Source organism: Cheilinus undulatus, linkage group 22 (genome assembly GCF_018320785.1).
Source record: "Cheilinus undulatus linkage group 22, ASM1832078v1, whole genome shotgun sequence".
In the NCBI taxonomy this organism is placed as follows: domain Eukaryota; kingdom Metazoa; phylum Chordata; class Actinopteri; order Labriformes; family Labridae; genus Cheilinus; species Cheilinus undulatus.
In genome coordinates this window covers 35021966-35149862 of record NC_054886.1, presented here as the reverse complement: position 1 = coordinate 35149862, position 127897 = coordinate 35021966, and the positions used below count along the sequence as shown (strand labels likewise).

At 40.1% G+C, this 127897-nt stretch overlaps 9 protein-coding genes across 13 annotated transcripts; 1 reads left to right on the top strand and 8 right to left on the bottom strand.

Annotated features, from left to right (window-relative positions):
* Nucleotides 1-18383: 18383 nt before the first annotated feature.
* On the bottom strand, nucleotides 18384-23919 carry zgc:113274 (uncharacterized protein LOC552925 homolog). Its single transcript, XM_041778815.1, has 4 exons — nucleotides 23697-23919; nucleotides 22860-22964; nucleotides 22645-22774; nucleotides 18384-20277 (listed from the first exon to the last, which is right to left on the bottom strand). The coding sequence occupies exons 1-4, from the start codon at nucleotides 23914-23916 to the stop codon at nucleotides 18780-18782; spliced, it is 1953 nt and encodes a 650-aa protein (XP_041634749.1). The 5' UTR covers nucleotides 23917-23919; the 3' UTR covers nucleotides 18384-18779.
* Nucleotides 23920-25208: 1289 nt separating this feature from the next.
* On the bottom strand, nucleotides 25209-36609 carry LOC121504472. Its single transcript, XM_041779271.1, has 9 exons — nucleotides 36543-36609; nucleotides 35923-36026; nucleotides 34666-35162; nucleotides 34342-34398; nucleotides 33183-33366; nucleotides 33016-33068; nucleotides 30814-30981; nucleotides 29625-30679; nucleotides 25209-25965 (listed from the first exon to the last, which is right to left on the bottom strand). Exons 3-9 carry the CDS (start codon nucleotides 34952-34954, stop codon nucleotides 25552-25554), a joined length of 2220 nt encoding a protein of 739 aa, XP_041635205.1. The 5' UTR covers nucleotides 34955-35162; nucleotides 35923-36026; nucleotides 36543-36609; the 3' UTR covers nucleotides 25209-25551.
* Nucleotides 36176-45351, bottom strand: LOC121504470 (zinc finger protein 260-like). 4 transcript variants are annotated; one of them, XM_041779267.1, is made up of 7 exons: nucleotides 42593-43095; nucleotides 41889-42033; nucleotides 41685-41779; nucleotides 40639-40871; nucleotides 38245-38348; nucleotides 36702-38141; nucleotides 36176-36617 (listed from the first exon to the last, which is right to left on the bottom strand). In XM_041779267.1, the coding sequence occupies exons 1-6, from the start codon at nucleotides 42870-42872 to the stop codon at nucleotides 36764-36766; spliced, it is 2235 nt and encodes a 744-aa protein (XP_041635201.1). In that variant the 5' UTR covers nucleotides 42873-43095; the 3' UTR covers nucleotides 36176-36617; nucleotides 36702-36763. The 4 variants fall into 4 exon arrangements, with proteins under 4 accessions (XP_041635201.1, XP_041635203.1, XP_041635202.1 ...); XM_041779269.1 differs by lacking the exons at nucleotides 36176-36617; nucleotides 42593-43095 and adding an exon at nucleotides 45132-45351 and having other exon boundaries at nucleotides 36760-38141; XM_041779268.1 differs by lacking the exon at nucleotides 36176-36617 and having other exon boundaries at nucleotides 36760-38141; nucleotides 41889-42030; nucleotides 42593-43098.
* Nucleotides 45349-50495, bottom strand: LOC121504473 (zinc finger protein 813-like). The gene is made up of 6 exons (XM_041779272.1): nucleotides 50261-50495; nucleotides 49558-49702; nucleotides 49359-49453; nucleotides 48312-48544; nucleotides 46827-46930; nucleotides 45349-46724 (listed from the first exon to the last, which is right to left on the bottom strand). Exons 1-6 carry the CDS (start codon nucleotides 50493-50495, stop codon nucleotides 45353-45355), a joined length of 2184 nt encoding a protein of 727 aa, XP_041635206.1. The 3' UTR covers nucleotides 45349-45352.
* Nucleotides 50496-53238: 2743 nt separating this feature from the next.
* Nucleotides 53239-68202, bottom strand: LOC121505080 (zinc finger protein 436-like). Of its 2 annotated transcripts, none has more exons than XM_041780219.1 (8): nucleotides 67984-68202; nucleotides 63919-64098; nucleotides 62542-62610; nucleotides 62292-62406; nucleotides 62083-62180; nucleotides 58781-59013; nucleotides 58469-58527; nucleotides 53239-57230 (listed from the first exon to the last, which is right to left on the bottom strand). In XM_041780219.1, exons 1-8 carry the CDS (start codon nucleotides 68183-68185, stop codon nucleotides 55955-55957), a joined length of 2232 nt encoding a protein of 743 aa, XP_041636153.1. In that variant the 5' UTR covers nucleotides 68186-68202; the 3' UTR covers nucleotides 53239-55954. The 2 variants fall into 2 exon arrangements, with proteins under 2 accessions (XP_041636153.1, XP_041636154.1); XM_041780220.1 differs by having other exon boundaries at nucleotides 62575-62610.
* A 6583-nt stretch (nucleotides 68203-74785) lies between these two features.
* LOC121504202 (zinc finger protein 436-like) lies at nucleotides 74786-83292 on the bottom strand. Its single transcript, XM_041778873.1, has 7 exons — nucleotides 83037-83292; nucleotides 81249-81311; nucleotides 81038-81149; nucleotides 80855-80952; nucleotides 80504-80736; nucleotides 77539-77639; nucleotides 74786-77435 (listed from the first exon to the last, which is right to left on the bottom strand). Exons 1-7 carry the CDS (start codon nucleotides 83281-83283, stop codon nucleotides 76106-76108), a joined length of 2184 nt encoding a protein of 727 aa, XP_041634807.1. The 5' UTR covers nucleotides 83284-83292; the 3' UTR covers nucleotides 74786-76105.
* Nucleotides 83293-93240: 9948 nt separating this feature from the next.
* Nucleotides 93241-110570, bottom strand: LOC121504116 (phosphatidylcholine:ceramide cholinephosphotransferase 2-like). The gene is made up of 7 exons (XM_041778742.1): nucleotides 110472-110570; nucleotides 97922-98699; nucleotides 97235-97352; nucleotides 97084-97141; nucleotides 96554-96649; nucleotides 96274-96440; nucleotides 93241-94992 (listed from the first exon to the last, which is right to left on the bottom strand). The coding sequence occupies exons 2-7, from the start codon at nucleotides 98458-98460 to the stop codon at nucleotides 94819-94821; spliced, it is 1152 nt and encodes a 383-aa protein (XP_041634676.1). The 5' UTR covers nucleotides 98461-98699; nucleotides 110472-110570; the 3' UTR covers nucleotides 93241-94818.
* A 2375-nt stretch (nucleotides 110571-112945) lies between these two features.
* LOC121504771 (aminoacyl tRNA synthase complex-interacting multifunctional protein 1-like) lies at nucleotides 112946-120187 on the top strand. Its single transcript, XM_041779831.1, has 7 exons — nucleotides 112946-113079; nucleotides 116912-117006; nucleotides 117807-117920; nucleotides 118671-118841; nucleotides 118909-119108; nucleotides 119596-119767; nucleotides 119874-120187. The coding sequence occupies exons 1-7, from the start codon at nucleotides 113048-113050 to the stop codon at nucleotides 120038-120040; spliced, it is 951 nt and encodes a 316-aa protein (XP_041635765.1). The 5' UTR covers nucleotides 112946-113047; the 3' UTR covers nucleotides 120041-120187.
* LOC121504772 (GTPase IMAP family member GIMD1-like) lies at nucleotides 120158-123011 on the bottom strand. Its single transcript, XM_041779832.1, has 4 exons — nucleotides 122960-123011; nucleotides 121208-121381; nucleotides 120654-120916; nucleotides 120158-120564 (listed from the first exon to the last, which is right to left on the bottom strand). Exons 2-4 carry the CDS (start codon nucleotides 121368-121370, stop codon nucleotides 120289-120291), a joined length of 702 nt encoding a protein of 233 aa, XP_041635766.1. The 5' UTR covers nucleotides 121371-121381; nucleotides 122960-123011; the 3' UTR covers nucleotides 120158-120288.
* Between the last annotated feature and the right edge of the window lie 4886 nt (nucleotides 123012-127897).

Sequence of the window (127897 nt, the reverse complement as noted above, 5' to 3'; positions counted from 1 at the left end):
TAATCAGTTTAGGTTTTATAAAGCCTGAAATTTTGTCTTTATAAATGGTACGGATAAGGGGTGAGGTCAAGCCGACTGGCCTGAGCTCCACGTATTTGCCTGTCGGTCAAGTTAAGATGGCTTAAAGCCAAATTTAGGCCAAATGAATTTGGAGGCCCATTTTTGGCTCAGAATTTGGGGCAGTTAGAGGGCCAACTTTGACCCTTATATTGGATCCAATTTTAGATCACATAGGACCTGGCTCAAATTTGGGAAGTAGTAGGCTAAATTTTCAGATCTGATTCAGGGCAAAATTTGGCCCAATTTCAAGGCCCTTCTTAAGCCCACTGTTAAGACTGAATTCAGCACCAATTTCAAGCCTGATTTTGAGCCTGATTGTTGGCCCAACTTAAAGGTCTGTTTTGACTTCTATTTGGTACCAATTTTAAGGCTGATTTTTGCCTACTATTGCCCTGATTTGATCAGGTATTGGATCGAATTTCAGATAAGATTTTCAAACTGTTTTTGGTTCCAAATTTGGACTTGATTTTAGGCCAGATTTGGGACCTGTTTTTGGCCTATTTAAGCCCAATATTAGGCCAACCTTTAAGACTGGTTTAAGTCCCATTTTCAGCTCTAATGTTGGGCTTGATTTTGAGCCAGATTAAGGCACAATTTGATGGTCCATTTTAGCGCAAGATTTTGGTCCCAATTTTAGGCCTTATCTGGGCAACTGTAGGCCCAATTTTTACCTGACATTAGACCCAAATTTAGGTCCAATTTAAGACCTTATTACCGCTCAAATTTGTGCAGTTGTAGACTGATGTTCAGACATAATTTGGGAGGAAATTTTGGCCCAATTTTAAGGCCCTTCTTTAGCCCAATGTTAAGACTGATTTAAGTCTTCATTTCTATCTCGATTTTATCCCAACTTTAAGGGCTGTTTTGGTTCCAATTTAGGCCTGTTTTTGCCTACAATCGTATTTGGACTTGCTTTTAGATACAATATCAGGAGAGATTGTTTGGGTGAAATTTGGGGCCAATTCATGGCCCTTATTTTAGCCTAGTGTTGGGTCAGTCAAACATCTTATTTTATGTCCATTTTCAGGTCGGATTTCGAAGGTTCATTGTCCTGATTTTGGTCCCATTTTGGGCCTGTTCTTGTGAAATTGTAGAGCAAATTTGGCCAAGTAACCAGCTCCCGGAAGAGTCCTAGTTGTGCCAAACGACTAAATTAAGATCCCATTTCAGTTTTAGTTTTGATTTTGAGCCAGGTGAAGGCCTGACTTGAAGGCCAATTTTTGGGCCAGTTTCTGGTCACAATTCTAAGGCTGATTTAGGGCAATTGTTTGTCCAATTTTGGACCTGATCCAATTTCAGCCCCCAGTTTAGAACCTGATTTTGGGCCAAATTTCAGCCTAGATTTAAGGATAAATTTTAGACCCAATTCCATGGACCTATCTTAGCCCAGTGCCAAATCAAATGTGTGATTTTAGGCTGTTCTTTGGTCTGAATTTGAGGCAGGTTTTAGGCCCAACTGTAATATCCATTTTGGGCCTGATCTTTGTAAATTTAAGGCCAAATTCTGGACTCTATACTGGATCCAATTTGGGGCGGATTTTAGACCCGAGTTTGCATCAAATTTTAGCCCAATTTCAGGGCAGATTTTTGATTCGATTTTAGGCCTACTTAAAGGTCTTAAATGATCAGAGTCATGGCAAGGTTCGATGCCTCAAAAATAACGCTCGTTAAGTCAGTGGGACTATTTTACAGCTCCTGAGTGAGTAGGATCCTTCCACAAGCACAATGGATGACATGTTTGAGAAATAACAACAAACCTTGAGTCGGATGTAGAAGGGTAACTGCCCTGTGATTTGATAAATCCCCTCTGGTGTCACCGGCTGTATGCCGAGCGGCTGTAGTTTCCTCTTCCCCCTCTGGACTAAGATCTCAAACTGTGTCGGAGGAGCCAGCTGAGGAATCAAGGACCTCAACCCTTTCATGAAGACTGCCTCCTGCACACCTCGTGGACAAATCAGCTCTAGTACTGGGCACTGACTCAACACTGTAACAGAAAGAGTAAAGTCCAATCAGAATCGGCATCCTGGGGGGTGGGGGTGGAGCTCTGTGGAAGATCTTGCCATGTGCTTACTTGTCATTGAGATAGTGTTGTGGAAATTAGGCATGACTTTGAAAGTGAAAACAAAACCAAAAAGGAAGAAGTAGCACACTTATGACCAATTTTATTAGTGACTGGCATACAAACATTCAAACAGCCAGTAGATGGTGCTATTTAGGGTACAAATACTAACCTAACAAATGTATAAAATCATTACAAAAAGACTGATAAAGCAGTGAAAGAACGTAAAGAACGATTGCAAGTGTTTCAACAGGACACACAAGTCTTTCAATACAGATTCTGTACAGAAATCCAAAACAAAATATTCTACAGTATGAAGTGTTTTCAGAAAGTCTTCGGAGCCCCTTCACCTTTCTCAGTCTTGTTATGTTACAGCCTGATGCTACAGTTGTTCATTTTTATCTTATTAATCTACACTCAGTATCCAATAACAAGGTGAAATCAGAAGTTTAGAAATTTTGACAAATTACTATAAAGAAAAAAAAATTAAATATCACATTGACATAAGTATCTAGACTGGTGTTACTCAACCCTGCTCAACCAATGAGCCAAATTTTTGAAAAATACATTTGCAAGAGCCACAATCTAAGAGGTGAAAAGTGGCAATTAAAAAAGTTAAAGATGGCAAAAGTGGTAAAAAAAAAAGCGGAAAACACTGGGAGAAAAGTGACAAAAAAGGGCAGAATATGGTGAAAATGGGTGGGAAGTGATTAAAGAAATAAGTTAAAGGTGGCGAAAAATTGTCAAAAAGTGGCAAAAATCTGAAAAAAGGTAGGATAATTGGCAAAAAGTGGCATTTAATTGCAAAAGGCAGCTTTAATGGGTGAGAAGTGGCAAAAATAGGCAAAAAGGGGCAAACACTGAGGGAAAAGTAGCAAAAATCAGGGAAAAAAGTGGCAAAAAGGGCAAAAGGGGCAAACATGGGCAAGAAGTGGCAAAAACATGGCAAAAAATGAGATAAAAGTGACTGAAATGGGCAAAAATCAGAAACAAGGTGGAAAAATGGTAATTAAGTGGAATTTAACTGCAAAAGGTAGCTTAAATGTGTTAGAAGTGGCAGAAATAGGCAATAAAGGGACAAAAATTGCATAAAGCAGGATAGGTGTCAAAAAGAAGTTGCAAAAATGGGGTAAAAGTGGCAAAACTGTGGCAAAAATGAGTGAAAAGTGACTAAAATGTGCAAAAATCAGCAAAAAGGTGGAAAAATTGGCAAAACACATTAAAGAGTAGCAAAATGGGATAAAGGGGGCATTTAATTTCAAAAGGCAGCTTAAATGGGCAAAAAGTGGCAAAAAAGTGGCAAAAAAGGGGCAAAAATTGCAAAACGCAGGATAAAAGTGACAAGAAGAAGTTGCAAAAATGGGAATGTATCAATTAAGATACAAAAGAGCCACATGTGGCTCCAGAGCCACAGGTTGAGTATCACTGATCTATACCCTTTGCAGCAACACTGGATATGAGGCTCAGGATCCTCAGATTTTTCTGGGTCTTTGCTGAGATGTTTCTACACTTTGATTGGAGTTCACCAATTGGGGGAGAGGGCCTTAGTAAGAGAGGAGACCAAGAACCTGATGGACACTGACTGAGCTCCAGAGATCCCGTGTGGAGATGGGACAAAGTTCCAGAAGGACAGCCATCTCTGCAGCCCTCCACTGACCTGGGCTTTGTGGCAGAGTAGACAGATGGAAGACTCTTTTCAGTAACAAACACATGAAAGAGTTTGCAAAAAAAACACCTGAAGGACTCTCAGACCATGAGAAGCAAGATTCTCAGGTTTGATGAAACCAAGATCAAACTATGGCTGCCAGCAGCACTGAAGGGGACTGTGTCATAACGGCGGGAGTGTGGGAATAAATGGATGTAAGCGACCCGTGCTGTGTGCTGCAGCAGAGCACAGAAAGCATATCGATCCTCCTAGGACTGTTATTTATCATGTAAAATGAGAAAAAAACAAGGCATTAACTGTTAGAGATGCTTCTGCTTTCTTACAGTAGGTGGTGCATTACCAAAACATGTAATACACATTTAATAAAACATTTAAATATGTAGAGGGGTAAACCATAATCATGTCAGATTGGGTGCAAATCAGAAGTTTCATACAAGAGTTACAGTGACTTCCTGTGAAACGGAGAGAGATAAGAAATTGCTCGCCAATAAAGAACTAAACCAACTGTGTCACTTCCTGTTGCCAGTAGGGGCGCTACATCAAAAAGATGAAATTCACCTTTGAATATGTAGAGAGGCAGACCTTGATCCTACGTGTGAAATTTGAAGGCAATCTGATGTTTGGTATGAGAGTTGCACATACTTCCTGACAAATTGGCGAGATATTAAAATACTCGCCAGTGAGACATCCTTCAATGAAACATGTCTGTGTTGTGGCCAACTATTAAGGCTTTTCTTTGAATATCAGAGCTCAGTAGGTTAAGCAGAGGAGATGAAGATGAAGAAGAGGAGAGAAGACATGAAAGATTAAGCTGGTGGACTTCCTGCTGGGATTTGAGCATGGCTCCAAGAGGCTTTTTTGTAGGTCTGATGATGACTCATACACAGACAAAAAAAAAATCAAAAGCCTGGGCCAGAGGTCATTAAGTACATTTGCACAGGGGCCAAACTTTCCAATAACCAAAACTCAAGTATTTTGGCACAACTGACATATTATTGTATTGGTATTTGTATTGTCCTTCAAATCCCCCCATGGTTACTTAGCACCAATATCAACTCATCTTCTCATCTTTGACACTTTTTAACCCCTTGGGAACCTAAAGCGGCTAACGAGCCAGTTGTCATCATGCGCCAGTAAATCCTCGCTGTCTCTAAACACACGCTCTCTTCGTATTGCATCATTTACAATGTCTTCTAATACTGCTAAAGCCATTGTTGGTAACGGTATTTATTTTCACCACTTGGCGCATGCTTTGATACCCACTCGAGTAATTGCAGACACATGTGTTAATTGTTCATGTGTCTCCGATGTGCACATCACATTTATTTATCGTAACAGTTTCCCAGCATCACCTCTAAGTGTCGCCAAAGGATCCACAGCCATAGAAACGTGCGTACGCCAGCCATGAAGTTGGCGTGAGGCACCGCACATTTCCACGGTCATTTCACTCTTGATACATCTGAACTTTACCGTGAAAAAAAACATGCGCCACGTTTTTGTGCGTACGCACCCTTTGTACATGAGGCCCCTGGTCCCTTATCTCACGTCTGGCTGCTTGATGAACTGGCAATTCCACCAAAATACCAAAATTTCCACTTGGAAAATTTTCTGTGACATTAGGCGAGTTTTTTTTCCTAAAGCCCCCAAATTAGCGATTCTTCTGACAGAAAAAAAGATGGCTACAGATGCGATAGGGCTCCCACTGACAAAGGTCATAACTCAGGCTCTAACTATTTGGCCTCAAATCTAAACCTTACATCTGGAGGAAACCAGGCACCACTCATCACCTGCCAAATACCATCTCAACAGTGACTCATGGTGATGGCAGCATCATGCTGTGGGGTTGTTTCTCAGAAGTAGGGACTGGGTTGAGAGAACGCTGAGTACAGAGATATCCCCGATGAAAACCTGTTCAGCAGCACTCAGGACCTCAGACTGGTCTGGAGGTTCACCTTCCACCATGACAGTGACCCTAAGCACGGCCCAGACAACACAGGAGTGGCTTAGGGACGACTCTGTGGAGAGTGGCCCAGCCAAACTATGACCGGAACCCTACCAAAAATCTCAGAAAAGATCTGAAAATGTCCCCACCCAACCTGGCTGAGCTTGAGAGGATTTGAAATGTGTAGCAGAAAATTCCCCATTCCAGTGTGCAGAGCTTGTTGAGTCATATTAGGAACGACTCGAGGCTGTATAATTAAGTCAGTGTTTAAATCATCGAACATTTAACCCTCGTCCCCTTGCCCTCCTCGGGCATTTTTGTCAATTTTTGTCAATTTTTTTTTTTTTTTAAATTTGTAATCATTTTGTCAGTTTTACAGCTTGTGTCATGAATTTTTACAGGAACTTTTCTTTCTAGTTAAATTTTTGAAATCCAACATGTTTTACTCTTAAATGTCATTCATACTCTCTCAATGAATTTTCTACCCTCTGGACACTTTCGAGGCAAAAAAATGCACATGTACAGAAAAACTGCCATTAAATCAGCATACATCAATATTTTTTTCTACTTTTTTTCCAAAAATCTTTCAAACAATTTTAGACCCGCTCAAAACTACCAAACATTCAATCATTTTCAAGATTTTAACTCTTTAAATGTCAGTTTGATTATTTGAAATATTTTTTATTTTTCACTAGAAAAAAAAAACAAAAAAAGTGAATTATTTTCCATAAAATTAATAGTGGAAAGATGGGGCTTTGGTGCTGATGAGAGTCTTGGATGGGTCAAAGATTAGCAACAAAATTGATTTCATTGCCCTTGCATTTTTTAAATTATATTTCATAATATAACAGGCAAAAATACAAGAATCTGGTGCATGGTCCTACAATGAGTAAATGGTTGAATCTGGTGGAATACGGTAAAAATGTCAAATTTCACTAGACTTCTTCACATTGAAATGCTGACATTAAAGAATGCATGATTTTATACTGCAATGACAGTGAGATTAAAAAACCTGGTTTTCATGGAAGTCAATGGGGGCATTTTTGCCTGGAGGGTGTCCAGAGGGTATTTCTGACATTACGTAAAAAATATGAATGCAGTCAAATCAATTTTGTGGCTAATCTTTGACCCATCCAAGACTCTTATCAGCACCAAAGCCCCATCTTTCTACTATTTATTATATGGAAAATAATCCACTTTTGTGTTTTTTTGTAGTGAAAAATAAAATATTTCTAATAATCAAACTTGCATTTAAAGGGTTAAAATCTTGAAAATTATTTAATGTTTGTTAGTTTTGAGCAGGTCTGAAGTTGTTAAAGAGATTTATGAAAAAAAAAGTAGAAAAAAATATTGATGTATGCTGATTAAATGGCAGTTTTTTGTACGTGTACATTTTTGCCTCGAAAGTGTCCAGAAGGTGCCATAATGTTAAAGCTGGCACTAAAAAAAAAGAAAAAGGAAAAAAAAAATACAAATGCAATCAAATCAATTTTGTTGCTGATCTTTGACCCATCCAAGACTCTCATCAGCACCAAAGCCCCATCTTTCTATTATATTAAAAATAATTCCCTTTTTGTGTTTTTTAGTAAAAAACAAAATATTTCTAATTATCAAACTGGCATTTAAAGGGTTAAAATCTTGAAAACTATTCAATGTTTGTTAGATTTGAGCAGGTCTGAAGTTGGTAAAGAGATTTATGAACAATTTTTTTTGGCATATGGTGATTTAACGGCAATTTTTCTGTACATGTCCATTTTTGCCTCGAAGGTGTAAAGAGGGTAGTAAATTTGAGGAGAGCACAAAGGTTAAGATCATCCAAAACAGAAAACGAAGTAGCTGAACAGCTCAAAGATGTTCAGACCAAAAGGCAATTTGGATATAAATAAGGCGTCTAGTTTTGAGGGAGAGAAGTCAAGATTTGATTCTTTAAGAGCAGAATGTTTAAAATTAAATGGGACCAGAAAAAGTCCGTTAAGTTCCTCGTTCCACCAAAACATGGACATGCCAACCTTCTCCTGGTAAAATGATACAGTTTCGATGATTGCTCCAGGGCTTTCGTCCCATATTTTTTCTAAAAATGTGTAAAATATCCCACTTCTCCTCCATCAGTCCTCCAACGGTGGCTGTCCTGCTGAGAGACAGGACATGCAGCCTCTCAGCGTGTGCTTCTTACACAGATATCTGCCACACCTGACACAGACATTGCGAACCTTGCACCGCTTCGGGCTCTTTGGGCACAGTTCACAGGGTCGCCGCGGCAACCGCCTCCCCCCTCTTGGGGTCAGAGCCTCTGCAGAGCCGCCGAAGTCCTCTTCGTCCTCGCTGCGCGGCTGCTCTAACGGCGCGGCTTCGTGGGCCGCTTGGACAAACGCGGCGGCGCTCAGTCCGCGGGGAATCTTCTCACGCTTGAGGACGCAGGGCGTCACCAGCTGCATCCCCAGCTGCTCTAGGAAGAGGCGTCGGCGGTATTTCTTAGTGATTTCCCACTTTGGGTGCATGTAGGTCCACAGGACGAAGGCGTTGAAAGCAGTGACATCCAGAAGGTGATAAAACAACGCCAGCGACCATCTAGACGCCCTTCGACGGCAGCTGAAGGTGGCCACTTCCTGGGAGGACAGAGACAAGATAAATGATATATCAGAATGTCTCATTTTTCACGTAAAAAATACCATACATGGGTTGTTTGCAGACGGCATCACGTTTAAGAGTTCCAGAGGAGGCAGGAAGTGATTTCTGCACAAAGAAATCATACCAGAAGTTTTGTGCTGTTTACAACTGGAAGCTACTTTTAAGTCCTGAAAGAAGCGACAAATTCAGACAGAAGTTTAAAAAGTTAACAGAGAAACCAAAGCAGAGGTGGATTAAAAGACTGACTGTATGGAGGGCAGACTCACACCAGGGGATCTGTGCTCCTACCACACTAGAGCCCTTCTCCTGCTGATGAAACTCAGACTTTTAAACTCGTGTGAATCCTTCACTTCTTCTGCTCGTCTTTAACTAAATCCCACTGACATCCCTGCATGCATCATGAACTGGGCCATCTCTCCGCAGAACTTTGGTGTTTTTTAGCACTGCTCCTGCAAACCTCTCATGACAGCCTCACTCTCACATGTGTCCTTTTAACCCTTAAGAGACCCCAGGGACATTTTGTGCCATTCAGTTTTTAATTTAAAACCATTTTGGCTGTGATGAATGAATATTGCTCAAGCTTGCCAGAGGATATTCTTTTTAAATAATTATTGAATTGTTGTCTCGGTTCCTTGACCCTTAGATGCATAAGTGGGGTCAAAAATGACCCCAGCAGTTGTTTTTTTGCGATATCTTTGTAATTTTAATTTTTATCGTTTAATCTTCCATGCATTCCTCAAATAGGTTTTCTTTGACATAAGCCGTTTGCATTTGTATCTAATTGTAATATTTTTTAAGTCATTGCATTTTTTGTATCAGTACCACACTTTTCCATACATGGGGTCAAAAATGACCCCAAGCATTTTCTATGGAATTTCAAAGGTTAACCCTAGGAACCTTTGATTTTTATCAACTGTGACTGTCAGGTATATATTTACTGTCAATCCACACATCTAATTCCATAAAACTATGATTTTCAAAGGTAAAAAAAATTCAAAATCAAGGTTAATAATGGTCAAAATATTAGATTAAATTTGAAACCATGAGTTTAAAAATGTAAGATAAAATTTTAAATCATGAGTCTAATAGGTAAAATATAGGATTAAAAGTGAAAGTAAGGTTTTAAAAGTCAAAATATGACTTAATATTTAAAATTGAGACTCTATAAGCTCAAAATATGACATAAAAACTTAAAATTATGAGTTAAAAAAGTCCAAATTTTGGGATAAAATTCAAGATCATGAATTGAAAAGGTCAAAATATGACTTAATATTTAAAGTTGTGAAATTAAAAGGTTAATATATAAAATAAAAAGCCAAAATCACGAATTTACGCACTGAACATAATTAACTTTTTTTTTCCACATTCCTGACTTTTTATCTCATTATTTTTACTTTTTTTTACATTTTGTGACAAGGATATTTTAAATAATCAAGGCTGAGTTTAGGTTTTTATACTGGAGGAAATCTGCAGACCTTACTGGGCCAGGTAGAACTGGACCAGGTCTTGAGTTTGACAGCTCCGTTTTAGTGTCAGCCTCTAGTTAATGACATTTATGGACCTTGTTCTGACCAGTGAAAAAGATTTAGTTATCAGTAACATCATTGCTGGTTAAACAGCTGGTTAAACAGTTTGAAATCTCATCATTTCCTGTAGTTTATGAAAATGATTAAACAATGTAGTATCAAACCAAATCTTTGTAAAAGGCACATTTATTATTATTACTAATTATTCTCCTGTTGGGATCATTTTTGGATGTTTAACTTTTTTTTAAATAAAATGTTAATAAAGTGATAAATGAACATGTCAAACATAAAATAATTATTTTGTTGAACAAAATATAATAAAAATAGTCATCTCTAACCAAAATGAAGAACATTTCTTAAGTTTACAGCATAAAACGCATTCATTCTAATTGGGGTCATTTTTGACCCCACTCATGTCAGAGTGGAGGTGTTGGTAGGTCATGCATCTAAGGGTTAAATTGGCCTAAAATGGCTAAGCTACAAAAAACCAACACATTTGTTCCTAAGGACCAAAAATGTCTCATTGAAACCACTGAAAATGACATGTTTGTTTCCACATTTATCTTAACATGAACTAATGCATTCATTTATGTCAATATTTCATTTTGGACTATTATCTTTAAGGTTTTAATTTTTATATTTGTCTTCTAGATGGCGCTACTTTTCCCATTTAAAGCATGCCACAAAATTTCCCTTTTTACTCTTTTTGTAAGGGTGCGTTGCTACTGAAGTGAAAAGTGTCGCTATTGATGTTGGGTAATGGTGTGTGTATTTTGAGTTTTTGTGATTTTTCTCTGTTAAAAACAATGGAGTTATGTAAACATACTGGCCCTTAAAGGGTTAAAATCCCAAAATTAAAAAACTGCAAAATGTGCAACTTTGGGTCGACACAGATGAAAGATGACCAATTGTGGCGATATCTTTGGTCGTGGCTCTAAAACGGTGGTCCTACACTGTGAGACAGGCTGACAGACAGCTGTTGTGATGGTCTTGAAACCAAAGATATCCTGGGATAAAATTCTGACAGGGTCCTCTGTTTTTTGTTGTGTTTTTAACCCTTTACCTACTGAGCCGGCAGCGGCGCTGTGTTTCATACGTCCAGAGTATTATTACCGTAACTCTGTCAAAGTTTGTCCGATCAAAAAAATTCCAACGGCGCTGGAAAGCTGAGAATTGTGGGCGTGCGCACATATGTGGTTCATTACGGTACTCGCAGCCATATGATGTGGGCATTCATAGCAAAACACCAGAAGTATCGCGAGGCCGCTACACGGATTCTCATCACTGTAACTCCTTGAAAGTTTGCTCGATCTAAAAAATTCCAATGCTGACAGAGAGCTGAGAATCTGTGCTTTCTGGTAATATATGATGTGTGGTATATATATTTCAGTAATGTCGAACAGCACCGCGAAAACGGCAGCTTTGGCAGAAGACGAGTGAGAAAGGAGAGTGAAGGAAGAGAGTAAAAGGAGAGCGAGCGAAAGTGGTGTTTTGTTTTCAAGAAATAGTGTTAGATAGTGGCATTTGTGCATGTCTGTCATGTGCAATAACAATATGTCACTTGAGAATGTTGAGAATGCATTTTTCCACCTTTATTTGCACTAATTGTCACCTATGTATATAGTCATCTTTTGCAAACCCAGAGTCCTAGACTCCAAAAATGACTGCTGATTGTTCTAAACATGTATAGGTTCACATTTCAAATGTCAAATCAAAACTTCATGAGCAATAACAAAATTTCTTCTCATAAAAGCCATGAAAAACAAATCCATTTTTGTGTTTTTCTTTTTTTAAACTGCTGACAATTTCATATAACTTGCAATAATCCTTAACCAGATGTTGAAAAGTCAAGTTCAAATACTCCTGGGAAAAGGGACCAAAGCTCTCAGACTTAGGGCATTTCTTGACTATTTTACAGCCATAATAATAAAATATGTCCAAATCACCATTTTTAGACTCAGTAGGTAAAGGGTTAATGCTCGATTTTGAGATTATTTTGATGGTTTTTGCACTTAATGTCAAGAGGCATTGGGGAAAAGTACTAGCTAATCCTGATGGCCAGTTTAATAGGATATAATCCATCTAACATCAGTCTAGACCTGTAGTAGGGGGTCTGCGGGACTGAGTCATTGGTGATCTGGATCACCTACTCTCCAGGTAAATCTGTTCACCTTTTCAAAAATCACTTTTTGTAAAGTGTAGGGATCAAAGCCAGTTAATGTAGAAATGTTCTGATAACTACAGTGTTCAGCGCCACCTAGAGCTTTACAGACCAACTTTACTACATCCATAATGATTCCTATCCGCTGTTCTTCACTTCCTGCCCCCCCGCTGGCATCTCTGGGATCACATAACTGCAAACAGCCTATAAGAAGCACTAAATATGCACGAAAACAGATCCATCAGTAATAAAAACATGGACATTAATGCGTGATTGTGCACACACCTTCTCCAAGTTTTCCATGCTGCTCTTGCCCCGGCTGAAGTCCAGCATGATCATGGGTTTCTGGTGGGCTTCCGGGCTGACGGTGGCATCTCTGTGCTTCGTAGACAGCAGCACCACGCTTCTGCCTTTCTTAGGCATGTATGACACTGCGGTGTGGGTGTCCGTGTGGGCGAAGATGCTGGAGAGCTCCTCTCTGGCCGGCACATTGACGAGTTGTGGCGGGAGTTCAGGTTTGGATTTGCGCATCATGCCGACCATGGTGTTCTTCCTTCGTAGGAGCTCCTCGCCGAGGTCGTAGCTGGTGAAAACCTTGTCAGTCGTGACTGTGCGTCCTTTAAGCCCCTCAGTCATCGTCAGCACCACACTCTCCCCATGGTCGGTCTCTCTCAGTGGCTTCTCGTCACGGCTGTAGATGTCCATGTTCCAGACGTAGGACGTCGACACGTCCACCAGGGTCCAGACTTTGATGCCGTACCGGTCCGTTTTTTGGGGCATGTACTGTTTGAAGCTGCAGCGCCCATTATAGCTGACCTGCTGCTCGTCTACGCAAACATCCTGCCCCGGGTTGAAGATGAAAGCGAAACGCTTAACCCACGGCTCCCATATCGGCCAAATGGCGGCCAGCTTGTTGTCAGGGTGCTGCTGATCCCGGGTCAGTTTATCATCAAACTGGATCTTCATGGCAAGTAGGTCAAATCTGTTGCGGGACATCGTGGCACGAAACACCGGGCGGCCCACCGACTCCTCCCACAGACTGCGGGTGCTTTCTCCTTTAGACCGGTACACCCCTCCCAGCAGCAGCAGCCCCAGGAAACCTCTCAGCTCCATCTCTGTGACCTCTCTCCAGTTTCTCTCTGCCCGCTGGCCTTCCTGATTTGTCATTTTCAGGATATGTTTGATAATGTCCTCAGTTAGAAACAAATCCAGAGAGGAAGTCAGCTGGTCCGTCACGTGTTTCTTGGCGTACCTCGTTGGTCCCGGGACAGGCGACATAGCAGGCGGCACGTACTGAAGCGTCAGCTCAGAAGAAGACAACCACTCGATTTTCTTATCCTTGGAGCGCCATCTTTCCTCCTCCCTCTCCACAGGGTTACCATCCTCGTCCTCCTCGTTATCTCCGGGAACGCCGCAGTACTCGTCCTCAGAGCCTTCCTGTGTCGGTACCCAGTCTTCATCAGAGGAGCAGACCGAATCAGAGTCCGGGGCACAGGAGGCTGCAGAGCCGCTGGCCGGAGATGCGGAGCGGGCCCGTTTCAGTTTGGGCATGGGAATGGCAGCGGCGGAGGAAGCAGGGCCAGGAGCTGCTGAGCCGGGCGGGCGAGCTGTCAACCAGACCGGGGAATGCAAGAGTAAAACTCTGTTGCCTGTATGACTGTTGGCACAGGTAAAAATGAACATTCCTGTCGTATACTAGGCATATCTTTGAGTTTAAACGGGTTCAAACTCCTGCTCTAGGACGAGACATTTAGAGTTTTCAACCGTGCAAAATGTAAGCACAGGGTACATAAACCTGACAGCAAATGTCATACTGTTAAACACCTTCTTCAGGACACTCTCAGTATATTTTAAGACTCTATTGCAGGGCATTCATTAGCCATATGTCTAAGTTCAGAGGAGGCCGTGTTACATGGCTGGTTAGGCTGGTCTTATATTTCTGTCAATATCAGCAGCAAATTTGCATGGTGGAATCACGCTGCTGGTTGGGAACTTGACCTGCTACATGCTGGTGCAAATTATTTGCATGTTTGGTGTGCAAGGGCTTTCACACCACACATCACTCGATCACCTGTACATTACTTTAGGATAGTGGTTTTCAAACTTTTTTCGCCCAAGGCACACCTAAGGTGAAGCCAAAATCTCAAGGTACACCATATTTATATCAATACAAAATAGACTTTTAAAATAATGTAACAGTCAAGTCTGCTCATGTGGGTGGATAAAGGGGAGAGGTTTCTGGGACCCAGACAACTCGGGGGCAAAAGTGGACAAAAGGTGGCAAAAATTGGTGAAATGTGATGTAAAAAACATGGCAAAATTGGGTAAAAAGTACCAAGAAAAAGTCAAAAATGGGTAACAATTGGCATAAGGTGCCAAAAAATGGGTTAAAAGTGGCAAAAACATGTAGAAAGTGCCAAAAAGGTGGCAAAATGGGTTAGAAGTGGCCAAATTGGGTTAAATGTCATAGGAAGATGGTAAAATGGATTAAAGGTGACTAAACAATTGGCAGAATTGGCCAAAAAGTCGCCAAACAAGAACAAAGTGAGTGAAAATAGGCAAGAAGGTGGCAAAATAGATTACAAGTGGCGGAAAAGTGGCAAAAAGGGTTAAAGTTGCTAAAAGGTGGTGAAAAATGGTTAAAAGTAATGGAAAAATTTGCCAAAAATTTCCAAAAAATTGCAAACTAGGCAAAACCGGGTAACAAGGTAGCAAAAATTGTAAGCAAAAATGTAGCTAAAAGTTCCAAAAATGGGTAAAAAGTATTAATTGCAAAAAAGCAGCAAAAAATGGTTGAAGTTTTCCAATAAGTGGCAAAACGGGTAGAAAAATTGGTTAAATTGGTTAAAAGCAGCATGAATTAATAATTTCAACACCAGTTTCAACTTAATAATAGCTTGCCAAATGAAGTAACTGTTAGCCAGGATGCTAGCACCAATGCTACTTATCCAACACACATGCAGTGATATCATCAATAAATCATGGCTGGGGAGGGCCTGGGTTTTTCAGGGGCCCAGCCAGATCCCCAAGGCACACCTAGACTTGTCTCAAGGCTCACTAGTGCACCTTGCCACACCATTTGAGAACCACTGCTTTAGGAAATGGATTTAATTTTTCTTTTAAATAATGTTTCAAATTCCAGGCTGTTACTGTCTAGTGAAGCTCTCTGGTTAACTTTGGGTATCCAGATGGTGATTTTTGTTGCTGTTCATGTGTTTTACCTTTAGCTAGTATCGTATCTAACTTCTAAACCCTGGCGGCGTGACAATCTAGTTGGTATCAGTGTTTTCTTTTTGCTGCTTCAGCTGAACAAGTTAAATGTTGTGAACCTCAGTGCACCTGCCAATGATTAAAGTCTGGACCAATCAAAACGAAGAATGGGCTGAACCTTTGATATCAGCTTGTTTGGCATTAATAGCAGTGGAGCTCTAATACGTCTGTCTCCGGGTCTAAAACTTCCGCTAATGTCAGGACATGATTCCTCCTCATCAGGTTCAGGTTTTCTAATTTCTTGAAGACAGAAAAACATGAAGCATGCGTGGCTGTCAAAACCAGGGATGTAGAATTCGACATCAGTAGCAAAAAAAACAGGTACTGTTAATGGACAGAGACCCTTAACAAGAGTAGGACTTTGTCCTAAATTAGAAACTATAATCAAACTAGGAAAAGAACATCCACAGAGCTGCTGCTAATTACTTCTCACTGCAGAGCATACTAAAACACTGATCTGTATGCACATGAAAGATTTTCATTCATTTGGTTACACTTACACATGGGGTTAGACACATCCACTTTAGGGTCCTCCAGAATCTTCATCCAGAGCTTTATGTGGTCCTGTGACTCGTAGCTCTGTAAGCTGGCGGCATTCCCCGACCCAGGTTGACCTGAAGGGGTCGACGGTCTGTAGAGGAAAGACGAGACAGTGTTAAATCAGGAGTAGTAGAATAGTTAGAATAGTTGGAACCAACAGTTTTGATTCATATTTTTTTATTCCTAACAGGCACATTTGTTTAGATTATATAACAGACTTTAGAGAGAAACCGACCTTCCTTCAGTTATGAAACAACTACAACTCTTAAAGGTCACATATCATACCCCTCTAAGACAAGTTTATATCGGTCTTAGAGGTCCCAAAAACATGTCTGAGAAGTTTGTTGATGAAAAAACACTCCAGTGTTGGATTTTTGCATGTCTAAAAACCCCTCCGTTTCAGCCCTGTTCCTGTGTCTGTGGCTTTAAATGTTTCTGAGCTGTCTGACTCTGCCCCTGACCACACCCCTCTCAGGTAATGGGTGTGGCTCTCCTTATCCTCCTCTCAGCTGGCAGCTGAGGGCCAACCAAACCTGGGGGCGGAGCTAACTCCCCACATGACGTTATGGGTTGAAAATCTCATGGGGGATTGTGGACAGACCAGGGGCAAATATTTTAGCCAGAAAAGCCAGAAAAAGTGTGTTTTGCATAATATGTGACCTTTAACCCTCTGGTATCTCTCTGGACCTTTTTGTCCAGAAGGCTGAATTTTTCACCTTTATTTTGAGATAATTTTGTCTGAGTCCCTGTAAATGCCATGACCTTTTCTAGGCTAGTTGTTTTCTAGATAGATTTTGAAATTTCAAATTTATTTTTTAAAGCACCTAAAGTTTACACTACAAACTCATAACCCTGATCAGCCATTCCTGGACAAAAATGTCTGCAGTGAAAAACATTTATCAAAGAGTATATAAAAATATATTTTCCCAAAATGCTTTAATTCCTTCACCAACTTCAGTCCTGACCAAACTAGGAAATATTTGAATAATTGGGGGATTTTAACCCTTTAAAAGCCAGTTCAGCTACACAAAGTCATGTTTGTTTATCATTTTAAAAATGCCTAAGGAAATGAGTTATTTTCTAAAAAATAAATGTCTGGTGGCTGTTTTTTTTTTTCAAGCATAGTCTAGGATGTCAAAGATTAGCTAGGATTATTTTGATGCATTATCGGTTTCTCTGTAGTGTCTGATTTAAAATTTGACCCTCTAATAAGCCATTCATAGACAAAAATGTCCACTTATGAAAGATACCATAAAAATATGTCAGAAGAATATTTGTCTACTTTTAGCCTTAATTCTTTCATTCAACTTCAGTCCTGATCAAATCTATGAAATACTTAATTATTTTCAGGATTTTAACTCTTTAAATGCTGGTTTGAATAAACAGAGTCACTGCTTTATATGAAAATCACACAAAAAATGAGTTATTTCCTTTATAATACATGAAACAGAGGACTGGGGCGGATTTTCAAATTAAACTCTTCAATGTGGCAAAGATTAGCAACAAAATCAATTATCACACATGATTAGTTTATTTGTATAGACCGATTTATAACTTTACCCCCTAAAAGGCCATTCAGGGACAAAATGTCCCATTAAATTCAATTATGATGATATTTTAATATTTTCTCTCTGCCATGGCGGAATAAAACCATCCATTCTGTAATGCCAGTGTTTCATTTTGAAGAAAAACAGTAAAATTTATCATATTTAGTGAAGTCTATGCATTAAATGCCATTTCTTGGTGATAAAGCAGCTATAATTTAAACTATAGTCAAGCTATTTTTTGATCGTAAAGAAGTTGTCATTGAGCTTCAGATTTATGGAATCATCACCTTTATTTAACATTTTGCAACAATTTTTGGATTGAAATCAACATTCAAAGTCAATGACTAACATTGGGAAATATCCAACTACTTACACAGGTCTTCATTTGTTTAATTATATTATTAACAGGATCACTACAGCCTGAAGACTGTACTTTACAGAAAATAACCCACTTCTGAGGGATTTAAAGGGTTAAAACCCTGAAAATAATTGATTTAGTACTTTTGATCAGGACTAACATTGACTGAAAGATTTAAGGCAAAAAAGTGGAAAATATTAATCAATAATCTTAAAAAAAAAAAAAAAGGTTTTGCAGGTTGAAATTTTTATCCATAACTGGCTCATGATGAAATAAGTTTAAAATCTGATACAACCATAAAACTAGGGTAGATCGGGGTTGGTTGTCACACTTTTTTTACTCTAGTCTGACTTTCTCATCATAAAAAGATCTTCAGTATTCATTCCTACAATCCACTGAAGCTTAAGTTAAGTTGTTCCCTCTCATTTTTCCAACATAGTTTGACAACAAACTATTAAAGACCAACCCCAACACAGGGATGGTTGTCATGCACTATGGGGTTGGTTGTCACAATTTTGTTTTAATAGGGAAAATCTTAAAAAGAAGACAAGAAGGCAGAAGTACATTTGAAACTTTAATTGCTTGGACAAGTTGACAAATACTTTCTGTATCTTTACACAAACTGAGCAAGGAACATGAACATCTTTGAGCCAGCCTATAGGCCTATGTGTGCCCACTGGTTGCACATCCAACACGTCTCTCATATCGCCCTGAATGAGTGTTTCCATCCAAAAAAACAAACAAACAAACAAACAAAAAAAAACCCTCTCCATCTCAAGACGACGTTTCCTGTCTCTTCTATTTCATCTTCTTTCTGGAGTGGGAATATCATGTTTGACCATAATATTATATCATAAGTTGAGTATTAGGCCTCCCAAATCGGCCCTCACAGGACCTCCATCTCCTTTTCCTGGAAAAGTTGAGTTTGGCTGCAATCAACTCATTTGACTCCTGACTCATCTTTTAATACATCAACTCTTGCCGTGACACTGGCTGCCTCCTCCAGCTCAGGTAGAGATGCTTTAGTCCTGACAGCTGGTCTCGGGTGTACTAGGCCGTGTTGATGTTGCCATTTTTGTCTTGTGCACGCTGGTTGCATTTTCCTGCTCTATTCTGCCTTTCTCTGGTCTGTCAGTGAGGACAAAACTGGACATTCTTTTTCGTTTTCGGGCTCCTTTCCTGGCTGCAGCCTTTGGATGAGGCCTCAGCTCTTCTAGAGTCCCTGGTCTCTGTCCATAGCTAGTGGATGGCTTTGGGGGAGGACTGGTGGGGTCGGCTTGGGGTGCAGGTGAAAACGCTGTCTCCAGGAATAGCTCACGGTTGAAAGGATATATTCCACTAGCCTGGAATCCTGCTTGAATGTTGCCCGGGTTAACTGCAAGAGGGAAGGCTGTAGCTACCACTTTAGGGATGTCCCATATCGTCATGGTTTTGCCGGGGTTGTTCAGCGTCCAGGCAGTGGAGACGGCGTTGACTTCCCTCGTTAACGGGCCATAGACAGACACATCCAGGGGCTGCAGGCGGTGTGAGCAATGGGGAGGGAAGGACAACAGCACAACTCCATTCTCCTTAGCAAACTTCAACCCCGCCACCGACAGGTGGGAGCTGTGGTTGTCGAGGAGCAGGAGGCTTGGTTTTTCCCTGCTGCATCTTGTATGAGACACAAAATGCTTAAGAAATTGCACAAAATGCTCCTCCTTCATCCACCCACTCGGATTTGCCGCTCCTGCACTTCCAGTGGGGGCAGAAACTAAAAAATGGTTGTCGAAGTTCCCCCAAGGGAAGATGAAGAATGGAGGGATACTATTCCCGGTGGCAGAGATGGCACAGGTGAATGTTACCAAGGTTCCCGTCTCTGTAGAGGTCAAAGACCGGACCTGTTTGTAGCCTCTCCTGGCTACCATCTTGTTCGGCTTGTGGACAGTGGTGATACCTGTTTCATCCATATTCCACACTGACTGGGGCTCAAACTTATACCTGGCCATCAACTCCTCCAAGCTGGTGAAGAAACGGCCCACGTTGTGCTCATTGAAAGCACTAGCACGTGCTAGGCTAGTGGACTCCGGGGTCCTGATGGGCAGTGATGGATGTCTCTTCAGAAACCCGGAGAACCACTCAGACCCTGCCATCTCCTTCTCTGCCCAGTTTGTGTGGATAGCAACATTACTGCACACTGCAAAGCTGTATGCTAGTTTGCAGACCTCGGTGGGAGAGAGGCCAAAATAAATATCTGAGGCAGCTATTATATATTCCTCCAGCTGACGCTCCTGCTCCTCACCGAAAACTAGGCGGTTTTTCACATAGCCTACTGGCAGCGATGGGTAGATGTCTTCTCCAGCAACCTCTTGCTCATTTATTTTCGCACAATATCTTGCCAGTGTTCTGTAATTTATACCAAAGTCTTTGGCAGTGCTCCGGATGGACTTGTTATTTAATTTCACCTCCCTGACTGCCTTCATCATGACATCTGGTGGAGTCAGGCCCCTCTTCGTCTTCTGAGTAAAGTTTCTGCCCATGTTTCTTGTTAAAAAAAAAGAGAAAAGAAAAGTGGTATCACCATGCATGATTTTGTCAACATAGTGACAACTAACCCCAGAGAAAATGTGACGACCAACCCCAGAGAAATTATGACTACCAACCCCTAAGAGAACACAACCGACCCCTAAGAGAATGTGACGACCAAACCTACTAGAAGATGTAACGACCAACCCCAGAAAAAGTGTGAAGACCAACCCCAGAGAAAGTGTGACGACCAACCCCCGAGAAAATGTGACGACCAATCGCAGAAAGTGTGACGACCAATCGCAGAAAAAGTGTGAAGACCAACCCCAGAGAAAGTGTGATGACCAACCCCCGAGAAAATGTGACGACCAATCGCAGAAAGTGTGATGACCAACCCCAGAGAAAGTGTGACGACCAATCGCAGAAAAAGTGTGATGACCAAGCCCAGAAAAAGTGTGACGACCAACCTCAGAGAAAATGTGACGACCAAATGCAGAAAAAGTGTGATGACCAACCCCAGAGAAAGTGTGAGGACCAAACCCTAAGAGAATGTGGCAACCAACCCCAGAGAAAGTGTGACGACCAACCCCAGAGAAAATGTGACTATCAATCCCAGAGAAAGTGTGATAACAATCCCTAAGAGAATGTGACGACCAACCCCAGAGAAAATGTGACAACCAACCCCAACGAAAATGTGATGAAAAACTCCTAATCGAATGTGACAGCCAACCCAGAAGGGGATGTGACAACCAACGCTTAATCGAATGTGATGACCTACCCCGGACAAAATATGACTACCAACTCCTAATAGAATGTGACAGCCAACCCCAAAAGAATGTGACAACTAGCCCCTGAGAATGTGACGACCAACTCTAACTGGAATTTCTTGCTAGCAGCAAAGCCAACAGCCATCTAACAACTAGTTAGCCTGCTAATGTCAACCTAAACTATAGCTTTCCCTTCACACCCTTTAAAGCTAACAACTGTGGGTTTTTTTTGTAAATATGTTGTGGTAAAGCCTAGAAGAAAAATAGTGAGGAACTGAACATTTACAGTTTTACAAGAAAAACACAAAAAGACCTCTCACCACAAAATCAGCTGTCCTACTCCAGAGAAGACTGTGTAGGTGAATGTTAATCCAAAATCCAGAACCAGAAAACAAGATTTTGGTGTGGCACCACTTCAAAACCCCTCACCAGTCCAAATGAAAGGCAACAAATGCCTTGGACTGAGCATAAATCATGTATGCCTTAACTCACTTCAGTTAGCAGGGCAGGAATGTCTTTAATTTATTTCTTTGTTTTGAGAAGTGAAAACTGTTTATTTTTCTAATACTGTGCCCATCAACATCTGTTAAAGATAGCTGTCTGAATTATTTAAGCCTACAGTTCTGAGGTGGCTTTTATTCATGTACCTTCTTCGTTTTTTTAAATTGACTGACATGAGCGCTACAGCTGCCACTCTTACAGCGCAGAAATCCTTTTTATGGTGCCAGTCATTTCAATTCCGTCAATTTCAGTATAAAATAGAACAAAGTACCATTAACTAATAAGTAGAAAACATTCTCTGGGGACATTTTCTAGTTCTAGTAGGACTAAAATTTAAAAGTCTTTAAAGGGGGTTTATTAATTGATTGAATTAATTTGTCCAAAGTGGATATCATAATTGCAAATACCTTTGCAATTAAAAAGTGAACTGAGTGAACTCTGACCTCAATTCTGTATATTTCCAAACCAAATTTTGGGAGACAGCGCCCTCTGTTGGCGAGATATGAGCGTGACAACCAACCCAAGAGACAACCAACCCTGTTCTCCCCTAATAATGCACCAAAATCAACCTGTTTAGAACCTTTGACACATCCAGGACTATGCTTGAAAAAAAAACAGCTACCTGACTTTTATTTCAGAAAGTATCTAATTTTCTGTGATTTTTTAAAATAAATAACAGCAATTTTTCATAGTCAAACTGGAATGTAAAGGGTTAAAATCCCTAAAATGTTCAAGTACCCGATGGTTCTGTACCAGATTTGAGCTGATTAAGAGTTTATTACAAAAAAATGGGAAAAATATGTCAAATTTTTAATTCACGTTTTTCACAGTTGTTATATTTGTCCATGAATGGCTTGTTAGGGTTGTGTTCCTGAATGACACGGGAGGCTTAATGCTGTTTATAGGAGACAACGCGTGCACATGTAAGCAGTAAAGCCTGGTTTATGATTCTGTGTTGAATCTATGTCATACCTACGCTATAAAGGCCTTCATCGTCTGTGTGCACTGGTGTACCTTCATCATCATGGAAGAATCAAACCCCTGCAGTACTTAAACATGCCTCTTTGTTTTCCATTTAGACCCCAACTTCATCATTTGTACGAGCGTGTAGTCTAACCTCTGAGTCTCATCTTCCTCTGCCTCTGTGACAAGGTCCATCTCTGCGTCCTCCACCTCAAACTCCTCATCCTCCACCGGAGCCCTAGAGTAGCTGATGAGCTCCTCGCTGTGCTGCACACCTGGACAAGCTGCAGGTGAAACATCAACATTAACAACTGTACCCACTGCTATTTTTTACTAATAATCTCTGGTTTTAAGTGTTTTCAGACATACCTGGAGCTTCATTTTGCTGCTTCAGCTCTGAATACGGTTCAGACGTGTCTCCTCCACCTCCTCCTTCTCCTTCAGCTGCTTGCTGGCTAATAGGGAACTGGTAATCTGGAAAAGAAGCAGATGGTCCTAATTTTTACATCACTAAAAAAAAATACACAATTCTGCCAATAGCTACAATGGTAGCACGCATTTAATGGTTAGTTTGGCTCTTATTTAGTAAAAGTGGTCTAATCTGAGCAGAGCTGGAGTTAAACAGCTGAAAAAGATCCATCTGTTTTATTTATGTTGGCTCTGTGACTGCCGACCGTTCCTGTGGGTACTCTCTCTCCAAGAGGGCACTCTCCATGGATGGGTTTCCATTAATTTAGTCAATATTAAATCTTTGTTAGGAATTCTGTGGTGGCCAATCTTATCTCAGGGATGTCCTGGTTGGCCTTGGTCCTGGTTCAGCCCCTGATCAGAATAAGAGGAGAGACACTGACAGCTAATCCCAACATCCAGACACCAAATAAAATCTAACTGCATGAGGAAACCCAACTTTATAAGAGTGTTGGTGGTTCATGATGATTACAGCAATAAGAAAAGGATGAGGACTTAATAATTCGTAGACATTTGTTTTTAAAAAATCACATTTTAGTCATTGTTAATGAGCAGAGAGAGTTTGACTAGCATCATCAACAACCATTGTTCTGTCCGGACTTGTTGGTATGTTTGACCGTAAAGAAATCTCCTGTTTGCTAACGTTATAAACAGGTCTCATCGATGTGTGAATGTTTAACATAGCGATATTAATCACGTGTTTAGATCCTTCATCTTTACAATCTTAACTGAACGAACCTGGGGGCTCCTGTTTGAGCTGCAGCAGAGTCCCCAGCTGGACCTTCTGCCGGTCTAGCTCCTGCCTCAGCCCCGCGACCTCCTGCTCAAACCCGGACACGGTCCCCACCAGGGCCTCCACTATCTCCTGCGTGGCCTTGCCGAGTTTCTCGATGACGAATCTCCTTAAAATATCAGCTTGAGAGATAGTAGGGTAGCTATCCATCGTCTCGGTCGCCATGTTTCTGAGCTTCCTGCACCTACGCGGAAGTGACGTAGCTGAGGCGAGTAGGCGGGAATGTCGCGTGCTGTCGTTGTTCTCTCCGACGGGAAACATAAACCAGAGAGGGCCTCAAATATCTAAAATCTACGTGGCCACCGTAAAAATCGACTAAATATGTAGTGAACGGTTTGTTTTTAGCCACTACAGTATTTTTTCCCATATTAAACTCTTGCTCGATGTAGTCCTATAATTTTTATGCAGTCTTAAACGTTTCCTGCTCCCATTTGTACAGATTCACTAAGAAAGGTTGGGACCTCTTTATTAAACCAAAGTTCATGTTCCATCTCCTCAATAATTTAATTTTTAGAGTATATTTTAATAGCTACAGCTGTCATTTTCCCTGGTTTAACTTCATGTGGACCTCTTTCAACCCATCATTTCTCTTTTTAATCCTAGTTTACCACCGTTCTGCCCATTTTTGCCACTTTTCATCAGTGTTGTACACTTTTACCAATTTTTTACACATTTTAACCCCTTTAAATCCATTTCCCCAGCCCATTTTAGCCACTTGAAACACATCTGACACTTAAAAAACCCTTTCCCCTACCTCTCTCACCTGTTTTTGACACTTTTACCCATTTTGCCCATTGTTGCCTTTTTTACCTAGTTTCGTTATCAATAATCCATTTTCATGCCAGTTCTTGCCACTTCCTGCTGATTTTTTTTTGCCGCTGATAACCAATTTTAGCTATTTTCAACCCATTTTTGCTACATCAAATCAATGTTTGGTTTATTTTAAACAATCTTGCAACTTTAATCCTAGTTCACCACCTTTCTACCCATTTTAGCCACTTTTTAAACCCTTTCAACCACCTTTCTGCCTGTTTTTGCCACTATTAACCACTTTATCCACTTTTAATTGACATTTTGCCCATTTTAACCACGTTACTGTCTGTTGTTCCCATTTTTGCTGTGAAAAATTATTTTTTTGCCACTTGTAACCCATTATCACAATTTTTTTGCCTGTTTTTGCCTCTTTTTACCCATTTAAAAAAAAACAAAAAAAACTTTCCACTTATTTTTACCCCTTTATCTGTTTTAAGAAAAGGAGTTTACAGTTTGAAGAAGGCTCTATACTGTGGCATAAATAAATGTTACTTTTATTAGATCATCATTCAGGTATCACAGCTTAACTTTAAAATGGACCATGGTTTTCTTGGCCCCCATGTGCCCCGGAAAGCTCTCCCCCTATTCCCCCCTTATGGGCGGCCTTGCTCAGAGGCCCCTGGTTATGACGAAGGACCATAATGCAGTGAAAAAGCATACTTTTATATTGAAGTTATTGTCATTTTGAAATCTTGCCACTGATTTACAAAGCTTTGTGAGGTTTCCCATCAATTCAGATTCTGCCCCTCCATTCAACAAGAATCAGAACCCTAACCATAAATATTAACACACAAAACCAAATGGCAGGATGAAGTGGTGGGGGCAAGGGGGAATCAGGAGCCTTTGTCCATTCAGAAATAGCCCGGCAATGATGGGCCAGTGGAGCTCACAAAGGATCAGTGGAAAAACTGAATAACATCCAAAGAACAGGGCTCATGTTAGAAATACATTCATGAAGAAACAACTGGGAAGGCAGCATGAGTAACCTTAAGAGCACCCTGACATCTGATGAACACACAAGTTGCAAAATGTCTCGACCCTTAATGTGCACCTCCCACACACGGGTCGGTTGCAGCCCCTGCAGGACACCAGAGTCTTATTTTGTTTGCAGTGGGTTCTGACCCGGCACTGCTTTCTTTTCCCTGAGTCTTGTGGCGACTGTAGCTCCAGCGGTATCGATGTAAAGATAGCCTTGTAACAGTGTTCGTCACGCAGTTCCTTGGCTAACTGTAGTATGAAGGCTCTCCTAGGGATGTAGGTAGAGGTGCACGCCTTGTATAAGATATGGGCGTTTATGGCAGCCATGTCCAGGAGATTGTAGAACACAGCGAGAGGCCATCTTCGAGCCGGTCCTTTTACCGTGTACAGACGAGCCATCTGGTCCAGCACATCGACTCCAACCTGTAATGTTGAGAATTAGTGGAAAATTAATACATCTGCAATAAAATTGGGACTATGTAGCTTATTTCATAACCAAAGATTTAAAAATTAAGAGTGTTTTTATTTTTGTACTTTAACCCTTGAGCCCTCCTCGGGCATTTTTGGCCATTTTTCTCAACTTTTTTTTTAAATTTGTGATCATTTTGTCAGTTTTACAGCTTGTGGCATGAATTTTCACAGGAACTTTTCTTTCTAGTTACATTTTTGAAATCCAACATGTTTTACTCTTAGATGTCATTCATACTCTTTCAATGAATTTTGTACCCTCTGGACACCTTCAAGGCCAAAAATGTACTTGTACAGAAAAACTGCTATTAAATCACCAAACATCAATATTTTGTCTACTTTTTTTCATAAATCTCTTAAACAATTTCAGACCTGCTCAAAACTACCAAACATTCAATCATTTTCAAGATTTTAACCCTTTGAATGTCAGTTTGATTATTTGAAATATTTTATTTTTTACTGCAATAAACACAAAAAGTGAATTATTTTCCATAAAAGTAATAGTAGAAAGAAGGGGCTTTGGTGCTGATGAGAGTCTTGGATGGGTCAAAGATCAGCAACAAAATTGATTTGATTGCACTTGTATTTTTTTTATGTAGTGCCAGCTTTAACATTAGGGCACCCTCTGGACACCTTCGAGGCAAAAATGTACATGTTAAAAAAAGCTGCCATTTAATCAGCATACATCAATATTTTTTTCTACTTTTTTTCATAATCATCTTCAACAACTACAGACTTGCTCAAAACTACCAAACATTCAATACTTCTCAGAATTTTAAACCTTTCAAACTTACACAAAACTCTCCATAATATAACAGGCAAAAATACAAGAATCTGGTGCATGGTCCTACAATGGGTAAATGGTTGAATCTGGTGGAATACGGTAAAAATGTCAAATTTCACTAGACTTCTTCACATTGAAATGCTGACATTAAAGAATGCATGATTTTATACTGCAATGACAGTGAGATTAAAAAAACATGGTTTTAATGGAGGTCAATGGGGGCATTTTTGCCTTGAAGATGTCAGGAAGGTGTTTCTGACATTACGCAAAAAATATCAATGCAATAAAATCAGTTTTGTTGCTAATCTTTGACCCATCCAAGACTCTTATCACCCCCAAAGCCCTATCTTTCTACTATTTATTATATGGAAAATAATCATCTTTTTGTGTTTTTTGCAGCAAAAAATAAAATATTTCAAATGAACAAAACTGGCATTAAAAGGGTTAAAATTCTGAGAATTATTGAAATTTTTGGTAGTTTTGAGCAGGTCTGAAGTTGTTAAAAAGATTTATGGAAAAAAAGTGGAAAAAATATTGATGTATGGTGATTTAATGGCAGTTTTTTGTACATTTACATTTTTGCCTCGAAGTTGTCCAGAGGGTGCCCTAATGTTAAAGCTGGCACTACATAAAAAATATTAATGCAATCAAATACATTTTGTTGCTAATCTTTGATCCATCCAAGACTCATATCAGAACCAAAGCCCAATCTTTCTACTGTTTATTATATGAAAAATAATTCACCTTTTCTGTTTTTTAGTAAGAAATAAAATATTTCAAATAATCAAACTGGCATTTAAAGGGTTAAAATCTTGAAAATTATTGAATGTTTGGTAGTTTGAAGCAGGTCTGAAGTTGTTAAAAAGAATTATGAAATAAAAAGTAGAAGAAAATTTCAACATATGGTGATTTAATGGCAGTTTTTCTGTACGTGTACATTGTTGCCTAAAGGTGTCCCGAGGGTAGTAAATTTGAGGAGGGCACAAGGGTAAAATACTAGGCATAGTCATAAACAGCTCAAACATGGCCTTTTTGGTAGAGTTTCTTTTCAGAAATCACTACTTGCCCCCCACTGGGAGTTCTCTGCTGCAAAAAAAAACTTTAGCTTTCATAACTCTCTGTTAAGTACCCAGTACTGTCCAGACCAAGACACATTTCACATCCACTATTTACTGTGCCCAAGTCCATATGTATTGTGTTTAAGACTAACCCTTTAAGTGGATGGTATGCTTGCATTCACACTGACCAAAAGGAAACAACTTTCGGGTCAAGTGTATTTATATACAGGTCCGGGTTCCTTATGCAAAAGCACCCTTGAGTTGTTTAATTCTTTACATCTTGCATCTATGGCTTACATGCCTGAAAACGGTGGATTGCTCCCTCTGGGTAGGGAGTGAGTCTCTGACTCAGGTGAAGGACTTCAAGTATCTCATTGTCTTCACAAGTGATGGTAAAACAGAGTGCAAGATTAAAAGGCTGATTGGTACGGCAACAGCAGTACTGTGGGCATTGTGCTGGACCGTTATGGTGAAGAGGGAGCTGAGCAGAAAAGCAAAGTTCTCAATTTACCAGCGATCTACCTCCCAAACCTCACCTATGGTCATGAATTCTGGGTAAAGGCCAAAAGAATCAGATCACTGATACAAGCAACTTTTATTAGTTTTCTCTGAAAGATGTCTGGGCTCAGCCTTTGGGACAGGAGGAGGACTTCAGACATCTAGTTGGAACTGTAAGTAGAGCCGCTACTCCTTTGCATAAAAAGGAGCCAGTTGAAGTGCCTCCTGGGTGCCTCCCTGTGGAGGTCTTCCAGGCACTTGCTGCTGGGGTGACACCTCAGGGGATGCACTGGAGGGATTATATATATTATAAATCCCATCTTGTCTGGGAACACCTGGGGCTTCCCCAGAAGGAGTTGGAAAGTTTCACGAGGGAGCAGGATGCCTGGGTTGACTTCTTTTGCCTGCTGCCACCACGACCCCACCCTGGATAGAGGCCCAAACATACTCGAGCGGAACGTACGAACGGACTCCACGGAGGTTTATGTGGACTCAAGGCAGACATCCGCAAGGCCCGTGCGCGCAAAGCTCGAATTTTACAACCTCGCGGACTCCGCTCCACGTACTGATGTCACACAAAACACTGCTCAGCATGTATTTTTCACATCGACCCGCATTAAATGTGACACCGACCTGTATTTTGTTCCTCTGTGCAGCGTTGACGGGTGAGCGGTGACTCCCAGAGTGGAGAAGGAGTGGGGCTAGGCGCCCAACTAGATCATCAAAGTCATGTGTCATTCACCAACATGGCATACTCCCCTTCCTTGTCTCTTGTGGCATTTAATGGCCATACACACCACTGTCTCTTAATTTTGTTGCTTTGCAAAGCCAGCAGGCTTCGTCAGTATAGGATACCATGACAGAAAAATGTAAACAATGCGCAAGGATTGTGGGAAAGGTAGGATTTCACAGGAAACTACTACGTGGCAGTGTGCTCGGCTGTGGAAGCTCTGATGACCGCAGACATTCCGCGAGGAGTCCGCTCCACTCACAGTACGCTCGAGTATGTTTGGGCCTTAAGAGGAAGAAGATGGATGGATCTCCGGCTTATAGGCAAAGTCAAATGGAGGAGCCTGTGCTTTGTGCTGTAGTTTGAAACTTGCAGAATAATGTGCACTCTTCTGTCTAACTTCTTACTGGGTCGCTCTGCACTGTTCTCACAGAGTTCGCGCTGGGAACTCTGACAGAGCACGTGGAGATTTTGGCTCAGAAATGAGACAAAAGAGAAAGAGATTTCATGAATAATCATTCACATTGTAGAACTACCAGTGTACCTTAGTGACATTGCAGTAGATGACCGTTTCTGGATTTTTCTTCTTTTTACTCCCGACAAACACCGTTGGGTGCATGGTGCTGAGGACGGTGACGGCCTTTCTTGGCTTCGCCTGGTAAATAGTGAGCGTGGCTCCTTCATGCTTGAGCACCTTGGTAGAGAAGAGTTCCCCTCTGTGCTGTTGGACTGAAGGTGGAAGCTCTGGTCTTGTTTTTTTCATGATGCCAACCAGGCTGGTGTTTTTCTGCAGCAGGTTCTTGGCCAGAGAAAGTGTGGTTAAAGAACTGCTTGTTGTCACATTTCTTCCCTTTCCTATGTATGGCTCCACCAGCTTCATCACCACATTCTCTTCCAGACTTCCTTGTGCTTGCTGGTCTTTGCCCAAGTATGGGAAGCCGTTCAAAAGATATCTAGTCTCTGTGTCTGCAGAGAGCCAGAATTTAATACCAATTTTACCTGGCTTCCCGGCCTTGAACTGGGTAAAACGGCAGCATGTCTTAGTGGGAAACAGCTGCTCATCTACAGTGATGCACGCCCCCGGGTTGTAACAGGCGATACAGTTGTTAATAAATCCGCCCCAAACATCGGACATCAGTGCAAATTTGTCATTGCAAAGCCGCGCCTGCCTCTCATGCTTCTTGTCAAAACGCAAATATCGCATTATCTTTCTGAAGTGGTTCCTTGGCATTGTGGTCCTGCAGAAAGCCAGCCCCCATTCCTCAGACCACAAGCTCTCAAAGTCTATGTTTTTATTGTAGGCTCCTCTCACGTAGAGAAGGGCAATGAAGGCCTTCAGCTCAGCAATGGACAGATCCCAGGACATGTTTCCTTCAACGCGGTGTGCCTCTTCCACCGTACAGTCCCGAATATGCTGCAGTATGTTCAGGTCCAGCAAACATAAGAAAGCGCTCATAGGATCTAAAATACTCCTCTTAGCGTGATCAGTGGGTCCTGCTGATTCAGTGTGGACATTTTGGGCCTGCCGTCCCCTCGAGTGTCCCATAGGCTCTGTGGCTTTCCACATAGTCCCATCTTTACTGTACTCAAGGCTTGGATCTGCAAAACATAAATAGAAACAGGATTTCCATAAAGAAACACTACATTCAGTTGAGTGCCGAAACACAATTCATTAATGCTTTATCCCACACAAAATGCACAATAAAAAGAATAAAGAGAAGGAACTAGGTTACCTTGACTGGAATCGCCAACAGGTGGCACGAGCCTTTTGTTTTTGGTCCCTGGGGATTCAGGCTCAGAGTCGGAACTCTCCTCTTCACTCCAGTCGACATCGCTGATGTCCGAAATTTCACCCCCATCCGACTCGCCCTCGCTCACGTCTTGAATCTTTGCCAGAGCCTCTTCCAGAGAAAAGATTTTTGGTAATCATCTCATCATTGTTTTAGTAATTTCTCTTTCTGTCTGTACCCCCTCTCTATCAGACCAGGGATGTCCAAACTATGACCGGGGGGGCCACCTGTGGCCCATGGTCTCTTTTCAGTTGGTCCACATTAAAACATGAAGCTGATGCTTCACTGTTCTGTATTTCTAACTTTCAGAGCTAGACAATGGTGCCATGTTAATTCTGTAAACAAACATTTTGACATGATGAAATTAAAACACCCAAAACATTGTGATTCATGGTGCCTTGGTTACGAAATTCCACCTTTACATCATAATCCTATTGGTATTTGTTTAAGTGGATTTTTTACTGTGTAAAATGTAAATCAAATGAAGTCAATGATTGTCAAATCTCATAAACCCATATTTTACCCACAATAGAACATCAACAACATATTAGATGTTAAACTGAGGCCCTGTCCACATGGAGACGAAAACGATGTATTGCGATTTCGTTTTGAAAAAGTTTTCTGTGAAGACGGGATCGTTTCAGGAAATATCCGTGTAACCACGGAACCGCTGGAAATGACTGAAAATGCTGTAGTGCATATGCCAAGCCTGTAATGCTGCCACGGAAATGCATTAAAGGAGAGAAGAACACAGAAAACTGCCCCAAACTTTCCTCTAGCTGCCTCCCTGGTTGTTCTCCGCATTGGATTTAAAAACATATGGTGTGTGCGTTTCGCGGTGGTGGTAAAGGAGCATCAGATTTTGCTGTAAAAGCCATAATAAGCTCAGTAGCTTCTGCAGCACGAACACATCCCTGTAGTCCGCCATGTTTGTTTTGGCCGGACCCACTTAGGTGCCTTAAGGGAGCTACGCTGTGTGTGACGTCATCGTTTCAAGAAAGATGCGGATAGCTGTCCACACGGAGACGAAACGGTAGCCTGATCTATACACTCTGGGACCCGTTTTCATAAAGTATCGTTTACAGTCACTCAAAACGCTGTTTCCTTGTGGACGAAATGTCGATATGACAAAAATTTTGCGTATACTCCTGAATTCGTCTCTGTGTGGACAGGGCCTGAGACATTCACCATTTTATGAAAATATTAGCTCGTTTTGGGAAGTAAGGAGACCAGTTGCTGGAGTTTTCAGAGAGAAATGTTGTCTCATTCTTGTCTGATGTAGGACTCTAGCTGCTCAACAGTCCTGGGTTTGTTTGCTGATGCTCCAAATGGTTTCTATTGGTGAAAGGCAGACCAGTCCAGGACCTGGACACTTTTCCTGTGAAGCCATGCTGTTGTGATGGATGTGGTATGTGGTTTAGCATCGTCTTGCTGAAATAGTCGAGGCCTTCCCTGAAACTGGGCTCTTTTTTTTTCCACTGTGACTTTTGGCTGCACCGATCCAAACCAAGCTGTGCTGATTTACTTTTCCATCACCAGTTTGGACCAGAATGGTCCGATTTTGGAGCAGGGCCCAAGGAGTGTTAATGTTGACAGCTATTAATAATTCTAGTATCAGTCTGTGTCTTTAGATTAAATGCCTTTTAGTTTTAGTCATTCCTACCCTTTATAGTTTTAGTCAACAATAAACATTTTAGTCTCAACTTTCAGTCTGAATCTGGTACCAAACCATGGTAGTGTGTTCTACAGCTAAGAGGCAGAAGAGATACGGATGCATTGTATTTTGACAGATTTGCCTACAGTGGAGAAATATCATGGATTTTGAATGTCTGAAGAAAACTTAAATTACATTTTAGTCTAGTTTTAGTCCTCTTGATGAAAACTAAACTTATTTTTTGTCACTTTTAATCATCAAAGATGTTTTTTTGCTAGTCTTTGTCTAATCTTTTATTTATGGAAAATTGGTTTTAATAAAGGTACAATGTCTCAGTTTCAACATCTGATATCTTGTTTATGTTCTATTGTGAATAAAATGTGGGTTTTTGAGATCAGCCCATCATTGCAAAGTCTTAATTAGTGAGCCGGGTGTCGTCACACCCCTACTCCTAACATCCTGACTGAACACTTCTTTGTTTTGACTCTTACCGCTTTTTGTGAGCCTGCTGGTCTCACTGAGCTTCCTCTTCAAAGTTTGAGTTCTACGAAGAAACAATAAAACCAAGAAAATCCCCATCAGAGTTCTGTTACTCTCTGCTCTTTCACTCCTGATAGAAATAAATGGAACAGCTGTGTTACCACTTCATTATGTGAACCTTGTTTCTGATAGCTCGATATCTGGGTCTCTCAGATCCTCCTCCTCATTTAGACTGGTGCTATTCACTGCCTCCTCCAAAGACTCCTTCTTTTCAAACACCTCTGGTCTCTCCTGTGGCTCTTCATGATCCTCCTCTTCATCAGCCAGGCCAAAGCCATACCAGCTCTCCGAGTCCTCCACATCTGGAGAGAAAGAAAAAGTCTACGCTCTTATTCCAGTTTGTAAAAGTTAGCTGGAAAACAAACAAACAAACAAAAAAAAAGACGAGTTTACTTACAGGACTCCACGTACACATTAAGACATTTATGGAGCTTTTAAGAGTTAAAATAAAATGTTCTCAGATAAAGAAAATTAAAAGATAAGAGTGTGAACAGGCACTGAAAACATTCAAACATAAGATGGGAAGGAAGCAGAGAATTTGACACGACTAGCCAGCTAAACAGCGAAATCCGGATCTCTTCGTCTGCAAGAGAGTTACTTGGAGCATCAGCATGAAAAACCAACTATGCAGTAAAAATAAGTGAGTATACCCTGCACTGCACTCGTTCTGATTTAACCAGCCCACACCTAGAATCTGTGGATTTTTCCAGTGGCTTTAAATGAATACTCATTTCCATGCTCAGGGCCTGAGCATGGATTGGGTACTACAGCCCTATTGTAAATAAAATAGTTTTTTCTTCTACTTTGGGGTATTAGACATGCATCAATTTGCATTAAAATTGGCACACACCTAAAACTCTGAAAAAATGAGAGGTTGATAAAGGTTTCAAAAATGGGCCCCAGGAACTGCCTCAATGGCGCCACCTTTTGCGCTTTCATGGCACACTGTCAAAATGCAGTTTAACTTAGATTTATGGTGTGTGGTAATTTGGTGAGTAGATGCAGCCTGGGGAGATCTGCAGAAACCCAGAGGGGCCATGTTTCTCTCTCTAAAAGGAAATCTGCCCTTTTCAAAATAAATTAGCCAATGTTGGGGGCGTTTTTGGGCCTTTTCCAAGGGTCAAACTTGGCCTAAATAGTTTAACTTGAAAAGTAAATTCCCTACTGTAACTGTGATTGTCAGGTTGTTTTAAAAGCTGTTTGTGTGTTAGGTATATCTAAGGTATTGACCAAATAAACTATTAACAATAGAGTTAAATCTGACCCTAGGACAGTACCTGATTGGGTGGTTATCTGTGGTTCCTCCTCCTCCTCTTGTTTAATGACAGGTTGATCTAGATCAGAAATAGAGGTAAATTAATAACACACACACACACATATTTACACAATCATCACTCCCTCAAAAACCCACAAAAGGCCAATAACATGAAAAACACGAAAAAACACGAAGGTACTGGCGTTATTGACTGTACTGAGACAAAAGGAGCGTCAGGAAGCAGCAAATGAATAAATGTACCCGGATTTTGACAAACATTACCAGGTCTAAATCTAGAATTCCTCTGTATTAAACGTAGTTTTAGTCCACAGGGTCAGATCCCTACCGGTCCTACTGACAGAGACTCTGGGCTGAAGAACAGCCTCCAGCTGGATCCTCTGACGGTCGATCTCCTGCCTCAGACCCGCCGCCTCCTCCTCATATCCGGCTACGGTTCTCTCTACCGCCGCGAAGATCTCCTGCGCCGCCGTGGTCAGCTTCTCGGTAACGATTCCTCTCAGTAACTCGGCTTTAGAAAGTTTAACTTCAATCATATCCACCGGGGAAACAAACATCATGTTTGCCGCCTCCATTGTGCTTTGAGCGCACATAAACAATTCCCCTCCTGAAAGCATGCAAACCAAAGGTTCCGCTCCATGTGTTTCTTCCCCCCGCTGGTTTGCCGTTAACGCCACCTAGCGGCGGTTATCCACAACACAGAGAGACATTCAAAACAAAAAGAACCAACTGGAGAGCTTTCTGGCTGAAGTCAGAAGCAACACAATGTAGAAAAGATCATTTAAAGAGAAGATAAAACTCCTCTTCGACTTCATATTAGGATCACTGGTCATGAAAAACATGAAAGAGAAAAGAAAAATAAAAACATTCTGAGAATAAAGTCAGAATGTTTAGATTACAGTCAGAAATAACAGATTACAGGAAGAATTCTGAGAATTAAAGTTGGAATTCTAAAAATAAATTTGGAATTCTGAGATCAAAGTTGGAATTCTTAGAATAAATTTGGAATTCTGAGATCAAAGTCGGAATTCTTAGAATAAATTTGGAATTCTGAGATCAAAGTCGGATTTCTAAGAATAAAGTTGGAATTCTGAGATCAAAGTTGGAATTTTAAGAATAAATTCAGAATTCTGAGATCAAAGGTGGAATTCTAAAAATACATTTGGAATTCTGGGATCAAAGTCGGAATTCCAAGAATAAATTTGGAATTCTGAGATCAAAGTCAGAATGTAAAGAATAAAGTCAGAATTCTGAGATCAAAGTTGGAATTCTAAGAATAAATTTGGAATTCTGAGATCAAAGTCAGAATTCTAAGAATAAAGTCAGAATTCTGAGATCAAATTTGGAATTTTAAGAATAAATCCAGAATTTGAGCTACAAATGAGATCATTTTTCTTTGCAGGAAGTTTGGGATCATTTTTGGATGGCTGGGAGAACCAAAGGAATCCTTGAGTAGAGTTCTCTGTCAGTGAAAGGAGCCAGCTGAGTCAGTGTTGACATCCATTCAGAGACCTCCTGGTCCCCTCCCTCTGATTCTTACAGGCAGGTCTAGCAGGGTAAAGACCCCAGGGTAGGGATTACATACCCCAATAGGTCTGGGAATGTCTTGGAATCCACCATGAAGAGTTTTCAAGAACTGCTGGGGAGAAAAACTTTGGACTGACTTCTTCAGCCTGCTGCCACCAAGACCTAACCAAGATGAAGCAGAAGACAATAGTAGGATTTTTATTATGAGCAGCTTTTCCCAAACTTCAGTAAGCTGAAAACCTTATGAAACCCTCAAAAGCCATGACACTCCAAGTATTTACAACTATAGTTTTATTTCAAAGACAGAGAATTCCAGTGCAAACGCTCTGGCAGTGTTTGGAAAGTTCTGGGACTTTTGATAAAAATATAAACATATAATCATGAACTTGTCATCATTTAAAATTTGACTTCAGTTTATAAAATTATGTTTCCTGTTTTTATTTATGAGACATGACCTTTCAAGGCCATTAGAAACTAGACCAGTTCCAACATAAGTGTGGTCAGCAAGTCTTGGAGCGCTGTGGGAATTTGTACAGTTAGATGCTTTTTACTGCACTACTACGACTTTAGTTCACTGTACAAATTCTAAGAGGCTATTTTGTGTGGATATGTTGTGCCCTGAGATTTAGGCTTGATTGTAGGAGTGCTTTGGGCAAAAAGACTTTAAAAACTACTGACCTCAATCAATGAAACAGACCTGTGGTGCCTCTGGGTCTACCAGGAGGGGCAACATCAAACTTTAGGAAGCACTGACTAAGAAATACAAACAAAAGATTAACATAAGGAGGTGTTTGTAAGATTATAAAATCAATAATGAAATAAATATTTAAGAGCAACCTTAATAAACCACAGCTGGAATTACTGAACTTTTAGGTTGATTATGGAAGATCCCAAAGCGGTTAGTCCATCGGTTCTTCCTCTGCTGACTTTTCTGCCTCCTTGTGGCTCTTCATGTGAGTTTTCAGACAGTGGCTCTGAGTGAAGCCTCTGTAACAAACCGTACACTTGTATGGTTTCTCTCCGTTGTGGATCCTCATGTGAATCCTCAGATGATCTTTACGGCTGCATGCTTTCCCACAGACCCCACACACGTACGGTCTGGCACCTGAGTGGATCTTCTGATGGTTTCGGAGGTTAGTGATAGCATTAAACGCCTGTCCACACTCGGTACATTTGTAGGGTCTCTCCCCACTGTGGATTATCAAATGTCTTGTCAGAGCTCCTTTTGAAGACAGACTCTTTCCACAAATGTTACAGGTGAGCTTCTCCTCTCTGTGGGTTGCCAGGTGAGCATTTAACTGACCTTTTGTGTGGAACATTTTGCAGCAAATCTCACAGAGGCACGTTTTATCCCTGGATGTGTGAATTTTCTGGTGTTGTTTCATATTTGTCAGAGTTAAAAAACGCTTCCCACAGACCTGGCAGCTGTGGCGTTTTTTCCCAAAGTGGATCAACTTGTGTCGGGATAAAGACCGAAAGTTAGTGACATCTTTGCCACATAAATCGCAGATGTAAGGCTTCTCTCCTGTGTGGATACGACTGTGAATCCTCAGCTGGGGTTTGAAAGCGAAGGTCCGACCACAGACTTCACATTTGTGAGGTTTATCTTCCACATGTTCCCAGCGGTGATTTCTTAAAGCTGATGCTGATGCAAACGTCTTACTGCAGACGTCACATTGGTACGGTTTCTCTCCTGTATGGAGAATAGCATGCCTCCGCAGACTAAGAAAAGTGAGTAAATTCTTTCCACAGATGTCACAGCTGTATGTTTTCCTGTGACTCTCCAGATGAGTCTTCAGCTCTTCTACAGACTCGGACTGTTCTCCACAAACTCCACAGAGTCTCTCAGGATCCTCCACGTGACTCCAGGAGTGTTTGATCAATATATTCTTTGACCCGGTCAGAGTTTTACAGACTTTACAGGGCAGAGGGACGCCACTTTTATCAGTCGACTCCCTCACGTTAATACTTTTTATTCGCTTTCTGGCGATAGAACGTTTGACTTGTGTCCTCTTTATTTTATGGGTTAAAGCAAGTTTTGGTTTCTCATCAGTCTTTTCTGGCTTCGACTCTTCATCTCCATCATCTTCCTCCACTTCATTTTCATTTTCGTCATCTCTTTCAGCTAAAGAGCAGGCAGAAGAAATGACCCCAAAGTCTTCAGAAATTCCATATTGTTCCCTGTTTTCCTCTCCTTCCGTTTCTTGTTGCTGTACCAATTTTTCTGAGAGATTTGATCTGCTGCTCTCTGCTGCTTCTGCTGGACTGTCATGAGACCTGGCAAGAGACAAAAAATCCTTATTCCACCTACCCTTCACTGGTTAAACAGACAGATCATCATTAGTGAAGCAGTGGGGAGAAAATCTGCTGGCAGACTCACCATTCCTGAGGCCTTGTTCCATTATTGCTTGTTTGGTCGATGATGTTGTCCTCTATCTTTGGAAGAGGGAGTTTCTCCGGACTGCTCAGGGTTTTATTTGCTGCCTGAAATGATTAAATAAAGTGTTACTCAACCCTGCTCAACAAAAGAGCCAAATTGTTGAAACATACATTTGCAAGAGCCACAATCTAAATGATGAAAAGTGTCAATTAAAATAAGTTAACGGTGGCAAAAGTGGTCAAAAAGAGGCAAACACTGAGAGAAAAGTGACGGAAAAGGTATAAAAGTGGCAAAAATGGGTGGGAAGTGACAAAAATAAGTTAAAGGTGGCAAAAAAGTGGCAAAAAGTGGCAAAAATCAGAAAAAAAGTAAGAAAAATGGGCAAAAATCAGAAAAAAGGTAGGAAAAAAATTAGAAATAAAGGGTGGGAAAATGGGCAAGACATGGCATTTAATTGCAAAAGGCAGCTTAAATGGGCAAGAAGTGGTAAAAATAGGCAAAAAGGGGCAAACACTGAGGGAAAGGTGGCAAAAATGGATGAGAAGAGGCAAAAAAAATGATTTACAGGTGACAAAATTGGTCCAAAAGTAGGAAAGATGTGGAAAAAAATGAGTGAAACGTGACTAAAATGGGAAAAAATTTAAAAAGAAGGTGGAATAACAGGAATAAAGTGGCCTTTCACTGCAAAAGGAAGCCTAAATGTGTGGGAGAAACAATTGCAAAAAACAGGATAAAAGTGTCCAAAATGGACGAAAAGTGACAAAAAGAAGTGGGAAAAATGGGCTAAATATGGAAAACACTGGGAGAAAAGTGACAAAAATAAGGAGAAAAAGAGGGAAATAAGGGAAAAAAAGTGGCAAAAATGGGTTTGAAGTGGGAAAAATGAGTTACAGGTGGCAAAAATGTGGAAAAAAATGAGTGAAACGTGACAAACATGGGCAGAAATCAGCAAAAAGTTGGGGCAATTGAAATTAGGTGGCCTTTAACTGCAAAAGGCAGCTTAACTGGTGAGAAGTGGTAAATATAGGCAAAAAGGGGCAACCACTGAGGGAAAAGTGGCAAAAATAGGTGAGAATTGGCAAAAAAAATGGGTTACAGGTAGCAAAAATGGTCCAAAGGTGGTAAAAATGTGGGAAAAAATGAGTGAAAAGTGACTAAAATGGGCAAAAATAAAAAAAAGGTGGAAAAACGAGAATTAAGTGGCCTTTAACTGCAAAAGACAAATTAAATGGGTGAGAAGTGGCAAAAATAGGCAAAAATGGGCAAAAGCTTGCAAAAAACAGGATGAAAGTGTCCAAAATAGGGGAAAAGCGAGCAAAAGAAGTGGCAAAAATGGGAGACAAGCAGGAAACACTGGGAGAAAAGTGGCAAAAATGTGGAGAAAAAGTGGCAAAAAAGGGCATAAAGTGGCAAAAACAGGTTAGAAGTGGGAAAAAAGAGTTACAGGTGGCAAAAATGGTCCAAAAGTGGCTAAGATGGTCAAGAAATGGGTGAAAAGTGACTAAAATGGGACAAAAGTGGCAAAAAGTAGCATAATGGAGAATCTTTGGCATTTAATTGCAAAAGGCAGCTTCAATGGGCAAAAAAAGGCAAAAAGGGACAAAAAAATAGCAAAAAGCAGGATGGGAGTAATATTTCAAATTAAGACATAAAAGAGCCACACGTTGAGTATGTCTGAAATAAATATATTTTCAGCCATTGAAGTCCATAATAAAGAAGCTTAAGCCTGATTTAAGCTTCTGTGTTGAATCTAGGCTGTAGCTTACGGCGTACGTCCAAAAAGTGGACGGCAGAGCCAGGTTCAGTGGATCATGCTTGTGTGTGTCATAAAGTCAATGAAGCACCTTTCTAACATGTTAGTTTCTCTCATCCTTTTGTTCTTTCAAGAGTTTGCTGCTCAGTTTTTCTTTGAGTTAATGTGATTGGCTGAAAAATATCAAACGTTTGGGCTTCAACTGCTTATAAAACAGATAAAAGTGGGTCCTGACACTAGACCAGTACTGAGATAAATACTGATACTCATAAACCCAAATGTATTCACAATAGAACAGAAACAACAGATCAGATGTTAAACTGAGACTTTTTCCACTCCATTAAAATATGAGCTCATTTGAATTTGATTGCAGCATTATTTTCATGAAATGTTAAAATGTCTCAGTTTAACATCTGATCTGTTGTTTATATTCTGTTCTGAATAAAATATGGAGTTATGAGATTTAACAATCATTCTGACTTGACTTCAGTTTTTATTTATGACCCAACTTTAATGCAACTGTGGTTATATTTGCTAACACGCGTTGTTTCAGCTACCGTGGTTGCCTGAACACAACCAAACAGGAAGTGTGGCATCAGACCGGGAACTGGCAGAACAATGGTCCTTCAGGAAGGTCTTACCTTGACCCGGATGTACAGAGCAGATCTTCCTTTCCCTGTGGATTTGAGGGACTTCTTGATCTCCTCTGGTGTCAGTCTCCGTACCTTCAGTGGTCTCAGTCTCCTGGTGGCGTCAACTGTGAAAGCATCAAACTCTCCTGTCAACTGAGGAAAGGTGGCCCTCAACAGGTCCAGGAAGTCCACCTCCTGCATACCCCATGGACAGCTCAACGTCTTCAACTGGGACTTCAACACTGAAAAACACAGGAGGACACCATCATGCTTTTCCTCAGGCTGCCTCCACTTTAGATTTTATTTGACAAGAATGGTGCCAGGTGGTTCCATGTGAGCTGAGCCAGTCCTTCAGAGGTTGTTCTGTGGATTTTAGACCTTTCATGGACACGCAAACACCATGTTAGGTCACTGAAAACAAGCCTTGTTGTAAAGGGTGTTCTCAGAGGCTGGAGCAGAGCTAATTTAAGGAGGGTAAGCCACAGAAGGCCATTACTGATTGGTAGTTCTCAGTCCATTCCTGCAGGGCTCTACTGATGGTCTTCTTTGAGACTACAGTACCTGACCTGTCTTAGTCCTTCACTAGACTCTTGGCAGTTATTCTGGGGTCTTCAGACACATCTCTCACTAGATTTCTTTCCAGGGTCTTTCAAGTTTTTCTCCTCCTACCTCTGCCAAGCTCATTCTGGACTTTGTGGCTCTCACTGACTATCTCAATGGTCCTTCCCACTTTAGTTTCTGACTCTTGGAAACGCTGCGATAACTTTGTACATCCTTCTCCTGCTTTGTGAGCATCAACAAGTCTTTTTTTAAGTCTTAACTGAACTCTTTGGTTTCTGCCAGGATGCTTTCTCCAGTGACAGCTCAAACCCTTACTGAAGTGTTTAGTCTGTGACGATACCCCTCAGTTTAACTTGATTTTACAAGCTTTGACCATTACAGAGTTTAAGACCATCACTGAACAGCAATGCTTTGAGCTGTGGCTCAACAAAAAGGTCGGTTAAAGGGGGCTAATGATGTTCATGACATCCTTTATGCATGTTTCACTTCCTTACCTCCTCTTTTGAGAAGGTTGATCCTGGAGTCTTTTAACAGACAGACTCTGAGGGTTATAACAGCTCTCTTCATCCTCCTCTTCATCAACAGAGGTCTGCAAGAACATCAAACCAGAGAAAATCACCACCAATACTTTTAGTAACTCTTTAATTCTCTAAGGGTTCTCAACATGTATTTATTGGTTATGCCACGTTTATTTGAACCTTGCATTAGTTGGCTGATAATCTGCGTCTCTTGGGTCTTGTTGGCGTGAGTCCTCCAAAGGCTCCTCACTAAACTCCTCCTCTCCTGCCTCTTCATCTTCATCAGCGTGGTCAGCCATGTTCCTGCTCCCCAAGTCCTCTTCTTCTGAAAATAAGAGGGAAAAAAAGGCAAGCGAGTCAGCCCACACATCCCTCTCAGCAACTCCTGTTCTTCCTGAGGGGCTCTGGGGCGTTCCCAGTCCAGAAGAGATATGTAATCCCTCCGGTGAGTCCTGGGTCTACCCCAGGGTCTCCTCCTAGGACGTGCCTGGAAGACCTCCACAGGGAGGCGACCAGGAGGCATCCTGATCAGATGTTTATCCATTGTTATAGTTATTATCATAGCTACCATTAGTACAAAACAATAACAAAAAAAACTACAACTATTATTATGATTATCGTCATTATTATAACTCCAGACCTGCCCTCTTTGTAGAGTTCCCCCATTAACAGTCGGGGACACATGGATCAGAAATTAAAGTTTATTGGATTTAGTTTTATCCGCCTCTTCATGGGAAAAACATAAGAGGGAACTTCCGGTTTTCATGTTTTAACTCCGTAAACTGTAGCGATGACCAGAAACCAGCATTAGAGGATAAAACACCCTTCTATAGACGTGAATGAGCTAAAACCATCAGTGTTTACTCCACAGTGTCAGATCCCACCTATTCTACTGAGAGAGACTCTGGGCTGAAGAACAGCCTCCAGCTGGATCCTCTGACGGTCGATCTCCTGCCTCAGACCCGCCGCCTCCTCCTCATATCCGGCTACAGTTCTCTCCACCACCGCGAAGATCTCCCGCGCTGCCGTGGTCAGCTTCTCTGTCACGACTTCTCTCAGAATATCAGTTTTAGACAGCTTCAGCTCCACCGGGGAAACAAACATCATGTTTGCCGCCTCCATTTTGCTTTGAGCGCACATAAATAATTCCCCTCCTGAAAGCATGCAAACCAAAGGTTCCGCTCCATGTGTTTCTTCCCCCCGCTGGTTTGCCGTTAACGCCACCTAGCGGCGGTTATCCACAACACAGAGAGACATTCAAAACAGACAGAACCAGCTAGAGAGCTTTCTGGTTGAGTTCAGAAGCAATACAATGTACAAAAAATCATTTAAAGATAAAACTCATCTTCAAATTAAAACTCATCTTCCACTTGATACTAGAATCACTGATCATGAAAAACATGACAAATTCTGAGATTAAAGTCAGAATTAAGAGATTACATAAAGAATCCAGAAAACAGTCACAATTCTGACATCAAATTAAAAACTCTGACATCAAAGAGTAAATTCTGGGATCAAAGTCAGAATTCTAAGAATAAAGTCGGAATTCTGAGGTCAAAGTCGGAATTCTAGGAGTAAAGTGCGAATACTGAGAATCAAAGTTGGAATTCTAAAAATAAAGTTGGAATTCTGAGAATCAAAGTTGGAATTCTAAAAATAAAGTTGGAATTCTGAGATCAAAGTTAGAATTCTAAGAATAGTCAGAATTCTGAGACTCAAAGTTGGAATTCTAAGAATAAAGTTGGAATTCTGAGATCAAAGTTAGAATTCTAAGAATAGTCAGAATTCTGAGAATCAAAGTTGGAATTCTAAGAATAAAGTCAGAATTCTGAGATCAAAGTTAGAATTCTAAGAATAGTCAGAATTCTGAGAATCAAAGTTGGAATTCTAAGAATAAAGTTGGAATTCTGAGATCAAAGTTAGAATTCTAAGAATAGTCAGAATTCTGAGAATCAAAGTTGGAATTCTAAGAATAAAGTCAGAATTCTGAGATCAAAGTTGGAATTCTAAGAATAAAGTTGGAATTCTAAGAATAAAGTCAGAATTCTGAGAATCAAAGTTGGAATTCTAAGAATAAAGTTGAAATTCTGAGATCAAAGTTGGAATTCTAAGAATAAAGTTGGAATTCTGAGAAAAAATTCAGAATTCTGAGATCAAAGTTGGAATTCTAAGAATAAAGTTGGAATTCTGAGAAAAAATTCAGAATTCTGAGAATCAAAGTTGGAATTCTAAGAATAAATTTGGAATTCTGAGATCAAAGTTGGAATTCTATGAATAAAGTTGGAATTCTGAGAATCAAAGTTGGAATTCTAAGAATAAAGTTGGAATTCTGAGATCAAAGTTGGAATTCTAAGAATAAATTTGGAATTCTGAGATCAAAGTTGGAATTCTAAGAATAAAGTTGGAATTCTGAGATCAAAGTTGGAATTCTATGAATAAAGTTGGAATTCTATGAATAAAGTTGGTATTCTGAGAATCAAAGTTGGAATTCTAAGCATAAAGTTGGAATTTTGAGATCAAAGTTGGAATTCTAAGAATAAAGTTGGAATTCTAAGATCAAAGTTGGAATTCTAAGAATAAATTTGGAATTCTGAGATCACTCAGAATTCTAACATCAGAGCTAGAACTTTATTGTTCAGAATTCTGAGATCCTAAAAATGATATCAATTTCCTTAACAGGAAGTTTGGGACTCTTTTATGAGGGCTGGGAGAACCAAAGGAATCCTTGAGTAGAGTTCCCTGTCAGTGAAAGGAGCCAGCTGAGTCAGTCTGGGTAAAGACTCCAGGGTAGGGATTACATACCCCAATAGCTCTGGGAATGTCTTGGAATCCACCATGAAGATTTTTTTAAAAACTGCTGGGGAGAAAAACTTTGGACTGACTTCTTCAGCCTGCCACCACCAAGACCTAACCAAGGTGAAGCAGAAGACAATAGTAGGATTTTTATTATGAGCAGCTTTTCCCAAACTTCTGTAAGCTGAAAACCTTATGAAACCCTCAAAAGCCATGACACTCCAAGTATTTACAACTATAGTTTTATTTCAAAGACAGAGAATTCCAGTGCAAACGCTCTGGCAGTGTTTGGAAAGTTCTGGGACTTTTGATAAAAATATAAACATATAATCATGAACTTGACATCATTTAAAATTTGAATTCAATTTTAAAAATTATGTTTAATGTTTTTATTTATGAGACATGACCTTTCAAGGCCATTAGAAACTAGACCAGTTCCAACATAAGTGTGGTCAGCAAGTCTTGGAGCGCTGTGGGAATTTGTACAGTTAGATGCTTTTTACTGCACTACTACGACTTTAGTTCACTGTACAAATTCTAAGAGGCTATTTTGTGTGGATATGTTGTGCCCTGAGATTTAGGCTTGATTGTAGGAGTGCTTTGGGCAAAAAGACTTTAAAAACTACTGACCTCAATCAATGAAACAGACCTGTGGTGCCTCTGGGTCTACCAGGAGGGGCAACATCAAACTTTAGGAAGCACTGACTAAGAAATACAAACAAAAGATTAACATAAGGAGGTGTTTGTAAGATTATAAAATCAATAATGAAATAAATATTTAAGAGCAACCTTAATAAACCACAGCTGGAATTACTGAACTTTTAGGTTGATTATGGAAGATCCCAAAGCGGTTAGTCCATCGGTTCTTCCTCTGCTGACTTTTCTGCCTCCTTGTGGCTCTTCATGTGAGTTTTCAGACAGTGGCTCTGAGTGAAGCCTCTGTAACAAACCGTACACTTGTATGGTTTCTCTCCGTTGTGGATCCTCATGTGAATCCTCAGATGATCTTTACGGCTGCATGCTTTCCCACAAACCCCACACACGTACGGTCTGGCACCTGAGTGGATCTTCTGATGGCTTCGGAGGTTAGCGGTAGCATTAAACGCCTGTCCACACTCGGTACATTTGTAGGGTCTCTCCCCACTGTGGATTATCAAATGTCTCCTCAGGGCTCCTTTTGAAGACAGACTCTTTCCACAAATGTTACAGGTGAGCTTCTCCTCTCTGTGGGTTGCCAGGTGAGCATTTAACTGACCTTTTGTGTGGAACATTTTGCAGCAAATCTCACAGAGGCACGTTTTATCCCTGGATGTGTGAATTTTCTGGTGTTGTTTCATATTTGTCAGAGTTAAAAAACGCTTCCCACAGACCTGGCAGCTGTGGCGTTTTTTCCCAGTGTGGATCAACTTGTGTCGGGATAAAGACTGAAAGTCAGTGAGAGCTTTGCCACATAAATCGCAGACGTAAGGCTTCTCTCCTGTGTGGATACGACTGTGAATCCTCAGCTGGGGTTTGAAAGCGAAGGTCCGACCACAGACTTCACATTTGTGAGGTTTATCTTCCACATGTTCCCAGCGGTGATTTCTTAAAGCTGATGCTGATGCAAACGTCTTACTGCAGACGTCACATTGGTACGGTTTCTCTCCTGTATGGAGAATAGCATGCCTCCGCAGACTAAGAAAAGTGAGTAAATTCTTTCCACAGATGTCACAGCTGTATGTTTTCCTGTGACTCTCCAGATGAGTCTTCAGCTCTTCTACAGACTCGGACTGTTCTCCACAAACTCCACAGAGTCTCTCAGGATCCTCCACGTGACTCCAGGAGTGTTTGATCAATATATTCTTTGACCCGGTCAGAGTTTTACAGACTTTACAGGGCAGAGGGACGCCACTTTTATCAGTCGACTCCCTCACGTTAATACTTTTTATTCGCTCTCTGGCGATAGAACATTTGACTTGTGTCCTCTTTATTTTATGGGTTAAAGCAAGTTTTGGTTTCTCATCAGTCTTTTCTGGCTTCCACTCTTCATCTCCATCATCTTCCTCCACTTCATTTTCAACGTCTCTTTCAGCTAAAGAGCAGGCAGAAGAAATGACCCCAAAGTCTTCAGATATTCTGCACTGTTCCCTGTTTTTCTCTGCTTCCGTTTCTTGTTGCCGAATCAATTTTTCTGAGAGATTTGATCTGCTGCTCTCTGCTGCTTCTGCTGGACTGTCACGAGACCTGGTGAGAGACAAACAAACTGATTCCACCTACCCTTCACTGGTTAAACAGAGAGATCATCATTAGTGAAGCAGTGGGGAGAAAATCTGCTGGCAGACTCACCATTCCTGAGGCCTTGTTCCATTATTGCTTGTTTGGTCGATGATGTTGTCCTCTATCTTTGGAAGGGGGAGTTTCTCCGGACTGCTCAGGGTTTTATTTGCTGCCTGAAATGATTAAATAAACCAGTGTTACTCAACCCTGCTCAACAAAAGGGCCAAATTGTTGAAACATACATTTGCAAGAGCCACAATCTAAATGATGAAAAATGGCAATTAAAATAAGTTAACGGTGGCAAAAGTGGTCAAAAAACACTGAGAGAAAAGTGACAGAAAGGGCAGAAAAGTGGCAAAAATGGGTGGGAAGTGACAAAAATAAGTTAAAGGTGGCAAAAATGGTACAAAAGTGGCAAAAAAATGGGTGAAAGTGACAAAAATGGGCAAAAATCAGAAAAAAGTAGCAAAATGGGAAATCGGTGGCATTTAGTTGCAAAAGGCAGCTTAAATGGGCAAGAAGTGGTAAAAAATAGGCAAAAAGGGGCAAACACTGAGGGAAAAGTGACAAAAATGGGTGGGAATTGGCAAAAAAATGAGTTACAGGTGGCAAAAATGGTACAAAAGTGGCAAAACTGTGCCCAAAAATGGGTGAAAAGTTACTTAAATGGGCAAACATCAGCAAAAAGTAGCAAAATGGGAAATTAGTGGTATTTAATTGCAAAAGGCAGCTGAAATGGGCAAAAATGGGCAAGAAAGGCAAAAAAGGCAGAATGTGAATAATATTTCAAATTAAGACATAAAAGAGCCACACGTTGAGTATGTCTGAAATAAATATATTTTCAGCCATTGAAGTCCATAATAAAGAAGCTTAAGCCTGATTTAAGCTTCTGTGTTGAATCTAGGCTGTAGCTTACGGCGTACGTCCAAAAAGTGGACGGCAGAGCCAGGTTCAGTGGATCATGCTTGTGTGTGTCATAAAGTCAATGAAGCACCTTTCTAACATGTTAGTTTCTCTCATCCTTTTGTTCTTTCAAGAGTTTTATAGCACATGCTGCTCAGTTTTTCTTTGAGTTAATGTGATTGGCTGAAAAATATCAAACGTTTGGGCTTCAACTGCTTATAAAACAGATAAAAGTGGGTCCTGACACTAGACCAGTACTGAGATAAATACTGATACTCATAAACCCAAATGTATTCACAATAGAACAGAAACAACAGATCAGATGTTAAACTGAGACTTTTTCCACTCCATTAAAATATGAGCTCATTTGAATTTGATTGCAGCATTATTTTCATGAAATGTTAAAATGTCTCAGTTTAACATCTGATCTGTTGTTTATATTCTGTTCTGAATAAAATATGGAGTTATGAGATTTAACAATCATTCTGACTTGACTTCAGTTTTTATTTATGACCCAACTTTAATGCAACTGTGGTTATATTTGCTAACACGCGTTGTTTCAGCTACCGTGGTTGCCTGAACACAACCAAACAGGAAGTGTGGCATCAGACCGGGAACTGGCAGAACAATGGTCCTTCAGGAAGGTCTTACCTTGACCCGGATGTACAGAGCAGATCTTCCTTTCCCTGTGGATTTGAGGGACTTCTTGATCTCCTCTGGTGTCAGTCTCCGTACCTTCAGTGGTCTCAGTCTCCTGGTGGCGTCAACTGTGAAAGCATCAAACTCTCCTGTCAACTGAGGAAAGGTGGCCCTCAACAGGTCCAGGAAGTCCACCTCCTGCATACCCCATGGACAGCTCAACGTCTTCAACTGGGACTTCAACACTGAAAAACACAGGAGGACACCATCATGCTTTTCCTCAGGCTGCCTCCACTTTAGATTTTATTTGATAAGAATGGTGCCAGGTGGTTCCACGTGAGCTGAGCCAGTCCTTCAGAGGTTGTTCTGTGGATTTTAGACCTTTCATGGACACGCAAACACCATGTTAGGTCACTGAAAACAAGCCTTGTTGTAAAGGGTGTTCTCAGAGGCTGGAGCAGAGCAAATTTAAGGAGGGTAAGCCACAGAAGGCCATTACTGATTGGTAGTTCTCAGTCCATTCCTGCAGGGCTCTACTGATGGTCTTCTTTGAGACTACAGTACCTGACCTGTCTTAGTCCTTCACTAGACTCTTGGCAGTTATTCTGGGGTCTTCAGACACATCTCTCACTAGATTTCTTTCCAGGGTCTTTCAAGTTTTTCTCCTCCTACCTCTGCCAAGCTCATTCTGGACTTTGTGGCTCTCACTGACTATCTCAATGGTCCTTCCCACTTTAGTTTCTGACTCTTGGAAACGCTGCGATAACTCTGTACATCCTTCTCCTGCTTTGTGAGCATCAACAAGTCTTTTTTGTAAGTCTTAACTGAACTCTTTGGTTTCTGCCAGGATGCTTTCTCCAGTGACAGCTCAAACCCTTACTGAAGTGTTTAGTCTGTGACGATACCCCTCAGTTTAACTTGATTTTACAAGCTTTGACCATTACAGAGTTTAAGACCATCACTGAACAGCAATGCTTTGAGCTGTGGCTCAACAAAAAGGTCGGTTAAAGGGGGCTAATGATGTTCACGACATCCTTTATGCATGTTTCACTTCCTTACCTCCTCTTTTGAGAAGGTTGATCCTGGAGTCCTTTAACAGACAGACTCTGAGGGTTATAACAGCTCTCTTCATCCTCCTCTTCATCAACAGAGGTCTGCAAGAACATCAAACCAGAGAAAATCGCCACCAATACTTTTAGTAACTCTTTAATTCTCTAAGGGAACATGTATTTATTGGTTATGCCACGTTTATTTGAACCTTGCATTAGTTGGCTGATAATCTGCGTCTCTCGGGTCTTGTTGGCGTGAGTCCTCCAAAGGCTCCTCACTAAACTCCTCCTCTCCTGCCTCTTCATCTTCATCAGCGTGGTCAGCCATGTTCCTGCTCCCCAAGTCCTCTTCTTCTGAAAATAAGAGGGAAAAAAAGGCAAGCGAGTCAGCCCACACATCCCTCTCAGCAACTCCTGTTCTTCCTGAGGGGCTCTGGGGCGTTCCCAGTCCAGAAGAGATATGTAATCCCTCCGGTGAGTCCTGGGTCTACCCCGGGGTCTCCTCCTAGGACGTGCCTGGAAGACCTCCACAGGGAGGCGACCAGGAGGCATCCTGATCAGATGTTTATCCATTGTTATAGTTATTATCATAGCTACCATTAGTACAAAACAATAACAAAAAAAACTACAACTATTATTATGATTATCGTCATTATTATAACTCCAGACCTGCCCTCTTTGTAGAGTTCCCCCATTAACAGTCGGGGACACATGGATCAGAAATTAAAGTTTATTGGATTTAGTTTTATCCGCCTCTTCATGGGAAAAACATAAGAGGGAACTTCCGGTTTTCATGTTTTAACTCCGTAAACTGTAGCAATCCATGAAACCAGCATTAGAGGATAAAACACCCTTCTATAGACGTGAATGAGCTAAAACCATCAGTGTTTACTCCACAGTGTCAGATCCCACCTATTCTACTGAGAGAGACTCTGGGCTGAAGAACAGCCTCCAGCTGGATCCTCTGACGGTCGATCTCCTGCCTCAGACCCGCCGCCTCCTCCTCATATCCGGCTACAGTTCTCTCCACCACCGCGAAGATCTCCCGCGCTGCCGTGGTCAGCTTCTCTGTCACGACTTCTCTCAGAATATCAGTTTTAGACAGCTTCAGCTCCACCGGGGAAACAAACACACTGGTTGCCTCCATCTTGCATTGCACGTACACCAATACTGTCCGGCTGGATAGCATATTCACTAAAGGTTCCGCTTGGTGTTTGTTCCGTTACAGCCGTCTTTGGCGGTTATCACCAAAACAGAAATAAAGGACGTCCACTACTGCGATTAAAGACAGAATTCTGCGATTACAGACAGAAGTCTGAGATTAAAGACAGAAGTCTGAGATTAAAGACAGAAGTCTGAGATTAAAGACAGAAGTCTGAGATTAAAGACAGAATTCTGAGATTAAAGACAGAAGTCTGAGATTAAAGACAGAATTCTGAGATTAAAGACAGAAGTCTGAGATTAAAGACAGAAGTCTGAGATTAAAGACAGAAGTCTGAGATTAAAGACAGAATTCTGCGATTAAAGACAGAAGTCTGAGATTAAAGACAGAAGTCTGAGATTAAAGACAGAAGTCTGAGATTAAAGACAGAAGTCTGAGATTAAAGACAGAATTCTGAGATTAAAGACAGAATTCTGAGATTAAAGACAGAAGTCTGAGATTAAAGACAGAAGTCTGAGATTAAAGACAGAAGTCTGAGATTAAAGACAGAATTCTGAGATTAAAGACAGAAGTCTGAGATTAAAGACAGTCTGAGATTAAAGACAGAAGTCTGAGATTAAAGACAGAAGTCTGAGATTAAAGACAGAAGTCTGAGATTAAAGACAGAATTCTGAGATTAAAGACAGAAGTCTGAGATTAAAGACAGAATTCTGAGATTAAAGACAGAAGTCTGAGATTAAAGACAGAAGTCTGAGATTAAAGACAGAAGTCTGAGATTAAAGACAGAAGTCTGAGATTAAAGACAGAAGTCTGAGATTAAAGACAGAAGTCTGAGATTAAAGCTGGATTTTGATTTAGAATTCTAAAAATAAAATTCTGATTTAAAGTCGGAATTCTGAGACTACAGATTTTAAGTGAAATTCCTGAGATTGAGGTCTCAATTCTGAGAAAAAAAGGCAGAATTCTGAGAGTAAGATTTTAAATTAAAGTTCTGAGAATAAATTAGAATCCTGAGAGTAAAGTCAGATTTTAAATAAGAATACTTAGATATAGGCTAATTCAGATTTAAAGTCAGAACTCTGAGACTACAGTCAGATTTTGAGTCAAAATTGAAGTCAGAATAGTGGGAATAAGTCAGAGTTGAAGTCAGCATACTGGGAATAAGTCAGAGTTGAAGTCAGAATACTGGGAAGAAGTCAGAGTTGAAGTCAGCATACTGGGAATAAGTCAGAGTTGAAGTCAGCATACTGGGAATAAGTCAGAGTTGAAGTCAGAATACTGGGAAGAAGTCAGAGTTGAAGTCAGCATACTGGGAATAAGTCAGAGTTGAAGTCAGCATACTGGGAATAAGTCAGAGTTGAAGTCAGCATACTGGGAATAAGTCAGAGTTCTGAAATTAATGTCCAGATTCTGAGATGAAGTTCGAATTCTGAGTCACATTTTAAATTGGAATTGTGAGATTAAAGTAAAATTTTAAATTGGAATTTTGAGTTTGAAGTCAGATTTAAAGTCGTAATTCCGAGATTTAGATGAGAATTTGGAGCTTAAAGTCAGATTTTAAAGTGGAATTCTGAGATTGAAGTTAGATGTAAAATGGAATTTTTAGATTTCTTGGTATTCTGAGATTAAAGTCAGATTTAAAGTCAGAATTCTGAGTTTAAAGCTTGAATTTGAGATCAAACTCAGATCTTAAAATGGAATCCTCAGATTCCATAGTATTTTTTTCATTCTCAGATTTAAAGTCAGAATAGTGAGATTTTATTCAGTATTCTGAGATTAAAATCAGATTTTAAATTGAAATTCTAAGATAAAATTTAGATGCTAAGTCAGAATTCTGAGATTTAAGTCAGATCTCAAAATGGAATGCTGTGATTAAACTCAGATTTGAAGTCGGTATACTGAGATTTCAGTCAGAATTCTGAGATTAAAGTCGGTAAATTCTACTATTAAGCTTTAATGTTGTGATAAAAACATAAAAAGGAATTTATAAATGTCTTTCTTTTATCACATTTATGTTCTTTTAAAAAGGAACACTGGGGATGTAACATCCTTTATTTCACAACACCTGCAGAGGGACACACAAAAGGAAACAAGAACGCTAGATCACCAGTGTTCTACTATTTGATCTTCCTTTTTGATCAGAACACAAAAAATAAAAAACATTTATTTATCTATTTCTTTTAGGAAAACAAAAACAGAGCTAATGGAAAAAAAAACAAACACAAAGGATTGTGGGATTTGTAGTTCCTTCATCCTCTTAAAGGAACGGTACATGTTTTTCTATCACCTTTTTTCAGAGATGCTTCAGCACTGAATCGAATGTCATATAGTCACGGGTGTTTGTGATTGGTCAGTCTGGCCCGGGATAAAAAAAAGCACTGATATAGTAATGTTTAGAAAAAGTCAGTGGAGGTTCTGAAAGATGGTTTCACCTCCAGAACCACAGCTGGTGATAAAGTGGGCAGGCACTAGTGAGCGCTGTATGGAGCCACACATTTCAAAGGCAGATGACAATGTCTGAGAATTTTCTACACCGTACTGTGGATGGATGCTGTAAAAATAGCACAAAAACTAAATCAAACATTGAGACAGAGGCTGGGCGGGACGGCCACATCTTCCACCTGTTCTTCCTGGACCGGATAAAGAAGTTACTTTAGGAGGGTGCGCTTTATTATGAATGGTTTTATGTTTATTATATGGTATATTTTGGTTACATTCCATGGTTTTGAATAAACATATAGTCTAATCTAGTGAGAGGATAAAAATGAAAATTTAAAAAAATATCCAAACAAAAACAAAATCATCAGTAAAAAAAAATGTCATAACCTAAAACTAAAAAGTGTTAAACATTAAAACAACCATTCTTTTTTTTCCCCACAAAAACGATCAACATTAAAATGTATCAGTGTTAGTAAAAGCTTAACTGGGATCCTATTTACAACATTCAAAAACAAAAACATTATCTACTCTACTCGTGGTTCTTTTTTTAATATGTAATGCACGTAGTGTTAAACATTGACACTTAAAACATTCAACAGGTTCAACAGGTCATTGGATACCAAGTTTGTTTTTTCTTTCTACAGCTGAGAAAAATTAAAGACAATGGCTCAGTCCCACTACACCCCTACCCCAAACACAGCCCTATAGACCTGGGTCCTTCACATCTGGGGGAGGGTGTCCCAGTTTTGTGGAATTAAGGGGGGAAGGGTGACATTAGACTGCAGGTTTTCAAAGAGGCACACTTAAAACTATCGTTTTCTGAGCATGCTTTCTTTGATGTTATTCATAGTAAATGTGGCGTCCCATTGTGTGTGTAGTATAATCTGAGTCATGAAGCTCTTCACGTTCATTTATAAAGTTTGATCAGGTCACATTTATGGATTTATTTGTAGCAGACACGAGAGGATTGAACTTGATATCTATAGAGTTATTGTTTAGAGCTCCAAGTAGCTCCAGTAGCTTACAGAGCAGCTATGTGTGATACGCAGGTACATCTATGTAGCTACATTAGCATTAGCTACTGTTGTTGGAGCTCATGTTGCTAAAGCTAAATATGCTATAGATAACAGAGCAATGTAGCTAAAACTGAGCTCACAAAGCAGCTACGTAAGCTATGTGGATGTTATCTAATTATGTAGCTAAATAAGTTTCAGCTTATTTGCTTAAGCTCACGTATACAGCGCTACATAGCCTGAGCTAAGCTCACAAAGTAGCTATGCATGATAGTGATACATACAGTATCTAATTAGCTACATTAATTTTAGCTACGTTTGCTAGAGCACATGTTGCTAAAGCTAGGCTCACAAAGCAGCTATGCAAGCTACTTAGATATGTTCTCAACGTAGCCATATTTGCTAAAGCTTACTTTGCTAAAGCTAACTTAGCTATGGATAACAGAGCTACGTAACTAAGATTATGCTAAGCTCAGAGCAGCTATGTACAATAAGTAGATACATTATCTATGAAGCTAAGTTAGCTTTAGCTACATTTGTTAAAACTTACATTGCCAAAGCTAACTTAGCTATAGATAACAGCGCTACATAACGAACATAGCTTAAGCTAAGCTCACAGCAGCTATGTGCAATACATAGCAATATTATCCACCTAGCTACCATAGCTTTAGCTACGTTTGCTATAGCTCATGTTGCTAAAGCTAGGCTCACACAGCAGTTATGCAAGCTAATTAAACACATTCTCAATGTAGCTATATTTGCTGAAGCTTATTTTGCCAAAGTTTACTTTGCTATGGATAATAAATCTACATAACTAACAGATTACGCTAAGCTCACATAGCAGCTATGTACAATAAGTAGATACATTACCTATGAAGCTAAGTTAGCTTTAGCTACATTTGCTAAAGCTGACATTACCAAAGCTAACAAAGATATAGATAACAGTGCTACATAACAAACATAGCTTGAGCTAAGCTCACAATGCAGTTATGTGCAATATGTAGAGATATTATCCATGTAGCTACCATAGCTAGGTTTGTTAGAGCTCATGTTGCTGAAGCTAATCTCACAAAGCAGCTATGCAGGCTAGTTAGATACATTTTCAATGTAGCTACATTAGCTAAAGCTTACCTTGCTAAAGCTTACTTAGCTTTGGATAACAGATCAACATAACAGTTTATGCTATGCTCACATAGCAGCTATGTACAATAAATAATCTATAAAGCTAAATTAGTTTTAGCTACATTTGCTAAAGCTGATATTGCCAAAGCTAACTAAGCTATAGATAACAGCGCTACATGATGAACAAAGCTTAAGCTTATCTCACAAAGCAGCAATGTGAAATACGTAGACACAATTTCTACGTAGCTACCATAGCTTTAGCTACATTTGCTTGGGCTCATGTTACTAAATCTGAGGTATAGATAAAAGAGCTAGGTAGCTGATGTAGCTAAATCAGGTTCACAAAGCAGCTATGTAAGCTACTTACATACGTTATTTACGTTGCTGTGTCAGCTTTCGCTACATTCCCCGCAGCTTGGTGAAGCTGACTTAGCTAGAGATAACAGAGCTAAGTAGCTTCCATAGCTAAAACTGAGCACACAAAGAAGTTTTGTAAACTACAAAGATACATTATCTAAGTAGCTATGTTAGCTACATTTGGTATAGCTCACATTGCTAAAGCTAACCTAATTAACTGATAATAACCCTCAGTGTTGTAAGAGCTATCATTTCTTCCTGTGTCATTGAGATCTTTGAGGCTTTGGGCCTGGATGACGGCTATCAGGAGGCTGAAGCAGTGGGGGGCTTGGGATGGAGGAGTAAAAGCTAAAAATGGGACTGAGCCAAAGCGTCTTTCCAAAAGAACGTCCTTGTGTTGATTTCTTGTCCAAGACACAAAAGACTAAGGCATCTGTACAAAGAACCAGACATTATGTACATGGACCAAAGTCCTTCTCCCAGACCAGTCCAGTACCCGTGGAGGTTAGTCCATCAGTGCATCCACGGCTGGCTCTGCTGATGCCTCTTCATGTGTGTTTTCATGGAGTGACTCTGGGTGAAGCCTCTTCCACAGATGGTGCACCTGTAGGGCTTCTTCCCATCGTGGGTCCTCATGTGATTGTTCAGGTGTTCCCTGCGGAAGAACGCTTTCCCACACACCTGGCACACACACGACTTGATGCCCGCGTGGAGCTTCAGGTGGAAGTTGAGATGACTGCTGCAGATATAGGTTCGTCCACACACCGAGCACTTGTAGGGTCTCTCCCCGCTGTGGACCCTCATGTGTCGTTTCAGATGTCCTTTCGATGACAGCGCCCTGCCACAGACGCTGCAAATCACCTTTTCATCACTGTGGATTTTCAGGTGAGCGTTCAGCTGGCCTCTTGTGTGGAACATTTTGCAGCAGATGTCACAGAGGTATGTCTTGTCCCTGTCCGTGTGGTTTTTCTCGTGAACTTTAAGTTGTCCAGAAGTTAAAAAGAGTTTCCCACAAACCTGACAGCCATGGCGTTTCTCCCCCGAGTGAATCAGCTTGTGTCGCGTTAGAGCTTTAAGGTCACAGAGGGACTTACCGCACAAGTCGCAGCTGTAAGGCTTGGTATCAGTGTGGGACCTGCTGTGAATCATCAGCTTTGCTTTTAAGGCAAATGATTCATTGCAGATATCACATTTGTGGGGTTTATCCTCCACATGTTCCCATCGATGATTTCTTAAAGTATTCTTAAATAGAAACTCCTTACCGCAGACGTCACATTTGAAGGGTTTCACTCCTGTGTGTATAGGAGCGTGCCCCTGCAGACTATAAATCGAGAGGAATTTCTTTCCACAGATGTCACAGCTGTATGTTTTCTTGTGACTTTCCAGGTGATTCTTCAGCTCCTCTGTGGACTCTGACTGTTCTCCACAGACTCCACAGAGTCTCTCTGCCTCCTCTACGTGGATCCATGAATGCTTGATCAGCTTGTTATTGGACCACCTCAGAGTTTTACAGACTTGACAGGACAGAGGAACTGGCAGAGAGGCCTTGGTTGGTTTACTTTTGGGGATTTTGACAACAGAACGTTTGACTTGTGCTTTCTTTTTTCTCTTCGAGGAGTGCGGTCCAGAAATCTTGTCTTTCAGCTCATCTTCACTGCCTGGTTTCCACTCTACATCTTTTTCATCATCCTCCTCCTCGTTATCAACATCTTCACTGTCGCTGTCGGCTGCAGAGCGGTCCGACTGAATGATCAGATGATCGGATTCATTGCTCTCCGCTCCTTCGGGACTGTTGAGGAAAAAACACTTTCTTCTTAAAATCCAACTTTGACCTGGGCACAAACAAAACGTATAGTGCCTCAAAGTAGTGAAAGCTAAATAAAAAACATGCAATGGGAAATAAGTAACGGCATAAATATTTACCCCATGCTAGTCAGTATTTAGTAGAGTCACCTTTGGCCGCAATCACAGCTATCAGTCTGTTTGGATAGGTTATAAGCCTTCCAGGGCCGGCTGCTGAGAAGCATCCCCACAGCATGATGCTGCTGAGAAGCATCTCCACAGCATGATGCTGCTGAGAAGCATCCCCACAGCATGATGCTGCTGAGAAGCATCCCCACAGCATGATGCTGCTGAGAAGCATCTCCACAGCATGATGCTGCTGAGAAGCATCCCCACAGCATGATGCTGCTGAGAAGCATCCCCACATCATGATGCTGCTGAGAAGCAACTCCACAGCATGATGCTGCTGAGAAGCATCCCCACATCATGATGCTACCACCAGTGTGCTCCACAGTCGGGATGGTGTGTTTGTGGTGACGTCAGTATTTGGCGTCTTGTCTGATGGTCTCAAAGCTCCATTCTGGTCTCATCAGACCAAAGAACTTTCTTCCTCTTGACCATGGAGTCTCCCACAGTCCTTCTGGTGAACTCTAGTCCAGACTGAATCTGAGTTTTCTTCAACAGTGTCTTTCTCTTTGCCACTCTCCCATAAAGCTCTGACTGGTGAAGAACCCGGCCAACAGTTGTTGTCTGCAGAGTCTCTCCATCTCAGCTGCTGAAGCTTGGAGCTCCTTCAGAGTAGTCATGGGTGTCTTGGTGGACTCTCTCACTAGTCTCCTTCTTGCACGCTCACTCAGTTTGTGAGGACGGCCTAATCTCGGCAGATTTACATGTGATTTAACTGAACTCTTGGGGATGTTCAGAGACTTGTTTCCATTCCCTGACTTAGACTTTTCAATAACCTCTTCTCTGAGTGTTATTTAGTCCTCATGGTGCAATGGTAACCATGGATACTGACACTGAGACTACTAGCACAAGCTGTCTGGACCTCTGTTGAATTAATCAGTCACTTTAAAGGGGTGAATATTTATGCAGATACTTGTTTTACATTACAGGTTTTTATTCCAGGGTGAATACTTTAACAGGCACTGTGGCTTATTTATGGCTGTTTTAACTTTTACGTCGGACATTTCAGTATTTTGTACGAAAGAAAATACACTTCATGACCAGCATGTTTGGACCTACCTTGCCTGTGGTTTCTCCTCATTTGTTGTGTCCTGGCTGCTCAGGGGTTCATTTGGCCCCTAAAACAAGCAAACTGTTAAATTTTATCCTTTTGTGAGGTTCAAACATGTCCATTTGAAGCAGCAGTTTGTTAATCATTTACTGAAAGCTATACATTTCACGCGCAACAAAGATAAGTTGCATTTTTGCAGTACTTGGGGATATGGCATCAAGTTCAATGGTGATAAATGTTGGTAAAAGTAAACTGACTCCCTTATAGTGTCAAAATACAGTACCAGGCATTGGATCACCTGAAATAAGACAGTGTTCTACCTTGAGCCGTATATAAAGCGCAGATCTTCCTTTCCCCTCGGACTTGAGAGCCTTTTGAATTTCCTCTGGAGTCATAACCTTTAGTTTAAGAGGTTTCAGTCTTCTGGTGGGATTTATAGTAAAAACATCAAACTCTCCCATCAACTGAGGGAAGGACACCTTCAGCAGGTCCAGGAACTCTGCCTCCTGCAGGCCCCGAGGACACCTCACCTCCTTTAACTGTGACTTTAACACTAAAAAACAAAGAAAAACGCAAGTTTTAGGAAAGCTTTATATAAAGATTTTGCCCTATTAACACTGTGTATATATATATATATATATATATATATATATATATATATATATATATATATTTTTTTTTTTTTTTTTTTTTTTTTTTTTTTTTTGCAGAGGCTGCAATGATACTGCAGTCACACAAAGACAGTGCTCATCAAGGTGTGGACCTGTGACCTGTGCCTTTAGATTTAGGGATGCACGATATTGGATTTTTGCCAATATTTAAAGATTCATTATAGCCAATACCGATATCAATATCGATATTTAATTATGCTTTTTGGACAAGAAATTTCTGTCCTTTTGAAAACACTTTAAGGTTTGAGAATAACCAAGGAAACAATCTTTAGTAGTTCAATAAACAATTCAAAGTTTAAAGAATGAGGATAAAAAAGAGAAAGGCCTCAACTGACAGAGGCCTGTTGGTTAAGCCTAAAACTGCATTAATTTATTAGTATATACGGGCAAATTTTACAGTCAGTATATGCTGAAATACACAGGCAAAATATCGGGTGTAAATATCGGCAGAAATTTTGATATCTGCTGTTACCGGTATTTGCCTTTATTAGCTAATATCTGCCAATACCGATACCAGACCAATAATATTCTGCATCCCTATTTAGATTCTTCTGGGACTTATCAAGAATAGTGTTGGGTGATTATAACTCCTAAGATTAACTATGTTAGCTGCATGTTACCGCTACACTTTCCTCCCACACTTATCAAAACATATAATCTGATGATAGAAAAGTTTATTTGGGCTGGAAAAAAACCTTTATTCAATTCTTTATGCATCAAAAGATAGAGGGGGGTTATCTTTACCAAGGATAGATTGGTATCATCTATCTTTTTCTCTGTTTCAACTGACTAAAATACACCTTCCTCCAGCTAAGGTCCCTTCTTGGGTCAAAACTGAGCAGCAGTTGGTACAACCCTTTTCTATTGAGACGTTCCTTTCACAGACAGACAGGCCGGCTCCAATTAAAGACCCTGTGCTAGTCTTTGCTAGAGAATCCTGGCAAAGGGCACACCAAATAACAAAATCTAATCCATCATTAACAGCTAGATCTTCCTTATGGTATAATAAAAAGCTCTTAATAGATAAAAAAGAATATTGTTTGGCATAAATGGATCAGAGCCGGCATTCACACCATTAGAGATGTGATGGATGAGGCAGGATTCAGCTCATCTGATGAAATTAAAAACAAATAAAAGTTGGATAACTCTGAATTTTGGAAGTTCTAACAAATTAGACATTGCATCCTTGCAAAAAAAAAATATTCTCAAAGAGAACACAGGCATTCAGGAGATTTCACTTAAGATGGAACAGAAAACTAAGGGAGCATCAAAATTTTATGAATATGTTAGAAGCACACAAGTGCCAAAACTGGATGGACTGAAGAGGTGTTGGGAGAGAGACCTGGATCAGGAGATCTCAGATGATAACTAGAAACAAATATTTGCTTCATGGTTTTGCCATTCACATGAAGCACAATCACAACTAATTTTTTATAAGATCTTAAACAGATCCTATTGGTCTCCCTCTAAATTAGCACGACCTAAACTCAGGAACAGTGACACATGCTGGAGATGTGAAAAAGAGGTAGGAACCCTGATGCATATGCTATATCACTGTGACAGGACAGAAATAATGTGGGTTAAAGTAATTTCTTTCCTGAATAAGTTGTTTAACATTAATTTGATTAAAAATCCCACTTTATACCTTTTCAGAACACTACTAGTTAATGTTGAAATAACAAAACGGAAAAAAATGTGGTGCCGTCTGGCCCTGATGACTGGCTGTAGGATTATCTTGTGCCATTGGAAATCATCCAGTATGTCTACTTTTAAAGAATGGCTAGAGCTGTTGAGCACAATGGCTGGGAAGGAGGAGCTCTTTCTTGACGTGTGGGGCTCTTTTCTGGCGCATTTGATGGATGCTAAGGAATGAGGCTGTTGAATCTGTTTAATATCAAAATATTGTCTGCTTGGATTTCCTAGGGTTTACTTTTTGTTCATGTTTTTGTTTCTTTCTCCATTCTGGCTTAAGTTGAGCATTATTGTTAGAAAATGGACTTTCTTTTGGGTTAGTAAAAAAAAAAAAAAAAAAAAGAGAAGACACATGACTCAGCAAGATGTGCAGTAATGTATATTTCACGACAAGCTGTAATGTGATAACTGATGTCTTTCTGTAAATGTGGTTCCAAAAAAAAAAAAAAAAAAGAACAGCGTTGGGCGAACAAGTTATACCAAAAGCTTGGGGTGGAATAAGGGAAATTCAAATTCCCAAGGAGAAGAAGCCCAATTCCCAAGAAGTAGCCCAATTCCCAAGGAGAAGGAGTCCTTGGGTAAGCCAGGGCTTCCCTCCTGAATACAGACGATAGGACTTTCTTTAGTATCATGGCACAGAAGCTAGCAACTACTTCGAAATACCACAATGTGGAAATCAGGGATCCTGGGTTTTGCTGGGTCCATTGAGCAAGCAAGCATAATCTGGCAGGCATGTCACCCTGGCTCTGACTCTCTTGTCCTCTTCCTCACAGTGTTTCCTCTCCTTTCTCTGAACTCATCTAGGTTCTCTTCTGTCCTCTCATGAAAGCTTGAATATAAAGGGGTGTCGTGCATACAGCCTAACCTGATATGGATGACTATTTCTCACCCTGGCTCTGCCTCTTCAGTGCCTGTTTCTGACAACTTTTCTCCTTTTTTGCCATGATGCCACTGGGAACATCAATGGTGACACAACAGCAAATGTGTCGAAGTATTTCCCTCCCATCAATCAGGCTGCATGTGAATTATTATCTAACTGAACAAATGGCCTCACAGGCCATGTATGACCCGGAGGCCAGATGGGGACAATGTGAAACAGACAAAGCTGCTTACTCTAAAACGTGAATCTCCACCCACTTGCAAAACTGTCGAAGCAGCAGAGAAAGCTGCAAAGTTGCTTTGCCTAAATAGTGCAAGTTTTCAAGTTACTGTACGCTCAACATCCCCATTGGTTACTGGAATTATGGTTGCCATCTTACCGCCTTTTTTAAGAATGTTGATGTTGGAGTCCTGCAGCAGGCAGACTCTGAGGTTTATAAAGGCAGTAGTCCTGCCCCTTTTCTTCAACGCTGGACGTCTGCAAGGACAAAATTAAATCAAGGAAAATCACAAACAATCCTTTAATCAGAATTTAACTTCTCACCTTCAGGGTGACATATTCATTAGTTTTTTCACATCACATTTGAACCTTGTATTTTTCATCTGGAAATCTGGGTCCTTAATGTCTTCATGAAATGAGGGGGCCAGTGACTCCTCATTATACTGATTGTGGCTGCTGAGTCCTCCCCACGAATTGTTCCCATCTGAACAAATGAGAAGAAAAAAAGAGCTCTTAAATCTTGTTTTGGAATACACAGACTCTGCAACTAAAACTAAGAAAAACATAAATACTAAAAGTAAAAGTATAGCAGGTATCTTAATAAATGTAAAAGGCATACGTGTCTGCCGGCCTTCCTCCTCTAATATCCCACCTTCCCAGTCTGCCTCCTCTTCACATTCAGGTTCATCTGGATCAGAAATAAAGGTTTCAAAGATTTATTCAACCAACTGTTTTCAGATACTTCGCACCCCTATATTTTTCATATCTTTCAATCTAAATGTGCAAGCAAACCGCTGCACATAGCACCAGTTGTAGAAATATGTTGGCAACATTTTGGTGCCGAAACATCACCAACGTTTGAGCAACTAAGACACTTTAAAAGACTTCTCTGGCCAAGTCTGATCATTTAAACATTTCATACTAGCAAGCAGCACTGAACCCAACCTTGCACTTCTGCACATGCCAGGGTTGGGCACACACTGGGGGTGTGGCACAACTGCAAAATGGGCTGTCTCAGTGATGTCTATCAGACACTGAAGGGTTAAACGGTGAGGAACTGCTATGTCTTTTACAAAGGACGTATCAGCACACGTTATAGCAACCACCTGAATCATGCCATGCAGGTCATACTGAGTCTCAGTAGGTGGCGCTTTGACAGTTGGGACACAGATATGTTAGGAAGTGAGCTGTCATGACACAAGGACAATTTGGCGCAATCTGCACCCTGTATGCTCGAACAACAGTCACTTCCTGTTACACGGCAAGACAAACTTTGAGGAACCACCAAAGGAACAAGGTATATTCTAGCCCTACAAAAAGGTTACATGGTTTTGAATTCATTTTGTAGGAGCAGTTAAATTAACAATGATGGCTGGAAATGTCCACTCTCTCCAGCGCTGGTCAACATAAAATCAAAGAGGCGGACATCCTGTTTGGGTGGCGATATGGGTCCAAGAGACCTTTTTTTTTTTTTTTTTTTTTTTTTTAGCATGATAACATACCTATCAAATCTTAAAATCCTTTTAATTCAGTGGGGCACCACTAAGGTAGTACAAGTGGTTTAAGCTCCATTTAAAACAACATCCTGTTTCATGGCGACTAATGGGTCAACATGGAAGCAACTGCTGGGAAAGACCTGTAAACTTGTAATAATAGCATTGGTGCAACATAAGGCAAGGCAAGTTTATTTGTATACCATAAAGATATATCAGTTTGGTTGTGGATTTGCTCTTTTTATTTTAAGAAAATATTCTAATCCATTTGAGACATCAAACTTTGAAGAACCCATGGACACACCCTTCTACTTCTGTACAAGACTGTGAAAACCTCCCATCCTTGAGGGTACTTTTGGCTTAGCCAGTGTTGACTATTAGGTAGCAAAAACAGGAAGCACTGAAGTAAAATAGTTGAGTGAAATGAAGGTCTACCCCTTCTTTAAATCAGTGAAACCATCAGCTCTTTAGGTGTAATGTAGATAACAGAGTCAGATCCTCACCTATCCTACAGAGAGTGACCCGAGGACGAAGAATAGCCTCCAGCTGGATCCTCTGACGGTCAATCTCCTGCCTCAGACCCGCCGCCTCCTCCTCATACCCGGCTACGGTTCTCTCTACGACTGCGAAGATCTCCCATCCGGCTGTTGTCAGTTTCTCTGTAACGATTCCTCTCACTATCTCTGTGGATGAGTTAAAAAGGATGTTAATACTTGACACCTGAAGAAGGATGCCTGGGTCAACTTGTTTAACCTGCTGCTACCACCGCTAGTCCCCAGATGAGCAGAAGATAATGGAGGGAGAAACTCATGCCTGTGCTAGTGAAGCTCTGATAGCAGTATCAGGGTCGAGTGCCGATACCAAGCCTAAGCCAGATGTTTACAGCAGATAGAAACTTATATTAACAGCTAATATAGACTGATATTTCAAACTGATATAGACTGATATTTACAGCTGATATAGACTGATATTTACAGCTGATATAGACTGATTTTTATAGCTGATTTGATTGATATTTACAGCTGATATAGACTGATATTTAAAACTGATATAGACTGATATTTCAAACTGATATAAACTAATATTTACGGCTGATATAGACTAATATTTATAACTGATATAGACTGATATTTCAAACTGATATAGACTAATATTTACGACTGATATAGACTGATATTAAAAGCTGATATAGATTGATATTTACAGCTGATATAGACTGATATTTACGGCTGATATAGACTGATATTTAAAACTGATAAAGACTGATATTTATGGCTAAATAGACTGATATTTACAGCTGATATAGACTGATATTTACAGCTGATGAAGACTGATATTTCAAACTGATATAGACTGATATTTACAGCTGATGAAGACTGATATTTCAAACTGATATAGACTGATATTTCAAACTGATATAGACTGATATTTACAGCTGAGAGAGACTGATATTTACAGCTGATATAGACTGATATTTACAGCTGATATAGACTGATATTTACAGCTGAGATAGACTGATTTTTAAAACTGATATAGACGGATTTTTACAGCCAATATATAGACTGATATTTACAGCTGATATAGACTGATTTTTACAGCTGATATAGACTGATTTTTACAGCCGATATAGACTAATTTTTACAGCTGAGACAGACTGATGTTTACAGCCAATTTATAGACTGATGTTTACAGCTGATATAGACGGATTTTTACAGCTGATATAGACTGATATTTACAGCTGAAATAGACTGATGTTTACAGCCGATATAGACTGATTTTTACAGCTGAGACAGACTGATGTTTACAGACGATATAGACTGATTTTTACAGCTGAGACAGACTGATTTTTACAGCCGATATAGACTGATTTTTACAGCTCAAATAGACTGATATTTACAGCTGATATAGACTATTTTTTTACAGCTGATGTAGACTGGTTTTTACAGCTGATCTAGACTTATATTTACAGCTTATAAAGTCTGATATTTACAGCTGAGAGAGACTGATATTTACAGTTGAGATAGACTGATATTTACAGCTGAGATAGACTGATATTTACAGCTGATATAGACTGATATTTACAGCTGAGAGAGACTGATATTTACAGCTGAGATAGACTGATTTTTACAGCCGATATAGATTGATATTTACAGCTGAGATAGACTGATATTTACAGCTGATACAGACTGATATTTACAGCTGATATAGACTGATTTTTACAGCCGATATAGACTGATATTTACAGCAAATATAGACTGATATTTACAGCTGAGATGGACTATTTACAGCCGATATAGACTGATATTTACAGCTGATATAGACTGATATTTACAGCCGATATAGACTGATATTTAAAGCTGATATAAACTGATATGTACAGCCGATATAGACTGATATTTACAGCTGATATAGACTGATATTAAAAGCTGATATAAACTGATATGTACAGCCGATATAGACTGATTTTTACAGCTGATACATACTGATTTTTACAGCTGAGACAGACTGATTTTTACAGCCGATATAGACTGATTTTTACAGCTCAAATAGACTGATATTTACAGCTGATATAGACTGATATTTACAGCTGATATAGACTGATATTTACAGCTGATATAGACTGATATTTACAGCTGAGACAGACTGATTTTTACAGCCGATATAGACTGATTTTTACAGCTGATATAGACTGATTTTTACAGCTGATATACACTGATATTTACTGCTGATATAGACTGATTTTTACAGCTGATATAGACTGATATTTACAGCCGATATAGACTGATATTTACAGCTGATATAGACTGATATTTACTGCCGATATAGACTGATATTTACAGCCGATATAGACTGATATTTACTGCAAATATAGACTGATATTTACAGCTGATATAGACTGATATTTACAGCTGATACAGACTGATATTTACTGCTGATATAGACTGATATTTACTGCTGATATAGACTGATTTTTACAGCTGATATAGACTGATATTTACAGCTGATATAGACTGATATTTACAGCTGATATAGACTGATATTTACAGCTGACATAGACTGATTTTTACAGCTGATACAGACTGATATTTACAGCTGATATAGACTGATATTTACAGCTGACATAGACTGATTTTTACAGCTGATACAGACTGATATTTACAGCTGATATAGACTGATATTTACAGCTGATACAGACTGATATTTACTGCTGATATAGACTGATATTTACAGCTGACATAGACTGATATTTACAGCTGATACAGACTGATATTTACTGCTGATATAGACTGATATTTACTGCTGATATAGACTGATTTTTACAGCTGATATAGACTGATATTTACTGCAAATATAGACTGATATTTACAGCTGATATAGACTGATATTAACTGCTGATATACACTGATATTTACTGCTGATATAGACTGATTTTTACAGCTGATATAGACTGATATTTACTGCAAATATAGACTGATATTTACAGCTGATATAGACTGATATTTACAGCTGATACAGACTGATATTTACTGCTGATATACACTGATATTTACGGCTGATATAGACTGATTTTTACAGCCAATATAGACTGATATTTACAGCTGATATAGACTGATATTTACAGCCGATATAGACTGATATTTACAGCTGATATAGACTGATATTTACAGCCGATATAGACTGATATTTACAGCTGATATAGACTGATATTTAAAGCTGATACAGACTGATATTTACAGCTGATATAGACTGATATTTACTGCTGATACAGACTGATATTTACAGCTGATATAGACTGATATTTACAGCTGACATAGACTGATATTTACAGCTGATATAGACTGATATTTACAGCTGATACAGACTGATATTTACAGCTGATATAGACTGATATTTACTGCTGATACAGACTGATATTTACAGCTGATATAGACTGATATTTACAGCTGACATAGACTGATATTTACAGCTGATATAGACTGACATCTCCTTATACCAACATTATGCTGATATTTACAGCATTCCTAGAAAACAGTGCTTTCTTCTGTAAAACAGGTTCAATGAAGCTTTAACTTTTCACACTGCTGAACTCAATGAATCAAAAATATTTAAACTAACTGAATCAGTTTCCCACATCACGAGTGATTAAATAAGCTGTCCCAGTCCCCCAGTTAAACCAGAGAAAATGGTTTCAGACCAGTTTACCCTAACTGGAGCATGATCAACCATTATCATCTCCTAACATGCACTGGGAGCATCTTCATTAGTCTGGGGTTTCTCTTTGGATTCATGGGGGGAAAGCTACTAAAAGACAGAAATTAAAAAACCGTCCCATCAACACTGAATTCACTGGCATATCGATCATTAGAAATGGGGGGAGTATCGATTAAAATCGGGACAGAAAATGGAGGATTCTCATTATTTAGAGTCAGAGGAGGCGGAGGTGATGTTTCAGTTAAACTGGAATTATCCCGGTAATTGTCTTTATCGGATGTAGGCCTTCTCTTTGTTTAGATCTTTAACATGATCAGGTTTTATGTTGTGTTTGGTCCACAGCATCAGTTACCCACCACCTATCCGACAGAGAATGACTCTAGGCCGGTCGATCTCCTGCCTCGTACCCGCCGCCTCCTCCTCATACCCGGCCACGGTTCTCTCGACCACCGCGAAGATCTCCCGCGCTGCCGTCGACAGCTTCTCGGTAACGATTCCTCTCAGTATCTCCGCTTTAGACAGCTCGTACTCCATGAAGTCCACCTGGGTGCCAAACATTACGTTTACCCCTTCCATTTTTTAGGATGCGCACGCTCATAAATGTCCGAGTGGAAAACATCCGCAGCAAGGGTTCCGCTACAGCTCTGCTTGAATTACTGCCAGGTTATCGATAAATTCAGATTTATTAATGAATAAAAATGAAAAATATATCACACTAAAAGGAGGCCTGGGATCATCATTAATGCACGAGTCTTTACCTGGTGTGGCAAAGTCTAATTGTATGGAGGGCCAAAGCAGACATGTAGGTGCATCTAAAAGAACGGAATAAGGTGGAAGGTTACTTTTACCCCATAAGGTCTTATTTTTTTAAGGTCTCTCAGAAGAGAAGAGAGATCAAAATTTACATGTTATTACAGGGCATGGAGTACAACAAATTTAATATAAAAGCTTTTTATACACGTACGGTTTGTCCTGTAAAAAAGGGTAAGGGCTGCAGGTTTTTTCATCTTTTTCTAATTCTGAGAAAAAGTCAAAAATTCTGATTTAAATCTACTGTAACATTAAAGTCAGAATTATGAAAAAATTAATCTGATGTAAAATACACGGCAGCATTTGTTTCCACATTAAACACATTTTTGCAAGTTTTCACTACTTTGTAATTCCATTTTATGACTTTAGCTGCCAATTTTGCCACATTTTTGCACTTTTAAAACCATCCTCGCCACATTAAAACATTTTAAGCCACTTTGTACCATTGTTTCCACCCATATTTGCCCCTTTTTCTGTTCTGAATACATATTTACAGCTTTTATCCCGTTTTTGCATCTGTTTAAACCATTTAACTATTTATGCCACCAATTTTGCCTCCTTGACTTTTTCTTATACCAATTCTAGCCCCTTATAACATTTTTTGCCCATCTGTAACCAATTTTTTAAACATTTTTTGTGTCCATCTTTGCCACTTTTTGCTGTTTCTTAAAGATTTACTAAATAAGCCACCCATTTTTGCCTCCTTACATTTTTTAACCTGTTTTAGCCCCTTAAACCATTTCTTGCCTATTTTTAACCACTCATTTGTAACCTTTTTTTTGCTTTAACCCTATTTTTTCCTTTTTAAATACATTTATGCTACCTTTAAACTGTTTTCACTACTCACATCACCCATGTTTTTCTTTTCTTTATAGATATCCGCAGCTTTTATCCCATTTTTGAAACTTTTTAAACCATTTAACTACTTTAGCAACCAATTTTGCTTCCTTACCGTTTTTAAACCAATTTTAGCCCCTTACAACCATTTTTTGCCCATCTGAAACCACTTTGTAAAAAAAAATTGTGTCCATCTTTGCCACTTTTTGCTGTTTTTTAGACATTTACTAAATAACCCACCTGTTTTTGCCTCCTTACATTTTTGAACCTGTTTTAGCCCCTTAAACCATTTCTTGCCCATTTCTAACCACTCATTTGTATCAATTCTTGCCACTTTTTTGCTTTAACCCTATTTTTTGTTCCTCTTTTAAGAACTAGTTTTTGCCACATTCTTACCACTTTGTAACATTGTTTCTGGCCATATTTGCCCTTTTTTTCCCCTTTTCTTTATACATATTTGCAGCTTTTTAGCCCATTTTTGCAACTTTTTAAACCATTTAACTAGTTAAGCCACCAATTTTGCCTCCTTACCTTTTTTAAACCAATTTTAGCCCCTTATAACCTTTTTTTGCTGATCTGTAACCACTTTAAAAAAAAAAAACTGTGTCCATCTTTGCCACTTTTTGCTGTTTTTTAGACATTTACTAAATAAGACACTCATTTCTGCCTCCTTACATTTTTTAACCTATCTTAGTCCCTTAAACCATTTCTCGCCCATTTTTAACCACTCATTTGTAACCTTTTCTTTGCTTTAACCCTATTTTTTCCTTTTTAAATACATTTTTGCTACCTTTAAACTGTTTTCACTACTCACACCACCCATGTTTGGTACTTAGAACCAATTTTTGCCACTTTTTAACCACTTTTCAAAAACTTTCCTGCCCATATTTTCTGTTTTATCCCATTTTAGCCTCAATAACCTATTTTTGCCACTCCTCCCCCATTTTTGTCTCTCATTAACGACTTTACCTCTCATTTCACACAATTTCTGCAACTTTTCACCGTTTTTTTTGTCTGTTTTGCGATTCTGTAATTACTTTCCCTCAGTTATTTCAGTTCCTTCTACTTTATTCTCTGGCACCCTGACAGTTGCACCAATCACAGCTTTCTTTTCAAGTCTGATATTACTTTCCAAAAAGTTTAGTTCAATATGCCCATTCACAAAAAAAAGGTAATTTTGTTTTTAACAAGGGTTTAAATTTTCAAAATTCCATATTTTACTACAGCATCCCCTTTATGGACAGCTGTGCCTGAGAATGCTGCATGAAAAAATCCTAAACTTTTAAACAACTGTCAAAAACTGATGAAAATTTAGAAGACAAACATGAACAGGCAGAGGAAATATGAGATACAGGGCGGGATATACCGCTTCTTTTATTAAAAGAAAAGAGATTAAAGGACACAGAGCAGAGAGGAAGCAAGGCCGACAGATTCAAGTAGACTCAAACAAGCACAAAGAGGAGTCGGAGAGTAAAGTACAGTTAGTATTAAATATATAACCTAACCTATCATTAACCTTGTATTTGCTTACCCATTTTACTAAAGCTGTCACTCAACAACACGTGAAGTTCATACATGGGCTTTAGGTGCCATGCTAACCACAGACTTCACTGAATTAAGGCTCAAAGAAATGAGTATATGAATTGACTCTGGAAATTCTCCCTAAATACCAAAGGTGGAGCGCTGTAAATGACCTTTGCAATTTCAGACACACTACTCTCCTTGTGAGCCAACCAATATGCCACTAGGATCCGACAATGGGGCTCCTGCGTTCCTGTGTTCACCAGCAAGCACATGCGCGTGCTTCCACACTGTCCTCAGCTCTCAGGAAGCCTGTGAATAACACCAAGGAAACTAACAACTCTGAGCAGCTTGGATTTTACTCTTCATTTCCACCACTAAAAGCAATTTCTGCACAGCCAGTGTTTTATATGAGAAAACGTTGTTAGCTGCAAAGATCGGGGTAACTTCCAGTGATGGTTTGAAAGCTACGAAACAGAGCCCTGCTAGTTTTTCTGAAATCAACGTGAATGTAGAAGAACGTTTATTAGAGTTAACCCCTGTGCCCTCCTCGAATTTACTACCCTCTGGACACCTTCGAGGCAAAAATGTACATGTACAGAAAAATGACCATTAAATCAGCATACATCAATATTTTTTTCTACTTTTTTTTCATAAATCTCTTTAACAACTTCAGACCTGCTGCAATCTAACAAACATTCAATCATTTTCAAGATTTAATCCCTTTAAATGCAAGTTTGATTATTTGAAATAATCTATTTTTCACTACAAAAAAACAAACAAAAAAAGATGATTATTTTCCATATAATAAATAGTAGAAAGATGGGGCTTTGGGGGTGATGAGAGTCTTGGATGGGTCAAAGATTAGCAACAAAATTGATTTTATTGCATTAATATTTTCTACATAATGTCAGAAATACCCTCCTGACATCTTCGAGGCAAAAATGCCCCCATTGAATTCCATTAAAACCAGGTTTTTTTAATCTCACTGTCATTGCAGTATAAAATCATGCATTCTTTAATGTCAGCATTTCAATGTGAAGAAGTCTAGTGAAATTTGACATTTTTACCGTATTCCACCAGATTCAACCATTTACTCATTGTAGGACCATGCACCAGATTCTTGTATTTTTGCCCGTTATATTATGGAGAGTTTTGTGTGAGTTTAAAATTCTAAGAATTATTGAATGTTTGGTAGTTTTGAGCAAGTCTGAAGTTATTAAAGAGATTTATGAAAAAAAAGTAGAAAAAATATTGATGTATGGTGATTTAATAGCAGTTTTTTGTACATGTACATTTTTGCCTCGAAGGTGTCCAGAGGGTAGTAAATTCATTGAGAGAGTATGAATGACATTTAAGAGTACAACATGTTGGATTTCAAAAATGTAACTAGAAAGAAAAGTTCCTGTAAAAATTCATGCCACAAGCTGTAAAACTGACAAAATGATCACAAAAATGCCCGAGGAGGGCACAAGGGTCAATAAATGTTACAGCTAAAAGCCTCACTGCAGATACCCGTGGCTTTGTGTAACCTCACAGTGAAGTGCTAAAATTTAAGATCACACACCAGCAACTTCATTTCAATTGCCATCGAGGAAACGCTTCATCGTTTAAGGTAAGAGCATGACATTTTAAGAGACAGTCAACAAAGCTGCTTTCATATAATGCAGCTAAAATGTGACAGCAGAGTGCGAGTGACAATATGGCAAGTGGTATGAGCGACTCATCATCCCAGTGACAAATATACAGATTTAACACTGGAATTGAATGGATGAATATTGGTATTTGGGTACCCAAAAGCCTGGTATCGGATCCATGTCAGAGCTTATAGGTAGTTTCCACCAAGCGGTCTGGCTCAGTTCGGTGCGGAATAGCGCACATCTTTTTGCATTTCCATTGAGCAAACGTTGGAAAGGGTCCCAAAAAACTGACCCGTACGGTCCCACTTTTCGGCACCCTTCCGTAGGGGTGCCAATCTTACTTATCCGTGCCAAAAAGGTGGAGCTACACACAACAATAGGGGCTGCACTGACGTCACGTCAGCGCACGACTCAGCTGCTCGCCTCCGGGCTTCAAAACACGAAAGTCTGCGCTGTGAGGAGCGGGCAAAAACAGGAGAAAAATGGACTAATATCTACCTAAATGGGAAATATCTGAGAGGGACCCAACTGCAGTCAAGATGGCTGACATGGGCGTTGCTATACATCCAATCCATACCAGAAGTCCCAAGCGGAAGTTTCTTCTTCGTGTTGGACGCGTTTGTCAGTCTTTTTCACGCCTAATCCTTGGTGCTGGATCTCAAATATATCACCCTCCCCACTGCCTTACCCTGAACCTAACCATCTGGGTTTTAATGCCTAAGCCTAACCTTAGGTGTACAGACATCCGGTTGAGACTTCCAGTATGGATTGGATGTATGTCGGCCATTTTGTCTGCATCAAGGTACTCTTGCACCAAGTGAGGGCACGGGTGTCTGTGGAAACGCAAACTATTTTGGGGTTTAGCGTACCAAACCATACCAAACCGAACTGAATCAAACCGGACCCCCTGATGGAAATACGGCTTTAGAGTTGAGTCGGTTCTTTCTTCAGTGAAGGTGCTGATTAGTGGATAAAAATTAAGACAGGAAACTCAGTAGGCCGGTAAATCTTTACATTACAGCAGTATACTGTACAAAAGGCTTTTAAATGGAACTTATAAAGTCATGAAGTTGTGCCATGAGGTTTTGTATAGGAAAGGCTTGTTGTCCTCGTTTAATTCATAACTGTATTTTAACGACACTGACCCTGAAAGATTGCTTGCTTGAGCTCCTTGCATTATTTTGTGTTCTTGACAGGCAGTTGCTGATGTTCACTATCAGTGGAGTCAGTTGGTAATGAAACTCTGGACAAAGACAGTCAGAAGAAGAGCAATAACCACCAAGAAATACTTTCTGTGTGGATCTTTGGTCTTCTTTGAATATAGAAATGTTTAGTTCTAGTAAAACTGCCACTATTGCTACATTTGGGGTAATCTCTTCACTGTTTATAGGCTCCACCCACAGTTACCACCTCTTCCTCCTGAAATGACTTTGATTTGCCTGGTTGTTGGTCAGAGGCGCCGGCTGGACTCCTTCGTGACAGCTTCTCTTTCAGCAAATTTTGGGTATCGTTGGCAGGACGGTGTGTCTAATGCTGATGTGCTCAGGAGGGCCGGGATGGGAAAGGCTGCACAAGCACTTGGCACACTTTCCCATGCCAGATCCAGATTGCCACATATAGGACCCCTAGCATGCTCTAGTAACCCTTGCTCACTGGGTCCAGTCAGCTGGGCCCCCAGGACTCAGTGGGCTGGACCAGACGTCGGGTGCAGCCGTAGGCATCCTTGAGGTGCCAACTGGGAGGATACCTGGAGAGATGTGGCATGAGCCTGGACATTGGCCATGAGGAGGCCAGAGCAGTATGGCGTGCAGTTAGCATGCTAGACAGTTAAACTCATCTATTGGATTAGTCAGCACAAGAGTTACACGTCGCTTAACTACCTATAATTTTTTTAATAAACACAGGCCTAAAATTCTGGTCCAATGCTCCTTTAAAACTGTAAATAAAGCCTCCAGCCACTGGTGGTCGCTGTAGCCTTAGTTAATGGCCGCTGCCGTCCTGTTAGAGCTTTCCCTGGCACTTTACTGAACATAAAGATAAGAAGCTTAGAAGTTACCATGTTGTAAGAACAGCACGGTATGACGGTGTTTTTAACTAGAAAATGGAAATTGGAAAAGGCTTGTAGCGCCACATTATGTAATAACGCCACATTATGTAATAACCCTAACCATAGGACTTAGTGTGGGCTCCAAGGTATGCCATACCCAACTACCTTGCCCTAACTCTAACCGCTTAGTGACTTATGCCTAAACCTAACCCCCCTTCAGGGCTCTAGACTAAACACCTAACCTTAACCCTGGGAGTTAAGGTGGGCTCCAAGGTATACCTTACTACCTTGCCCTAATCCTTGTCCATCCTTAGTGGCTTACAAAATGTGGCATCATTACATAATGAATTGAAAATGTATTATATTATTACATAACGTGGCATTATAACATAAGGCGGCATTATTACATGATGAATTGAAAATGTATTACATTATTACATAATGTGGCGTTATTACATAATGTGGCGCTACAAGGTTAAAGGCTAAATTTCAAAGCATGATATTAATGTTTAAAGAGGAGCAAAGGCTGGAGGAGCTAGCTGCTAATGATAACTACGCTCCACAGTATATCAGGCTAACATCAAGCCGGCTAACACTTCAACTCTGTGATGAATTTGACTGTTTTCCTACGCACTTCATCCTCTTTAAACAAGTTGGTTAAACACAATTCTCCAAGTAGGGAAATAAATGCCTGGGAACATTCTTAGTTAGGAAGGACCAAGGTTGATGCAGGAAAATGCCAAACTGGCATACGCCCTGCCATCTGACCTGCCCTGGTCCGGTCATTCTAAGATCAGGCATGGATTGAAGCGTTGCAAGACAGACCTACCAGATGATAGACATGGACAGACATGGATTCAAACCATGCCAACACTTGCATTTTGCCCAAGACCACATCCCTAAGTTGGCCCTGTGCCTGATTGTGATTTGTTTGCATTCACACTGGCCCAACAATCCAGAATTTGGGCTCAAATGTACTCAGATCCGAGACTGGGCCCCTAGTTTGAAAAACACACTTCTTCTTGTCCCTCTGACCTGTTCACTAACGGCTCGGCTACGCCCCATCATGACGCTTTGTCGATTTGGTAAAGTGAAAAATGATCTGGCATTTGTCTGGCATCAACATGCGGTGATTTATTCTGTTATTTAACCAGATATCTTAATTAGGTTTTGACTATACTTCTTGCCTTGCTCAGTTTTCTCTGTGCTAAGTTGGTGAGCAGTGGTCCAGCATCTGGCCGAAACAGGACTCCTGTATCTGTTGCGGGGGGGTTCTGGGCTGCCGGAGTCATGATGGAATAACCCAATGGAGCTGGTGGACGCAGTCTCGCTGATAAAAATTGAAACCTATCGAAGCGGAGGCGGATCAAACACGTATCTGGCAGAGGTAGCGTCACACAAAGCACTTCTGCTGTAGCATCTCTTTGACCTGCGTCCCCAGTGGCCTAACGCCAAGATAACTGCATACAATGGTAGGTCAGGATCATGATTGTAGTCTTGTAAGTCTGTAATCCAAGACTGTCAGAGAGGAGCATTCATACGGTCTCTGTCCATGAATCCTAAATATGATACACAGTGAGATTATGGAATGTTTTTGAATGTTTACATGAGATCCCAAAGAGCTTAGTCCATCAGTACATCCACTGCTGCCTTTTCTACCGCCTGATGCCTCTTCATGTGCGTTTTCATGGAGTGACTCTGAGTGAACCCTCTTCCACAAATGGTGCACTTGTGTGGTTTCTCTCCATCATGGGTCCTCATGTGGTTGTTCAGGGCTTCTTTACGAAGGAACGCCTTCCCACAAACCTGACAGACGAACGACTTGATCCCTAAGTGGAGTTTCAGATGGAAGCGGAGGTGGCTGCTAGAAGTGTAGGTCCGTCCACACTCCAAGCATTTGTAGGGTCTGTCCCCGGTATGGACCATCATGTGCCTTCTCAGACCTCCTTTTGATGACAAGTCCTTTCCACACACGCTGCACTTGAACTTCTTATTGCTGTGTATTTTCAGGTGTTCATTTAAGTGGCCTTGTGTGTAGAAACTTTTGCAGCAAATATCACAGAGGAACGGTTTTTCTCTGACTGTGTGAATCCTCATGTGGAAATTCACTTCTCGGGGAGTGAAGAAATGCCTCCCACAAACCTGACAGCCAAACCGCTTTTCCCCGAAGTGAGTCAACTTGTGGCGCGCTAAAGGCCCGCTGTCGGAGAAAGATTTGCCGCACAACTCACAGGTGAACGGCTTTTCACCTGTGTGCGTCCTGCTGTGAATCTTTAGCTTCGCTTTCAAGGCAAAAGATTTACTGCAGACGTCACACTTGTACGGTTTATCCTCCACATGTTCCAGCTTATGTTGTCTCAGCGCGTTCCTAAACACAAACGCCTTACTGCAGATGTCGCATTTGAAGGGTTTCTCTCCGGTGTGCAGAGGAGCGTGGGTCTGAAGACCAAAATTAGAGAGGAATTTCTTTCCACAGACTTCACAGCTGTAGGTTTTCTTGTGGCTTTCGAGATGATTCATCAGCTCTTCTTGAGACCCTGACTGTTCTCCACAAACTCCACAAAGTCTCTCAGGATCCTCCACGTGACACCAGGAGTGTTTGATCAATATATTCTTTGTTCCAGTCAGAGCTTTGCAGACTTTACAGGACAAAGGGGCGCCGCTCTCATCAGTCGACTGGATCTGTTTCCTTCTCTTTGCTGTGACTCGTTTCGTCTGCGGTTTATCCGTTGTCTCTTTAAGATCTTTGTCCTGGTTTGGCTTCCACTCTTCATCTTCGTCATCGTCATCTCCGCTGTCGCCTGCAGAGTTGTCGGAATAAAGAGCACTAAGGTCTTCAGATAGTCCTTGTTCCTCGTCTTCCTCTGTTTGCTGTTGCCATCCCAGGTTTTCAGAGAGATGTTCTGATTGGTTTCTCTCCTCCTCACCCTCAGGACTGTGAGGGGAAGTGAAGCTGAAAAAAAAGAAGTTCCTAAATTAAACACTTTCACCTCCAGTACAATCAAAATGTTTGTTTCTGGCACATTTAGCCTTAAGACCAGTCTGTTTTGACTTACCTTACATGTGGTTTCTCTTCACTTCCTGAGTCATCGATGGTGTTGTCTGTGATCAATGCTTGGGAAAGTTGCTCCGGACTGCTCAGGGGTTCATCTTTTCCCTGAAACAAATCAACAGTTGGCTTTAAAACCAGCAAATCAAGTTCATTCATGTCTCTCAGAAACACTAGTTCATTATAGTTTAGGATTCTGTGGTAGATTAAATTGATCGAATTGGCTTTAACATGGAGATTTTTGCAAAAATTGACAGACAGAGAGTCTTCCGTCTAGCCACTCTGCCAGCCCAGATCAGTGGAGGTCTGCAGAGATGGTTGTCCTTCTGGAACTTTGTTCCATCTCCACACAGGATCTCTGGAGCTCAGTCAGCATGATCATCAGGTTCTTGGTCTCCTCTCTCACTAAGACCCTTCTATCGTGATTGCTCAGTTTGGCCAGGAGACCAGCTCTAGTTGGTTCTTCATGTGAGAATTCTGGAGGCTACTGTGCTCTCAGGAACCTTCAGAGCAGCAGAAATTATTCTTTAGCCTTCCCCAGATCTGTACATGTCAACAATCCTGTCCTTGAGCTTTGCAAGCAGTTCCTTCGACCTCATGGCTTGGTTTCTGCTCTGATACCATTGTCAGCTGTGAGGCCTTCTATAGAGAGGTGTGTCCAATTCCAAATCACCAACTGATGCTGAAATGTGACATCAAGATTAGGGATGGCACGATTACCCATTTTCACGATTAACTGCGGTATTAAACTTTACGATTAGTTAATCGTAACATTTCCTAAATACCTTCAATTTCCAGAAAAGATTATGCCGGGAACCATATTGGTACGACAACGGAACAAAAACAAAGTTACACGACATCCGCGTGTCACCGCCTCCTGTTGCTTCTTGCAGTTGCAGGCGGAGGCGTGTCACAGTCCCAAACACGCTACAGCATGGAAGAGGAAGAGCTGTTCCCTCCAAATAAATGGTTGGAGTCAGCCGTGAGAAATTTTTTGAATACAAAACAAATGACCAGGGTGTCATTGTGGAAGACGGCCAGCCTAAATTTAAAACATACCACAAAAAAGTTGCAGTGAAATCAGGCAATACTTCAGAACCTCCGGGATAACAACCCGGCGTTGTACACCAACATAAAGGTAAATAGTAACTGGGTTTAGTCATGTCAATGTAAGGGATGGGGATCAAAACACGGGTCCATAAGGACCCGGTTCTGTGTTTTTGAAATACCCCAAATCAGTAACGTTTTAGCTTATCGATACTGCTATCGAGTCTCACAGGCTCTGTGACATCATGTCATTGTAAGATAAGACTGGTGTTAAAACATACATCAGTTCTTTCAAGGGGAACATAAACTAGAAGTGTCATGCATCACATCAAACAAGAATGTACCTTAAACTGTCGGCTTGAGGAAAAAAGACGCTGCCTGTGAGCCGCATGCTATCATACGTTATCCTTCAGTGCTGGGAGTAACAGGCTCATATCCCTCACTTCAGCTGCTTCAGGACAGTTTTCTTCTTCAGCTGCTCAGATAAATGCTGATAAATGCTCCAAAACTCTGAGACAGTCCTGTTTGTTAACAATATCAATCCAGTGTAGAAATCTGCGGTGGAATCGGAAGAATTGAAGTTAAGTAGCAAACTTTATGAGCTGAAGACGGAAAATATGATGCGTTCAGGTAACCTCAGTAAATTAGACAACTGTAGTCTATATGTTATGATGTGTTCAACTGCCACATAAAAATGGGAAAATTTAGTTTTTTACGAGAAACTTTAATAAATACAGTTGTGAATATGAGGGATATTATATTTGAGGGATATAAAATAGATGAGATCGACTGAATTACAGCTTTTTAACTCAAACACTACTCAGCGAAGACCACTCGAGTGGTCCATCCAAATGGGATTATTATAATTATTCTGGTAATTATTAGTTACTTTACATTGTTGATATATCATTTTTTTATGAGAGCATCCTAAGATGGAAATAAATTAAAATACAAGACCTATAAGGAACGTTCATATGATTTTACTTATTCATGGTAGTGTGAAATTAATTAATGGAAAAATAATCATGATAATCGTGAAATTGCAATTATTTCTCTGACAATAATCGCACCAAGAAAATCTGTAATCGTGACATCCCTACACAAGATACTGCCAAACACTTAGCGGCCAGGGGGCACCGGCACAAGGGAGGACTGTCCTACACAGGAATCAAACTGAGCATATAGCTTCAGTTCTGGCAGGAAAAGAAGTCAAGCGCTGTAATATAACGGAGATCAGCTTATCTGATCAGGCCCTCATCAGCGGACAGCCAGCTGATTCATTTCTCAGCATGCAATTGGCTAATCGCAGTCATGCTGCTCTTCTAAAGCTGCCCTAGTCTGCCCTCCTCCACCCCAGCTCCTCCTTCATTCTGCTTCTGACTTCATCAGTGCCACTCTGTTGTCACTGATGGTTGCTCTGTTCTGCGTCTCCCCTCCCTGCCTCAGGCCTTCCTAGTAGACACGAGGATCCCAGAACAGCTACACTGCCAAATATAAATAACAGCAAAAAGTGCAGATTCATAACTGCTGTTAAGAACAATATTTATAAATGCAAATCGTGTGTCTCGGCAAAGTGGTCCTGACTGAAACCCTCTTGCTGTCTCCGTACTGCTGTAGAACTTTCCAAACTCTTCTGTTCTCTTCAGTAGTGTTTTGTCTCACTACCTGCAGCCGGCCCTGGTAAAAACCCGTCTCCTGCAGTCATGAAAAGCAGCAGACCAAGAAGCAGGTACACTATCACCTCCAGGTCCTCCACTGTTGCGATGGGAACCGTGGTTTTGTGCAGCCATGCTATGACAGCTCTGTTGAGAAGGCAGTCTACATTGCAGTGGTGCAAAAACCAAGTAAAGTCCTGCCGAGTGGAGCCCTACCACAACTATAGCATCACAAAAGCTGCTCTCACCTGGAATAAGAGGATGTTTTACCTTGACTCGGATGTAGAGAGCAGATCTGCCTTTCCCCGTGGATTTGATGGACCTTTCGATCACCTCTGGTGTTAGTGTCTGCAGGTTCAGCTGTGTCAGTCTCCTGGTGGAGTCCATAGTGAAGGTTTCAAACTCTCCTGTTAACTGAGGGAAGGAGGACCTCAGCAGGTTCAGGAAGTCTGCCTCCTGCAGGCCTGGAGGACACTTCACCTCCTTTAACTGGGACTTTAGAGCTAAAATAAAACAGTTATGTCAATAAAGTCACCACAAACTCTTTACATAAATGCTTTCTGGAAGAGTCTGCATGGCTGCATTGCTGAAGGTCACAGAGTCGAGCTGTCGCTCTCTTACCGCCTCTTTTCAGTATGTTGATCTTGGAGTCCTGCAACAGACAGACTCGGATGTTTAGAGAAGCTCTCTTCCTGTTCCTCCTCTTCAACGGTGGAGGTCTGCAGGAAAAAACAAAATCAATTCAAAGAAAATCTCTAACTTTTAATCAGATCTTTGATTCTGACTCCCCATCTTCACTCTAACTTCGTATTTGCTGTCTTATAATCCGGGTCCCTCGTTCCATCGTGATATAAAGGTCCCAACGACCCAGCAGCAAACTCAGCAGGACCAAAGATGCTCCGGGAGTTTTCCCCCTCTGAGGAAGAAAGAGCCCAGTGTTAGAAAACTTAAAATACCGAGGGTACTAGTGTGTGAGGAATGATAAATGATCCTGAAGTAAATCTATAAAACATACGAGTCTCCTCGTCCTCTGATAGGTCCCCTTCCCAGTCCACCTCCTCTTCATATTCCCGGTCATCTGGATCAGGAATAAAGGAGTTCATCAGATTCCAGCTGTTCTCTGTCTTCTCATTAGTTCAACTACTCCTTATTATGCTCGCCCATTTTTGAGATGTTTTTACCTTTACCCCATAAAGACAATGTTTGTCATTTTATTGATTCACAGAATCCTTTGAACACTGCCGACAAAAACTCCAGCACACGTCTAAAAGGAACATTAGCTAAAAAACAGTCCAGTTTTTTGACAGGATCAGGTAAAGACAGAATTCTGAGGAAAAACATAAATTCTGTGATTAGAGTCAAAATAATTAGTCAGAATTCATGGATTAGCTTTGGAATTCTTGGATTAAAGTTATAATTCTAAGATTACAGTTCGCATTCTGAGATTAAAGTCCAAAATCTGGGTTTAACTTTGGAATTCTGAGATTAAAATCAGAATATCTGTCCAAGATTTTTTCAGTTTAAACTTTTAAATTAAAGTTGGCATTCTGAGATTAAAATTAGAACTTCTGTTGAGAATTCTGGATTCAAAGTCAGAAATCCAGAATTAGTCTTGGAATTCTTGGGTTAAAGCCAGAATTTTAGGACTAAAGTCAACATTCTAGGAAAAAAGTCAGAATTCTGGGTTTAACTTTGGAATTCTAGATTAAATTCAGAATTCTAAAATTAACGTTGGCATTCTGAAATTAAAATCAGAACTTTAGTTCAAGAATTCTGGAATCAAAGTCAGAAATCTGGGATTGGCTTTGGATTTCTTGGATTTAAGTCATAGTTCTGGGATAAGCGTTGGAATTTTGAGATTCAACTCAGAATTCTGGGATTAAAGCCACAGTTCTGAGAAAACAATGTTGAAATTATGAAATTACAGTCAGAATTTATGTTCATGAATTCTGAGATTAAATTCTTGGATTAGAATCAGCTTTCCAGAGTCATAAGTTTTGAGTAAAATTCTTATCTTAAAGTCAAAATTTTGAGAAAAAAGTGAGAATTCTGTGATCCCTGTCGATACTTGTTCAAGAGTTCTGAGAATAAAATTCCAATTCTGGAATTTACTTTGGAATTATATAGGTTAAATTGGAAAACTCTGTTCAAGGATTCAGGGCATAACGTCAAAATTTTGGGATTAATTTTGGAATTTCAAGACAATAGAAAAGAGTTGTAGTTCAAGAATTCTGAAAACGAAGTCAAAATTCTTCAATCAACTTTAGAAAAATGGAATTACAGTAAAAATTTTGAGATTAACTCTGGAAGTCTGAGATTGAAGCGTTTTACTCATACATTTGAGATTGATTTCATACTTCTGGGACTGAAGACCAAATTTTAGGATTAACTCAGGAATTCTGAGTTTAAAGTCAGCACGTTTGATTAACAATTGTTGGATTTAAGTCAGAATTTTGAAGGGAAAGTGTCCGAATTATTACTTTGATTTCAGAATTGAGATTTTTTAAAAATGTGTCTTACTATTTTGTGGCTCTGGTCACCGTGTGAACTTATTGATGAATGTTAACTGCATTAGTTTGGCTCGTTTTTAATGGTTAAATGTCTAAAGAAAAGCAGCCTGTAATAAAAAGAGAAAACACTGAGCACGTGTTTACCGCTGCTATCTCCGTTAAATAAACCGTTTATTGATCATCTAAATAAAGAAATCCATCTGAGGAGGCTTCAGCAGCACAGATCCGCTTCCTGAGTCCCTGTCCTCTAGTTTAGATCTGGATTAAGTCGGACCATCAGGTTTTTAGTTCACCTATCCTGCTGAGAGAGACTCTGGGCTGAAGAATAGCCTCCAGCTGGATCCTCTGACGGTCGATCTCCTGCCTCAGACCCGCAGCCTCCTCCTCATATCCGGCTACGGTTCTCTCGACCACCGCGAAGATCTCCCGCGCTGCCGTGGTCAGCTTCTCGGTAACGATTCCCCTCAGGATCTCTGCCTTGGAAAGCTGGTAGTCCATGAAGTTTACCGGAGAACCAAACATCACGTTAACGCCTTCCATCTTTTCACTGCGCCGCACAGACCCCGTTATTGTTGTCCGTGTGGAAATCATCCGGACCGAAGGTTCCGCTACGATCTGGTTTTGGACATGTGGTGGTCTGACACTGTGATTTATGGATTTACCGTCATTTATTAGTAATTCTGACATGACACACATGGAAAGGATCAACGAAAAACTCTAAATATTAATGTGAAAATATACTTTACTTCCGTTTACAAAAGCATTCTTAGTTTCTAGCATTGTCAGGTTTATAACGCACATATGATTAATGACTAATGTTTAAAACATTTAACAGCAGCGTGTGAGTACAGACAGCGCCTCTAAAAATGTCCCAGTATCCTTACTCCTGTCCTGTTTGAACTCTGACCTTTCACCTCGTCTTCTTTGTCTCTTCCTTTTCTCTTTATCTGCTTCTCCTCGGGTATTTGGTGTCAGAGGGGAGAAAGCCTGTGGATGCTCTCACACAGCTGTCACAAATGGTTGAATCAAAGAGAGAGGGAAAATATTTCTGTCTGAGTTTTGGCTAAATACGCTTCTGGATATTCTCTCATCAAGAAGATCAAATTACCGGCGTTTAAGTGAATTCAAAGAAGATGTAATGGGTGATACATCTATGACAAACAGCATGTGTTACAACAGTAAGCTGAAAAAAATATAAAGGACGAGCAACAGAGGGGTGAGATACAGCAACAGAACGGCAGCTTCAGCAACAGTCCACATAAAATACTAAATGTTTGAACCATTTTCACCACTTTTTTGTTGATTTTTGAACCTTTATGGGCCACTTTTTCACAAATTTGCAATTGTTTACCAATGACCCCTTACCAGTTGTACCCATTATGTCACTTTTTGCCCATTTTCGCAACTATTTGTACCCATTTTGCCACGTTTTGTCCATTTTTGCCACTTTTTCTATCCATTTTTCCACTTTTGCCCATTTTTGCCAGTATTTGTACCCATTTCGCCACTTTATGCCACTTTTTTGCACTTTTTTAATACCCATTGTTGTAACTTTTTGCCAATTTTTGTCACTATTTGTTCCCATTTTGCCACTTTATGCCCATGTTTGTCATTATTTGTACCCATTTTGCCACATTTTGTCCATTTTTGCCACTATTTGTACCCATTTTGCCACTTTTTGTCCATTTTTGTGACTATTCACACCCATTTATTCACTATTTGCCCATTTTTGCCAGTATTTGATCCCATTTTGCCACTTTATGCCAATTTTTGTCCATTTTCGCAACCATTTATACCCATTTTGTCACTAGTTGTACCCATTTTGCCACCTTTTGCCCATTTTTGCAACTATTTGTACCCATTTTGCCATGTTTTGTCCATTTTGCCACTTTTTGCCCATGTTTGTCACTATTTGTACCTGTTTATTCACTATTTGCCCATGTTTGTCATTATTTGTACCCATTTGGCCACTTTATGCCCATTTTTGTCACTATTTGTCCCCATTTTGCCACTTTTTGTCTATTTTTGCACTTGTCATACCCATTTTGCCACTATTTGCCCATTTTTGTCACTATTTTTACCCATTTTGCTACGTTTGCACCCATTCTGCCACTATTTGTACCCATTTTGTCACTATTTGCTCATTTTGCCACTATTTTTACCCATTTTGCCACGTTTTGCCCATTTACTCATATGCCATATATTCCATATGCTAGAAGCAAATACAGTCATACTGCACACATGAATCTAAGGCACTCCTATACTTTACTCAATACTTCACATTTATGAAAATACTAAAAATCTAATAATAAACTGCAGTAGGATTTTAAGACCAGTTTAGTTTTGTGAACATAAAAAGGTGGAAAGTGAGAGTAAATCAGGAGCTTCAGTAACAGAGGAGGAAGACCTGGAGGGAACAACAGACTGACAGTATGTGAGCAGAGATGGGGGGGGGGGGGGGGTATAAACGTCAAACAGGAGTCAGCCCCACCAGTCTGCAGTCTGACCGTCAGCTCTGTCTCATTTCACATCTCATTATACTACATCATTTTTAATGGGAACTGTTTGATAATTAATATAATATTATTTTTTGTATTTATTTACAAAATCAATGACAGATGGAGCAGATGAGCAACAGAGGGGTGAGTTTTTGTCATCGTTATTTCTTTAAACATTAGATTCGTGTAAAAAAACAAAGAAAACATTCATCTTTTTTCTCATTTAAATTTTCTTATTGACGTGTGATCTGTAAAAAAGGTTTGAATTGGCCTTCTGTGATTTATTTACAGGCGCGTTTATCTGGGTTAGTTTCAATGACATGTTTTTCCATGAAGGAGACGACACGGCTAAAACTAGATATTTGATGATAAAAACTCAGATTTTTATTATTATTAAATATTTTTGGATACGAGCCCTAACTGTATTTTATACCAGTTAAAGTATTGATGGTGAATAAATATAAGTGTTTTACATTTGTATTAATTTTACTGTTTGGCTGATTAAATTATTACAAAAAATGCACCATTTCCCCATTTTTACAGCATTTACCCATTTTTGCCCCAATTGCCCATTTTACCACTTTATGCCCATTTTTTGCCACTATTTGTACCCATTTTGTCACTTTAAATTATTACAAAAAATTATAAAAATGTGGGGGCTTTTCTTTGACTTAAAGTGTAATTAAACATAGATAATTTTGAATAATTAAAATGAGACTAAAACTAAAAAACAGTTCATCTGAAGACTAAACTGGGTATGAAAAAGCTCCCAGAATTAACACTGGTGTTTATCATAAATATCAATAAAACTATGACCTCCATAATCACATTTAAACAGATTTACCACACCTATAAATAATCCCTGTACATTTATCAACAGTAAAATGTCTTTATCTTTGAGTTAATATAAAGAATAGCATTAGTTAAAATTTTTAAGGTGATTTTTGTATAAAATGTCATTATGGTATGATTGTCTTTGACTCCAGTTCTTTTAAAAGCTGTTTTTTGTTGTTTTAAGGCCATTTTAGTGTAAAAACCTTTTTAAAATGCAGGATAAATAACTCGTTATCTATGGTATTATTGTATTTATGGATCTGGTCTGACAATAACGTCCAAACTGTGTTATTCTGGTTGTTCTGTTTTTAGGAGATGGGCCTGAGGAGTGGACTGAACATGAACGCTTCAGGTTCAACTTTTGGTGAGCGATGAGACAGTATGAATCATTAAACATAGACATTTTAAAAAAGTGCCGTATTAGTGATTTTTCTGATGTTTTTTCTGCTCAGGGAGACTCCATCTGATCGACTGGGGCCCTCCTCAGCAGTGTTTGACCAGCAGGGGGCAGAACAACCCCTCTAACACTCAGACTGCTGCTGCTGTGAGTGTGAGCGAGGTGACGTCTCCCTTGAAGCCAACATGTTGGCCTTCAGACTCCATCAGTGTTAGCTGTGACCCAGAGAGGGCCGGGTCTGCTCCTCCAGGCTCTGACAGAGTAACAGAGACCATATTGTAGAGTAATTCTGGACTCTGTCAGCCTGTGATCCGTCCAGCACGGTCAGAGAGACACAGCTGAGAGCAGAGACAGAGGAAAGCTACACGCTGCTGTCGCTGTTTGTTATCATCATCAGAGAGTTTAAAGGGCCATAACTGCTGCTGCTTCCTCATAGCATCCTCGTCTTCATCATTTACACTTAAATGAATAAAAATATCATTAAACACTAGAAGTAAACGCCGCCATCTTCTCTGACCAAAGCTCATTTTTAATGGACTGAGACTAACGGGAAAACTGTTCTGTGGTCAGAGCATCAAAATTAGTTGGAAGCCTTTCTTGCACGCTCTGTGTGACATAATGTGAAAGTAAGACAGAATTCCAGATAAATCTGCTTTATAAAATATGTGTGTAATACGACCCCCATTCAGAAAAACTTGGGACGCTGTGTCAATGTAAATAAAAACAGAAGTTAATGATGATCTAATCTCATAAACCCATATTTCATTCTCAATAGAACAGAAACAACGTAACAGCTGTTGAAAGTGAAAGCCGTCTGAATTTGGGTTGCTACTAAAATGTCTGAATCTCTCCCTGTCCTTACAGTCCTCCATGCATCCTCTGGTCCCTCTGCTCCTCTACAACGACAGGCACTTCCCACCTTCCTCCCCCTACAGCCAACCAATCAGTGAGCCTGCTGCCCAACAGGCCGACGCCCACTACAGAGCACAACCCCATTATCGTGGAAACAACATGAACAAGTGAGTCAGTGAAGTTCCCAGGTCAGCAGAGCTTTCCAAATGTTAAGGAATGCATTTCTAGATCATCGATTGGTTTTACTAAAGCCAGCCTCGGCCTCGAATCCCAGCAGAGATGAGGCTCCAACCATCAGTCCACGCGCTGTCAGGTTACTTTTCAGGGTCATCGGCATCATGATTATCTATAGTATGAAAAAGTGTTATCTGTATAATAAATGTTGGTAGGTATAAAAGAGTGTTATCAGCATATTCATTACTCATAGTAGGCTATGATAGAGTACCATCAGCATTACATTTGAGTATAATAGAGAATCATCTGTTTGATTGTTAAGTAAAATGAAGTATCATCTGTATAACAGTTGTTGAGTATAATATAGCATCATCTACATAAAACAGTTAAGTTTAATAGTGTATCAGCTGCATAACAATTAATATCTCGATCAGTGGTTCTCAACCTTTTCAGCCCACGACCCCCAAAATAAAGGTGCCACAGACCCCCACTGGACCTGAAGGTGGCTGAACACAGACATGCACAATCAAGAATAGTCATGTGGAGACAAGGCTGTCTATAAGGAGGATAAATGGGAGAACTTTATGGGGCCCAGCCAAACTGGAGGCCAGCAAAATCATGGTCAACTGTAAAGTTAAACTGTGGTATTTTATATTTAACCTGAATAATAACCACTCTGATCAATGTAACAAATTTTAATTCATTTGTGTTGAAAGTAGCCCTCTTACAAATGTTAACCTTTTTGTTAAACAGGATTAAAATACACTAAAAGTAGCTAAAATAGGTTAATAATAGCAAAAAATGGTAGGAAAGGTGGTGAGATTAGATTTTAGAAGTAGCAGAAAGGGTTAGAAATGCCAAAAATTGCATTTAAAATGACCAAAAATGGCAAAAATGGGTTAAAGTGGCAAACATGAGCGGTAAAATAGTGGCAATAATGTGTCAACAGAGCCAACAATAGGCAGAGTGTGGCAAGATTTGATTTAGAAGTGGCCAAAAACAGGCAGAAAAAAGTGGTGGGAAGGGTCTAAAACTGACAAAAATGTGTTAAAATTGATGGGGAAAAGTGATAAAATAGGTTGAAATCAGGCAGTTTGGTGTAAAGTGGCAACAGTGTAATTAAAAATTGATCTTATTTTTTAAGGTATTTGGAGACCCCCTCTCAGTGTCTCACAACCCCCAATGGGGTCCTGACCCCAACGTTGAGAACCTCTGATCTAGAAAAGAGTATCATCTGCATAATGATTGTAATGTATAATGGAGTATCATCTGCATAACATTACTTATATATAATAGAGTATCATCTGCATAATATTAATATATATAATAGAGTATCATCTACATAATAATTAAGTATAATAGAGTATCATCTGCATAATGATTAAGTTTAATAGAGTATCATCTGCATAATGATTGTAATGTATAATAGAGTATCATCTACATAATAATTAACTTTAATAGAGTATCATCTGCATAATGATTGTAATGTATAATAGAGTATCATCTGCATAATAATTAAGTTTAATAGAGTATCATCTGTATAATGATTAAGTTTAATAGAGTATCATCTGCATAATGATTAAGTTTAATAGAGTATCATCTGCATAATGATTGTAATGTATAATAGAGTATCATCTGCATAATAATTAAGTTTAATAGAGTATCATCTGCATAATGATTGTAATGTATAATAGAGTATCATCTACATAATAATTAAGTATAATAGAGTATCATCTGCATAATGATTGTAATGTATAATAGAGTATCATCTGCATAACATTAATTATACATAATAGACTATCATCTACATAACATTAATTATATATAATAGAGTATCATCTACATAACAGTTGTTAAGTATAATAAAGTAGCATCTGCAGAAGAGTCGTTAGGTGTTATAAGATAAAATCTGTATGAGTGTTATGGATCATAGATACTATGTCTTGCCCTCTTTTAGCAGCACGCAGCTGGTAAAGAAGCCCCTGAACGCCTTCATGCTCTACATGAAGGAGATGAGACACAAAGTCCTGCAGGAGGGGCGAGAGAGGGAGAGCGCCGCCATCAACCGCATCCTGGGACGCAGGGTGAGAGCCGTGATGATGTCACAGTGATGCCATCAGGGTGGTTTGGGAAATCGTTGTCAGATACCAACGTTTTGGAAGCTTGGACCAAGTCTGGTTCATTACATCAGAGTGTAAAGAGGCGTATTGTACTGCGGCACTATGCCAGAGTATGCTACACTTGAAATGTGGTCACAGGCAAGAATGTTTGCTGTAGTTTGTGTTTCTTTGTCTTTTTGTGGCAGATTTGCAGACAAACTTTGAATGTACCGCCACCTACTGTATCAGACAGTGTATATACACAAGTTTGCTAAGACACGGAGCGACGGGGTTGCAATCATGCTCAGGCATGTCGCGAAAGCACTGCCTAATGGGAAACTCTTTGAAAAGGAAGTCCAGTATGACGACTTCACACTCAGGAGCATCATTTGATTAGAATATTAGCAAAGGCGCGTTAGGGGATATTTGGTGAAGCTGTCATGTCATCTCTTGTCTGATTGGAGGTTTTTGTCCTTTTATTTTCAGTGGCATGCTCTGTCCCGCTCTGAACAGTCCAAATACTACGAACTGGCCCAAAAGGAGAGACTGCTCCACATGCAGCTCTACCCTGGATGGTCCGCCAGGGACAACTATGTACGTACTCTACTGTTCATCCACTGTTTGTTTCTACAAATGGAATACTGTATTTTATTCTTTCATTTTCAGGGTAAGAGAAAGAGGAAGCAGAACAAACAGCAAACAGAAAGCTGCTCCAGGTCGGGCATTAAAAACATTTTATCCAGCAGTATTTCTATTTTTCCAACATTACCTGAATGTTGTCTTTCCATGAAATAAACACTTTCTCTGTCATGTGTCCAACCTCTGAGTGTATGCGTGTAATTTTGCTCATGCATGTTTGTTTTTTACTTCCCTTTGAGCAGAAAATAACAGGATCTGTTGTTTTTCCTGTAGCTGGTCCCTGAATGCTGGATGAGGTCCATGAAGAATCCTGTTATCTGGATAAACTCACTTCAGTCGTTCTTGTCCTGTAAAACAGTGAAGTTACCACGTAGGAAAATGTAGTTTGGCGTGATCTCAGGTTTCGATGTTTTGCTCATAATGTTGTTTTCAGTTCATTTATACATGTGCACTGTTGCATGTACTCATGGTATATAAAATAGAAACTTATTAGAATAAAAAGACATGATGTAAAAAAGTTCAGTAAAAAAAAATCCAATAAATCCATGCGTGAAAAATCTGCTGTTTTGAGGGTTGTTTACAGGACCTCTGGACGAGTGAAAGGACCTGGGCTTTTCATCATTTAATTCATTTTGAAGAAACTAAAAGTTTGTTATGATTGAATTCTAAAGGAATTAAGAGTTAGGAGATGAGCATCATGGTTATCTATTCCACCAGCTTTACCTTTACGAAGAGTCGAGACCCAAGCTCAATTCCAATCCCTCCCTTGTCCCCTCACTAAACTTTACTGCTATTTTTTTGTGTTCAAGAGGAAACCTGGAAACCTTTCATGCTCAAAGAACTGAAGAAAAGGCTCCATTGGTGAACCTTTAAACCAAAGTAGATAAGTCCTTCTAGCTTTGCCTCATTGTTTACCAAAATGTACTCCTTTACGCAGATGACACCCAGTTATATCTCTCTGTACAATCCAAGGCTCAGTCCTTAAACAACAATTGCCCTCCAAATTCACCCTCCCTCCATCTTCTGCATGTTCAAGAAGAGACTTTAATGTCCCAAATTCCTGATTTAACCTTTGTGCCCTCCTTTGACATTTTTCTAAACTTTTTTTTTTTTTTTGTGATCATTTTGTCTGTTTTACAGCTTGTGCCATGAATTTTTACAGGAACTTTTCTTCTCCTCTAGTTAAATTTTTGAAATCCAACATGTTTTACTCTTAAATGCCATTCGTACTCTCTCAATGAATTTTGTACCCTCTGGACATCTTCAAGGCAAAAATGAACACGTACAAAAAACTGCTATTAAATCAGCATACATCAATATTTTTTTCTACTCTTTTCATAAATCTTTTTAACAACTTCAGACCTGCTCAAAACTACCAAACATTCAATAATTTTCAAGATTTTAACCCTTTAAATGCTAGTCTAATTATTGGAAATATTTTATTTTTCACTACAAAAAACACAGAAAGTGAATTATTTTCCATAAAGTGAATAGTAGAAAGATGGGGCTTTGGTGCTGATGAAAGTCTTGGATGGTCAAAGATTAGCAACAAAATTGATTTGATTGCACTTGTATTTTTTATGTAGTGCCAGCTTTAACATTAGGCACCCTCTTTACACTTCCAAGGCAACAATGTACATGTTAAAAAAAAACTGCCATTAAATCAGCATCCATCAATAATTTTTCTATTTCTTCATAAATCTCTTTAACAATTTCAGACTTGCTCAAAACTACCAAACATTCAATAATTCTCAGAATTTTAACCCTTTTAAACTCACACAAAACTCTCCATAATATAACGGGCAAAAATACAAGAATGTGGTGCATGGTCCTACAATGAGTAAATGTTTGAATCTGGTGGAATACGGTAAAAATGTCAAATTTCACTAGACTTCTTCACATTGAAATGCTGACATTAAAGAATGCATGATTTTATACTGCAATGACAGTGAGATTAAAAAACCTGGTTTTAATGGAAGTCAATGGGGGCATTTTTGCCCCCCCTTTTCCAGTTCTCCAGGTCAGCCCCAGAGTCCAGTCCTAATTGAACAACTCTGTGGTGTCCCTCAAGGGTCAGCTCTCCATTGAAATGCTTGAGTTACTCAAATGTACACCTTTATGTGGATGACACATAACACCTCATGATGACACCTCACTCCTTTTACAATCCGTAGTCCCTCCTACTTAACCCTGCACCTAACTGCATGTTCAGGAGGAAGGAATTATCCCTGCAGCTTCCACTGGGGATGCTTTAAATGTAATCAGGTTAAGTATGAAATCCTTCTACCCTTGCCCCTTTGAACAAATTTGCCATCTTGAAGGTTCTCCCAGTCTAGGTTAACCATAATCCTTTTTTCTCTTTATTGTGTCAGCCCCAGAATCTGGTTTTAGTTCAGCAATCAGGAGGGCATCCATCCCTACACTTCCTCTGTGGTGTCCTTCACAGGCCAGTTCAAGGCCCATTACTGTTCTCCTTTCAAATGGAGAGAGGGAAGTCTTCATTTGTAAAAATGCTTTCCTTTATGCTGATGACACCCAGTTATTTTCTTCCCTGTTCTCTGGGACAGCCTGAGTCTGCTCTTAGTTGGGCAGTTGAGAGAACACCCGGGACACATCCTAAATTTCCTCTGTGGTGTCCCTCAAGAATCAGTTTTAGGCCCATTACTGTCCCCCTCGCGAGTAAAATAATCAGTTAGAGAAATATACTCCTTTATGCCCATTTTCACAGGGGAAGATTTCATTACTACTCATAAATGTTTCACAAGATAAAGAAGCACTTAAAACTGAGAAGAGGGGTTAAAAATAAGAAATTAGACCTTAGAAACAAAACCTCATTTTAATTTCCAGCCAATTAAAGCCCCCTTCCTCCATTGGGCCCCTGGGTTGTCAGTCCCTTCACTTCTGAAATCATATCTGTTTTATTCACAAAAAAAATCAATCATCAATACCAGCTCTTGACTGAAAATAAATCTTTTATTATCACAACAATCACCTTATTGTGATTTTTATTTATATAATAAACTCTGACATTAAAAAAAACATCCGGTAACACTTGGATAAAAGTAACTGGAGCTTTATGGCAGTACAGTCTTCATTAATCCGACTTTAAGTCAGCAGCACTTTCATGGACTTTTTAGTCAAGTTACTGTTGCAATCACTAGATTTACAAAAAGAACGACAAAACTTAGAAAACAAACATAAAAAACTCTGACGATCATGGTCTCCAGACTTTACACACTTGAAAATATAACTTAAAAATCAAGTTTAGAAAAACATTTACAACAATACTCATTAAATACAGCCATGAACTCCCAGGGGAGCTTTCACTAAGGCCTAGCGCCTGTACCGTTGGAGAACACAGGACATAACTGCAACTTTACTAACTTAAGGGTTTTTAAGTTGTTTTTGTAAGATATAGCCCTCTAACAGTTCATCTCCACTGGCTAAGGCTCTGCTTTGATTCATGTTGGTTGTACGTTGTGTCCATACTGGATCGTCTGTGAGTGTACCGTGCCTTAGCATGGTACAGTGCACTCACTCTGGTCAAACAAGCTGGGCTTTAGGAGTCAAATATGCTCGGGCATGGTGGGGATTTTATCATGTCGTCACACTGATGTGAAAAGAGCTGAAGTTGGGACTTGTGGCGAGCGATTCAGCTACAAGTGGCTGTTTGGCTAGCTGGTTAGCTGACAATCAGAATGATTAATCTCTTTACATAAACATTTAGTTGGTTTTTGGTATATTCGTGTCCAGAACATTTTCTTTCCTTGTTAGCAGTTTGGCCAACAGCACCAGTTTACAACCATTAAAAGCACTTTCAACCATTAAGATACATCTGAATGATAGCCCTGAGAATGCTAGGTAGCTAGCAGTTTAGCGTTTGTTTTCCAATTGGTTGATTGCAATCACATAATGCTGAATGTCCGGTGTGGGGCAGGAAGTGGGGGACAGCCATTAGGAATGAATATGAACGGAGGAAAGTTTTACAGCTCTAAATGGAGCGGTACTCTGCAGTTATCATCAGAACATTTCTACATACAGAGCACCCAGCTACATGAAAAAGCAGTCGTTCAACAATGATTCCTGAGGGTTCATTGACTGGCACTTTAGTAACCTGGCAGAAGTTTGGTTTGAACATTTCCGTAGCTGATAAATACCTCACTGATGAGCAGATAAACTGACCGGTGGTTTGTTTTTGTGGCAGTGATATTAGCCGTCGTAACCTTTTAAATAAAGTTTTGGTTTGCATCAATTTAAAAATCAAGTCTTACAGGGGATTACTGGGCAGCTAGATGGTGAGTAGGATGAGGTGAGGCCAACTTTAAAAAGAGCATTTGGCTTTAAATCAACAGTTATTTACCATTTATTGATGGTCTGGTAATACTTAGTAACTCTTTAAATCAAAAACAAGTCCTTAAATATCGTCCCCTTTTCAGGGGTAAACAGTATGACGACTCAGACAGCTGATGATACTGTAAACGTTCAAACCTCCTCTGTGTGTCCTCTCCCTCTGTGAGGAGAGAGCTGGATCTGCCAGTAAAGTTTTCCATCTTTTTAAAGAGTCAACAGCCATGGACGCCGCTCACTCGTCCCTCCCTCCCTCCACTATCCTGTAGCGCTGTCTGCAGGACGACGGCAGGTTAACGGGCCACGAGAACACGATAGGGACCGTTGTCTGAACGTTCTTCTCCATAAAGTTGAAGATTGGGTTCCACCAGGTCCTGGATAAGTAGTTACTGGAGGCCTGACGGAGCGACTGAGAAGACAAGGACACCAAAACGTAAGATTAAGAAGACCAGAGAGTCAAATCAGTCATTAGTGCATTCATCTGCAACTGAGTCCTGAGGCGGACATGAAACCAGAAATTTGAACGGCGATATGACGCAAAGATAGTGGCATTTGTGCGTGTCTGTCATGTGCAATAACAATATGTTACCTGAGAATGTTGAGAATGTATTTTTCCACCTTTATCTGCACTAATTTTCGCCTATGTATATAGTTATCTTTTGCACACCCAAAGTCCTAGACTGAAAAAATGACTGGTGATTGTCCTAAACATGTATAGGTTCACATTTCAAATGTAAAATCAAAACTTCAGGAGCAATAACAAAACTTCTTTCATTAAAAGCCATGAAAAACAAATCTGTTTTTGTGTTTTTCTTCTTTTAAACTGCTGACAATTCCATATAATGTGCAATAATCATTAACCAGATGTTGAAAAGTCAAGTTCAAGTACTCCTGGGAAAAGGGAGCAAAGCTCTCAGACTTAGGGCATTTCCTGACTATTTTACAGCCATAATAACAAAATATGTCCAAATTGCCATTTTTGGACTCAGTAGGTAAAGGGTTAAAGGCCATTTTGCATTTTTTTTGAAAGGTAAGTTGTTTTTCAGTAGCATGTTTTTTTCAGGATCTGTATCAGGTCACTAATATTCTCTGTCACTCGGTCTGTTGGTGACCAAAAATGTCCCATTGAAACCTATTAAAACCACAATTTTTCATCCTCCAGCTATCAAAAAAAAAACACCAAATGTCAGACATTTTTTTAGGGTTGTTCCGATTCTGTTATCAGTATCAGAAATACATCAGATACTACTTTAAATGCAAGTACTAGTATCAGCAAGTACACAAGTTTATGCACTGATCTGATACCGTTTGGTTTAGCTTTATATTTTGCTTCATTTAGCCATGCTAACTGTTAGCGCAAAAAACCGAGGATCACTTCTTCTTCGCTGCCGGAAAGCACGTCATGCACAGGCTACCGTTTTAGAGCAGCAAAGAAGAACCAAATGACTCACTGCAGCAGCAAAGAATGGTGTCTGCGTGACGGTTTGTCTCTGAATGTGCCCGCTAAAATACCTTCCAGACCGGCGCTGTCGTACAAGACAGACTAACTGGCCTAGGCTCAGGACCCTAGCAGCAAATTCTAAAAATCAAAACTGAAACCAGCCTTTTGAAAGCAGAAATTTACAGCCATACACATAAAATAATAGACATCCTCTCTGGAGGTAGCGGGTCATTGTGTGTCTTTGCTTACATGCGTGTTGGCCATGGTGTGGTACCACCAGAACGTCCTGGTGGTGGCGAAGTATCCGATGACCACGTCGATGCTGTAGTGCTCATGAGCGATCAGGATGCAGAGGACTCCTGAGGCGCTGAGCAGCCAGCAGAACCAGTGATACCACCACATCCAGCGAGGGGAGTCTGTGACATCACAGCGGACACGTGTGAGAAGTTGCTGATGTAGTACAACATATCCAACGCTAAAGACTATGACACATTTAGACTGATTTATTAGGATTAACGTGTCTACTCACACTCTTTGATGAAGAGGTAGGACAGCGTACACATGACGGTGTGACCGCTGTACAGGAAGTCACCACACATCAGGTGAGAGCCCGTCAGAGACAAACCTGGACACGACAAACACAGGGGCACTTTAATACAACGTAGTCATGTAGTAATGAGCCCTAACCATGTCAGCAGGCATCTAAAGGAGCAGAGTTTTAGTTATAAAACAAAAAACAACCTTAAATGAAAAGCTCACAGTAGTCTGCGTACAGTCGAATACACTCAGTATCTAAAATTACAACACTCTGGTTTGATACACTGCAAAAATCCAGTCTTGTCAATATTTCTAGTTTTAAGAATAAAAATCTCATTACCACATTCATTAGGCACATCTACGTAAATATCTTTTATTAGACATATAAAGTAAAGACTAAGGCGTTAATTGATTGTAATAGAACACATAACTCAATACAGCAAGCAAATTACACAAGAAATAAGACGCAGTTCTCATTTAAACTTGACTAAAACTGGATTATTTTTAAAATATTTCTGTTACCTCCTCCTGATATGAGCCGTAAAATCCTCCAGACTTTCCCCGTGGAGTCGTTGTAAAGCTGCAGAAACAAGCAAACAAGACCAAGTTTACTGATGATGATGGGGATTATTTATCAAACAGAGCAGTGAACATGATTAAAGGGTGTTCTTACCTTTGGAGCGCAGACCATATGTTTCCCCGGGACAGGCAGGGTGGTGATGTACATGGTGACGCAGCGATACATGTAGAGGGTCCCGATCAGGAAGAAACACCGACGGCCAATGATAGCTCTGCAGGCAGACATGACAGCAGAGCGTGAAAAATTCAGACTTATATTCTTCTTCATGCTTACACTGGGCAATGATAAAATAAAAATCTAACTATTCCTCAATCCTGAAAAAGGACAGAACTTTAAAGAGTTAGCTAGGTCGTGGCAGTAGGCCATGGAGTGGTTCTAGAATACAGAACATCTACAAATTCTAATTTTGGTTTTAAAATTCTGACTTTCATCTTAGAATTCTGGCTTGAATCCAAGATTTCTGTATTAATTACGCAAGTCTGATTTAATTCTCAGAATTCTGGCTTTGATCTGAAAATTCTAACTTTGATCTTGACATTTTGGCTTTGATCTCAAAATTCTGACATTAATTTCAGAATTCTGACTTTGATTTCAAAATTCTAACTTTGATCTCAGAATTCTGACTTTGATCTCAGAATTCTGACTTTGATCTGAGAATTCTGACTTTGATCTGAGAATTCTGACTTTGATCTCAGAATTCTGACTTAAATCTAGAGGTTAGATCATTTTAAAATCATTTTTAAACACTACAAACTGCAGAAGAACATCTGCTGGTCGTACTTGTGTTTGAGGAAGAGCCACTGGACGAGCCACAGCCCGGACAGGATCAGCCCGTTGACCTCGGTGACGGTGAACGCCCACGGCACTCGATCCACGTAGTCGAAGAACTTGTCAGGCAGCGGCGGGCTGATTGACTTGTCTGGCACTCTCTCGTGAACGACGGTGATGATGACGGTGGTGAAGACCAGGTTGAACACAGCGTAGAGGAAGGCCACGCCCGTCTTCCACCACTCCGTAGGGAGGCGGTTGGCTCTCTCTTCAGGGACGCTGATCTTGACGTAGTCGCAGTGTTTCCTGAGCCCGCTGCTCAGCGAGTGAATCAGCTGGTTCTGCTGGAGAAGGGTGCTCAGCTTGCTGCGCTCTTGCTTCCTCCCGTCATGGGCATCTCTGGACGGAGACGATGAGGAGGCGTGGCGAGGAGGGTTACCGTTGGAAACCCTCGGAGGACGGGGAGGTGTGGGCGGATTCATTGTGGTGACGTTTACTTCCACATGAGGGCGGACATCGTCGTCACTCTGCATCAGTTCTGACGCCGCCATTGATCGGCTTTTTCCTCTGACTGACCAATCAGGGAGTCTCGTTAGCTTTCCAACCAATCACAGTTGACCAATGAGAATCCAACACCAGTCTTTATCCTCCACTCTTTGATAATAACTGCTCTTTGGTCCAGACAGGTTCAATAATACAAGACTAGCAGGTAATGATGGCCACTATCAGACCTCGTCCAGATCAGAAGTCCAGGATTATTGATACAGGAGGCAGCTGATTCAGCACAAACCTGAAAAACAAAAAAAAAGACATTCTCACTTTTTGGAGAGGTGCCAAGAGAAGCTCGCTACAGCGTCAGGCTAAAGACAGTCACTTTGTTAAAGCCCCAGACGTTGTGCAAAGTGGACCCACTTGCTGCATGTTGCTGTTATTACAGACACCAAACTTAAAGAGGAAAGAACACGCATTTTACCTGAAAGCTGTACTTCACATTCATTACACTGACATTGACAGGGGCGGCTGTAGAAAATTCCCCTACCTCTGGGTGTTACCTGTACAGGTGGGGCTCAGAGCCTCTAAAGGCAGCCAGCTCACCTGTGTCAATTCCTCTTGTGTCATTTAATTAAGGACACATTCACATGTGGCAGCAAGGTCCAATGTGCTGAGAGGATTTCACACAGGTGAGCTGGCTGCCTTTAATGCTCTAAAAGCCCCGCCCATGCAGGTAAAAGCCAGTGGCAGAGTCTTTTGATTGGTCGTTCACTACCAAAGGTTAAACATCTTTATTGGGATGTTTTGATTAATTAAAAACTAACAAGTTAAAGTCTTTTTTGTCTACGTTGACAGGAAACAGACAGCACAAGTTTGGTTCTTCTAATGCTAAACTTCCTTCACATTTCAGGAAGTTCCACTCAGCATGAACTCCTCTTTCCTCCATAAAACTTGTATTCCTTCCTTATGATTCCAGCTGATCTCACTTTAAACAAACTCACATGATGTCTGTAACTGGGTCAGTAAAAGGAGGAAATCTTCATGACGTTCTGAAATCACACACCTGCTGTAGCCAGACGCTGCTGAACGTGGTCGAACAAAGAACGCCCTTATCTCTGCAGATTGTCGAGTTCAGGCTGCCACTGACCTCAAACAGGAGCCAGGTATTCCTGAAAATAAATCTGCTCTGTTTGACTGGAAGTGACCTGAGGGAGACACTCCTTCAGAAGCAGACACTCCCACTGGTAGCACACGCAACACAGGAGAAAACGAGTCTGACGACATCGACGTCAAACACCAAGATGATGACCTGGAATATTCACTGTCAGCTGATTTCACAGTAAAGATCGGCTTCCTGCTGCTCTCAATTATAAAATGTTCATTCATACATAAGACAATTGTTCTAATTCCCTCAGCATACACGACTCATCTCAAAGTCACCGCTGTCTGTTTTTTGCTAGAAAGTTTCTAAAGTCCTCCATATCACTTCTGCAAAATCCACAAAAACAGGTGCTGAGTTTTCACTGTATGGAGTTTGTGCATCTACTAGCTGCTAAGGATGAAAGTCTGTTCTAGGATTGGGCAGACTTTATTTTTTAACCCTTGTGCTCTCCTCTGGCATTTTTGGCCATTTTCCTCAACTTTTTAAAAAAATTTGTGATCATTTTGTCAGTTTTACAGCTTGTGGCACGGATTTTTACAGGAACTTTTCTTTCTAGTTACATTTTTGAAATCCAACATGTTCTACTCTTAAATGTCATTCATACTCTCTCAGTGAATTTTGTACCCTCTGGACACCTTCAAGACAAAAAATGTACACGTACAAAAAACTGCTTTTAAATCACCATACATCAATATTTTTTTCTACTCTTTTTCATAAATCTCTTAAACTACTTTCGACCTGCTCAAAACTACCAAACATTCAATAATTTTCAAGATTTTAACCCTTTAAATGCCAATTTGATTATTTCAGATATTTTATTTTTCACTACAAAAAACACAAAAAGTGAATTACTTTCCTTAAAATTAATAGTGGAAAGAAGGGTCTTTGGCGCTGATGAGAGTCTTGGATGGGTCAAAGATTAGCAACAAAATTGATTTGATTGCACTTGTATTTTTTATGTAGTGCCAGCTTTAACATTAGGGCACCCTCTGGACACCTTCGAGGCAAAAATGTGTTAAAAAAAAAACTGCCATTAAATCAGCATACATCAACATTTTTTTCTATTTTTTTTCCATAAATCATCTTCACAACTTTAGACCTGCACAAAACTACCAAACATTCAATAATTCTCAGAATTTTAACCCTTTCAAACGAACACAAAACTCTCCATAATATAACGGGCACAAATACCAGAAAGTCATTACTGCAATGACAGTGAGATTAAAAAACCTGGTTTTAATGGAAGTCAATGGGGGCATTTTTGCCTCGAAGATGTCAGGAGGGTATTTCTGACATTACGTAAAAACATATCAATGCAATCAAATCAATTTTGTTGCTAATCTTTGACCCATCCAAGACTCTTATCAGCACCCATCTTTCTACTATTAATTTTAAGGAAAATAATTGACTTTCTGCATTTTTGCAGTAAAAAATGAAATATTTAAAATAATCAAACTGGCATTAAAAGGGTTACAATTCTGAGAATTGTTGAATGTTTTGTAGTTTTGAGCAAGTCTGAAGTTGTTAAGATTTATGAAAGAAAAGGTAAACAACAATATTGATGTATGCTGATGTGTTTTTGTACGTGTACATTTTTGCCTTGAAGGTGTCCAGAGGGTGCCCTAAAATGAAAGCTGGCACTACAAAAAAAATAAAAAAATAAAAGCGCAATCAAATAAATTTTGTTGCTAATCTTTGACCCATCCAAGACTCTCATCACCCCCAAAGCCCCATCTTTCTACTATTTATTAAATGGAAATAATTCACTTTTTGTGTTTTTTTTTGTAGTGAAAAATAAAATATTTGAAATAATCAAACTGGCATTTAAAGGGTTAAAATCTTGAAAATGATTGAATGTTTGGTAGATTTGAACAGGCCTATAGTTGTTTAAGAGATCCTACAGGCGTTTCATTCAATCCTCTCACAAAAGGATTAGGGTCTAAAAAAGTAGGGACGCTGGTAGTGATTTATGGTTGCAGTGTTGTTCACACACTTCTTTGGTTAACTGTGTTACATCAGGACAGACTGTCAAATAAAGATTTGCCTCTTTTCTTCCTCTCGCTACGATTAGTCGGCTAAACAGTTAAATTCAGAGCTGGTCAAACAAATATTCACTTATTATCAGTTTGGGCTAAGGCTGGGCAATCAATCAAAAATTAGATTACATCACAGTATGGCCTGCTGCATATTTCAAACTGCAGAACGCGCAATATTTGAAGACAAGTCAAGCTTGACACGTCAACACAAGTGAGCTGCTTGGCAGCGAAGGTCAAGAGCCAAGGTCAAACTCAACAGCACCTCTTCTGTCCGGGCCACACCCCTGGTTGTATGCCAAGAGACTGCTAGAACTTCAACGGCACAACCAGGGGGCTTGTAGCAATCCTTCTATCTGCCTGGATGGTGACCTAAGCTGTGCTTACCACATCCAGCCCGTACTTCTACTCATAAGGTGGACTTTGTTCTTTTGTTGTTGTTTTTCTAGGGTCACCTCTTGGTCTGTCTCGCCTCTACCTAGATAGGAAAGCTTAAGGGAGACAGGAAGCACAGGAAAACAGAGGTGCATCAAATAATGCTAAGGCCAGGACTTGAGCCTGTTTTATGCTTGACGCATCCGCGAGGCCGCAAGTGTCGAATGTGATGTCAAATATTAAGACACACCCCTTCCCGGGGGTCCCGCCAATTTTCATCTGTCCACACACATCCCTGAAACTTTTAGATGTGAAAACGGCCGATTTTGAGGAGTTTCTGGTGACAGACGTCAGAAAATAGAAACACCTGTATGATTCTTCTTTGAAAGATCACAGAGACTGCCATGTACTTCCTCATCTATCTCTTGCATTGGCCGTACAAGAATATTGTACTCCCCCTCGTCCTCCCTCTCTTGACTGAGTGGCCGTATGGACCATCTCCTCTCTCTTTAATGCTGCAACAACAACAGTAGCTCCTCTTCATGGTTCTCCATGATTTAAACAACAAATCTTCCTCTATGACTTGCTTTAAACACGCTACAGAAATGATTCTTGAAGACACTGCCCCATAGCTTTTGGGAGAATATCAGTTTGTGGCGAAGAGGAAGCCGGCGCTAGGTATAAATGCACCAGATGTTTCCGCATCATGATTCCGCATCAGTTTTTGTCGGTGCAGCCGTCCGGAACGCATAACCGAGCCTTTAGCCTCCGCACATGGGAGCCAGCTCAACCCACGGAGCCAAACCAGCGCACAACTTTGCTATGTCTTCAAATGATTATTTCCCATGCCCCTGGTAATATGCAAGGACATCCAGAGCACCACTGGAGTTGTGTCAATCCTCCTTACCACCCAGTGGCGCCCTCAAGTGTGCCTACTTGCCATTACATGCCTTACTTATAAACATATCTAAAACTTCTGCACAGTATTGAGTAGTGATATTCAGCTCAGGAACGTGAATGTTAACCTACACTGAAGGTTGGCGGTGCTAACGTTAGCCACATTCTGCAAACAAGTAAGTATTTGTAAAACATATTAGATGATTTGTTGGTTTTAAAAGTTTGGCTTTGTGTTTTATATCAGGATGCTGATATTATTAGCAGACACAAACATTTTTGCTAACATTTAGCACCAATATTGACTCTTTATGTAGGCCATATGTACAAATAAGAGTGCAGTTCTACAATGCCTATAAAAAGTATTCTACCCCTTGGATATTTTACCCTTCTTAGGGCCCGAGCACCAAGGGTGCAAGAGCCTCTTTGGGCCCCTTATCATGTTCTAAAACTAAAGACAATGGGCACACATATGTGGGGTCTGAAAAATGCAAAGTTGTTATAGGATTCACAAATGGTCCTCAGGAATTGCCTCAGTAGCGCCACCTTTTCGTGCTTCTACAGAACAGCCCCACTAAGGGCTTTGTACTAGAGTTATAAAACCTGGTGTGCAGATTCGGCTCAGGGACATCTTCAAAAAAGTTTCCCAGAACAAAACCCTAACTCCAACAGGAAATCTGCCGTTTTTAATAAATGAGCAAAAACAGGTGTTTTGGAGCTATTCCAGGAATCATACTTGATCGTACTAGCATTGATTTGATTATCAATATCCCCTGGAGTTGGCAGTAACTCTGGGGGATGTTGGCAGCATCGTGCTGTGGGGACGCTTCTCAGCAGCCGACCCTGGAAGGCTTGTAAAGGTAGAGGGGAAAACATATGTGGGAAGATCTAGGAAAATCCTGGAGGGCAATCTTATTTAGCCTGCAAGAGAACTATGGGTTGGACGATTTATTTTCCAGTCAGACAGTGAGCTGAAGCATCCAGAGAAAGCTAAGCCCAGATTCATAGGTAAGTATTTTATGAGCTGATGACTGTTTCTCATCTGTTTCCATGGTCCTGCTACACCAATAGAAGAAAGAATAAAACATCAGTATGAGGTTAAACTTTCACACCTCTAGTTAAAATGAACCTTTGTGAATAGACGGATTGAGCTCTGATTGGTGTTCAGACTCCTGCAGACCCACTCCAACGTGACTCATGTGTCTCTCTCCTGCTAAATACCTCTGCTCCCTCCAGGCTGCCGTCACGCCGCTTCACACAAACCTGAATGTGTGCTAACAAACACTCAGTCACACACGTGCTAACCTCCCTACACAAACACAGCAGTCTCAGCCCCTCCTCAGGCAGGATTATGACAAAATATGGAGGAAAGAGAACTCTTAAAAGTCAGCGGTTAATCCCTTCATACCTTTAATCCTCTCGTCTCTCCGTGTTTTGAATATTTACGCTGTGATTCAGCAGGATTTGTTGTGCAACATATGTGCTGCAATAACGCACATCTTAAGTAACAGCCTCTTTTCTGGGGTTAAGCCGCTGTGCAGCTCTCTGTAGTTTAGATGTTTACAGCACTTATTCATGTGTTCTTATTTTTATTTAGAGGATTTCTGATGCACTTTAAACCGTCAAAACCTGTAATAATCAACACGTCACATATATCTCGACTCTGTTAAATGCAGCTCTTGTTGTTAGACCCGACCAAACCACGACTACTTCACTGCCCGTTATTTTACGCTTTCAATAGAATGGCTGATAAAAACGGCGTCCATTTTCCAAAAGTGCAAAATGTCATTAAATGTTTTTTGTCCACAAAAAATATATTCAGTCTATTTTTAAGACCCATGGGACATGCACTTTCATTTTTATGACCAATAATAAAACATTCAGAAAATACATCTATTTCTAAATCTAGAGAAATGATTCCATCAAAAACTGCGGGCAAACTCCTCAAAATGTGGTGGCTAGCAGCACCTTTTTAACCGCTTTTCTACCTCATGTTGGCATCAGCATGCTTTTAAGAGGACACAGTGAAATAACATTAAACCTAAGGGTTAGACTGAATTCAAGACGAGTTAAGAGAGAGTCAGGATGCATCCTTGACGAACGAGCTGTCAGTTCCTTTTGAGAATGAAGAGAGCTGGCTCTCATTTCAGAGATGGCTTCCTTTCTCCCATTTTTGTTGTCGTTTTGAGGACATAAAAAGTCAACTTCACAAAAATGAGCTGGTTCTAAAAGCTTGTTCCTTCTGTGAATGACAGAAGCTGGCTCTCATTTCAGAGACGGCTTCCTTTTTTCACTATTTTATTTTGTTTGTTTTTTGCAAAGCTGCCTTTTAATTTCAGTTTCAGTCAACCTTAATGAATTTTACATATTCGTTGTAGTTATTTTGTTAGTCTAAGTTAACTAAAGTAACCTTAATCAGTGCTTTAAAACCTGGTTTTAAAAACTAAATTGTTAAAATCATTTCAGTTAACTGAGGCCCCGTCCACATGGAAATTAATTTAGGAGTATACGCCAAAGTTTTTTTGTTGTAACAGCGTTTTGTCCACACAGAAACGGCGTTTTGTCCACAAAGAAACAGCGTTTCAGGTGACTATAAACGATACTTTTTGAAAACGGGTCCCAGAGTGCACAGATACATAAACGACTACCGTTTCGTCTACGTGTGGACGGCCATCTGCATCGTTCTTTAAACGATTACATCACACTTAGTGTAGCTCTCTTAAGGCGCCCGCGCAGGTCCAACAACAACAAAACTGTATATGGAACAAAACCATTTTAAGCATGCTCCGTAATCTTCTAATTTATTTCCTGTTTTTGTTGTTGTTTTAAGAACATAAAAGGTCAAAATCACACCAAATAAAGATCTGTTTAATTTGCAAGAACAAAGTAGAGTGTTAATCTTTTTTTTTTTTTTTTGGCCAAGCTGTGTTTTTATTTTAGTTTTAGTTAACTAAAATCATTTTTTACATTTTAGTTTGAGCTTACTATAATAACCTCACTCAGACCTTTATGCTGGTATATAAAAAACTAAAACCATCTAAATAGAAAAAAACTAAACCTAAAACGTTAAAATTGGTTCAGTTAACAAACTACAATAAAAGAAGCTTCACAAAAACGAGCTGGTTCTAAGAGCTGGCTCCTTTTGTGAATGACAGGAGCCAGCTCCCATTTAAGGGAAGGTTTCCTTTTTTCTATTTTTGTTGTTCTGAGGACATAAAAAGTCAAAATGGCACCAAATGAAGAGCCGTTTGGAAACTGAAAACTGTCGCTTATTACCGAGCTGAGAAAAATAATCCTGATCTCTAAAAAGAGCTAAACTCACACCAGTCTGAATGAGGCAGGACGACGTAAAGCCATGCTTTTGTTTACTAGCCGACCACATCAGTAGGTGGTAGGATTGGGCAGTTTTCATCTCTTATTTCAGTTGTACCCTCCCTAGTCTAAGTCAACAAAATTAACATGGTAGGAACTGCTGTATTTTTAAAAAAATGATCGTTTATAAGCCATTCTCATTTTGAATAAATAAAACCATACAAAAACAAGAAAACTAATGTTTGCATGATCTGTAGAGCTGCAAAAAAGACATGCAAATGCACTGAAATGGCATTTTGAGACATTCAGGTCAAAGAAATACTGCAGCTGTGATTTTAAAATTGAGGTAGGACTGAATCTAAGTTTGGAATAATTGCTCAGCCTTAATTATGAGGGACACACATCATATGCTGTACCAGCACTGATGTGTTATTAAGGATTATTAACCAATTAAACAGCAGTTTGCAGGGAGGTTCCTGCAGATGATTCTGACCTAGCACACAAAGGAAGGAGGATAGTAGAAAAACTTCAGCTAAAGGCACATCCATCCTGCTTTAAAATGCAAATATATACTCATGCTTTGCTGATATAACGGCTGTAAACATGGGCAGAAATTTACATTTCTGCAGATAGTTGACTTCCTGAGCCGATATCTGCCGTGTGCATACCTACAAGACGCAAATAATATCCCTGTTAATGCCTTGTATAAACGATGTATTAGATCAGTGTTACCCAACCCTGCTCAACCAAAGAGCCAAATTGTTGAAAAATACCTTTCCAAGAGCCACAATCTAAGCAGTGAAGCAAAAACAGCTAAAAGTACAATAACAATTAGTTAAATGTAGAAAAAAAATGGTCAAAAAGCAACAAAAAGGGATGAGAATGGGGAGGAAAAGAAGAAAAGGGGTCAGAAAGTAGCAAAAAAATGGGTGAGAAGTGACAAAAAAAGAGTTATAGGTTACATTTAATGGTCCAAATGTGGCAAAAAATGAGTGAAAAGTGATTAAAATGGGTGAAAAGTGTGAGGAAAAAATGGTGAAAAGGGGCAAAACTGGGTTTAAAGTGACAAAAAAATCAGTGAAAGGTGGCAAAAAGAAGTGTCAAAATGGGCAAGAAGTAGGAAAAATTTGGTATTTAATAGTGTAAGGTAGCTTATATGGGTGAAAAATGGCAAAAAATGGTCATAAGGTCAAAAATGGGCTAAAAGTGGCAAAAAGAAGTGGCAAAAATGGGCAAAAACTAGGAAAACAGTGGTATTTACTGACAACAGGTAGCTTAAATGGGCGAAAAATATGAGGAAAAAATGGTTAAAAGGGGCAAAAATGGGATAGAAGTGGCAAAAATGGGTATAAAGTTGAAAAAAATGTCAAAATGGGCAAAAAAGGAGGAAAAAAGTGGTATTTAATGGCAAAAGGTAGCTTAAATGGGTGAAAAGCTGCAAAAAATTAGGAAAAAAGGGCAAAAACATTTCCCTGTTTTAAGGTTTTTTGGGGAAATAATATTCAAAATTAAGACATAAAAGAGCCACAAATCATCACAAAAGGGCCACATGTGGCTCCAGAACCACAGGTTGAGTGTCACTGTATTAGATTCAGCCAGCGTTTCCATGGCTACGGCAGACGTGTTGAGTCTTGTCGTCCTGTTACAGCTATAAAAATGGATTTCTCAGGCTTTGAAACTGTAGAATATTTGAGGTAAAATTAGCTATAATTCACACAGAGAACATAACAAAACATAAATAAAGCAGACATTTCAGTGCTAAAATTCAAACTTTCAGGGCGTTGGAGTCAAATGTTTCTGCTCTTGTGTAACATGTTGTGTCTTTTCTGCATGTCACATCCTGTTTACGAGCTCGCAGAATAACAGGGACGTTAACGGTAATCACGTTAAGACCATGAGAACTCAATTTCCCCAAATTAGAGCTGAATCACCGCCACAAGATGAACGCCACACAGATAGAAGAGTGTAATGGAGCAGGAACTGTAGAAACGTCCTGCAGGTTTCACTGAGAGAGAGAGCAGACCATCATAAACACTTTCTACCTTCATTCAAGCACTTTCATTGTCCTCAAGGTTTCCAGCCCTCACAGCTGCAGCTAGAAACGACCTCTGAGATACCAAAAACAGACTGTCATTGTTTATTTTGATCTAAACTGATCAGAGTAAAGATTATTCTACAGGCCTGATTCACTGTGAATATATTAGGATGCTTCAAGCTCAAAAACTGCTCTTCATTTCTCCCAGAGTGGGAAATTACCAGAGAAATATGACCAGAATTTCAAAATCCAAACCTTTAGTCAATGTTTAAAAACAGTGTTTAAATTCAAGCTCTTTCAGGGACTTATGGCGTCCATCCAAACCCTGGAAAGAGGCTATGACTAAATAAAAATGTTACAAATGGCCGACTTTTAACACAAAACCTTAAATTAAAAAAAAAAAAAACCTGCAGAATTTGTTCTTACATCTTTCTTTTTTAAAAAATGGAACCAGGACGTTCAAGTGACCTGGGTTGAAAAGGTCATATTTCAAAATAAAAGCCTAAATAACAGCACTGTTTTAAATTAAAGTATATATACTCTGGCGTGTTTTCCCCTCATTTTAAAGTGTTACTATAGAAGATATGGTCCTTACAATGCCAAAACAATAAAAAAAAATAACTTAAATATTCTGTTTCATACCAATTAATGTACATCTTTTTGGCTAAAACTCTCTTTTTATCATAATGATGCATCAATTAGCCTTTTATAGCAGAATTTTATTAGTTTCAGGCCTTTTCTCTGGTATTTCAACAACTAAAAATTCTTAACTAGCTGAAGAAAGATGTTTATTTCCTGTATTTACCAAATAAAACACTTACATGTCTCTATCTTTTCTGCTCTCCTTTCAGTTTTTAAAAAAGCTACAGGATGTTTAAGTTACATGGATTAAAAAGGACAGCCTTCAAAATAAAAGCCCAGCTACCAGCCTTTTCTTAATAAAACAGAGTCTGTGATGGTACAAGGACTTTTCCCTGTTGCTTTTTAGGGTTAAGTGGATTACCCACTAATTTCAAAGTATTAAAAATAGGAAAACATTGTCTTCTTACTGCCAAAACAGTAAAATTAGTTAAATATTCTATTTCTTAAACATTAAACCAATTCAAAACTTTGTTTTTGATAATACTTCATCAATTAGCTTTCAACAGTCGAAGCTTAGTAACTTCAGACTTATGTTTTTAACAAAATAAAAACAACAAATATCCCCATTTTCATTCATATGTGCACAAAAATGTATAATAAGGCTTCACAAGCTGAGAAAAGAAATTTATTTCCCATACCCCCCCCCCAAAAAAAACCCCTTTAAATAGCCTAAAGAAATAGGAAAGTGAAATAGTTAAAGTGACCTAGGTTGAAAAGGACAGGTTTCAAAATAAAAGCCTGACTACCAGCACTCTTTTAAATAAAATAAAATAAAATACGTAACGGTACCTGGACTGAGCCCTTAACTTCGTTGTGAATAACTTGATTTTAAGGCATTACAACTTGGTAAACACTGTCCTTACTAAAGTAAAATCAATAAAAGAGGTCAACTGTTCTTTTTAAACCAATTTAAGCATCATAAGTCCTTTTATGTTTTGTTTTTGTGCAAAATAAAAAGTAAAAACTTCCCTATTATCATTCATAAATGAACAAAAATGCTTACACATGTTACATAAGCTGTATAAAGTTAATTCAATTTAAATTTTCCCAAATAAAACCCTTAACATGACTGACGACGAGTAGCTTTTTAAAAGATTCACCTTCAAAATAAAAGCATTTTAAGCATTAAAATCTTCACTTTTTAAAATTATTTTCAAGCTTAGAATGCTCGGTTATCCCTCTTTTAGTGTGACGAACTCAGTAAAAGTGTGTAACTAACATGATTTTCCTAATTCAAAACATTGAATATTTGAATGAAGCCGGTCACCCCACCCTTAAATCGACCGTCTGGTCGTTTCAGCTCACAAACCCCGTATTTAAGGTGCAATAAATTAGTTCAGCGAGGAAAACGATAGTTACATGCGACTAATCGATTAGTCGAGCGTCTTTCCAGAGCACAGAGGCCACAAACCGAGTTAAAAGTTGTTTGAACCACAGAAATAAATGTCTGCCGGCTGTCTGAATGTCGTCTTTCATGTTGACACTGACGTGTCGAGGTAAACAGGAACTCAAACACACCTTTTTACCGCAGCGACACGTTTCTTCCTCTTTTAACAGGTAAAACACCTGCACGGACGGTCTGTTCTGCGCCCTGTAGCTGATTTGAATCAAACTCACCGGTTAAAGTTCAGGTTTTCACTCCTTAGCACCGTCACTCCTCACGTTTTCTCACTTTTCCGTCTCCCTGGACCTCTCCTCCGTCTCCTCGCGCCCTCCTGGGTACCTATGAGAGCGCGCGCCTGGTTTCAGTGTGTCTCAGAAAGACCCCGCCCACCCCTCCTTGCATCTCGGCAATCATCGCTCACACCCAAATATGGGGAGGCTGCTTCCGGGAACTCTCCCTGATGACTCGGCGAGCTGGGTTCGGTTTCACTCGGGATTTTCCGTGGAAAGGACGGTTGATTCAGGAATAAAACATTCTCGGTTGAAATTTAAGGCCGATTTCAAAACAAAACTGTTTTAAAAATAGTTTTCTATGTTATATTTTTATTATAATATTATCATTTTAAAATGTTTTTTTTAAAAGGATCAAAGATTTAACAAAGACATTTTAAGAGTCATTATTCACCCATTCCTTTAATTTTTACACTAAAACAAACAACAAAAGTTCATGTCTTTAGGGTTCCTTGTGTTCTGTCACAAGTATATGTAACGACAAAAAATGTAAATAAACATTGATTTCGTAATTTCAATCAAAATCATTACAGCTCTGGGCGTGCTGGCTTAAATCACTCTAAACCCTCTGAGTGAGTCAAAGATAAACCACTGCCTGATCTGATGCAGATCTCAGGTCTCTATTAAACATTTCTAACATGCTTTCAGACATGTGAGTGAAGAGATAAAGGAAAAGAGTCATCAAGGATGAGCGAGTTCAGCAAAAATGTTGGGCTTGTTGCCGCCGAGGTGAAAATATCTTCTTCCACCAGAGGGCGCTGGTTGAGTGGGGAAAAATCTAGAATTCATCCCACGGCTGTACTGACTCTATTCATATGTGAGGGCCGCCAAGTTTGAGAACTAGCAAGGACTAAAAAAGAGAGAATAACCGTTACGATCTCAGTAGGGGCCTCACTGGGATTTGGCCAAAGCACCGTCTTTTCCAAACATAAGTAATGAATGTAAGATTTTATTTTGAAAAATGTAGAATTTCTTACTTTTCAATCACACTCAGAATTCTGACTTTTACGTTTTATTTACTTTAATGTCAGAATTCTGACTTTTCAGTTTTATTTACTTTAATGTCAGAATTCTGACTTTTTCATTTTATTTACTTTAATGTCAGAATTCTGACTTTTACGTTTTATTTACTTTAATGTCAGAATTCTGACTTTTACGTTTTATTTACTTTAATGTCAGAATCCTGACTTTTACGTTTTATTTACTTTAATGTCAGAATTCTTATTTTTTTATTTCATGTTATTTAATTTCAGAATTCTGCCTTTTAAATTTTTATATAATTTAATTTCAGAATTCTTACTTTAATTGTAGAATTAGTCAAAACAAATGTTGGCTCTAACTGATTAATTTTACTTTTTCTAGAGGCCCTAATTCTTTTCTGTATCTTATAGATAAATAAATAGACATAATTTGATTTATCCTTGCTACTACTACTACTACTGTTATTTAGGCTGAAAATAGAATTAATTTTACTGTTATCCATGACTGTTATCCATTTCAGAGCCACTTAACTTTAGTTCTTTTAAATTTTACTATCAATATCAGTTTCTCTAAGAAAAAAAGGCTATGAATCCAGATACAATACAATAGTAACTTCTTTATCCCCGAAGGGGAATTCATTTGTCTGGAGTCTCATCTGTTTATGGTAGAATTATAAAGTCTTATTGCTGATGGTATGAAAGATCTTCTAAATCTTTCTGTCTTGCAGTGCAGGGATAGGAGCCGTCTACCACCATTGTTTCTTTGGTCATTGAGGGAGATATGATGTAGATGATCCATGTTCCTCAAAATGGCCTCCACCTTCTTCATTGTGCATCTCTCCTCCTCATCCTGACCACAGAGCCAGCTTTTTTCACCAGTTTGTTCAGACGCCTTGCATCCTTGTGTTTTACACTGCCTCCCCAGCAGACTGCAGCATAAAACCGAACACCTGCCACCACAGACCGATAAAACATCTGCAGCATCTTACTGCAGATGTCTATTGATCGGAGTCTTCTCAGGCAAAAGAGACGGCTCTGCCCCTTTTTGTAGATGAAGTCTACGTTTTTAGACCAGTCCAACTTATTATCCAGGTGTACACCTAAATTTATGTATGATGTCACCACCTCGATGTCTACGCCACAAGTGTTCATTCTACTATTCTATGTTTCTGCAAAAAATTAAACATGTTGGTGTTTTTTCAGACTGGTTCAGGAGGTTTTCTCAACATTTCAATGCTGGTGTGACTCAGCTGTTTAGGTTTTTTAAGACTTGGAGAAAACAACTGAAACCAACTTATTTAAAAAAATATACAAAAGTAAAATATAGTAGAAGCAGATGTATGTGATGATACTGTTAAATTCTCAGATACTGTTAAGTAAAGTTTTAAACCCACCCTCAGAGCCTGGCTGTGTTTTTAAAGGTGGGGGTCGTCTGATCTGCTGGAGATGGAAGCTAACAGCTGACAGAGAGAACGTCTCAGCTGACGACCCTCTCTGAGCTTTCTGCCACCGACCGTCCGGCCGACAACACCGACCAACATGGAGAACGCCGACAGCCTGTTCAACCCCAGGTACGAGCCACTTACATGACTATTATAGTGAATGGTTAATGTTTTCCACATTTCTCCTCAAACCAACCACTTCTCTGTCATCAGATATATCTGACAGTGGTAAATAAAGGGGTTTCAGAGATACGGGTCCCTGCAGAGGACATTTAAAGGTTGAATTTGAAGTAAACATCTGACTGGACTGTGCTGTTTGCAAACAAACTTTATCTAAAAGTTGAATTTTCATATTGGCATGTAAACAAAATCATTCTAGACAATTCTGCTCAAACATGGCCTTCTTTTGCTGTTACTTTCTAAGTTTCTCTTGTAAGTCGTCTCTTATAAACAGAGTTCCTTCAGACAAAATACAAGAAAACAACTGTCATTAAAGTGACTTTTTACTAAATTTTCTTACCAGTGGGCAGAAAATCAAAAAGAGCTTTTATAAAACAACACAGCAGGTATAATTCTGGAATAAACGTGCATTAGTGTACCCGTAGATTTGGTTCCTAAAAACAAAGCCAATCATGGACAACAGGAAGGCTGAGTGTTTTAGTTAAAGGAGTGTTTTAGTGACCTCTACTTTTTAAACATTAACTCCTAGTAGTGTTTTTACTCTCTACAGTCCTTTACTACTGGGCCCATCCCCTGACTCTGTTGTTGTAGCAGCTGAGGTTATTTATAGCTCCACTCCCGTTTGCAGCTGTTATGTCTCTCTGCTTTAACATTTGCTGCACGAGTGCATGAAGCTTGATTTTCATGCTGTTGGGGACTTTTGCTCCATCCTCTGACATATGCAGCATGTTCAATTTCCTAATCTACACTGTTAACATGCAGCAGTGTTTTGGTTTCATAGATGAAATGCACATAGAGGGAGAAAAGCTGTTAAAAGTGGCCTTCTAAGCTAGTTGTGAAGCATACTGTGATTAAAAACAAATAAGATTGTCCTCCATGTTCATTTTACCCTCTACCTTAACCCTCAGCATGGTGCTGCTGAGAAGCATCCCCACAGCTTGATGCTGCTGAGAAGCATCCCCACAGCACGATGCTGCTGAGAAGCATCCCAACAGCATGGTGCTGCTGAGAAGCATCCCAACAGCATGGTGCTGCTGAGAAGCATCCCCACAGCGTGATGCTGCTGAGAAGCATCCCAACAGCATGGTGCTGCTGAGAAGCATCCCCACGGCTTGATGCTTCTGAGAAGCATCCCCACAGCTTGATGCTGCTGAGAAGCATCCCCACAGCATGGTGCTGCCACCACCGTGCTCCACAGTGGGGATGGTGTGTTTGAGCTGATATCAGTGTTTGATGGTCTAAAAGCTCCATTCTGGTCTCATCAGACCAAAGAACTTTCTTCCTCTTGACCATGGAGTCTCTCACAGTCCTTCTGGTGAACTCTAGTCCAGACTGAATCTGAGTTTTCTTCAACAGTGTCTTTCTCTTTGCCTCTCTCCCATAAAGCTCTGACTGGTGAAGAACCCGGCCAACAGCTGTTGTCTGCAGAGTCTCTCCATCTCAGCTGCTGAAGCCTGGATATCCTTCAGAGTAGTCATAGGTGTCTTGGTGGCCTCTCTCACTAGTCTCCTTGCACGCCCACTCAGTTTGTGAGGACGGTCTGATCTAGGCAGATTTACACATGTGACATACTCCTTAATTTCTTCATGATGGAGTTAACTGAACTCTGGGGGATGTTCAGAGCCTTGCCTCCATCCCCTGACTTAGACTTTTCTATAACTTTTTCTCTGAGTGTTCTTTTGTCTTCATGATGTAATGGTAGCCGTTTTATCCCCCTTATGGGCGGCCCTGGCTCAGAGAGTTCTCTCTGAAGACCCTTGTCTGTGGTTATCCTCTAAAGCATTATTTCCAGTACACCTGCTCAGGTGTTGCAGGCTAATTCTACCTGGAGATACCTGCATGTCCACACAGGGGTTTAAAAGTCATAATGAGGTCAGGTATATTTTAAAGCCTGTTCTTCCCACCCTTTAAAATAAAACACTGCTCCATTACAGGCGCGTGATTATTCCTGCCATTGTCTCAGTGGTTCGAGTGTTTAGTGGGTTTTCCCCTCACAGTAAGGCGGTGTAGATAACTGTCGGTGACAGAGGAGTGTATTTGAGTATGTAAATGTTCAGCTGCTGCTCCGTCACCGTCATCATGTAAATACTCTGGTTTCACTCAGCCTCTCTGTGTTTGGACCTTTACAGCTATTAAAATGTAAATCCACTCATCACAGATAGAATCAAACTTCAGTGATGGCTCTGTTAGCGCTGACAACTCTCTGCTCATTTTAGAGTTTATTTAAGACATAATTTAATATTCAGACTCAATCTAACTCTGTTAATCTGACTACATATCAGATGGGAGCACGCATGCTCCCACAATGCACTGCTACTCTAGACTGCCCAATAGCAGAGCCTGCTGGCTTTCCAAAGAGTAGTCTAAAATCCACGTAATGTGTTTAAACTGCTGTTAAATAACACTCCAACATCATCCAACTAACTAACCTAGCTGACAGGGACCATCAGGAGTCTAATCTGAGATTAAGACAACAGGATTCTTTTAATGATTGTTTTGGTGAATCACAAACTTCCCCGTCTCAATTATTTCTGACATTTCTCTCTGTCAGTGAGTCTGCAGCCCTCTGGCACTGAGAAGAACTCTGACACAGCCTCTGAGATATCATCTACATTATTGATGACATTATTGATTTGAATATCAGATCAGATCATGTTTTTAGTTTTCTATTTACATTACAGGATTATCTGATAAACAGAGATAGTGTGACATCTTCATTCTACGTCTCTTTCCTTTCATAGTAAATGTTCAACATTTACGGGACCCCAGACATGATAAAAAAAAATAATAATTAAATTGTGGCCACAATATAGCTATAACGTGTGCATAAAAATACTAATTAATGGCCTCAAAATCCTAATTTGTGGCCATTAAATAAGTGTAACATGCGCATGAAATACTAATTTGTGGCCATGAAACACTAATACATGGCCAAAAAATACTAATTTGTGGCCACGAAATACTAATACGTGGCCAAAAAATACTCATTTGTGGCCACTAAATAAGTATAATGTGCGCACGAAATACTAATTTGTGGCCATGACATACTAATTTGTGGCCACAAAATACCAATAAATGGCCAAAAAAACTAATTTGTGGCCACGAAATAAGTATGATGTGCGCAAGTAATACTAATATATGGCCACGAAACACTAATTTGTGGCCAAAAAATACTAGTTTGTGGCCAGGAAATACTAATATATGGCCACAAAATACTAATTTGTGGCCATGAAATACTAATTCATGGCAAAAAAATACTAATCTGTGGCCCCGAAATACTAATACATGGCAAAAAAACACTAATTTGTGGCCACGAAATACTAATCTGTGGCCACGAAATACTAATATGTGGCCACGAAATACTAATTCATGGCCACAAAATACTAATCTGTGGCCACGAACTACTAATTTGTGGCCATGAAAAACTAATTTATGGCCAAAAAATACTAATCTGTGGCCCCAAAATACTAATACATGGCCAAAAAATACTAATTTGTGGTCACGAAATACTAATATGTGGCCACGAAATAAGTATAACGTACGCATGAAATACTAATTTGTGGCCATGAAATACTAATTTTGTCGCCACAAAATACAAATTCATGGCCAAAAAATTCTAATTGTGGCCACAAAATAAGTATAACAGGCACACGAAATACTAATTTGTGGCCTTGAAATAGGTATAATGTGTGTACAAAATACTAATTTATGGCCATAAAATACTAATTTGTGGCCACAAAATACTAAATGTGTACTAAATACTCTGTGTTTTGTTTCCCAGCCTGGCAGCTGCTCTCATCAAACTCGACCCCGAGGACGGCGCCCAGATTGTCGAATATTTCAAAACTCACGCCCTGCTGAGCAGAGAGAAAGCACGTAAGAGAAGATACCGGAAAACCTTCATAAAGATGCACAGCATCGAATCAGCACATAGGAAGCTGGTTAACCATAGATGTAGGTGTCACAGCCACTGTTCTAAAGGATACCATCATAGGAAAACTGCCGTAGACACCAATACTGCACTCATTAAACAGCTTTCTGATAATGTTATCAAACATCAACCCACAGTGAAACATTCACCACTGAAATAAAACCCTCCACAGCAGAAGTAGGAATGGAATTAAAACATGATATAGTAAAGGTAGAGCAGCCCGGAGCTGATGGATTTAATAACATAGAAATGAAATGGTAAAATCATCAATCAGCAGCTCATACGCCCCCTATGGCTGACATTAGAACCACACCTGTGTTTCTCAGCATCTCATACGCCTCCTATGGCTGACAGTAGAACAACATCTGTGTTTCTCAGCATCTCATACGCCCCCTATGGCTGACAGTAGAACAACATCTGTGTTTCTCAGCATCTCATACGCCCCCTATGGCTGACAGTAGAACTACATCTGTGTTTCTCAGCATCTCATACGCCCCCTATGGCTGACAGTAGAACTACATCTGTGTTTCTCAGCATCTCATACGCCCCCTATGGCTGACAGTAGAACTACATCTGTGTTTCTCAGCAGCTCATACGCCCCCTATAGCTGACTTTAAAACTACACCTGTGTTTCTCAGCAGCTCGTGCGCCCCTATGGCTGACAGTAGAACTACACCTGTGTTTTTATCAGCAGCTCATACGCCCCCTATGGCTGACATTAAAACTACACCCGTGTTTTTCTCAGTGTTGCAGGCATCTGTCAGAGATCAGAAGAAGCTTTTGGTGGAAAACAGCAAACTGAAGAAAGACATCGAGCAGCTGAAAATTCAACTTCAGGAGAAACAGAGGAGACGCACTGGTACGTGCTTTACTATGCCTGAAAAAATACGTTCATCTTAACTCTTAGGCCAAGTTTTATACCTTAAATATGACATTAAAGGCACCAATATGTCCAAGATAAATACTGAACATTTAGCCTAGAGGCTTTGTCTTAAACATCACCATTTTTTAGGAATGTTAAAATGTCTTTATCTTTAATTTACTGTACATCTCTAAAAAAAAAAAATCTAGAATCACTCCCTCTCAAAAATAGTTTTCCAGAAGCCCTCTCTGACGTTCATTTGTATATACAAAAGACAAAAAATGATCTTATATCTTCTTTATCTTTTTTAAATTTCTCTCTACATCATTGTTTCCACACATTTAGGCATCTTTCTCAGTTTTTCAATTTCTTTTCCACATTTTTTTTAACAACTTCACTCAACTTGTTGGTCTTTTCCTAGACAATCTGACATCCTTTTATTAATATTTTACTTTTCTATTGAAGTCCAGGTCTCTTCCTTCTCTTATTTTTCTTTTTCGTGATCATCCTCTCCTTTTAAACCAAAGTTTTCCCCCCTCAGAGAAAAACAAGCAGACACCTGTGGTTGATTTTCTCCTCTCAGCTGTTTCAGTGTTGGCTGTGGTCACATTTTAATATCAGAGTTCTCTTAATGTAATAAAAACAGTTTAAATCTGAGATGGTTTGATAAATACGATTAAATTCCTGCTTTTATTCTCCTTCATTCAACATCAGAAAAAGAAAAAAACTTCTGTTTTTGTCTTTCAGCAAAGGCGCTGTACTCGCCAGCGCCTCAAACAGGTAGCCCCGCCTCTACGACACCTGCCAATCAGCCGCCCTCCCCTGCTGGAGCGTCAGCGGCTGTTCCAGGAGATCCTTCCCCTCCCCCCTCTGATCGTAGAGAGAGACAGCGAGGGAGGAGGAGAGGCGAGAGGAAAGGTGAGGGGAAGTTCAGAAACATAAGAAGGTTACAAAATAAAAGTCTGACTGTTTTTCTCTCTCTCAGCTCGTCCCGTCTCTGACTCCCTCTCCTTGGAGGCGGAGCCTTGCATCGAGCCATCACGGCTGGACCTGCGGGTTGGACGGATCCTGAGTATACGGCGCCACCCGCTGTCTCAGACGATGTCGGTTCAGAAAGTAGACGTGGGGGAAAACTCGTCGCGGACCGTCGTCAGCAAACTGGAGGGAAATACGGACTTCGAGGAGGTAATACACGTTTTTATTTTAGAATTTCAAAATTAAATTAATACGCATTCTAAACAAATATTTAAAATATTTCCGATACATTCTTATTATTTTTCAAATGTTGTTCTTTAATAATGAAATTACACTATTTTTAAAATAAAGTCTGGATATTTTATTTGTCTTATAAGCTTCCCAGTTTTATCACAGTGAACATTCAAAATCCTTCATCTTTAAAATTTTTTTATTTTTCTGATTTCATATTTGATATTTCGTTTTTGTCTTCTATTAAACTGGACTTTAATAGTCACAATAAGGCCCCCATCATTATGTTGTTGAAATGCTTTTATTGTGAAAGATCCATATCAGGAACCTCAAAATATCCCGTAAAACTTTAAACCACACATTTCCTCTTTATTAGTCTCTCTATGCTGCCTTATTTTTAAATAAAATTATCTGTTGATTCATGAAAATAAAGTTATTTCTATGAGTATATCCTCTCTCTCCACAGCTGACGGGCCGTCTCGCCGTCTTGTTGTGTAACGTTAAAGCCTGCAGACTGAGGGGCATCGAATCCCAGGCCCGCCTCCTCTGTTGCGCCGCCTCAGATGACTGCCCAGAGCTGCTGACTCCGCCCACAGGGTCTAACCCAGGTGATAGGGTGACCTTCCTCAACTACCCGGGTAATCATGGCTGTAAAGTGACAATTCAGCCCAAACCAGTGCAACGCAAGTGATTTGATAGGATAGTGTCCAGGTAATCCTGACTCCGCCCCCTCTGTCTGTCCAGGTGAACCTGACAAAGAGCTTCAGTCCAAGCAAAGGGTCTGGGAGCTTCTTCAGCCCGACCTACAGGTGGACGCCAGGGGCGTGGCCAACTATAAAGGCTGCAGCTTCGAGGTGAAGGGGAAGGGTCTGGTCCGAGCCCCCACGCTCACCAACTGCAACATCAGATAGAAGACCTGTGGGGCTTTTATTGTGAAAATCCAGCCTCTTACACTTGACTAGTGGCAGCTAAAGTTTGCTTACAAGAGATGAAGAGATAAATGAAAAGTGGTTTGTTTCTTTTTTTCAACAATGTTTATGATTAAAAACTCGACAAAATACAAATCTGTGTCCTCAAGTGTTCCTCTTAACGAATGACGTCTTTAAACTACGACAGAAAACATTAACACAAAAATGTATCAGTGAGAACTGAAATAATATCAGAGTGAGACCTCTGTCTGAACCGTCAGAGCTTTGTGATGGTTCCTGGCTGAGAGGCGGAGCAATCGCTCCCTCAACGGTCCACCCCTGATTGAAGCCCAATCACAGCTATTGTCCATGAAGAAGGCTCCGCCCTCCACCTCTTCAGTAAGAGCTTTCAGCCAATCAGGTGACAGTGCTAGGTAGTCTGATGGTTGAAGCCCCGCCTTCTTCAAATGATCAGTAAAGGTGAGAACCAGGAGAGAGTGACGGCGCCAATCTTGACCCAGAAGAGACTGGACAGACACAGAAGAAGTAACTAACTCAGGGCATGGCGTTAGCTAATTCTGTTAGCAGACTGTGTGGGTGTGTCTGAGTGGTTTACCTGTGCCTGCTCCTCCAGGTGAGCGTCTTCGTGGCTCTGGTCGGCTCTGATAATAAGCACTAGGACATGAACCCCCTCAGGACACAGCTGATGTAAGGTATGTGGGCGGAGCGTCAGTTGAGGTGTGTCTAACACTCTCAGAAGGAGATCAGACTCCGCCCCCTGCCTTCTGAAAAAGTTCCGGAACGTTCTGCTCAGCAGCTTACACTCTGTTGTCGTGGAGACGCCAGAAAGGTAGGGGCGGGTTTGGAATTCTTCTCCACCTGTAGACAATCAGGAATGCTAGTTTGAATCAAGCGTGAAAATGAAGCTGATGCCAAAGTATTAAAAAACACACTGCAGTTCCTCTAGTGTCCACTAGAGGCTGCCTGCAGAAGTAGCAGGAGTCCCATCCACCCCCATGTTAGAAATAAACACGCTTCCAGCCTGGTTCAAAGAAACCCTCTGGCCAGAACAGTTCATGTCTTTACGGACAAACACTTCCTGGACTTTATTTTGAAGGTTTCAGCATTAAAGTCTAGAAAGAGTTTCTTTGACTGTGTGGAACCACTGACCAATCAGAGCATTCCCCACAGAGCTCCTCCCACTTTGCCGTCTGCCCAGCAACAGCACGTTCAAGGCCAGAACGTTCCGCTCTTCGTCACAGCGACGACCCAAACTGCCGATAATTCTAGAACAGACGTCGTCATGGCAACCGTGTTCACCAGCATGACTCATCACAGCAGAGTCTGAAAAATAAAAGCATCAAGTGTTTTTATTTACAACTTTTTTTGTACGATACGTTTAAAATTCTTTTTTATTTACCCGTGTTAGACTCACCACATCTTTAATTAAAACAGGAATATAGTGAAGCATTTTTTTCTTCCATTTGTAGGCTAACGTGTCAGAAAACTTTGGTTGTTTTCTGTCTCGTGAGGAAAATGTGACCATCTTAACATCAAGGAATCAGAATAGTGGTTTCACTAAAGTATTGGATTTTTGAAATATTGGGATTTACCTGTAAAAAGACAACAATAGAGCTCAGCAGTGTGCGCTCACTTTGTTGGCAGCCTTGGTTCTGGAAGTAAAATTCCTCATTAAAACCATTTACATTAACCCTTTACCTACTGAGCCGGTGCTGGCGCTGTGTTTTGTATGTCCGGAGTATTATTACCGTAACTCTGTCAAAGTTTGTCCGATCAGAAAAATTCCAACGGTGTTGGAAAGCTGAGAATCATGGGCATGCGCACATATATGTTTCATTACAGTACTCGCAACCATAAGATGTGGGCATTCATAGCAAAACACCAGAAGTATCACAAGACCGCTACACAGATTCTCAACACTGTAACTCCTCGAAAGTTTGCTCAATCTAAACAATTCCAACGCTGACAGAGAGCTGAGAATCTGTGCTTTCTGGAAATATATGAAGTGTGGTATATAGTGTTTAACAAATTTATTAGACCAGCTGTCATAATTGTCTCAGAGACCATCCAGCATCATGAAGTGGACTCTTTCATTTTCAGTCAGCTCTCCACGTTTTACCATTTTGAACAGGAATGAGGAATTTCAAACTGAATTCACCTTTTTATACCCAAATTTGAGCCGGCTCACCGGGCTTCTCTGAGAAGTCAGAAATGAATCAAGCATAAGATTCAAACACTAAAACTCATTTTTCTGTTCAGGAATGACAGTAAATAACTATAATTTGACATAATAACCAAGAAATATGTGTTTTACTATTTTTTCGTTTTTTTGTAAATCAGTAAATTTGATCATTCATGGATAACGATAATAATTATATTTTAGCATTAAAAATATCATTTGGGTTAAAGAGCTTCTACATATTGGTGTATTAACCATTGCAGAAACATAAAAAAAATGATTTTGGTAATTACCAATGCTGTTCCTTTAGGGCAGCTGTGGCAGAAACCTTACTTTGGGTGGTGGTCTAATAAATTTGTTAAGCACTGTATGTCATTGTTTTACACTCTGGTGACTTATGATGAGTCTGACTTGGATATTTTAGATAACACGGCTAACAATCAAATCTGCTATGGAGAAAATGAATGGGAGTTTTACTTCCAGAGCCACACTGTTGAGCTCTATCATCTGAAGATAGAACTTGATGTTGTGTTCACACCAGACACGAGCAACCGACTATTCGACAAAAGTCGCTCCCACATCTGACATTTCAGTCAGTTGTCAAGAGATACAAGCTGGTCAGGTATCGAAGGAAAATTAGCTTACCTGACGGGGTGATGCTAACTCAGGCAGTGATGCTAACTTGGTAGAAGATGGCTGACAGAAATGTTATCTCAGCTTACCAGGCAATCTGACCTCCTCACTCGCAGTCCTCCAAGCGAGCTCCTTTTTATTCCTGTGGGGGTAGAACAGGCACTGGTGGTAGACTCCCCAGAACCTCCTATCCCCACAGGCAGGTCCTTCCACGCTGATTGGTCATCGCGGCACAAGTGATTTGCTTCAGTTCAGATTTTTTCAACTTTCGTGAATGAAGTGAATGTTGCCGTAAACATGGCTCAAACTTGCGAGAATTTCTTGCTCAGTTTGCGGCGTTCGCGCTGCCTGACACTGACCTGACATGATTTTACTGTCTGGTGCGGACGCCACGTTAGGCTGTCATTGATGAATAACACGACTATCGTTGATGTATTTATCTCAGAGGGTTGACAGAGAAGCCTCCCTCAGGTCAAGCCTATTAATAACCCCTATTTGACTTTATATGATGGGCATTTCCATGAATATATAACCTAACATGTAATAAATGAACTTTTATTAAAGAACAGTTATTTTACATGAAACTGAACCGCTTACCTTTATTATCGTAGCAGCTGCAGCAGAAATGAAGACAAAGCCTTCCTGTTCTGATCGATATATGAGTCTGTGTGTTAATGAATAACCCGTCCAGCCCATCTGTCCCTCACTCTACAGTTTTATTATGCCGTAAAACTAAAAAACCTGGGACGGTATACATTTAAAGAGACATGGTGGGTGTGAAGGATGTGAATTTTCTGCTGTTATAAAATGTGCCACATAAAAAAGTTCAGTGCATTTGATTGGCTGTAAATAAAGTGTATTCCATGTAAAGGGGTAATAATGAGAACGAAGTTTATTAGAGCCTGAGGCTGCAGAGACAAACGTCCTCATCTGCTCTCAGTTTATCCTGAAACCACACAGATAAGATAATAGGAGGACGTCTTTATTAACTACAGACACCTGCACAGAAACATCAACAACAAGAGGGCGTCTCTGCTACTTAGATCATACTACTGAGGTTTATGATAAAACAGTCTGTAGAGGACGGTATGAGCATCAGAAGAACCAGGAAGTCTGCGTACGTAAAACAGAGCAGTGACATCAAGGAAAGAGGGAAACACTGATGGCAGCGTGGCGATAACGCTGTGATGGACCTGGAACATGACCGGGAACCTGGGAAACACGGGGGAAGAGTGGCAAAGACGTTACATGTGGGTGTATTATCTTTTAAACCAGTGGTTCTCAACCTTTTCAGCCCACGACCCCCAAAATAAAGGTGCCAGAGACCGGGGACCCCCACTGGACCTGAAGGGGGTTCAACACAGCCATGCAGATCTAAGATAGCCATCTGCAGACAAGGTCGCTCATAAGGGGGGTAAATGGGAGAGCTTTCTGGCACCCAGCCAAACTGGGGGTCCATGGGGGTCAGCAAAACCATGGTCCATTATAAAATCAAGCTGTGATAACCAAATTTTTTATCAAACCTGATAAAATAACCACTCTTATCAAAGAAACAGATATCTATTTTTAATCATATCTGTAGTAAAAAGCCTTCTTAAAATGGAAATCCCTTTTGTTGAAAAAAAAAAAAAAGTTGCTAAAATGGCTTAAAGTGGCGACAGTTACATAAAAATGGCCAAAAATGGGTTAAAGTGTAAAAAGTGGCCATAAATAGTGGTAAAAGGGAGTTCAAAAGTGGCTGAAATGGCTTTAAATTGGAAAAAATGTGTGGAAATTTGTTGAAAAAATTAAATTGAATTGAAAAACTGATATAAACTGGCAAAAAAGTGTTAACTAAGAAAGAGAAAATAGGCAGATTTTGGCAGAAATTAATTAAACCAGCAAAAATTGGCATATCAGATAGTGAAATGTGGGTTAAGTGGGAGAAATCGGGTGTAAAAGAGGTAAAAAGGGGTTGATAGTGGCGATAACGGGTTAACAGAGGCAACATTAGGCTTAAAGGGGCTCTATGTAAGATTTTTGCTTTAAAACTTACCACTTTTGAGTATATAATGGTGTGCACTCTATCCTGATATGAAGAATGAGGCTCTTAATGTCCTCCTTGTTTGCCTGTATAAGCGAATTATAACAGATTATTAGAATTCGGGCCGAATTTTCCACGAAATCTCATTGGAAGTGACATCGGATACTACATAATGCGCACCCTCAGCCCAAACACACACACAAACTCTGCTAAAACATAAAAAACTAAGATGGTTTTATCTGCTGAAGCCCATCAAGCTAAAAGAGAGTGTGACTGACGCAGGGGGAAATCGAGGATAAATATCGGTGGAGCATTTGAGAAATGGAGGGAGCTTAGTTCGGGATAAATACCGATCCAGAGATGGCCGTCTTTCTGTTGAAAAGTAAGGCATCACTCCGGACCATGAAATACAGTGTAGTGTTTTATGTTGTATAAACCATATGCTACATGACGTTAGCTTGCTTATGAAGATGCTATCCAAACAACGAGACTGTCACGTTGCTCATTTAGTGTTTTCTGTATAATATTGCATCTTTTTCTTGCTTCCTGGCACTGGACTCAACTTACTGAGTTTATTTTTTGATAGTTAGTTTATAAAATATCTTCAACACATAATGTCATCTATCTGATATCTGCGGTCAAGGCACCATTATCAGAGCTAAGCAATGTTAGCCCTGTTGCTTCTGCTCTAAAATGTGTCCCATTCAATACACATTACACATTACACACGTAAAAAGACAATAAATTTGGTCAATGCTGCACTAAGTAGTGAAGTTGTTCATTCATAGAAATGGTCGTGAAAGTATCCTCCTTTTTTAATCGCCTCATATGAACCAATATTTAATTTTGTGCCGTGTGCGCACTAGAGGTTCAAATATACTTCATTCATTTTCATTTTTAGTTCGTGGAATTTTAAAGTGTTACTTCACTTATCTCCTCTGTATACATGATGCAGGTAAATCACCTTGGTCTGCGTGTGTATCAGCTGATAAACCAGAGGCTCGTTCATGAGCAAGGAGCACGCCGTCGTGGACGAGCAGCACAGTGTTGTTGTAGTTCGCCTAATGGCCGGCGGTGTCGCTATGCTGATATTTTTCTAAATCTCGCATAGAGCCCCTTTAAGTGGCAACAACAGGCAGAAAAAAAGTGGTGGAGGGGAGCAGGTGGTCTGGTGGTTGGGGGGTGCTCCCCACTTGCACGGGCAGCCTGGGTTCGAGTCCGGCCTGGGGCCCTTTGCCGCGTGTCTCTCCCCTGCTCTTGCCCCTATTTCTGGCTCTGTCCACTGTCCTCCTCTGTCTAGTGGAGGCACAAAAATGCCAAAAATAAATTTTAAAAAAATAAAAGAAAAAAGTGGTGGAAAGAGTTTAAAATCGACAAAAAATGTGTGTTAAATGGATGGCAACGTGTTAAAACTGATGGGAAAACTGATGAAAATGGGCTAAAATTGGCATAAAGTGGCAACAGTGTAATTTGAAAAATATTCTTAGGTTTTTTTGGGGGATCTGGGGACCTCAAAGGGGGTCCCAACCCCAACGTTGAGAACCACTTTTTTAAAGTACCATAACAAAACAGAGGACAGAGATGCCCAACAGCTACGGACCACGAAAGAGAGAAAACACATGAAAACACACCCTCCTCTCTCTCCTCAGGATGAACATTTATTCTCAGAAAGCTTAGGAAAACTAGAAATTCACTAAAAAGAGAACTAACATCAAGACTCCCACTAGAAGGTTGTCTTTCCTCTTGAATCCATGAGAACGTTTGGTCAAACCCTGGTTTCTTGCATTTTTGTCACACTTAAATGTTTCAGATAATCAAACTAATTTTTATATTAGACAAAAACAACCTGAGTAAATACAGAAGTCAGTTTTTAGTAAGGGAAAAATCCCTCCAGACCTACCTGGCCCTACGTGAAAAAGTCACTGCCTCCTAAATCTCTTAACTGGTCGTTCCATCCTTGGCAGCAACAACTGAAGCAAGCGTTTATGATAACAGTCAGTGAGTCGTTCACATCACTGTGGAGGAATGTTGTTACACTCCTCTTCGCAGAACTGTTTCCATTCAGCCACAGTGGAGGGTTTTTAGTCCATCCAGAGGTGGACTTGCTGGTGTGTTTGGGATCGTTGTCCTGCTCCATAACCCAAGTGGTCTTGAGCTTGAGGTCATGAACTGATGGACAGACATTCTCCTTCAGGATTTTCTGCTAGAATTCATAGTTCTAGTGGTCCAGGTCCAGGTCCAGACCATCACACTACCACCATGTTTGATTGTTGGACTGATGTTCTTCTGATGAAATGCTGATAGTTTTACTCCAGATGGAGCAGCTTCTGTCTGCTCAGTCCTCAGGATATTTTCCCAGAAGTCTTAGGGATCATCAGGATGTTTTTAGTCAAATGTGAGACGAGCCTTTGTGTTCTTTTTACTCAGCAGTGGTTTTGGCCTTGAACCCTCCCGTTATACCATTGTTGCCCAGTCTCTTTCTTAGTGTTGAGTCATGAACTCTGACCTTAACTGAGTCAGTGAGGCCTGCAGGTCTGTAGATGTTCTGGGTTCTTCTGGGACCTCCTGGATGAGTCATCCATGTGCTCTTGGAGTCATGTTGGTAGGCTGGCCACTCCTGGTAAGGTTCACCACTGTCCACAGTTTTCCACATTTGTGGGTAATGGCTCTCAGAGCCCTAAAGCCTTAGAAATGTCTTTGTAACCCTTTCCTGAGTTGTTTCTCATCTGTTCTTGAATTTCTTTAGATGGTTTTATGATGTGTTGGAGATATTTTAGCCTACTTTGTCAGACAGCTTTTGTTTAAAGGGTTTATTCATTCTACAGGTCTGTAGTAATCAGGTCTGGGTGTGGATAGTCAAACTGAACTCAGCTTTACAAAAATGTGGTTAATCACAGTTAATTCATGATTGAACATGGGGGTAATTGCGTTTTCCCACATAGGGCCAGGTAGGTTTGGATGGCTTTTTTCCTTTCATAAATGAAATCCTCATTTAAAAATGGAC

Coding starts and splice junctions, on each gene's coding strand:
- LOC121504771 (XM_041779831.1), top strand. CDS start 113,048: ATGGAGAACGCCGACAGCCTGTTCAACCCCAG. Junction 117,921..118,670: donor GAAACAGAGGAGACGCACTG/GTACGTGCTTTA, acceptor TTTGTCTTTCAG/CAAAGGCGCTGTACTCGCCA. Junction 119,109..119,595: donor GAAATACGGACTTCGAGGAG/GTAATACACGTT, acceptor CTCTCTCCACAG/CTGACGGGCCGTCTCGCCGT.
- LOC121504202 (XM_041778873.1), bottom strand. CDS start 83,283: ATGGAAGGCGTTAACGTGATGTTTGGTTCTCCGGTAAACTTCATGGAC. Junction 81,150..81,248: donor ATCAGAGGACGAGGAGACTC/GTATGTTTTATA, acceptor TTTCTTCCTCAG/AGGGGGAAAACTCCCGGAGC. Junction 80,953..81,037: donor TATAAGACAGCAAATACGAA/GTTAGAGTGAAG, acceptor TTTTTCCTGCAG/ACCTCCACCGTTGAAGAGGA.
- LOC121504470 (XM_041779267.1), bottom strand. CDS start 42,872: ATGCTTTCAGGAGGGGAATTATTTATGTGCGCTCAAAGCAAAATGGAG. Junction 41,780..41,888: donor TATCAGCCAACTAATGCAAG/GTTCAAATAAAC, acceptor ATGTTCTTGCAG/ACCTCTGTTGATGAAGAGGA. Junction 40,872..41,684: donor CAACCTTCTCAAAAGAGGAG/GTAAGGAAGTGA, acceptor TGTGTTTTTCAG/TGTTGAAGTCCCAGTTGAAG.
- LOC121504472 (XM_041779271.1), bottom strand. CDS start 34,954: ATGCTTTCAGGAGGGGAATTGTTTATGTGCGCTCAAAGCACAATGGAG. Junction 30,982..33,015: donor CAGCAGGCTCACAAAAAGCG/GTAAGAGTCAAA, acceptor TTTCTCTGGAAG/AGGCTCTGGCAAAGATTCAA. Junction 30,680..30,813: donor TGTTGGCGATTCCAGTCAAG/GTAACCTAGTTC, acceptor TATGTTTTGCAG/ATCCAAGCCTTGAGTACAGT.
- LOC121504473 (XM_041779272.1), bottom strand. CDS start 50,495: ATGGAGGCAACCAGTGTGTTTGTTTCCCCGGTGGAGCTGAAGCTGTCT. Junction 48,545..49,358: donor CAACCTTCTCAAAAGAGGAG/GTAAGGAAGTGA, acceptor TGTGTTTTTCAG/TGTTGAAGTCCCAGTTGAAG. Junction 46,725..46,826: donor GGAACAAGGCCTCAGGAATG/GTGAGTCTGCCA, acceptor GTCTCTCACCAG/GTCTCGTGACAGTCCAGCAG.
- LOC121505080 (XM_041780219.1), bottom strand. CDS start 68,185: ATGTTTGGCACCCAGGTGGACTTCATGGAGTACGAGCTGTCTAAAGCG. Junction 62,611..63,918: donor GGTCACTCTCTGTAGGATAG/GTGAGGATCTGA, acceptor TTTCTGATCCAG/ATGAACCTGAATGTGAAGAG. Junction 59,014..62,082: donor CAACATTCTTAAAAAAGGCG/GTAAGATGGCAA, acceptor TTTGTTTTTTAG/TGTTAAAGTCACAGTTAAAG.
- LOC121504116 (XM_041778742.1), bottom strand. CDS start 98,460: ATGGCGGCGTCAGAACTGATGCAGAGTGACGACGATGTCCGCCCTCAT. Junction 96,441..96,553: donor CTACCTCTTCATCAAAGAGT/GTGAGTAGACAC, acceptor GTGATGTCACAG/ACTCCCCTCGCTGGATGTGG. Junction 94,993..96,273: donor ACACCATGGCCAACACGCAT/GTAAGCAAAGAC, acceptor TTGTCTTCTCAG/TCGCTCCGTCAGGCCTCCAG.
- zgc:113274 (XM_041778815.1), bottom strand. CDS start 23,916: ATGGCGACCGAGACGATGGATAGCTACCCTACTATCTCTCAAGCTGAT. Junction 22,775..22,859: donor GCAGCAAAATGAAGCTCCAG/GTATGTCTGAAA, acceptor TTTCACCTGCAG/CTTGTCCAGGTGTGCAGCAC. Junction 20,278..22,644: donor GAGGAAGATGAGACTCAGAG/GTTAGACTACAC, acceptor TTTTTTAACAAG/AAACATGGGCAGAAACTTTA.
- LOC121504772 (XM_041779832.1), bottom strand. CDS start 121,370: ATGAGTCATGCTGGTGAACACGGTTGCCATGACGACGTCTGTTCTAGA. Junction 120,917..121,207: donor TGTGGGGAATGCTCTGATTG/GTCAGTGGTTCC, acceptor GATTGTCTACAG/GTGGAGAAGAATTCCAAACC. Junction 120,565..120,653: donor ACCTGGAGGAGCAGGCACAG/GTAAACCACTCA, acceptor GTGTCTGTCCAG/TCTCTTCTGGGTCAAGATTG.